Source organism: Sorex araneus, chromosome 2 (genome assembly GCF_027595985.1).
Source record: "Sorex araneus isolate mSorAra2 chromosome 2, mSorAra2.pri, whole genome shotgun sequence".
Taxonomy (NCBI): domain Eukaryota; kingdom Metazoa; phylum Chordata; class Mammalia; order Eulipotyphla; family Soricidae; genus Sorex; species Sorex araneus.
In genome coordinates, this window is record NC_073303.1 from 345,495,310 (window position 1) to 345,632,775 (window position 137,466).

The following is a 137,466-nucleotide window of genomic DNA, read 5'->3' on the forward strand; positions in this document are numbered from 1 at the left end:
CCACCCCTGAGCATCCATTATCCCAGAGGCACAGAAAACAATCTCAGAACGCAGCGGCTGCTGGCAGATATACTCCTGAACTCTGAATTAAGCTATGGCCCCATGCAGCCCTGGGACGGAAAGGGTTTCTGTCCCTTGGCCTTTGCCCCCCTGGATAGCATGGCGACCACCACCGTTCAGAAACAATTGGACAGAGAGGTAGGAGTTTGCAGTGACGGGATGCATGGGGAATCTTGCAATGGGGGAGGCAGAACCGGCCCTGCCTCCTGCCCAAATGAGACCCTTAGCAGTCGCCTATGGACAGCTCCTCCACTCCTGAACAGCCATGATCCCAGCGCCACAGAAACCAATCTCGGAATGTAACGACTGCTGGCAGAAATACCTCTGGACTTAATACCAGAATTCCAAATCTGGGTGGCCGCTTTCACGACCGTGCAACATCATATGCTCTTTGTTACCAACAATAAAAAACATACAATCTAATGATGCCATTCTGACAGGTCTGACTATTGGGGAAAAAACTCCAAATAATGATAGTGAGTTTCCTGTCGAAAATTGAGTGTAATCAAAGTAAGGGGAGAGTAAAGTGAAAATCATCTGCCACACAGGCAGAGGGGGAGCGGGAGAGGGGTTATGCTGAGGTTATTGGTGGTGGAACATGTGCACTGGTGAAGGGAGGGGTGTTTGAGCATAGTATGACTGAGACTCGATCCTAAAAGCCCTGTAACTGTTCTCACGGTGACTCAATTAAAAAATAATAAAAGGGGCTGGAGCGATAGCACAGCGGGTAGGGCGTTTGCCTTGCACGCGGCCGACCCCGGTTCTAATCCCAGCATCCCATATGGTCCCCTGAGCACCGCCAGGGGTAATTCCTGAGTGAAGAGCCAGGAGTAACCCCTGTGCATCGCCGGGTGTGACCCAAAAACCAAAAAAAAAATAAAATAAAATAAAATAAAATAAAAAATAATAAAAAAATAAATAAAAATAAAAATAAATATTTCAGTCAGGATACAATGTGAGATCAAAAAGGCAAGTTCATAATAAGGCAATTGTTCTGTCTATTAACAATACATTTTTCTTCCAATTTTTAGGCACCATGATAACATAGAGAATAACAGTTTCAAGCATGTAGTGTTCCACCACCATAGCAGCACCAGAATGCCAGAATCTCTGCCAGAACCCCTGGTCCTCTCCTGTTCCCCCATCCAGCACCTTGGCAGACTCTGTTCCACAGCTTACTCTCAGGGGATGCTACCATTGGCCATTGGTGGCTCCCTTACTATGTTTCTTTATATCCCACATATGAGAGCTCATTCTGTATCTATGCCTTTCCTCTGACTGACTTCACTCAGCATGGGGCAGCAAATTGCATGATTTTATCTTTTCCTATAGCTGAGCAGTATTCCACTGTGTTTATGTACCACAGGTTTGTTGGTCTAATAACACACGTTTTTAATGAAGGAATTTTGTGGTGTGAATGCTGAAGTCTCAGTGGTCAAGCTGGTTACATGCTCACACAAATGGGGAATTAAGACTTAGGACTTGAAAGATGCATATATTGTGATATTGTGATATTATATTGTGATATAATCAGAAACATCTCTTTGGCTCTTTACCCCCAGGTCCTGGCAGAGAACTCCTAGAACCCTTGACATGACCTGAGTCATAGGGATTTTTTGTTGTTGTTCATTATTAGCTCTTTTCAATTGTGTCTGAGTTTGACTGAGGGAAGAACCAACCAAATAATTAGAGGGTTGACATTTTAACCCCACTCCCCAACCTTCAGGGAGAAAAGAGGCTCCACACTATATGAATCAGCAGCAGCCAGTGATCTTATTAAGCTTGCCTGTGAAATCCCTGGAGCTTGTTCAGAGAGTTTCCTAGTTGGTGGACACATCCAAACAACAGGAGATGGCATGGCACAAACTCTATTAGACAGAGCACCTGTGCCCTGCACGCTTCCTAACTTCAGCCTCTAACCTCCTCACCTGACGGTTCACATGCCATTCATCACAAATCAGAAACTGTAAGGGAAGTGTTTCCCTGAGTTCCATGAGAAAATTATCAAACTCAAGACAAATTCAACAGAAGTATGCATTATGGAGGACTCCATGACTTATAATTGATGTCTGACTGAAGGCCACGCCCTTCTCCTATGGGGCCTTCTCCTATGGGGTCTGCACTCAGTCTACTTAGTGCTAGAACCAAATGCATTTGGAGGACTTCCACTAGGTGTCAACTGAAAGTTGGGAAATTACTGGGTATGTAAAACTCACACATTAGGGATCAAAGTTGGGAAACTACTGGGTATGCAAAACTCACACATTAGGGATCATTAGGGATCTCTGAGTAGAGAAATCATTAGGTTTTTCTAAAGTAGACAAATCAGAAATGGAAATATGGTTCTCATATATACAAATAGCATAGCGGTAGGGCATTTGCCTTGCACACGGCCGACCCGCGTTTGATTTCTTCGCCCCTCTCGGAGAGCCTGGCAAGCTACCAAGAGTATCTCGCCTGCACGGCAGAGCCTGGCAAGCTACCCGTGGCGTATTCAATTAGCCAAAAACAGTAACAAGTCTCAAAATGAAAATGTTACTCGTGCCCACTCGAGCAAATCGATGAGCAACGGGATGACAGTGACAGTGACAGTGACATGTATGAATCGAAGTGGGATATCAATCCCCAAGAAGTGGGATATCAATCTCCAAATTTATTTGGAGACCTCTTCAAGAAGCATGGCTAATGCCTGTATTTAAAAAATGGGACAATAAAGAGAAGCTAATGTGGGAAAGTGTGGATGAAATGGCACAGGGGAAAAAAAAACAGTGAAACGAATAAGCTTTTGAAAAATGGATAGGTTCTCAATGGTGTAAGCGCTAGAGCTCAGGAAGGATAAAAACAGAGAAGAGACCTCTGGATTTGATGGTTTAGGTCACCCATCAAAACTTCAACTTCAAAAAAAAGAAAAAACTTCGACTTCAATGGAATGATCAAAGGAAACTAGATCACATCAGGTTGGGTCATAAATAAGCAGTAGGCATCCTTATCTCCGGACTGCCACAATTCCCCCAAGATCATAAGTAAATTATCCTTTAAAAAAATTTTTAAGACATTCTCTTTCAAAGAGAATGGAGCACATTTAGAATGTGCAAGCTGATGATAACTTTAGCTTCTGAAGAGGTAAGCATTCAATGTTTGAAACGTGACTAAAAGGAACACTTCGTGTCCCCCACAACAATGTTCAAATACAGTTTTGTTTGCAAGGCTTTTCTTTACTCAACACTCAAGCATGAAAAGGAAAGAGAAGAGAAGCACTGGGGAAGAAAGTTTGCAAAAGCGGGCACCAAGAAGACTGATCCACTGAGGACTTAAACTCAGCCGTGGAAATGAAACGTCTCTTTTCCTTCCAGCTGTGAGGAACCCTGTGGAAGTTTCTCCAGGCCGCAGCTAGGCCCTGACAGAGCTGCGCTAGAGACTGCAGCCAAGGCGTTGCATAAACAGAAATCTTGTGATGGGATTTTTTTGCTGTCTAATTGTGTTTCCTTATACCTAGGGTGGTTTCTGCCTCCAAGATATTGATCTCCTGAGCTTAAAATACATGTTTCTGGTTCAGTCAGGATGTTAGAAACTGCCTTGTACCCTCATAGACAAATGTTTTGCTACTTTAAAATGTTGACGTAATGCAAATATTTCCCCCTTTGAGGCTAGCCTGCCTGTCAGGGCATAATAATTGGAATTTATATCGCAGAGGTTAGGGAGGCAGCTGAGAGAAATGAGGGAAGCAGCTTATTTTAACACTGTATTAGCTTTCTCTCCTCTGGGTTTGCCTTCAACCATAACTTTGAAAAATAAAGTGTTAGTTCTTTTAAAAAAAATTCAGAGGTGACTTAAGTAAGCATGCTGACTTAACTCAGAATATAACATTCAATACAATTTTTTTGTTCGTTTGCTTTTTGGGGGGACCACACAAGCATTGCAGGGATTACCTTGGCTCTTCTCAGGAATCACTCCTGGAGTGCTCAGGACACCTTATGGGATATCAGGAATCAAACTGTTGCTGAGTGCGTGCAATGCAAGTACTCTACCTGCTGTCTATAGCTCTGGCCCTCGGCACAATTTTTAATTCAGGATAGAATAAATCCAGGACTTTTACATCAAAGTCTTTATGCTAAAATAGTCAAGAGATTGAAAGAAAATATTATTTATCTTTACTTGTTTTAAAAAAAATGCAGAATAGCATTCTTTTTATCATCATTAATTTAAATTTTGGAGTTACACCAGCGGTGCTGAGAGGTTGTTCCTTGCTTAGAGTTTGGAGGTCACTCCCAGTGAACCTCTGGGGAAACTTATGGAGGCAGGGATCAAACCTGGGGCTCTCTCATGAAAAACATGTATTATTGGCACCAGATTGTACAAGGGTGAAGGCACTGCCCTGAGAAACATGTGCCCTTTCAGCTCTCTCCCAGCCTTTTCCGTGTGTGTGTTGGAATGGGCGGTGAGACGGTTGATATGCAGGAATTATGCACCTGACTGTCATCTGGAGACCATGCAGTACTGGGGATCAAATCTAGGCCTCCTGGGTGCAATTTTAGTTCTTTTTACTTTGAGGATACATCCATTATGCTCAGAGTCTACACCCATGTCAAACCCACGAGTCACCTCCAGCAGCACTCAAGGTACCACACTGTACTGGTACAGTACACACTCAAACCAGGTCTCCGACACAAAAGAAATATGATTCAGTCCTTTGAGCTATGACCCAGTCCTAAATAGCATTATACGCGCGTTCGTTCAGTCATTCACTAGCAGCGAGTGAAACAAACTAGACAGACCATTCCTGCTTTGACCATACAAGTAGACAGGGCAAAGATCACATTGAATTAAACTGCTTCAATCTACTGTCAAAGAAACTTTGTTATTCTCTGAACAAAAGAGGTAATTTTCACAAAGGTAAGAGGACATCAACAGAGTGAAAATATTCTTTTGTTTGATCATACCTCCCTCAGAAAATAGAAAACTGAAACTCAGCTGTCACCATTTCCTTTTTCTAAAGGATTTGTCACAACAGCCCGTTAAGTCTGGCAACTAGCCAATCACACAGCAAATACATAAACCCCAAACCAAACAAAACTAAATCTGCTTATATTTACTCATCTGTGGTCAGAGGCTTGATTTCTCATTTATATATAAAAATCACTTAAATATCTTCACCTAACCATTTTTTTCCTCTTTTAAATTATTTAATATGAACTGGTTGATGGGCAGGTAAGAATTTCCTTCCCAAAATAAACTCACTGGACTATTGTCTTATTTTATAATTTTTTTCCCTTGACCTGAATTGTGCTAGTATTTTCACAAAGGAAAAAAAGTTTTATTGTTAAAGTCATTTGGGCAGTCCAGATTGGTACCTTAGAACAGGAATTGAGGGGACTAGGGTTGGGGCGAGAGCTCAAAGGGACGGAGGACCACCTGTTAAGTGTGAGAGGCTGCCCCATGACCTTGCAGCATCCCCAATTAATTTTTTTTAAATAACCTCAGTAGACTCCCTATCCTTTAAAGGCAAAAGGAAAAGAGAATTTGGAACAATTTCAATTTCTGCTATATACCCTAAAACCTATACCTAGTACATGGGAATATCTGGGCATGTTGCTTAATGAATGAGTCAACATTCACATCTGTGGGGCTGGAGCGATAGCACAGCGGGTAGGGGCTTTTGCCTTACACGTGGCTGACCCGGGTTCGATTCCCAGCATCCCATATGGTCCCCTGAGCACCGCCAGGAGTAATTCCTTAGTGCAGAGCCAGGAGTAACCTCTGTGCACTGCCAGGTGTGACCAAAAAAAACAAACAAACAAAAAAATTTACATCCGTCTGAGTCTGCACTCTATTCTCAACCACATCACAGTTTCCCAAACTGACCTGGTGTCACTTGGGAGCCCCAGAGGTACCTCAGTGGTTGAGCTCCTGCTTTATATTCAGGAAGCCTCCAGATACGCCCTTAGCACAGACTTACAGGCCTCTGTCCCCACATGGCCATTTTGGATCCCTACCCACAACAGAGAGTGTGCTTTTCGTGCAGCACTTCAACATCTAACTAAAATGCGCAGCCTCTGATGAACTCTGCAGACAACTATGTGTGTGAGGCTGCCACACACAGAGTTAGCACCACAACTAAAAATGTGCGCAACTGTGGTGATCACCAGTCAGAACCACAACCAAGTCTGTGTGATCCACACCGCCCACCCCCAACAAAGGGTAAGGATGTAAAACAAATAAGCATCAAAGAAAATTTTTTTATAAAAACCAAACATTTGGAGAGTGGAAGAAAGTATAGGAGGTAAGGCACTTGCTCTGTGTGTAGCTGTGGCAGTTTGAATTCCTGACACCATCTGTGGTCCAATTAGCACAGAACCAGGTATAGTCCCTGAGCACCACCAAGTATAACCCAAGCCTCCCACAATTGGGGGTATTTTTTTTCTTTTTATTATAAGGGCCATGCCTGGCAGGACTTGGGGTCCATGCAGTGCTGGAGATCAAACCCAGGCCCTGGCATACAATTAGCATGGACTCTAACACTTGAGCTATTTCCACGAACCTCATCTGGCTATTTTTTTTTCAAAATATAAATTCTTTGACTCCTCCATAGGTATTCCAATTAAATAAGGATTTTTAACAAAAACCCTAGATAAATCTTACCATCAAGCAAATCCAGACTTGGAGAAATATTTGTTCCAGCCTCCACACACTCCTCACAGCTCAATCAACCCAAAGCCAACTGTATATATTCACTGAGCACTGCTCAAAAGGCTTGATGTTGGGGGCCAGAGCAATGGGACAGTAGTTAGGGTGCTTGCTGTGCATGCTGCTGACCTGGATTCGATTCCTGGCATCCCATAGGGTCCCCCAGTTCAAGCAGGAATGATTCTGAGTGCAGAGGCAGGAGTAAGTCTTAAGCATATCTGGGTGTGCCCCAAACCCCAAACCAAATAAAACAAAGGGCTTTATATTCACAATATGCAGTGTGGATAATACTATCTCTAACTATCCCCTTTTTTCAGTAAAAAAGGGAACTGAGAAACAGAGCAATTAAGAAGCTTGCACAGGGGCATAACCCCTATAATCTGTGAGAGAGCAAGGATCTGAACACAGTTTATTGAACGGAGCCTGAACATGGAGCTATAGCGTTTTTCCATCTTGCTCCAATGGGCCTGCCCCAGGTGTTCCTTGAGTATCCATTTCTACTCTGAGAAATAGAAGTCGCATGGCAGTCTCTGGATACATCTCTGGATACACAACAACAAATTCCAAGCTGGGAGATTATATAAAGGAAATCCCCCCCCCCATAATTCTATTGTTGCTTTTAATAGAAGCAAAATAAGTAGTCATTTATAAAGAAAATATTAGTACCTATACCAGTATGACTCCAGTTGTTAAATACATAATGTGATGGATTTTTGGAAAGTAAAGCAGATTCAGAAAAGGTAGGCAAATTAAATTTCACATCCTGTAAAATATTTGAAAAGAAAAGTGTGTTTGGCATTCAAGAGGGCTGAAGTTACTAACAAGATGGAAAGAAATGCATTTCTCATTAGAAACCACCAAAACAGAAACTCTATGAATATTCAAGAAGTCACTGTTCTGTGAAAAATTCCATTAAAGGGCTCAGAGATGGCTCAGAGTGCTAAGCACATGCCCAGCATTCTGGTGGTCACTGCCCAGCATCCCAAACATCATGGTCCCTCGAGCACCAATGAGTTTAGCTCGGAGCCTTCGAGCACATCAGCATGTGGCCCTGTGGCCCCGTCAGTCCTGCTGATCCCAAGCCACATTTTACAGGCCCTAAGCATTGAAGTATCTGGCCCCACAGATCCCAGGGTCGCTAAAAATTGGTTCCCAGACTCCTAAGCTCTGCTTGGAGGAGCCCCCCAAATTCAACTGAAACCAAAATCTTCAGAAAGACAAATATAAGTGATCACACACATACATGATGTACAAAGAAATGTATACATTCAGGCAACAGGCCACATCCAGTGAAAACAAACCCCTGGACTCTCCCCACACAACTGAGGCTACTAGGTGGGGTGGGTTAGGGAGAGGAAGTGAGCTGAAAGGGTGTGATGTACTTTGGTGGAGAAGGGGCAGTGGCACTTTGTGGGGTGGGCATGGTAACATCGTACCCCTAAAGTATGTCAATATTTATACTCTTGTAAATCATGTTATTTTAATTTAAAAAATCAAAATTAAATAATGGCAAGTGCAAATATCCTTCTAGTAATGGTTGTGATATCAAAATTCACTAGGCAAATAACATAATCTCATGGCAACCAAATCAGGCTTTTATTTTTAATATTTATACTGTAATGTCTCCAGCCAGACCCCCCCCCCCCCCCCATTTTCCAGTAGCTTGGAAGCCACACCCACAAACTGCCCCCGGCGCCATGTAACTGTCAAGGCTCTACTTGGGGCAGGGAGGGAAAGGCAATCCCACCAATAGCCAACATCCAGAGACTATAAGACCAAGCTCCCGGAAGCTTGTAATTGACATGTAGTAGCCTTGTTCTCTATCTTGGAGAACCTGACAAGCTACCAAGAGTTTATTGCCTTCGTGGGAGAGCCTTGCAAGCTTCCCATGGTGTATTCATATCCCAAAATACAGTAAAAGATAAACGCATACCTCTCAGAGAGCCCGGCAAGCTACCAAGAGTATCCCTCCCACACGGCAGAGCCTGGCAAGCTACCCGTGGTGTATTCGATATGCCAAAAACAGTAACAATAGGTCTCTGTCCCTGAAAGAGCCTCCAATCATTGGGAAAGATGAGTAAGGAGAGGCTGCTAAAATCTCAGGGCTGGGAGCTGGAGCGATAGTACAGTAAGTAGGGCATTTGCCTTGCACTTGGCCGACCTGGGTTTGATTCCCAGCATCCCATATGGTCCCCTGAGCACTGCCAGGAGTAATTCCTGAGTGCAGAGCCAGGAGTAACCCCTGTGCATCGCTGGGTGTGACCCAAAAAGCAAAATAAATAAATAAATAAATAATATCTCAGGGCTGAGGGTAATAAAGACGTTACTGGTGCCCGCTTGAATAAATCAAGGAACAACAGGATGACAGTGATACAGTGATACAATGATACTGTAATGACAAATAACAAGCTGTATGTAACGAGAATTATGAAGCTAATGAAAATTAAGAAAATGTGATCGGGACTGGGAAACTAGAATTGACCATCAAAGTTAAACAAAAGAAGGGAGGGAAAAGCATTCCTTTTATGACCCCAATTAACGGAATTAGGGCCCACCAGCCCACCAGATTGATGGGAGCACACTGGGCCCAACAGATTTATGGAATTGTGTGGGAGATGGTACTTGAAGGTTGCACCAAAAATGGGCAGGATATACTGACACTGACTGTTTTTCTTTTGAGCACCTGAAGGCTGTACCATGTGGAAGGATGCATTGATTGTTTTTCTCTTACTTATTACCTCTGTATCCCCTGTTTCACTGTTAAGGATGTATGTAGATTGTAGTCCACCTTTAGCGGATAAAAAGAAAGACCTTCTCAGCCAACAGGGTTCCAAGTCTCTTTCTCTTCTGATTTGGGGTCCTCAGCACTGAGCTTCTAATAAACTCACTATCCTATCCTGCGCTGTCTCTTTTTGTTCATTCACGGCTTGCGCCAGCACAAAAATGCACGACACTGGTGCTCCAGAGGCTCTGGAGCCCCTTCAGTGATTCTCAGCCAACCAGGCAGGGTTCAATATAAAAATACGAGGGTGCACTGATGGCCTCAGGGGATTTCAGAGTTCAAGGGGTTCCAGTGCTACATCTGGAAAATATGTTTTCAGAGCTTCACCCAGGAATTGGAGGATTTTGTGGTACTAAACATCAGAACCAGTACTATCTCCTGGCACCCTCCAACTTAGGTTTTTAAACATATTCAGTTTTCAATGAATAATAGACATAATGACATGAGGCAAGCAGCTTTCAGCCCATTAAGTTCTACAGGTTATTTTTAATAGCATTCACTCCAGACTCTTTGAACCTACAAAACCATAAGAATGCATTTCTCTGAGCTTCTCACTACTCAAGTGCTAAGAACTTAGTAAGGCATTGCCCTCCTTCCCCCCACAACCCTCTCAAATCTTAAAATGTATCTTTGTTGACTCACCCCTAAGGCAGAATCCAATCGGGGAGGAAATCTTACTTAAAGAGGCTAAGGGGAGTAAGCTTTTGAATGGAATGTTTTCCAGTGATCTGTTATTGTGGTTAACCTGAAAAAAGGACTGGGGGAAATATGTAAATAAATATATAAATAAAACAATAATAAAAGCTTCAGCTGTTCTAGGGATGATGCGAAGAATGCACCTCCAGAGCAACCTCGGGGCTCTTTGACATTAAAGCAAGGAGGGAAAAAACCTAGTAAATAAGGTCTTTGTTTACTGTCTTATAGTTCACAAATAAGCATTGTCTCATTCCCTTAATACATCTATTATGTCTCTACAAAACAGGAAACTAAGCCAGTGACATCACGGCAACATTCACAGGATAAAATAGTGTTGTATCTATTCTTGATGTTCTGTAATTGATGACTTGACATTTTAGAGTCAGGAGCCAAGATTTTCTACATCAACAGGCACTTAAAATCTCACTGCGGACCCTCCAATTGCAACCCTCAATTGAGTTTTGCTTTCTGCCAGTGAGCAATGTTGTTCCTCCCCCCACAAGTCTTGCTAAGTTCCACCACTATAATAATGAAAGTTCAGTCCCAGTCTTCTTTCTCTCCTTTTCTTCCTGTGATGACCCCATGAGACCCTCTGGCATGGTTCCTAGGGAACTCTCAGTGATCAACTCTTTTTCAACTGTAGTTATCTCTGTGCCTGTCATATTAATAAACTGCTTAAAATAAACACCAGGTTCATATAAAGATAGTCTGAGTACTTCTTGGGGTGGGGAGATAGGACAGGGTTAAGGAATACCAAACTGTCCTTTCAGGCCGACTGGCCCCTCAGTCCTTGGGCACGAATCTCAACTGGCCTTAGCGTATAGTGGAGGCCTCACATCCCTGACTGGTGATGGGCACAAAGAACTGAAGCAATTTTAGCTAACTAGATAGACGAGGAATCTGATGGAGAAGAGGCTTTCTTCAGCCTTCAGCGCTGAATGGAGACAGAAGATAATGGCCTTCTCCTTCCTGCTCACCCCCCTCAGGATATCATTTGTAATCTGTACTGAGGCAGACCTTTGAGGGAATCCCACAGAACAAACCTGTACACTTCAGGATAGCAGAGTTAAAACAAAACAAAACAAAACACCAGGTATCCTGATGACACAGCCACTGATTTAATATGATGATTTAATCATGATTTAATATGATGTCAAAGGGGAAAGGGGAAATAACCTAAACTAATTTAAATGAAATGCAAGCTAAAAATAAATAAATAAATGTCCTCATTTTTTTTACCATGCAACGGATAAAGAAAAATGAAAACAAGGGCAAGGAGGATTAGTCCGCAGCTAGAAGCCTACCCAGGTGCTAGGGGAGAAGACCACTGGGATAGAGAGGGGACCGTTATGACAAAGATAGTTGGAAATGATCACTGTGGATAGGAACTGTGTGCTGAAAGTAGGTAAAGGAACAAACAAGATAACCTCTCCATCTGTTGCAGATCATAGCCTTGGGGGTTAAGAGAGAGTGAGCGAGCTAGGGAGAGAGACAGACAGACAGAAACAAAGAGAAAGAGAGAGAGAGAGAGAGAGAGAGAGAGAGAGAGAGAGAGAGAGAAAGGAGGGAGAGGAGGAAGGGGGGAGAGAGAGGAGAGACAGAAGAGATGGAAGGTGCCTGCCATAGTCATTGAGGCAGGCTGGGGAGAGCGGTCAGGAGACCGTTTGGGGTTATTGGTGGTGGGAAATGTGCATTGGCAGAGGTGGATGTTGGATCATTATATGACTGAAAACTGATCATGAACAGCTTTGTAACTGTGTTTCTCCAGGTGACTCTACTAAAAAAAATTGAAAAAAAGAAAAATGGAAATACTGAGACTTGCTTCTCAGCTAGGCTATAATGAAAACTAGGAAAGCTCCATACTAGAAACAGAGTCTGAAACTCTGATCTCTCTGATCACATGCAGGGTAGGCAGCAGAAAAGCGGACAACTATTGCCACTTTAGGGAATGGGCAAGGCGCAAAGCTAGAGAGAACCACAACGTCAATAACGGTTTTTTATTCCGTCGGAGAGGCTGAAAAGAAGCACTTGGAATGACACGAAACTCGGAATGCATTTCCGGGATGAAAGGAAAGAAAGCCTGAAGGCACCCAGCGTGACGTGCGGCCCCAGAGCTGACCGATGGCGGTGGGAAGAGGACGGAGCGCGCAGAGAGGCAACACCAGCCAGGCGCCTCCGCAGCGGCTACCGCCGCCGCCGCCGCCGCCACCGGTTCATTCACGCTCCGCGGAGCCAATGGGCGGAGAGCGTGGGCGGGGGGAGCTCGGGAGCAGCGGCGCTGATTGGCTCTCGGCGAGCGCGGGGCGGGGCGGATGGGCTCGGGCGGGCGCACGAGCGGAAAGCCGTGGGCGCGCGCTTCCGGTCTTTGTGGCTGCGGCTGCTGCCTGACCGCTCCGGGGCTCGGCGGTGAGGGACGCGGGGCCCCGGGCGGACGGAGGGCGGGGAGCGAGTGCGGCCCGGGCGGCGGGGCTGGGTTGCTGGAGCCTCTTCCCGGGAGGTGTTCATCCGGTGCCGGCGGCGTGGACGGGGTGGCCAGCCCTGCAGCCTTGCCTCCCGGCGCATTGGGCAGTTGCTCCCCCAGACGCGTCGCTTTGCTAACGGCGCGGGTGAACCCCCGAAGGAGAAGTAGACCGGCCAGCGCGGCCAGGCTCCCAAATAAAGCACGCCTTGGTGGCCAGAATAAATTGCCCAGTCGCTGAAGTTAGCTGTAGTTTTTAGGGTTAGAACTTCTCTTACTGCCCTGCGCTTTCCAGCACTTAACCTCCCTGTCGCTGACTCCCCGTCCAGCCCCACATTGGATGATGTTTGATCTTTATCACAGATTTTAAGCACACAATTACTTGTTGCTGCGTTTTACTTTGATTTTTCTTTAGCACGTTCGGACCCTGTGAAAGCAGAGGGTGAGCCTTTGGTATTTCTAGGTAGGTTTAGGATCATACCTAATGTTTTTGAACACATGGGCAGCATTTAACATATTTCTTGGTTAATTCCTCGGTAGATGTTTATTCACAGAAACCTTTGTAAACACCACTCAGAAAGGTCTAGAGAATAAATGCCCCAGTATTTGTTGAAGAAATTCGTGGGATACCAAATTTGATGAAATGGCAAAGATCCGGTAATTTTTATTTACAGGAACTCATGTAAATAAGATTTTTTTCTGAGATGTTTCACTGCTTTAAGTGAAAATCAGTATTGCTATAGAATATAAGAAAAATTTCCTTTCCATCTGCATCATTAAATCTTAGCGAAAAATCTACCCTTATAAGCCTGAGATTTATGTATACTTACCGAGAAAGGAAGTTTTATAGACATGTATACTTACCAAGAAAGGAAGTTTTATAGACATGTTAAATGATAGATTTTTCTCCTTTTTTTTTCTTTTTTTTTTTTTTTTCAGATTTTTCTCCTTGAGAGTCAGGCTTAAATGTGAATTTGAAAAAGGAAGTTTGTCAGTATGTAACTCATTACTAGTGCATTCTTCTGAGAATTTCAGAAATTCCAAAGTAATTTTTTTTTCTAAAGTAATTTCTTAAGAATATCCCTAGGGCTGGAGCAATAGCATTATGGTATTATGGGTAGGGCGTTTGCCTTGCACGTGGGCAACCCAGGTTCGATTCCCAGCATCCCATATGGTCCCCTGAGCACTGCCAGGAGTAATGCCTGAGTGCAGAGCCAGGAGTAACGCCTGTGCATTGCCGAATGTGACCCAAAAAAAAAGAAAAAGAAGAAGAAGAAGAATATCCCTAGAGGTAATTTCTTAGGAATCCTAAGAAACGGTAGATCTTGATCGAGGTGAGTGATTTTTTAGTTTGTCACTGATTATTAGTTACAGTCTCAAACATGCTTCTTTTTAGTAATTACTTGATTACTATCTGATACTAGCTGATCATTATTAAACTTCGTACTAGTTCTACTTTGCTTTCATACTGTATATTAACTGTGCTTTTATTACCTTCAGGAAAGAGAAAAAGAAAACTCAAATTCTGAAGCACAAGACTCAGTTGTAGTGAGTGAGCTTTTTGCTAAGCTATTTCAGCACCATGGCCGTGGAATCCAGAGCCATTTCAACTTTGGTACCTCGGAATCACCAGGAACTAATATTAGTGAAAGTGGAAGAAAGTCTTTCGTGGGGTCAGAAATCTAGAAAGAATGGGAGTAATCAATCTTGCCAAGAATTGTTTCGCCAACAATTCAGAAAGTTTTGCTACCAGGAGACACCAGGGCCCCGGGAGGCCTTGGGCCGACTCCAGGAGCTCTGCTATCAGTGGCTCATGCCTGAGGTGCACAGCAAGGAGCAGATCCTGGAGCTGCTGGTGCTGGAGCAGTTCCTGAGTATTCTACCTGAGGAGCTGCAGATCTGGGTTCAGCAGCATAGTCCACAAAGTGGCGAGGAAGCTGTGACACTTCTGGAGGATTTGGAGAGGGAATTCGATGATCCAGGGCAACAGGTGGGAATGGGGAAAAGTGGTATGTTGAGAGAAAGGTATTTACAGATTAAAGCATGTGGCATAATTGTAGTGGGTAAAAATTTGTTTCTGCTAAACCTTAATTCATACCTATCTTGTTAAGTGGTTCCTTTTTCCCTCTTACCCCTAATGCTCTTTGTTAACATCTTTGAGGTGTATGTGCATGATCTGGGGATCACTCCAGCAACCCTTGGCCATGTGAGCCGGACATTGAATGCTAGCACCCAACCAGCATTCAAGACTTTGCCCTCGTGAGGCAGATGCTGCTCTCCCTACAACCAGTCATTCTGCTGTCTTACTAAGCAGTTTCCCTAGAGATTTTTCTCCCTGGGCTAATCCTGTTTTACTGATTTCAGGTCCCAGCTAGTCCACAGGGCCCTTCAGTGCCTTGGAAGGATTTGACATGTCTTGGAACTTCCCAAAAGTTAACAAATATCCAACTCCAGCCTTTAAAGACACAGCTGAAGCCCTGGAACTCTTGCCCTCCCCCTCAAAGTGGTAAGAAATAAGAGACTCATCTGGGAAGTATTAGCAGTTAAGCCTCTGGTCTTGTGAATACAGAATTAATTGCCTTTTACAAACCTGCCCCAACTAAGTCTCACCTTTTTAATTCTAGATTGGAGGTGCTCACTTTAGCAGCTTTTACTCAGCGTCCCTCACAAACTGCTGTCAGTTTTCCTGGGTCATTTTCACAGTCACTTATTTATTCCTTCATTAGGTAACATAATAGGGTATTCCTGCCATGTTCACTGGTTCTCTGTCTTTCAGGGACTTTTAGTTCTAGAGGGGGTAATGAATGACTTAAAGGGCAACTGCAGTATAGAGTAGTAAATGCTGAGGACTGTGGGGCACATCTTAAGGCATTTAAGCAAACTTAGCAAATCAAGATGCTTTTTGTTTGAAAAGACTCTTAAGTGAAGGTTTGAACTATGAGTAAAAGAGGTCAATAGATAGAAGGGAAAGTCTCCTAAAGCTTAAAGAGGAAACTGTTTCTGTACTCACAGCTCTCCTGACATGGGACATGGGGGTTTCCCCTCATATTTAAGCAATACTGACCAACCCAGAATTAGCACAGACCCCGAAGGTTGTAATGACCCACAGGCTGACTTCTCATGATGAACTGCCAGTCACACTTCAGTCCCTGGGTTCCTGACACTTAGTTTCCTTTGGCGGCTACCAATTGGAACTTCCATAACCCCTCTTCAGGCTGCATAATTTTCTGTTAGGACTCACAGAATTCAGAGACACTTAGACTATGGATGATCAGTTCATTGTAAGCGATGCAGCGGAACAGCTATCTAGAGGGTGAGTTCCAGAGTCCTGAGCTCAGCTTTGTCCCTGGGGCGCTGGGTGTACTCATAACTTGAAAAGCTTTAGGAGCCATTTCATTTAAGGTTTTTGTGAATGCTGGTTATTTAACTATGACTGATTAAATCATACAGCAGAACCTGGCAAGCTACTCGTGGTATACTCGATATGCCAAAAACAGTAACAATGACAGTCCTCATCCCCTAATTCTTCAAGAGCCCTGAATACGCCATCGGGCTACACTAGCATGTGACAGGGATGAATGGAGACGTCACTGGCACCCACATAAGCAAATCGATGAACAACAGGATGACAGTGATACAGTGACAGTGATTAAATCATTGCTTGTCAATAATTAGCTCAATCTCCCTGGAGGTTGGATGGTAAATTGAAAGTTTCAAACCTTTTGATACATTTAGTTTTCTTGGCAGCTAGTCCCCACCACTAGTCCACCCGAATCCTCCCAGAGTCACTCATTAGCATATAATCAGATATGATTAAAGGGACTTATGAATAACGGAAGACACTCTGTTACCCTCGCTACTTAGGAGAGTTCAAGGGTTTTTAAACCTTTGTGCTAGGAATTTAGGATGAAGATCAAATGTACATTTCTGATGCAGTGCCATCACACAAGCAAGGCCACAAAATTCTCAAGCTGAGAAAATACAACCTATTTTGGGAATTACAGGTACAAGTGGTCTACTTAAAATTGAAAGTTGGCTGATGGTATGAAAACAGTGAATATTCAAACTCACCCTTCAGATTTTGTTTGTGTGGGGTCCACACATAGGTGCTTGGGGGCTACTCCTAGGTTGGTGCAAGGGGAATGTGCAATACCAGGGATCAAACCAGAGTCTTCAGTATGCAAAATAATGTTTTCTAGTTCTTTTAGCTAGACCTGCCCCTCAGATTCTTAATTTTGATCTGTTCTAGTGGTATGTGTTTTGCTACATTTTGTGTTAGGCAGGCAGCTTCTGATCAGCCATGTTACCATTAAAGAGAATCAACTGACACTGTCCAGGGTACTACGTTGCCAGTTTTTTGGATATACCTGTATGTATATATTTTTTCACATTATGTCAGATTTTGGCCTCATTATAAAGTATACTTTGTGTTAGATAATTTTTCCCTACTATAGGCAGTTGTTCTGAGTATTTTAAAGGTATGCAAACCTATCGGTTGCATTTTCTTCTTCTTCTTCTTCTTTTTTTTTTTTTTTAAATGGGACCATACCTTGTGGTGCTCAGGGCTTCCTCCTGGCTTTGCACTTAGGAATTACTCCTGGTGGTGCTCATGGGACAGATAGGACTCTGGGGATCAAACCTGGATCAGCTGTGTGCAAGGCAAATGTCCTGCCTGCTGTACTATAATTCTGACCTCTCCACTTAAGATATTTTGAAGTTATGATAAATTTATCTGAACATAACCCCATTATAAGTGAAGGAAAGTCAGTAGTTCAATTTTACTTGAACAGAGAATTCATAGGAGAAGTGGTGAGAGATGAAATAGACAAATAGGGCCGACTCTGTAAAACTGTCATCCTGATTACTTGATTAGTTTGTATGCTATAGTGGGTATAGTCTAACGATTTTGGACATGGCAGTGACATAATTGGCTTAAGTTTTGGAACTTAGCATGTGAGTGGGAATGGAATTGAGGAAGGCAAGAATAGAGCTCTATTAGAGACCTGTACTTCAAGTGGTTCCAGTAAGTAAATCAAGATAGGTTATGGTAAGAGGTAGAAGATCAAAGTTGGCTCGTATTCTGAACTACTTAAATCACATTGCAATAGTTGCTGATTGCTAAAGGTAGAGCATAAGCAAGAGGTTTAAGGATGACAGTCTGATTTCCATCTTGGACAACTGGTTAATGGTGGTGCTATTCCTATTAATGGGAAACCAGGGAGGAAACACATGTGTTTAGTTTGGTACATTTTTGGTGTTTGTGAAATAGTCACAAGTAATATGCCACATTAGCAGCTATTGGATATGAGGGTTTTGAGCTCAATAGAGTGAAATAAGAGAGGACTGGGTATATGGGGCAACATTTGCTATTAACATAACTTCTAAATGAAGCCTAAGATGTAGAGAGTTTGTTGAGTGAGGATACATGAGAAGCCAGGACAGAACCCTGATGAATTCATAATTGAGTGATTGACCTAAGCTTTTGAGTGACAGAGTCAGACTAACAGAACTGAAAGAGAATGTTCGTAAAGTAAGGATAGGGTCTCCAGGGTCAATGGTGTGGAGAGGACAACTACTAACATCTGCTGGATTAAGCTGCTATGAGGTTGGTGACAAAAAGTGGTAAGAGGTGGTGGTTGGGTAGTGGGGAGGGAAACCAGGTTGCTGAGTAGGCATGAATATAGACAAGCCTTTCAATAAATGTTACTGTGAGTGAGAGGAGAGTGAGAGTAAGTACAAAAGAGCCGTGTAAGGCAGAGTTTGATTTTAAAACAATGAAGAAAAACAGTTGACTTAAAGTCTGATGAACAGGAGTTAGTGGAGAATGGAGGATTGGTGATCAAAAAGAAATAAGTGTTTGGTCAATTATAAGCTCAAAGGAGACATGAAAGGATGAGCTTCTAAATGTAGATGTTGACCTTGGTGTTAGAAAGGTGGGACTATAACGACCAACTGAAGAAATGGTATGTGTAGACAGTGACATCTTTTATAGGTGGTAGTTTCTTTTCTCATAAAGATGATCTAGAATGGCTAGAGAAATATAAAATCTGACATTTTTTCTATTATCATTTCAGATTCTGAAACCAGTGAATCAGCAGCAAAGGACTTAACAAGAGAAAAATCACAAAGAATTCCCCAAGAGCCTTCATTTGGAGGAATTAGTGAACATAAAAGCAGTTTAGACTGGCAGCAAGGAAGTGCTACAGGGGAAAAACTTACACAGCCTTCCCAAGGAGGCAGTTTTAGTCAAGTCATCTTCACACACAATTCTGTAGGGGACAGTGTCCAACACAGTGGCCCTCAGAGAAACTTGATTCTAAGTGCAAATGCTTTAATGTATCAGAAAGCTCCTACTGATGAAAGACCTTATAAGTGTGATGTGTGTGGACACAGATTCAAACAGCACTCCTCTCTCACGCAGCACCAGAGAATCCATACTGGAGAAAAGCCTTATAAGTGTAACCAATGTGGAAAAGCCTTTAGTTTGAGATCGTACCTTATTATTCATCAGAGAATTCACAGTGGTGAGAAAGCATATGAGTGTAGTGAATGTGGGAAGGCCTTCAGTCAGAGCTCAGCCCTCATTAGACATCGGAAAATTCATACTGGTGAGAAAGCTTGTAAGTGTAATGAATGTGGTAAAGCATTCAGTCAAAGTTCTTATCTCATTATACACCAAAGAATTCACACTGGTGAAAAACCCTATGAATGTAATGAGTGTGGAAAAACCTTCAGCCAGAGCTCAAAACTTATTAGACATCAGCGAATTCATACAGGAGAGAGACCTTACGAGTGTAACGAATGTGGAAAAGCTTTCAGGCAGAGCTCAGAGTTGATTAGCCATCAGAGAATACATAGTGGAGAAAAGCCCTATGAATGTAACGAGTGTGGAAAAGCCTTCAGCTTGAGCTCAAACCTCATCAGACACCAGAGAATTCATAGTGGAGAGGAACCTTATCAGTGTAATGAATGTGGCAAGACCTTCAAAAGGAGCTCAGCCCTTGTTCAACATCAGAGAATCCATTCTGGGGATGAAGCCTACATATGTAGTGAGTGTGGGAAGGCTTTCAGGCACAGATCAGTGCTGCTACGCCACCAGAGAGTCCATGCTGTAAAGTAACGTAAATACAAATATTCTAAATACTTAAGTCAGATTTTTATCTATTTAGTCAAAAGGTTGACTTTGGAGCAACTCTCCATAAGGGTTTAAACTAGGTTTTCAAGTCAGTAGAACTTTATGCGGCACTTTCCAATACTAATGCTGAGTATTCCTCCAAAAGCTTCAGAGACTTGTCAGAATGGCAGTTGGAAGAACCATTGCTGCCAGCTTTTCTCTTACCATGAGGAGTACTCAGGAATGCAGAGAAATGGGAATGTGATACTGAAGCTTCTTGTTTTCCAAGAGGGGCCAGTGATAACAGGCTCTGTGATTGCATCATTATGGCTGATTTGACAGAGATAAAGACTGAAGAAGATTTTGTTTCAGGAAAACAAAAATGTTGCTGACCAACTAACAGCAATAATGAGACGGGAGCAGGCTCAGAGAGCTGCAGTGCAGGGTAGCTCAGGTTTGATCCCTGCACCACAGCCACACAAATAGTGATGAGGCAGATGGGGAAATAGTTCCATTCATCAGTGATTTCCTGAGCTGTGGGCAGGTGAGAAGTGAGACAGTACAGATTAATTTATTGAGCCGTGATTTCCGTGCTTTGTGCCAGGCACTTGGAGTTCAATGGGAATAGGATATATTCTGCAGTTTAATGGAGAGGACAGATGAGCATGGTGCTATAGTACGAGCAGTGTGATAGGACATCAGGCAGCACCTCTCTCTTGGAGTGAAGAATATACTTCCCAGAAGTATATTAAGAATAAGCAGAATGAGTTCCCCCTGCCAGTGAAGTATGCTGACCAAGGAACAGTGTCTCCAGTAGAAGAAACAGTAGACAAAAATCCAGAGAAAAAAGCCTGTTCTATTTGAAAATTACTGTACAGAGAATTTCTGTAGAGTTTCTTTGAAGTAGAGGTATGTGTGCAGCCAGACTCTTTTAAGAAGTAGCAAAAAATAAGCGAGTGGAGATGTCTTTCTCAGTAGGTAAAACCTTGAGTCCTTGAACCACGACATGATGAGGAACTTTGGTATTCCTGATACCTGGAAGTGGTTAGTAGGTCATTTCTTTGCCCACCACACACAAGGCTAGCACTTTCTGGGGTTTTAAGAGTCAACAATGTTAAGTCTCCCTCAGAGACTGCCAAAACTGAAGCCTCTTTCTGGATCAAAAGCTCAGAAATGTTATAGCTGCCATAACATTTTGTCCCGGGTCTATAACCCCAGTTTCTAGAATACTCCCTGGAACTCCAGTTCTCAGAAGTAGCTTCCAGTTGAGTGGCTATAGGCACTTCACACATACTCACTTTTATCTTCCATTAGCAATATTTCATTGTTTTACAAGTTTTGTTAATGGAAAAAATGTCAACAGGAAATAACTATCATGGTCAATACAGAGCCCTCTCTTCTGAGGGACTAACAGGAAAAGTATGAGACTTGGCACTTACTAGTACAAGGCAGAAAGGCATCCTGAGTTATTTAGCAACCGAAAAATACTCAAGTGCCTAATAGGTTAGAGAACTAACACACCAAAAAATGTAAATCTTTGGTAATCTAGAATCCTGTGCACAGGGCAAGAATTCTCATGAGGATTAAAATAGATGAGCATGGGGCTGGAGCAATAGCACAGCGGGTAGGGTGTTTGCCTTGCACGCGGCCAACCCAGGATCGATTCCCAGCATCCCATACGGTCCCCTGAGCACCGCCACGAGTAATTCCTGACTGCAGAGCCAGGAGTAACCCCTGTGCATTGCCGGGTGTGACCCCAAAAAAGCAAAAAAAAAAAATAGATGAGCATGTAGGTGCCATCAGAATGGCAGAGGGCTAAATACCTGTGTTTGGAGAGAATGTGAACAAAGAAAAGCATAGGATCATTTGGAAGAGTAGTAAATTAAAAAGAAATTTATATAACAACAAGAAGATTTTTTAAATAGAGTCCTTATATATTTGTTGGTAACAAATTCAATAGGTATTTGCTCTGGGCTTTGTATATTTTTCCCCATGAATGCCCAATTTTGCAGAAGAGAAAATGAAGGCTTTGGATTACAGGAGTTTTAAAGATTTTGTAGATAGAAAGTAGTGAAGTCAGCCTAGATTCTTTCTCTAGAGCCACTTATTTCCCTGTGGAAAGGATCCAATGGCAGGGCATTGAAGGGGGGAATAGTTAAATGGTGAATCAGAAAAGGATACATGCAAATAGGCAAAAAATGTTCATCCTTGCTAGAATTAAAAATTTTATTTAAGCAAGAGTTGTGAGGTCACTTTTTCTTCTTCATCAAAGTAACAAAGATTTGGGGAATGGGGACTCTGATTCTGCTGAGTAATGAATAGGTAACAGTCTCTGGCCATTAATACCAGAAGCCTTAAGCAATGCCTTTTGAATTAAAGATTCTGCCAGGATGATGGGAATGTAGCCCAGTGGTTGAATGCATGCTTTGCATATATGAGGCCCTGGATTCAATCCTGTCACTTACACAAAATGGACAAAATTATGCCTGGAAATAATGTCTGAGTGACCATTAATATTTGCAAAGTCTTAAATGCTGTTAAAGTGATGTTGGCTAGTATAGAAGTGACAGCATTCATATCTTGTTCAGTAAAATGTGTGTATAAAGTGATTACATGTAATATATTTATGCATTACAAATATTGGAAATGTAAAATCCCAGAGTGCTATGCTAGTTCCTATCTCATTTTCCTAGGCTGTAGAAAACTTAAGTTCAAATGAGATCAGAAAGTTGAAGCAAATCTAAAATTGCTCTCCAGGGGCTGGAGAGCAAGTATAGCATGTAGGTTCCATCCCCAGCATCCTATATGGTTGTATACTGCCAGGAGTAATCCCTGAGTGCAGAGCTGTAAGTAACCCCTGAGGATCACTGGGTGTGACTCCAAAACCAAAAATAAAACTACTTTCCAAGTTTCTTGTGTGTGAACTGCTTTGATTCTATAGAGTGACTCCTCAGAACATGGGGACTGGAGTAATTTCTCATGCGAGAGAACCTAATTTAGAGACCATTTCTGTAAGAATGAGCCTCTCAGGTAAAGCCCAGTTAGACCAATCTGCTCCCCCTACCCCCCTGAAGTGCTCTGGAATCAAATACTGCTCCTTAGTTATCTTATTGTTCATAATCACCTCATGGGGTGGCAATAATAAGCATAGAGTTAGGAAGGGAAAACTGGCAGTCTTCCAGGTTCTTGCCCACAATGAGAATGAATGATCTTGATTCTGGTAGACACAGGATATGTAGATTTTTCTCTTATTCCCATGGTCTTTTTCAACCACAATGTAGCCACAGATATCTCTCCATTTGGTGACCTGGAATCCCAGGGACTAGCATTTGGCTCAGAAAATAAAGTGCTAAGAACATTATCTCCCAGACTTCCACAACTCTGCCCCACATTCTCCTGGCACATCTCCATGACTGTGTGTTCCCCCATTCCTAAAAGACTCAAAGCAAATTTAGGAATTCAAATTTATTACTTCTTGCATTATGTTTTAGTGGCAAAGTACATATCCAAAGCATGTATATTTGGGGAAAAAAAAACAGGCTACTAGGAGTAATTTACCAAATGATTTTTACTAAAAATAGTAAGGTTGGGGAGACACAGCAGAACAAATAGGAAATACTCCAAAATAATTAGCAATGTTTCTATGGATGGTGGAATTGTGGGTGACTTAGTTTTTTCCCTTTTTTGTAGTACAGAAATTTATAATTACTTCCTAAGTAGGAAAAAAGCTATTAAATGATATTAATAACATGGAATCATCTAATTGTCAATGATAGGAAAAGATTACCCGTAACCATTTGAAGTCTTCCTTGAACTTCTTGACTTCAGTAACAATCACATCAGATCTGGATACAAAACCTGCCCTCATATAACACCTTGCCTCTTATACACCAAATCTTTTGTCAAAAGTGACTTTCTCAGCAGGACCAATACCACAGCTGGTATGGAACTTGCTTGCACACGGCAAACCTGGGTTGATCTCTGACATCCCATAGGGTCCCCTAAGCACTGCCAGGAGTGAGTCCTGAGTGCAGAGCCAGGAGTAATCCCTGAGTATTGCTGGGTATGGCCCAAACCCTCAAATTAAAAAATAAAAATAAAGAAGTGATACTATCTTAAAGAAATCAGAACATCTTAAAGAGGAATCTTTTTTTCTTATTTTCTAAGGTTAGTAAGATTAACTATCAGCAGTTAACTGTGGGGATTAATTGAAGAGAGTAAATAAATTAAAAAGATTTCTCCAAGCTGAGGAATTTCAGGGAAATCAGCATTCACTGCTGAGCATCTATAACCTGGTAATGTGAGTGAGAAATAGTAGTTTAGAAAGGCAGACACCCCCTCCTCAATCCCTGAGATTCTGTATGCCCCTATTTCCTAGGTCTCAGGACCTTACGACACAAATGCTTCAGTTCCCACTGCCCTACCATCTCTATTTTATTGGTGTACTACGTCCATGCTTTTCTTCATAGAACACACCAAAGTCTTTAATCAACAATTATCTTTAAGATTTCTAAGGTCTAGAGTAAGTAACTCTTGAATTGAAAAGGCTACCCATCTCAGAGTTTTGCAGGGATGGGGGTCATACCCTGCAGTGCTCAGGGCTTACTCCTAGCTCTATTCCAGGATCACTCCTGGAGTGGCTCTGGAACCGACCGTACTTGGTGTTGGGATTGAGCCAACATTGGTCACATGCAAAGCTAGTGCCTTAAGCTCTGCACTATCTCTCTGCCCCAAACTCACTGATAAATAAGAGGAGTCAACTTGTCGTAGGTAGGAACCAGGGTCTATGAGAACCAAACCGATCCTCTCAGAGAAGAATCCTAAGACTCTAGAGCCTCCATTCATGCCATGGTATATGTTCTTACCTCTGCTTAGGATGTTTTTCTCTTCCTTCTTGCCTTTAACCTAGTTTTCATTTGCCAGGAAGTCTGAGATAAGATTTCATCACATCCAGAAAGCCTCAAATGACCATAACTCAAATTAGGTATTCTCCCTTGTATTCTGAAGAATCCTGAATTTATATTACCAAAGCACTTATCATACTTTATTGCAATTATATATAATCCCATGTCCTAAACTGTGAAAGAACAATGTCTATGTGTCACTCAGGTGGCTGATATATAGTAGAGGCTCAATAAGGATACTTCAAATGACCTGAGCAGGCATCCCAGGGCTGAGGAAATAACTGGCAAAGGCAGAGAATGAGTTCCCCCAATACTACTGTTGATCTAGGACATAATTCAACTTTTCATAACTTCTCATTCAGCACCTGATTCCAATGTACAAATGTACATTGTAGCACTGTAGCACTGTTGTCCTGTTGTTCATTGAGTTGTTTGAGTAGGCACCAGTAATGTTTCTATTGTAAGACTTGTTATTACTGTTTTGGGCATATCAAATACACCATGGGTAGCTTGTCAGGCTCTGCTTATGTACATTGTACAAATGCTAAATGCTTAATGTACAAATGCCCTTTCTGGATCTGGATCCTTGCCATTGGAAACATCATCTAAGTCTGCTTTATCAGGAGTTCTTTCAGGATCTCTACCCAATTCCTAATCTTAGTGTGATGGTGTCCATTCAGCAGTTCAACAAACATCTTGTGTGAATTTCTTTACACAATACTGAATTGGGTGGGTACGGACAGGACCTCTGCTCTCAGGAAACCTCTCCTATGTGGAGTTTTGCCATATAAATGAATTCTTTATACATCACAGTCTTTGTCGTATTTAAGAAATTGTACAAATCTTACAAAGAGAGCTGAACTCTGGTGTGAGTTCTCTGATGCTTCTTAAGGCCTGACGTATACCTAAATGTTTTCTGACATTCACTACACTCATAAGGCTTCTCTCCAGTGTGGATTCTCTTGTGCTTGATGAGGGCTGAGTTCTGACTGAAGGACTTTCCACACTCCCTGCACAAATAAGGTTTTTCTCCAGTGTGAATTCTTTGATGCTCTATAAGGATAGAGTTTCTGCTAAAGGCTTTACCACACTGAACACATTTATAGTGTTTGACTCCAGTATGAATTTTCATATGTTGACTAAGGGCTGAGTTCGCACTTAAAATTTTCCCACATTCACCACATTCATAAGGATTCTCTACAGAATGAGTTCTCTGATGTCTACTGACTTCTGAGCTACTCCTGAAAAGTTTTCCACATTCACAGTTGTAGATTTTTCCAGCACTATGAATTTTCTGATGTCTAATAAGGCTTGAGTTCATAGTAAAGGCTTTGCCACATTGTTTACATGCATATGGTCTCTCTCCAGTATGAATTCTCTGATGTCTAATAAGCCTGTAGTTCTGAGGAAAGGCTTTCCCACAGTCAGAGCATGTGTACAGTCTTTTCCTAGCATGAGTTCTTTGCTTCCTTACATTTGGGTTTAGACTAATATTTCTTTCACTTTCAAGGACACTCTCTTCTGTGGGTATTTTCTTATTGAAGGCTACCAGACTAAAATGTGTTTCTTGAGAAGGAAGCTGGCTCATTTTGATACTTGTGGAATTTTCTTTTAGTTGCTCCAAGTTGTTCAGGCCTCTCAACGCTTCTTTACCTCTCTGACATGAAGGAGTTTCCCCAGGAAGTTTTTTAGGGGATAGCACAACCACTGATACTACACATTCAGTATTTTCTTGCTTTGCTGTCAGTGCTTTGTCAGCTTCCAGCTTACCACCTGAATAAAAAAATGTGAGTGTCATTTATTTTCTGGGTTGGAAACAAAGGAAATAAAGAAAATTAATAAGCCAATTAAGTATTTGCCTAATTTAAGAGTTTAGGGGATAAATTCTTTTTTTTTTCTTTTTGGGTCACACCTGGCAATGCACAGGGTTTACTCCTGGCTTTGCACTCAGGAATTACTCCTGGCGGTGTTCAGGGGATCATATGGGATGCTGGGAATCGAACCCGGGTCGGCCGCGTGCAAGGCAAACGCCCTATCTACTGTGCTATCGCTCCAGCCTGTAGGGGATAAATTCTTAAAATTAGCTTCCCCATGTATAATTTAGAATGTGAAGATGGTAGCACCTTCCAAGGATAAGCAGACTTACAGTGACAGAACATACTGGAGATGAGGGATGGTCAAATGGAAATACATCATTTAGAGGAAATGGTAATAAGTGTACTGTTGAGAGGCCAGGAAGCAATCCTGAGTTAGAGTCACAAATAAGAATGGCACTTTTTTTTCCCATAAAGCATATCCTATAATGCTCTGGGATTATTTCTAGCTGTTTTCAGGGGTCACTTCTTGACAGTGGTTTGGTAACCAAATGTGGTTCCGGAATTGAACTGGGGATATTGACCATGTGCAAAGCAAGTACTTTAACCTCTACAATCCAGCCCTCAGATGAGTTTTTAGGTAACTGGGGGAAGAAAGAGAAGTAATAAGGAATGACCAGGATAATGACATCTAAGAGACTTGAATCAGAGATGCTTCTAGAAAATTAGTAGAGTAAAAGGTACCTTGATAACTTCTTTCTTGATAACCTTGAGGTTAAATTGGGGAAAGGTAGGAACTAGTATCCATTAAAGCAACTTGACATTCTTGCAGGTTCGTTCTAAGTTAATCAAATGCTTATTTAAAAAAAAATAAGAGCATGAGAAAAGAAATTTTGTCGTTTTCCTGATTCATTCTAGAATGAAATTGGAGGTCGGATCCTGACCAATCTCCATCCTGCAGGTAAACAGGCAATCCCTTGGAGAGCCTGCCTCAGCGCGGAGAAGCCCCCTCCCCACCCCCTGCCCGCCTCGGCTCGGGGCTTCTCCTGAAGCCCCTGCCTGGCACCTTTCCGCCGCCGCCGTCGGATCCTGACCAATCTCCATCCTGCAGGTAAACAGGCAATCCCTTGGAGAGCCTGCCTCAGCGCGGAGAAGCCCCCTCCCCGCCCCCTGCCCGCCTCGGCTCGGGGCTTCTCCTGAAGCCCCTGCCTGGCACCTTTCCGCCGCCGCCATCGGATCCTGACCAATCTCCATCCTGCAGGTAAACAGGCAATCCCTTGGAGAGCCTGCCTCAGCGCGGAGAAGCCCCCTCCCCACCCCCTGCCCACCTCGGCTCGGGGCTTCTCCTGAAGCCCCTGCCTGGCACCTTTCCGCCGCCGCCCTCGGATCCTGACCAATCCCCACTCTGCTGCTTAGGGGCGTGTCCTCATCTTAGAGGGCGTGGCCTAAAAGTGGGCGTGGCCTCTTTCCGGAGCGGCGGCCGCTAACGCAGCCGCAGATATTTTTACCATTCCATGCATTGTCCTTTGGCCACAATTGATTGAACCCATTCCTCCAAAGAACTCCCTCATCATCTTAGTTACTATATGTTAATATTCAACTAACATAGCCTATCTTAACTTCACAAAAACTGTCAATGAATACATCAACTTGCACAGAAAAGTACTTTGTCAAAAGAGCATAGCCAAAAATCTTCAGTCGAGGTTCCTCCCAAGCTAACGAGAGCTCCAGATAGTAAAGCCCATAACAACATGAAGAAACTGAGAAAATCCCCACCACTAGGAGAGAGCCAAGAAAAATCTCACTAACCTCAGCAGCGACCTCCCAGAAATACACCCTCCTCTCAGATAGAGAATTCAGAGAGGAAATTGTCAGGATGGTTCACGAACTCAACACAACTATGGAACGAACATCCAATAAATTAAGGGAGGATATGGATGCAGCGTTGGAACGCTCCACCAAGATAATCCAGGAAGAAATGAGAGCAGAAATTTCAAAGCTACGAACAGAAGTCACACAACTAAAAGAATCAGTAGATGAAATGAAAAACTCCGTAGGTGCCCTCAATAGTAGAATGACTACAGCCGAAGACAGAATCAGTGAGCTTGAAGATGAGCTGCACAAAGCATATAGACAACAGCAAATAATGGCAAAAGACCTCAAAATGGCTCTAGAGCGAGTTCGAGTCCTAGGGGACGACCTCAGGAGAAACAACATAAGAATCATGGGAGTGCCGGAACCACACGGAACCAATCCCAATGAAAAAAACACCATTAAAGACATCATTGCTAAAAAATTCCCAGAGCTAGAGAATGCGGCCATCCAGATACAAGGAGTCCGAAGGGTGCCAGCTAAAAGGGACCCAAATAGAAAATCCCCAAGGCATATCATAGTCAGAATGATGGAGGCCGTGGATAGAGACACAATACTGCAAGCAGCAAGATCAAAGAAGGAGATCATATACAAAGGCACATCCCTTAGATTCACAGCAGACCTATCAGAAGAAACTCTCCAAGCCCGAAGATAATGGTGGGATATAGTGAAAAAACTTAATGAAATGAATGCCTCACCAAGAATACTCTACCCGGCTAAACTCTCAGTTAAACTTGAAGGAACCATACACTATTTCACGGACAAGCAACAGCTCAGGAACTTCATAGACTCAAGACCAAATTTAAAAGAAGGACTCAAAGGGCTACTATAAGACAAGGAAAAAGACCTATAAGAACAACAAATCCTACAGAAAAATGGCACAAAATCCAATGACAATAATTTCTCTTAATGTTAACGGGCTAAATGCACCAATCAAGAGGCAGAGTGGCAAAATGGATTCGGAAACTAAACCCAACTTTCTGCTGCCTACAAGAAACACATCTGAATAGCCGGAACAAACACAGACTAAAAATCAAAGGATGAAAAACAATCCTGCAAGCAAACAGCCCCCTCAAAAAAAAAGCGGGGGTGGCCATACTAGTATCCGATAGCATTGATTTCAGGCTGAAAAAGATCAGAAGGGACAGCAAAGGTCATTTTATATTCATCAAGGGATATGTACAACAGGAAGAAATCACACTCCTAAATGTATAGAATGAAATGGGAGACATATTCAATTTTCATATGCAAATGATTGAGAAAGATGTATGAAAACAAGCAACAGGAGTGACTTTAGCTCTCATATCTAATATTTCCACTGAAGAGTTATGATGGCAGATATAATTTGAATTATTCTGTGGTGAAAAAAATCTTAAAAACTACTAAATTACTTCCAAATTACCTCCTAAAGTCTTTTTTTTTTTTTTTTTTGCTTTTTGGGTCACACCCAGCGATGCTCAGGGGTTACTCCTGGCTTTGCACTCAGGAATTGCTCCTGGTAGTGCTTGGGGGACCATATGGGATGCCGGGGATCGAACCCGGGTTGGCCGTGTGCAAGGCAAACGCCCTACCCGCTGTGCTATCGCTCCGGCCCCTCTTTTAGTCTTATACACAATTTATAGGTTATGAAACTGAAGCTCAGACATACCCAGGATTCCTCCAGAAAATTAAACCTTACAGCATAAGTGAAACATGTGAAATGATCCACAATGATTCTTCAGAGGTGAGCATGCTCTCTAAGACTAAACCAAGACTAACTTAAAAGAGCATTGACAGGAACTCAGGCAAGGTCATTCCAAGGCAAACACTTAGGGGTCCAGCCCCAAAGGAGAAAGGAAATTTTGCTAGTCGAGGAACTGAAGGACAGAAGCATTGGTGACATGAGGTAACTGAGCCAAAAGCATGTCACTGGGAAAGACTGAATAAAGAAGTGAAACAGAAGTTAGAACATTTTAAATCAGATTCTCATGAACTATTTTGTTTTGATCCCTGAACTCCAAATGATTATGGAGAAACTGAAGCAGGTCCAGAGAGACATGTTAATATGCCAGGAAAGAAGTGGCACAGATGGATCAGAGACACTAAAAGAAAACAAGGTCAAGGGGGCATTTTACTCAATAACCTCACTAGAGACTGGTTTTTCATTAGAGACTGCTCCACAAAGAGAAAGAAATGAGATTGAACCGAAGTTGGGAATACCTCCTGATGGCAGACCAGGATTTCATACTGTTTAGTTTTCTAAGGCCATTGTAATAAAATCCCACAGTGAGCTGGAACAGTAGTACAGAGGCAGGGCACTTGCTTTGCATGTGGCCAACATGGGTTTGATTCCTGGCATTCTATATGGTCCCCTGAGCACTTTCAGGAGTAATTCCTGAGTGCAGAGTCAAGAATAATCCCACAGCATCACCAAGTGTGGCCCATAAACAAAAAATGTTTAAAAATCCCACAGACTAATAAACAAAGAAATACATTTTTAGTGTTCTGGAGATTTGACATCTAGGATGAAGGTGATCTGATTTCTTTTGAGGCTTATTTTCTAAGCATTCGGATGCTCAACTCCTCATGATGTCCTCACAAGGCAGTATCTCAATCTGTGTGTTTTCTGTTAACTACTCTCTTCTTTTGTGTTCAGAATTGGATCAGGGCCTACCCTAATGACCCCATATTTGAACTGAATTGTTTCTTGAAAAGCTCTAACTTCACATCTAAGATACTGGGTGTTAGGGTTCCAATTTTAAGGGGCACTTAACTCAGTGTATAATAATACTAATAGGAAAAAGTCCAAGAAAAGCTTTAGAAATCTTATTTGTCTCTGTTTATCAACACCTTAAAAGACATAAGTGTAAGTAATCTGCCCTAAGTTATTTAGACATCTACCTGCTTTAAGAAAGACTTGATGGGCCTGAGCCATAGTACAGTGGTTAAGATATTTGCCTTGCACACAGCCGACCTGGGTTCAATGTCCAGCATCCCATATGGTCCCCCAAACGCTGCCAGGAGTAATTCCTGAGTGAAGAGCCAGTAGTAAAACCTGAGTATCACTGGGTGTGACGCAAAAATGTTAATAAAAAAAAAACTTGAGAAAGAAAGGTAATATGTGAATTAGGGCGCATGCTTTGCATGTCCTTGACCCTGGTTTAATCTCCATAACCATAGGCTGTCCTGAGCATTTCTGGGAGTAGCCTTAGGAGACCTCAAGCACTGCCAAATGTAACCGTGGTGGCCCTGTGAGCAGCACTTTATTCTTGGGCCCTAATATTGGTATAGCTCTGATATGATAGAGAAGATATTTAAGCAGGTTCACTTGGCTAAATGGGCAGTTTCCTAAGCTAATGATGCATGGGGGAAGGCTAGGAGTTTCCTAGGATGTCTCAGTATACAGATGTGCGAAGACCATGACCTGGGATCTGCTCCTGGGGCTTGAGGCCATAAAAACACAGCATTGTCAAGCAATGGATATCATTAGACAAATCTCGGGATAGATTAGTCAAGCTCATTAAACAGTGATTTAAAAAAACCCAATGAGACTTAATGACTAATGTAACTGTCACACAAACTACAATCAATTTTTTTTCTTTATGCTTTCTGTGCCACACCCAGCAATGCTCTGGGGTTATTCCTGGCTATGCACTCAGGAATTAATGCCTTGCAGTGCTCAGGGGACTATATGGGATGACGGGCAATGGACCCAAGTTGGCCATATGCAAGGCAAGTGCCTTACCCACTGTATTATCACCCTGACTCCACTAATGTACTTTCTGACTATAGCGAAGCTTAATGAGAAGTTAACAAGATTGCTTGGTGGAGGTGAAATCAAAGAGTAGTTGGATGGAACAAAAGTTTAATCAGAACATGTCAGTGAGCCTTCTGAATCTGCTGCCCACAGGAATGACTTTGCAAATAATAAAATCAAAAGTTCCTTTGGCTTGAGTCCTCACCAACTGTACTAGTTATCAATTCACTACCTCGGTTCAAATTCACCCTTCAATTTTATGCCTATGACACTGAAACCGTTTGCTCTGGGCTGCTTGCAGGTAGGAGCTCTCACAGTACTGGGGCCTGGGCATGGCTAACGGAGGAAAGGAGTCTTCTTCCTGATTCTTGTGCACTGTTCCTGTGGCACATGGGGCACCCCGAAGCATTGACCCCCATGTACTCTCAGGTACGCAGCCTTGCTCTTGGCTTCCTTCTGAGTTCTGTAACACAGCATACTGCTGCCTGGGGAGGTTTTTATCCTGCTTTGGGGCATGGATTCTTAGTGGGTTCTGCACCCCTCTGTACCTCACAAAAGGTACCCTTGGCATCCCAAAGAGCAGCTTCCTAGGAAGTTCTTCCCACACAGTACTGGAGTGAAGATCTCCATCTACCAGGTCTCAGCACTCTCTCCTGCAAACCTGCCTCGCCGGCAAGGCGGTAAATATTCCAGCCCCTGTGTGTTCTTTAAGAGTTGTGAGTAATCAATGCCTCAGTACAGTAATAATTCATATATAAAACTTTCTCTGTTTGAGCTACAATGCAGTTTTTGTTACTGACGCAGTGGTCATTTCCATCTTTATTGAGTGGGAGCATAATATTTACTAAAAATACTGTCTGAGTATTGTGGACAGTAGTAGAAAATTTCATTAGAGATCTTAACTCTTAATTATATTGGAATTGCAGATTCTAAGCAGAGGCGGTGGGAGAATATTTCTAAGCAAAAGGGGCATTTCCACAACCCAAGTAACTGCCAACATATAAATGAACCATGCCATAGGTGACAACCTCTCAGCTCCATCTGCAACCCCAAGGGGTTGAGATTCCTCACCTCTCTCAGCAAGAGCCTGGGGCACTGGTGTCTCACTCTGGTTCTCCAGAAGTGGCAACTGACTGCTCAAAGAAGCCAGTGTTTCTGTGGGTGTCTTTTCCTTGCAGGATATTCTTTGATCACAAGCTGTGTCCTAGAAGTAACCAAGCACCATCACTATAATTCTGAGCAGAAGTAAGAGGAAAGCCCCTGGAATAACAGGGTATGGCAGGAAAAAACAGAAATTCATTTAGATGGTTTTGACAGAAAACAATAGAACTCAAAAACTGATAGTAATGGATCCCAGTGGGAAAAAAACAACCAAAAGACCAGAGAGAGAGAGAGAGAGAGAAGAAGGAATGAAGGGAGGGAGGGAGGGAGGGAGGGAGGGAGGGAGGGAGGGAGGGAGGGAGGGAAATTACTGTTCTGACAGCTGGGTCAGTACCACTCACAGTGATTCCCCATTAATTAGAGGAGGCAAAACACAAATGAAACCCTCTACTTCTTACCTGTGGCCTCGGCTCATCCAGCTCCCGTTCCAGCTCCTCCAGCAGACGCACAGCTTCCTCAACATCCTCTGGCTGCTGCTCCAGCAGCCAGGCCTGCAGCTCGTCTGGCAGGATGGCCAGGAACTGCTCCAGCACCAGCAGCTCCAGGATCTGCTCCTTGCTGTGCGCCTCTGGCCTCAGCCACCCATGACACAGCTCCCGGAGCCGGCTCAGGGCCTCGCGGGGCCCAGCAGTGACAGAGAAGTCAAACTGCCTGAATCGCTGGCGGAAACTCTCCTGGCTCTGGGTGTTGCTCTGAAGACCAAGGCTCCGTCCCGCTCTTTTCTTCTTTTCAACTTTCGCACCCATTGATTCTTCTTGGTCTTTTGCTGAATTGTAGGTCAAGGCAGTGGCCCTTGCTGACATTCTGGACAGAGATGGTCTGCAAGATGTTCCAGCTGAGGCAGGGAAGGGAAAGGAAAGTCTGAGACTTTCCTTCCTGAGAATTCCACTTCTTCAGGGAGCTCCTGAAGTAGATAACACTGATATCATACTGAGGGTGGGGGGAAAGTGCTTAGAATATAAACATGGGTTTTTGAACGTCAGCTACCAGGTAATACAGCACTCACTGTAAAGAAAAACAGAGTTTCAGGATAAATGATACTTTTTTTTTTTTGCTTTTTGGGTCACACCCAGCACTGCACAGGGGTTACTCCTGGCTCTGCACTCAGGAATTACTCCTGGTGGTGCTTGGGGGACCATATGGGATGTTGAGAATCAAACCCCGGGTCAGCCACATGCAAGGCAAATGCCCTACCCGCTTGCTATCACTCCATCCCTGATAAATGATGGTCTTAAAGATGATTTGGAATATATTTTTAAGATTGGAAAAATTTAGAGCAGAAGCAGGAAACTAGGGGCAAGACCTCTGAGTGGCCCATTCTAGGAGTTGGGCAAAGATGAACAGGTCATAAATCACAAAGGCAGGCTCAGAACAGTGCAAAAGAGTCAGGCTGAGAGATCAGGCTGCTTGAGCAGGAATGGAACAGTACCACAGAATCAATTAGTGAATGTCTATAGGGAACCTAAAACAGAACGCATTAATCACTGATTGTACCAAGCTTTATATATATTAGTAACCAGTACAATTGTATATGTTAGATGAGAACATTCTTTCCATAGAATCAGTGTATCCTGTATCTAACCTACAGAAGCTCCGTGTGAACTGTATTAAGGGGTCAACCCATTTTGGGTCTACATGCATAAATAAAACTTGGTTTTCCCTCTAATCTCTCAAGTGCCAGTACCAGATCCTTGGTCATATTTTTGTAACAACAGAAATTTCAGTATCGCCAAAATCAACCCAACCTTTTTTAGTATTGTTAGGATCAATGTTAGTGACAAATAGTACTTATAGATCACAGAAAGCAGAAAAAATTTCAATTATTGTATAACAGTATTATCATGTATCATCATTATTTTATGAAGCATCTCTGAAATGTCAAGCACCCACTGGATAGTTAAGATAAATGTTATAATATTTTCTCAACAATTCCACAGGGACAATTATAACTTTATTCATTTTCAAAATGAAGCTACTGAGAATCATTAGCTCACCACATACTAAGCAGCAAAACTTGTCTCTGTGACCACAGATTTTAACTTTCTTATAAACCACAAGGTCTCTTCAAAGAAGGTAACTTGCACTTAATAAACCTTGGTATAGGCCACAGATTACAGAGGACTTGTCAAGAGGCAAACCTTATTTTCCCCTTTTCACTAGTGAGAAAACTGAGGTTGTTGACTGTAATTAGCCAAGATCCCAAACTGGTAAACAACAAAAATAGAGTTGTCCAACTCCTAAAAAGTATGTTCTCTTTTTTACAGGATGTAGTAATACCCGGGTTTGAGTTGATAGTGTAATTGTGAATAATGGTGGAAATGTTAGGAAAGGTCAGAGAGTGGTCAGGGTGTATGTACAACAAAGAGTTATTCATTGATCGGACACTCCTGTTGGAACTCCTGGAGGGCTGGGGGCATGTGGTGCCGGGGAGTGAACTCAGGACCTCAAACATGCAAGGCATGTGCTTTATCACTGAGCTATACTCTCAGAATTATTCTTGACATCAAATCACAAGGTAATAAATAATAAAAAGATGGAAATAGATTCCTTCATCTGTTATTTCAACAAATACTTGAGCATTTGGCTTGTGCTAGGTGAACAGGACTGAAAGCTGAAAGATGATCTGTCTTCAAAACTGCAGGAGTTAAGGGACTCATATGGATCATATGGCGGTTCTGGCATGCACCTGACCTGGTTTCAATTTCTAACACCACATAATCCTTGGAGCACCACTGGTGCAGTCCTAGAGGCCTCCAGCACTGCCTGCGTGGACCGGGTGGCTGTAGCACTGCTGGGCTTTGAACCATGTGCTGAGAGCCTCCATCCTCGTTTGCTGAGACTCATCATGAGGACCCTGAAACTGCTAAGCTATGCTTGGAAGATCAAAAAACGAGCAAATAGAAACTCCTGACTAAGTGTGGGAATGTGGCAAGTAAATGAATACGGTGTAATAGTCCAAAATGGGGGGAAGCAGACAGGGAGGCTCAGAGAAAGGAGTAAGATCAGGAAGAAGGTGTGGGGGAAGAGGTTGGGAGAGACATCGCAACAGGATAGGAGTGAGCCAGGTGAAGATTAGGTAGAGGAAGGTTAAGATCCTGCAGGCAAAGAGCAGGAAGAGAAGATGATGCAAACTGTTGAGTCACCTGCAGAGGCTTTAGGAGGCCAGGCAAAGGGCTGTCACCTCTAGATATGGCTCAGAATCAGGAAGTGGGAGGCAAGCAGAGCCAGAGACTGAACTGGAGTCCTGCACATACAAACTACATTTCCCTGGCCTCTACACTATCTCCTTGCCCTTCTCTCACCAGCAAAAACAAAACCATAATCTTTAGGCAAGGTGAAGCTCTCTTTGATAGCACTCATCTCATATTACAGATGCCTCAGTGGTGCGCCAATATGAGTTGGACTCTCCTGGGTAGGGTTTATTTGTAAAACAACACTTCAGTAGTTCAGGTGTTCAGACAAGGCCAAGAATCTTGAGTGTATCAGGGCTAGGAGAGAACTGGATTGTGAACTCAGAGGGCTGGCAATGAAGTTTGCAGGCAGGAGGCCAGCTTTGATCCCCCCACCCCAGGCACAGCTAGAAGACACAGGTAAAAGAGTATTCTAAATAAGAGTGAATATCACTGTAGTAAAGGAAGGAAAGTCTTAAAGAGGCAGCTGTCAAATTCACCAAATGCCTAATAACTGAAAAATGTCCCTGGAATATTTCTCATATCTCATATTGGAAGTGACTCTCAACTCACAGGACAAGCACAGCATTTATTGAAATCAGGGAATTCAAAATTCTGTAATCACGATTATTATTGTGCTAATAATCACAATCTTATTAGCAACGCAGCTAATAAGAGATTAGTTCAATTAGTTGCTCACTGAACCTCTCAGATATTTCCTCTCCCCAAAATGGAGCTAATAATGCTTTTTGCTGTAGTATTATTATAGGGATTGGAAAGAGCATGGACACCTTGGAGTTTGATGTATTAAGCTTTTAGTCTTTTTTCATTTGTGGGGTGGTGTGCACACTCAGTGGGCTCAAAACTTACTCCTGGTTCTGTTACCCCAACACTTAAGAGTCCACTGGAAATAAACTAGCCAATCCAAACCTCCTCACTCTGTTTTACCTGCTCCTTCCTACCTCCTTTTTCCACTTCCTGACTGACCCAGGTGCTTCCCATGTGGCCCTAGGGGATATGAACTTCTCTTGGGAAGTGGGGGTAACAGCCTTTGCAAAGTGAGCATCTCCTGATTTAGCCACACCATGCCCCCAAAATAATGCTACTTCAGTTTAAAAATATTTGACCCAGAGTAGCACTTGATATATTGTAGATAATGGGCAAATTCCATGTAACCAGACACAGATCAAAGTATAGGCTTTATTGGGAGGAATTTACCCTTCAGATCTGAGTCAATACAAGGGAGCACAGGACCCCAATTTTTCCATCATCCCACAGAAGTGAATTCTGGAGAGGGGTGCCACTTCAGGAGAAAGAGCCTTCTTATAGTGTAACCGCAGAAAGCAGTGAGGGGGTATAGGGCACTTCTCTGGACCTTAAGTATAGATTACTGCATTTGCAGCTGTACAGGGCAGTGGTCTTCAATCATCAGTCCTTCAACAGATGCTGGTCGCATGTGTAAAATGGTTAAAGGTAGTTGGTGTATGGACCCAAGGAACCCAACTTTTGGGAAGCCTGGGTAAGCTGGGGGCTTGGGGGTATAACCTTGTCCTCTGGGAGTTGAGAGCCTGAGCCCAACTAATTCTTAGTATAAACACCAGGTGGGTCCTCCTTGCCACCGAATGGCTGTACTAAAATGCATCTGGACTGTCTGCTTACTTGCAATGAAAAATATTGAGCTTTTACCACCGAATCAAGCACTATTTTAATATTCACTTCATTTTCACAACACTGTGGTAGGGCTCCTACTGGAGACAAACTTGTTTCAGGTCACATGCTTGAAAGTGATATAGTTGGGCCTGTTTTAAGACTCTTAAATCATATCCTTAGGGTTGTGCTTAAGTGCCTTTAAACATTTGCCTTACCCCCAACCTGCCCCACCCCCGCTCCCATGAAACTGGGGGCTCTCTCCAAGAAGACCCTTTGATTTCCCTTTTTCCTTTTGGGGCCACACCTGCAGAGTTGATCAGGGAGCCAAGAGGTACTAGGGTCAAACCCGGGGCTCTTGCAAGCAAAGCATGTGCCCGGCTCTTTGAGCTGTCTCCTGGGCAAGGCCTTCCCTTATGCACGCTCTAAGACTCTTTATCCAGTGCCCACTTTTATAGACACCGCGCCGGAGCTTCGCACCTAAGAGGCTAAATGCCGCGATGCTAGAATTTAAAAAGCACCAGCGTACTGTCAAACACAAAAGCACGTGTCGGGGCTACCCAGGGTTGGAGATGGTGCTCACGATTGACGCTCGTAGCGGCTGATGCAAGAGGTCCGAGAGAAAAAGCTCCGAGCGCCGCGTTTCTGGTTCCTGGAACTGGGGCCCGGCATCCCAAGAGCCAATGCACGCGGAGACGGCTGGGTGGGCTGGTGAGAGGACAAATGCACCCCTGGGAGGGCCCACGACGGGGACGACTGCGGGGGCCTGGGAGGTGGGCAGCGCGAGAGGCCGAGTGATCCAAGGCGGCGGCCTCACTCACCCTCGGCTCTTCCGGAAACGAGACAGACCCCGGGAGCCAGCACGAGTTCCCCAGGGCCGCGCGCGTGCGCGCGCACACACCCTTCTAGGAAGTCCGGAGGACTGCGGCTCGGTAGCAGTGCCGGATGGTCGGGAGAGGGCTGGAGGATGCTCAAGAGCGCTATGCGGGACTTGAACAGCCCCCAGTCCAAAGGGTTAACGTGGTGCCTACAAGGGGCTAAGGAGATTGACTGAGAGACAAAGAGGTAGGAAGGGAGAGCGCGTTTGAGCTTGGCATAACGTCGAGGAGATTAAAATAGATCCCATGCTTTCAAATCTGGGGGCAGAGCAGGGAACCAGATTATCGTCAAGCGCCCCAAACACGTTGACTGTCTGCAATGATAGTTTTAGAAGGAAATGGTATGGATGAAGGCCCTGCACTGCAAAAACCAGGCAGTCAAGTGCATAGGCAGGAGGGGCCAGGGCGGAGCAGGAGACGGTCAGGACACTTTTTCTGTGGGATGTGCGACCCCAGCCTGGCCCATCGTTAAAATCATTAAGCGTTGATTTACTGGAGTTGCCCACGCAGGGGTCAGCAAGAGCTAGAGACAGCGGCAGGCTTCTGAGCGCTTGGTTTGGAATCAGTTCTAAGTCTGGGATGCACTGAACTCAGGCTAGAGGCCTGGTTGGGTTTGGAATTTGAAGTAGCAGTCCAGGAGTTAGGAATGCATTAATAATTTATGTAGGCTATTTACATGAGGCTTGTGTCAAGACTGTACTGAGTCTGACAGTACTGTGTCACATGGAATAAAGAGCAAAAGAGATGTGAGACAGAAGACATGAGGTTAGAAACATGAATTTGGAAAGCCAGAGAGTTTGGGGATAAGGTGCTAACTGTGCACATGGGCCAGCCCTGTTTGATCCCTGGCACCGCAAATGGTTCCCTGAGCACCTCCAAGTGTGATCCTGAGCACAGAGCCAGGAGTAAGCTCTGAGCTCAAGCCTGTGGCCCAAACCACCTTCCCTTCCCCCGGCCAAAGAAAAGCTTTTTAGTAAGATTTGCTAATAAGTGAAAATAGAAGAAAGAGATGACATCAGCAGGGGAGACCTGGTGGAAAGGAAAAAGGGTTGTGAGAATCCAACGTTTTGGGTGTGGGAAGAGGAGAAACAGTTGGAAGGATTGCTCAAAGAACAGCCCAAATGATCCAAAAGATAAAAATAAAAAGGGGAAAGTTTCAATGGGCACAGGAGCTCAGAAGGCTGGAGTAGAGTGATAACTCAGTGTTGCTGAAATTAGGAGGGAGGGGAAGAAGAGGGGTCTAGAAGTATATCACCAAGCTAAACTTTCCTTATTTGATTTCAGCTCTCATCAGATAAATACCTAGTTCGTCCCTTCAAGTCCATTTTTCACCCAATAACAGGACATAACTCAACTTTCTGCTGGTTGAGAATCATTTTTCTCTAGTTTTCAGTGTTTTCTTCTCTTTCCCTCTCTCTCCTTTTCTCTCTCTCCCTCTCTCTCTCTCTCATCTCTCCTGCCTCCCTGCTTCCCTCCTTCCCCCCATTCTCTCTGGGTTTTTTTTTTGCTTTTTGGGTCACACCTGGCAATGCACAGGGGTTACTCCTGGCTCTGCACTCAGAAATTACTCCTGGCGGTGCTCAGGGGACCATATGGGATGCTGGGGATCGAACCCGGGTCGGCCGCGTGCAAGGCAAACGCCCTACCTGCTGTGCTATCGCTCCAGCCCCTCTCTCTCTGTTTTTGGTTCTACTCAGGGCTTACTCCTGATCGGTGCTCAGGATCACTCTTGGCAGGCTCTGAGGACCACATGGGATGCTGGGAATGCAACCCGGCTCACCCACATGCAAGGCAAACACCTTAACCACTGCACTAATGCTCTGGCCCTCATTGCTGAGTATCTTAAATGTTCTTCATTTTCTTGCAATGCTGTTCATGACATGTGTCCTCTAAGATGATAGAAAATTTTAATACTGTCCCTTTCATTGTCTTCTTCGCCACTGCCAAATGGCATGAATGTCCATAGTTCTACCAACAATCCTGGGGGGTTATTGGTAGACACTAAGTGGTACTTGGGAGACAACTCCAAAGAGCTAAATTCAGATACAGAGAATTGCAGAGGACACCATGAAACCACTGGAGAAATTGAAGTGATTTTCGTCCAAAGCAAAATAAATAAAATAAAATGCCAGGGATTGCCAGAAAGTTGAACAAGGCATGAAGCAAATTCTTCCCTAAAGCTTTTAGAAGAATCGGGGCCCTCCTAGAACTCGATTTTATAGACTTTTGACCTCCAGAAGTATGAGAGAATAAAACACTGTGTTACCAAAAGTGGGGTGCTGTGTTAACAAATACTTTAAAATGTCAATGTAGCTTTGGAATTGGGTAATTACTAAAGCTGGAAAAATTCCTCCTCCTCTCCCTTGATGACGCTCTTGCCAAGACTGGAGATGGCACACATTTAGCTGTGGTGCTCACTGTCCATCACACATTAGGTTGTGGTTCTCACTGGCCATTACATATTAGGTTACAGTGCTCACTGGCCATCATATATTAGGTTGTGGTGCTCACACACTAAGCTACAGTGCTCACCAAGGGCCACACTCTTTAATAGGGATACTCTTGCATATTCTGGTTATGATGGTCATATACAGATGTGCTTGCTGAGGTCATGCTCCTGAATGCAGTGCTTGCACATGTCTTTCAGTTGTGCTTGCCAGAGGTTGCATCCTTTAATGTTGATGCTCACACACTGGCTGCAGGGTGGGTGACAATCGCTTGGAGCTGCCAGCCTCAAAGCAGAAGTGCCAGTACTGCTCTTTATGCATGAGGCAGCACCGGCATTCTCTTCCTCACACCCCCGCCAGCAACTCCTCCAAATATTTCAATGACACATTAAAATTCTTCCCTACCCTCATGCCCCATCCCCAATTTTCTGCATTTCAGGTTCTTCTCAACCTGATCCTTAAGATGCTCAGTATGCATACTGGACAAACAAGCAACAATTTGTAAAAGAGACCTTTCTTGCTCTAAAAGTAGATGAAAATCTAGTGTCTTTGAGATTTAGGCAGAAATTTCGGAGCATTGCTTACTTCGTGGGTTTTTTTTTTTCGGGTTTGAGGCCACACCTGACAATGCTCAGGGGTCACTCCTGGTGGTGCTCAGGGAACTATTCAAGATACCTGGGATCAAATCTGGGTCAGTCCACTGCAAAGCAAACACCTTAACTGCTGTACTATCTCTCAAGCCCTTGCATTGCTGCTTCTTCTTCTTTATTTTTTTTTTTGAAATTAGAGTTTTTATTTGGAGGTTTTGAAGGGAAGGAGGAAGAGAAAGTGGGAGAGATTGGAGAATAACGTGCTCAAGAGAGAACCCAGGCTTCTCCAATGGCGGAGAGAGCCCCTACACACATCCCAGAATTAGGCATGAGAGCATGAAAGTACACATTTCAAGAGGAGAGATACGGCAACACATGTGCTCGGCCATGTGGGCACAAGCAGCATAAGGGCTCAGCAGCATATGCACCGCATTGCTTCTTTTAATGTCAGTGTTTAACGAAGTGTGGTCCTAGGAGCCAAAGCACAAGATCACCTGGAATCCTGGGTTCCCAGCTCAAACCTATGGGGTTGTTGGGGGCTGGAGCCATAGCACAGCGGGTAGGACATTTGCCTTGCATGCTGCCTAGCTCGGTTCGATTCCCAGCATCCCCTATGGATCCCTGAGCACTGCCAGTAGTAATTCCTGAATGCGTGAGCCAGAAGTAACCCCTGTGCAACGCCGGGTGTGGCCCAAAAAGCAAATAAATAAATAAGTAAAACCTACAGGGTTGGAAAGTCTGGGTTACCACCTTTCAAAAAGTATTCTTGGGGACTGGAGCGATAGCACAGCGGGGAGGGCGTTTGCCTTGCATGTGGCCGACCCGGGTTCTATTCCCAGCATCCCATATGGTCCCCTGAGCACTACCAGGAGTAATTCCTGAGTGCAGAGCCAGGAGTAACCCCTGTGTATCGCCGGGTGTGACCCAAAAAGCAAAAAAAAAAAGTATTCTCAATGATTCTCCACCTGGACGGCCGGGTAGTGGTTGAAACCACAAAGAAAGAGTGGAAGCTGGCCACAGAACCTGAGGAGGGTGTGGAAAAGAAAAGGAGAAACTTCTGAGGAATTATGGCAAGCTTGTGAAAAAGAAAAGCTCACCAATGATCTCGTGACAAACTTCTGAGGATGATGGGGAGGATATGAAAAAGAAAAGCTCACCAAACGACTCACGACAGAACTGGAGAAATTTCTGAGGGATTATTGGGACGGTGTGAAAAAGAAAAGCTAACCAGAGACTCACGACAGGGCTGGAGAAATTTCTGAGGGATTATTGGGACAGTGTAAAAAAGAAAAGCTCACCAAGGGACTCACGACAGAGCTGGAGAAATTTCTGAGGGATTATTGGGACGGTGTAAAAAAGAAAAGCTAACCAAAGACTCACGACAGAGCTGGAGAAATTTCTGAGGGATTATTGGGACGGTGTAAAAAAGAAAAGCTAACCAAAGACTCACGACAGAGCTGGAGAAATTTCTGAGGGATTATTGGGACGGTGTGAAAAAGAAAAGCTCACCAAGGGACTCACGACAGAGCTGGAGAAAGTTCTGAGGGATTATTGGGAGGGTGTGAAAAAGAAAAGCTCACCAAGGGACTCACGACAGGGCTGGAGAAATTTCTGAGGGATTATTGGGACGGTGTAAAAAAGAAAAGCTAACCAAAGACTCACGACAGAGCTGGAGAAATTTCTGAGGGATTATTGGGACGGTGTGAAAAAGAAAAGCTCACCAAGGGACTCACGACAGAGCTGGAGAAATTTCTGAGGGATTATTGGGACGGTGTGAAAAAGAAAAGCTCACCAAGGGACTCACGACAGAGCTGGAGAAAGTTCTGAGGGATTATTGGGACGGTGTAAAAAAGAAAAGCTCACCAAGGGACTCACGACAGAGCTGGAGAAAGTTCTGAGGGATTATTGGGAGGGTGTGAAAAAGAAAAGCTCACCAAGGGACTCACGACCGAGCTGGAGAAACTTCTGAGGGCTTATGGAGAAGGTGGAAAAAGAAAAGCTAACAAGGGGACTCACGACGTAGTTGGAGGATCCCACGCGAGGGCTAAGACGGGTTAAAAAAAAAAACTCACCCCGGTCGCGTCGCCTCGGCAGGCAGGCTCCCGCGGGCGGCCGGGCCAGGCGCACGCGCGTCCCTCCCAGGCCCCGGCACCATAGAGCTGAGGGGTCCTCCCGCTCCCTAGAGCTGCCGCGCGCCAGGTTTGAGCGCTCCCGGGGCGCGCGCGGGGTAGGAGCGCAGTGGGCGGAGCTCGGCGCTTCTCACCCCGCGAGCGGCGGCGCTCACAGGGCCGCCTGGGAACCGTCGGCTGCCAACGGATTTCGAGTCCGCGGAGCGTCCAGCCCGCTGGGGTCGAGCCTGAGCCCCGCGATTCGCCGGCTGGAGTGTCCCTGACCAGGCCCAGTGCGCCTAGTTAAGCCTCGGGTTCGACTCTGCATCGGGAACTTTGGAGCAGGTGGGGTGGGGAAGCGCGGTGCTCTCAGCCGGGAACGGGCAGCTGGAGCGTGGGAACGCCGGCGGGGGAGGAGGGAAAGGGAAGCGCCGGACGGCGGCTCCGCGCCGCGCTGTTCAGAGGGACCGCGAATAGCAGAGCCGCAGCCCGGGGATCCACGTTCTGAATTTCCCTCCTCCGCCGAGTCATTCCGCTTAGCCCTTATTTGTTTATGTATTTGTTTGGGTGCGTCCGCCCCCGGTTGTGCGCCGAAAGCTCTAGGCGTGCAGAATATTCGTTCTGCGGGCGGCTAGCCTGGTTCACGGAGTGACGAGGGGTCTGGGAAGCGTAGTTTCCCAGAACTACGCAGGGAAGCGTAGTTCTTACGGATGCCAGCACTTAGCAATTAACTGACTCTTTGGATTTCGCCTTCACTTTTTTTTTTTTTTTTTTTTTAAATACCCAGCGACTCTTCCCCACTTTGGCCTGGTCTCGGAAGTCGTCCCCGCAGTCTCCACAATGCCTTTCTTCCGAACCCGGGGGTGCCTGGTTGCCTGCAAGGCTCAGACTCTTGCGTGGATCAGAAAAGCCCACTGAGGAAGCGGCTTCCCTCTCGCCCTGCTCCCTGCAGAGCCCGATGTTTAGTTGCAGCCCATGGAGATCCAATTGGGTTCCGGATCTCATGAAGCCCCACCTCGGACAGGTGAGGAGCCGCGCGTTCAGTAACGGGTTCCCGTGGCGGGTGGGAGCTGTCCCAGCCCGGCGTGCGCCCAGTGTTTAGTCTCCGTTGCCCTCACGCGTCTCAAGCATGCACTGGGCGCGTGACTTGGTTGTGCATTCCGAGTTCTGGCAGTGGGACGCTCACGGAGCCCCCTCTTCTTTCCTGACACGTGCATTTCCCCCTTCTGTCGTGACCGTCACACCAGCCTCTCAATGTTCTTATTTCCCCTTGAAAGTCTTTTCAAGCCCTCTTTGTATCTGCTGTAGGACATAGTTTTTAAAACTAGGATCTTATTTGGATTCAGACACTAGCGTTGGGACGGGAGAGTCCCAAGGGAAAGCTGACCCCGCGGACCTCTATGACCTCTGAGCACAGAACCAGGTATAAGCCCTGAGCCACAGGATGCATTGGCCCAAATTCTTCCCTACCCCTGTCCCCTCCCCCCAAAGAAAGAAAAGGAGAAAAGAAAAAAAAGAACAAGATGCTAACTTTGTCCGCTTACTAGTTCTGTAAGTTGACTTACAGACCTTTTCTGACTTTGGTTTGAGGTCACACCTGGCAGTACTCAGGAGGTTATACTCCCAGTTTGGTACAAGGGCATTGCTCTGGGTGCTGGATACCCTGTAGAGCACTTAGAGCTATCTCCTGCCTGCACTGCTCCCTCCCCCCAGCCCCCCAAAGCAATTCATTTTTTCTCACTTTGTAAGTGCATTTATGAACCCGGAATTCAATTTCTAAGTATCCTATATCTTGGAAGTTTTTACTTTAATATTCAAGGACCTCCAAAACTTAGTGACTAAAACTTCAGAATTTTAAATCATGTTACTTTCTTTTCGGTTCTGTATGTCTTCAGCCTGGACTGGGTTCAGCTAGTCAGTGTTTTTCTTCTAGCCTTTTCTGGAATCATTCATGCAGTCATCTTGCCACTGCTCATCTGGGGCCAAGCTCTAAGTTGCTTTCAGTTACATGTGTCTGACTATCAATGCCACATGTGACTTCGGTCGCTCATCTCCTCTAATAGGTGAGTCCAGTTCAGGCATTTTCACAGTGGGTCTAGTTTTAAAAATCAGTGAGAGGGCTTGTAGATCTGGGGTGTAGAGACATCTTTTCCACGTGTATCTGTTACATTTCCCAACATCTCATTGACCAAAGCAAGACACATGACCAGTGTCCCCCTTTATCACTCCCCATTGTGGAGAGGGCTATGTAGGGACATAGATACTGGATAGGACTCATTAGCACTGTTGTCCTGTTGTTCATCGATTTACTTGAGCGGGAAACATCTTCATTGTGAAACTTGTTACTGTTTTTGGTATTTTGAATATGCCACGGGTAGCTTGCCAGGCTCTGTTGTGCCAGCAGGATACTGTCGGTAGCTTGCCGGGTTCTCTGAGAGGGACGGAGGAATGAAACCCGGGTCTGCTGTGGGCAAGGCAAACGCCCACCTGCTGTGCTATCACTCTAGGCCTCATTAGAGTTCCATTATTACAGCTACCACACAGTCCAAATGACATTCTGTATATAAAACTGAGTACGAACTGGTCTGGAAGTAAAAGTTCTATGAAAAACAGTAACCATCATGGTTAATGAGATCATTGTCATTCTGGCTGTTTAGATATGTTCTGCAGGGTTTCAATTCCACATTGTATTTTACTTAAAATTTTTGATCCTCCCATTGCTGTTGTTTTGCCTGTGAAATTCACTTTGTATTGTTTATTTTACTCTAGAATGATCATTTGCCTCTGCTTAGTCTTGAAGCATCTTTATTTTGGTTTTCTGTTTGGGATAGTTTCTCTTGAATTTGGAATTTGTGTTTTCTTAAGGCTCATAAGCACCAAGTTCTCCTCTTTCATGAGATTTACTACAGCATTGGACCTCCTCCCTGCATTTATGTAATTCATATAGATTGTCTCTTTTACAATATATACAAAATAAGTTTATATCAATAGTAAAACTATGTTCAAATATACTTAATAAAATATGGAAATGCATAAATCAGAAAATTTAAATAACTGCTAGCTGTGTTATTTAGAGATAATCACTGAGATTATTAATATATCTTTCAAATAATTTAATGAATCTTTGATAGTAAATGTTTATTATTTATAATCATAGTTAATTATAATATTAGTTACCAGGAACTGTTAAAAGTGCCGGTGAGGAGTCTGAATGATAGTGCCGCAGGTAGGGCACTTACCTTACATGGGGCTGACCTGGGTTTGATCCTCAGAATCCCATATTGACCCACTATAAGTGATCCCTGAGCACAGAGCCCTGAGCACCTGCTGGGTGTGGACATAAAAGCAAAAATATGAATATAGTCTTAGATTGTGATTATAGTTTTGGACAATATAGACCAGGATGTATCGCTCAGGATTTTAGCAGTAAATAGATAACTCAAAAAGTCAGCCTCTTTACCAATGCTTTCCCAGTGAGTTTATCTTCAAAGTGATCGTGGAAGCAGGGATGGATGGACTCAACAATATGACTTCAATGAGTTCTGCTCATTGAAACTGGCTTTATTAAAGTCACTGCTGTGTGCTAATGCAGCCATCTGCTTAAGGCCAACACTAAGCCCCTAATTAGGTACTATTCTCGTGAGACAAGCTAGCCAGCCACTACAGGGCATATTCATTATATTTAACCCTTCTTTCATGGAGAGGAGAGTGTCTTGTTTTCAAAGAATTATATATCTTATGGATATCTTTTTGTATTAAGTTTAACACCATGGTATTCTCTACAGTATTTCCCTGAAAGGAGCCATTTTACCTAGAAGGAGTTACAGTAATAAAGTCCCATACCTATATATTTGTGATGTATGGGTCTTACCACTTTCCCCATCATCTTGAAGTGGTGAATTACAGTAATTGAGGGTGATTCACCGAGTGTTGTCAAAGAGTTGTCAAAGTGCTGTCAAAGAGGATAGTTTGCATCAAGAGCCCTATTTAATACTTAGTACCACATTCTTTCCCTAAACACCTTTAGGAGTGAACCCTGAGCACTATACTAGGAGTAGCATCCAAGAATGATTGGGTGTGGCCTCTTAAAGAATATAAAAAAACTGATTTAAGAAATATATGCACCGTTTTATTCATTGCAGCATTTTTACAGTAACTAAAATTTGGAAATAACCTAAGAGCCCATCTACAAATGATTTGATTAAAGATGTTGTGATACGAATATATATACAATACCTACACAATATTCAGTTTAAGAAAAATAAGACAATCCTGCCATCTCCAATAATATGGATGTAGCTCGATGGTATTATGCTTAGTGAAATAAGTCAGAAAAAGACAAAACACTGTATGATCTCACTCATACTTGGTATATAGAGAAACTAAAATGATGAAAGACAAGACAAAAACAAACTTTCAGACTATAGATGGAATTAGTGATCACGAGAAGGTAAAGGAAATGGGATCAGGTAAAAGGGATTGATTGAATAGTGAAGGAGAGAATGGGACTTTTAGTGGTAATCCTAATGTAGAATTTATAAATGTTGAGTTGTAATGATACATATCTGAAACTTAATAATGCAGTGCTACTGAGAATTCACTTAAGAATTTACCAAGGTAGAGTTTTATTAGGGACTTTAATCAGTGTGTTTTTGATGGAGGTAGGGAGATGAAAATATTGATTAAAGTGGGCAAAATGGAAAAAAAAAAAGAGGGGCTGGAGCAATAGCACAGTGGGTAGGGTGTTTGCTTTGCATGCGGCCGACCCAGGTACAATTCCCAGCATCCCATATGGTCCCCCGAGCACCGCCAGGAGTAACTCCTGAGTGCATGAGCCAGAAGTAACCCCTGTGCATTGCCGGGTGTGACCCAACCCCCCCAAAAAATAAAAAAGAAACGTATTGTTGGTTAGACTATAGAGAATTACGAACAAGGTCTTACACACTCCTGATTGAACTACTTATTGGCTTAAATGCTTTGGAAATATCTAGTTGAAGTCCCAATCATTGTGATTCAAAGATTATATCACCCAAAGAAATACTGGGATATGTGTACAAAGTCACATTAGTATTGTTTATAAAGCAAACTTGTTGTATATTGAAAGAAAAAAGGTAATTTATAATTTATATCGCACTGTAATAGTGAACATGGATGGACATATATATTCATGTTCAGATATTACGTATATTAACATAAATAAATCTTCTAAACATGTTGCTGAACGAAAAGCAAGTCACAGGATACATGAGGTGTATAATTCCCTAAATGTATAATGCATACAGAAAAATACTATATTTGTTTCTAAGGCTTCCATAGCAAAATATCATGGACTAAATGGCTTAAACAACAAAAAACTTTTTTTCTTAGTTTGATGTGTTAATTTTGGCCATCTATACTTGTAGAAAATTTATAATTTTAGCTTTGATGTTTAGATATACCACTTTTATAGTTAATTTTGGTTACAGCATAAGAATAAGGGTTAGTTTTTGTTCTATCAATTCTGACACTTTTTGGTAGGGTCCATATCTGGTGCTGCTCAGTACTTAATTCCTGCTCTGAACTCAGGGATCACTCCTAGTGGGACTCTAAGGACCATACGAGATGCTGGGAATCAAACTTCCTATTTGCAGACAAGGCAAGCTCCCTACCCCTGTATTATTTCTCCAGCCATATTTCTAACACTAAAGCAATAATATTTTGGGGCCATACTTGGCAATTCTCAGGACTGCTCTTGGCTTAGTGCTTAGAGGCCACTCCTGATGGTGCTCGGGGACTGAATATCACCACTACCAAGCATTAAATCTGGGCCTCCAGCATGCAAAGAATGTGCTCCAACTCTTTGATTTGTCTCCCTAACCCCTCCCCTTTTTTGTTTGTATTTTGTTTTGTCTCAGTGGTGTTCAGGGCTTACTCCTTGCTCAAGGATAACTCCTGGAGGGCTCTAGGAACTATCTCTAGGATTGAACCAAGGTCAGCTGTGTGCAAGGCCAGAGCCTTACCAGCTGTACTATCTTTCCCGCCCTACTTTCTGTTGAAATTTGATTGTTCTTTCAATATTGAATTATTTTGGCGATTTTGTTGAAGATTACTTGGTCATGTATGTTTGGATCTACTTATGGACTCTGTTCTTTTCCATTAATGGTTGTGTCTTCTGTAGAACGGTACCACACATTGAACTGTTTTGCTTACCAGAGCTTTATAATAAAGCTTGAATCAGGTAGTATAATATCTCTGTTTGCTTTTCCTTTTCAGAATTATCTGGACTCTTCTGTGTCTTTCTACATAAAGTTTGTCAATGTTTAAAAAAATCCTGCCAAGATTTTAATTACATTTGCATAGAATCTTTAGATCATTTGGGAGAGAATTCTCTATCCTAACAATTTAAATCTTCCTGTTTGTAAAAGAATATATTAGGTGTTAATTTAACTTTTAGCAGTTTTTATTATCCAGATGTAGAAAATATGTTGTTTGCATGGATTTTGTTACTTTAGAGCAGTTGAAAAAGTTTTAAATTCAGGCTCTAGTTTTTCATTGTCAGTATTTGAAAATACAGTTATACAGTTAGCTTTTATATATTGCTCTAATAAACGCATTTACAAGTTCCAATTTTTTTCCAGATTACTTAAGATTTCTTTTAGACACAGTTACGTAGTCTATAAGCAAAGAGCTTAAATTTTTCTTTCTTATTAATAGTTATGTGCTCCAGTTGTACTTTATCTCAGATTCCATTGGCTAGTAATATTGAATAAGAGTTGTGTAGTCTTGAACATAAGTGTTAAGAGAAAGCATACTTGGCTCTGTTCTCTTATTTCCAGGAGAAAGGTGTTCACTACGTATGATACTGCTGTTTTTACTTTGCTTTTTTGTGGTGCTTACTTTATATATAAAATATATTTAATGTTTAGATTTAAATATACAGTCTTCTCATTTGTTTTTTTTTCATTTGTTTTTGTTTGTCTTATATTCTGCATTTTTTTCTGTTTCATCCTTTTTTAGGTACAAAAAACATGTACCTAATTTTTTTACTTCTGAGATTTTTGTTTTTATCAGCTTGTTCATTATGGATCCTTTTGTTATTTAATGTTGCCCTGAAGCAACCCTTCTCAAGTGGTCCCTTGGGATTTTCAGGTTTTGCCCTTGAAACTAATCTGTGCTGTTTGTTAGCTCTCTAGCCCACACTATTAATGATTGCTATGATCCATTAATGATTCTTCGTAGTTTACCTTTCAAGTTTAATTTAGTGTATTTTTAAACTATTTTATTGAGTCACTGTGATAGACCCTTTCAAAATTGTTCATGACTGGATTTCAGTCATGGAGTATTCCAACACCCATCCCTCCACTAGTGTACATTTCCCAGCACCAGTGTCCCCAGGTTCCCTCCTATCATCCCCCAGTCCTCACCCCTGTTGGAGAACTTCCATAATGTGATGTTATTTTGCTAGTAAATATCGAGTTATTTCCTCTAGAATTTGTAGCATAAAGAACACGTTCCATTTGGATTCTGTTTATTGTTCCAGATGGTGAGACTAGGACCAGAATTGGAGAGCCAACTTCAGGGGAGAAAATTACAGTAAAATTTGAACCATTGACTCAAGAATCTGGCTACTCTAGAGATGATATTCCCCAGGATTCAGAATGCAAAGAGTTCTGTGGATTGACGGATAAATTAAATGAAAATAACCAAAACCACTTTAAAAGAACACAGTATAGCTGTAATGAGTGTGGGCAAAGCTTTGCTTGGAATACAGAATTTATAAGACATCAAAGAGCCCATCAGGAGAAACCCTATAAATGTGATAAATGTAGAAAGGCATTTAGTGTAAGCTCAGCTCTGATTCTTCATCAAAGAATTCATACTGATGAAAAACCCTATCCTTGTAGATGGTGTATTAAATGTTTCAGTAGGAATTCAGACCTTATTAAACATCAGAGAGTCCACACCGGTGAAAAACCTTATAAATGTGATGAATGTGGGAAAGCTTTCAGTCAGAGCTCAGATCGTACTATACATCAGAGAATCCATACAGGAGAAAAACCCTATCAGTGCAATCATTGTAGTAAAAGTTTTAACCAGCGCTCAGATCTGATTAAACATAAGAGAATTCATACCGGAGAGAAGCCTTATAGATGTAACCAGTGTAACAAACATTTTAGTCAGAGTTCGGATGTTACAAAACATCAAAGAATACACACTGGTGAAAAACCGTATAAATGTGATGTATGTGGAAAAGCCTTCTGTCAGAGCTCAGATCTTATTCTGCATCAGAGAATCCACACTGGAGAGAAACCTTACCCATGTGATCAGTGTAACAAAAGTTTCAGCCAGAACTCAGATCTTATTAAACACCGAAGGATTCACACTGGAGAGAAACCCTATAAGTGTAATGAGTGTAAGAAAGCTTTTAATCAGAGCTCAGTCCTTATTCTGCATCAGAGAATTCACACTGGAGAGAAACCTTATCCATGTAACCAATGTGACAAAACCTTCAGTAGACTTTCAGATCTAATTAATCACAAACGAATTCACACTGGAGAGAAGCCTTATTCATGTAAGCACTGCAGTAAAATGTTTAGTCGACGATCAGATCTTGTTAAACATCATAGAATTCATACAGGTGAGAAACCCTACAAATGTGATGAGTGTGGAAAATCCTTCAGTCAGAGTTCAAGCCTCATTCTTCATCAGAGAATTCACACTGGAGAGAAACCTTATCCGTGTAGCGTTTGTATTAAGAGTTTTAGTCGTCGTTCAGATCTTGTCAAACATAACAGAATCCACACTGGGGAGAAGCCATACACATGTAATCAGTGCAATAAAAGCTTTAGTCAGAGCTCAGACCTTACCAAACACCAGAGAATTCACTCTGGGGAAAAACCCTATCGTTGTGATATTTGTGAGAAAGCCTTCAGTCAGAGTTCTGACTTTGCTCTTCATCAGAGAACGCACATGGGAAAAAACTAGATTCCTGCACAGATTAGTAAAAGTCTCAGAACTCCAACTTTACCAGACACTAACAAGTCCTCACTGGTGGAAATACAACTGTAATGCGTGTGAGAAGGCTTTCAGTGCTCAGCTCTTACAGTGAATCAAAGAAGCTACACTGGAGAGAAACCTTATCCATGCAGTGTTTATACTAAGAGTTTTAGTCATTGTTCAGACCTTGTCAAACATCACAAAATCTACCCTAGGGAGAAGCTATATGCATGGTATCAGTGCAATAAAAGTTTCAGTCAGAGCTCAGATCTTACCACACACCAAAGATTGCACTTTGGGGGAAACCCTATCATTGTGATAGTTGTGAGAACGCTTTCATAGTTCTGACCTTACTCTTCATCAGATAATTCACACAGGAGAAAAAACTAGATTCCTGCACACGGTGTAGCAAAAATTTCTGTCAGAACTCAGACCTTATCAAACACTAGCAAGACCAATATAGCACTGTTGGCACTGTCATCCCATTGTTCATAGATTTGCTCGAGTGGTCACCAGTAATGTCTCCATTGTAAGACTTCTTTTACTGTTTTTGGCATATTGAATATGCCATGGATAGCTTGCCAGGCTCTGCCATGCGGGCAGGATACTCTCAGTAGCTTTCCGGCCTCTCCGAGAGGACAGGAATTGAGCCCAGGTCGGCTTCGTGCAAGGCAACCGCCCCTACGGGCTGTGCTCTTGCTCTAGTAAAATCTGGGAGGAAAATCTTTAGAAATACAATGAGTGTGGGAACGCTTTTAGTCCATGCTCAGTTCTTATCCTGCATCAGAGGAGCCACACAGGGGAGAAATCAGATCTATGTGGCTACTGTGGGAAAAAGCTTTAGTCGACATTCAGATGTCATTAGCCCTCAAAGAATCCACACTGGTGAATGGCCATATGATTGTAACTCACATGGGAGAGTTTCAGCACATGCACTGATCTTACAGAATGCGAGAGAATCCATCTGGAGCCAGAACCCTACACGTGTGTTCAGTGCAGCAAACTGAAGTTTAGCCAACTCTGGCCTTACTAGTTGAGCATGAATGAGAAAATTCTTTCTGAGGAACACAGTACGGATATGCTGAATGTAGAAAAACCCTTCAGTTTTGCACCAGGTTTATTTAGTACTAAAAACACTATCAGAAAAATAAGGCTGCTATTGGTGATTCAGAAAAAGGTTTTAATCAATGCTCAACTCCTGTGAAAATTTAAAAACCACTGCTTCGAAAATATTTCAGTTTTACATGAAGATTAAGAACTTAAGATATTGATATTATTAAGCTTAAGAAAAAAATCTGATATTCAGCTCACTTCGTCAGCTTCAGTTCCAATATACTAAAATGGATTGATACAGAGAAGCTTAGCATGGCCCCTGCACAAGGATAACATGCAAATTTGTGAAGCATTCCATATTTTTTTTTAAATTCAGACAATATTATGATCTAATAAACTTTATTTTTTAAAATGTCTCAGGAGAAATTTTATAATTTGTAGTAACACCTTCAATGGGAGTAAAATTTTTTACTGAATATCAGCAATAGCAAAATTCCTATCTGCGATGGTGTAAGAAAAACTACTTTTTAAACATTATTCACAAGGGGAGAGTTGTAAGAAATGTATAACTATTAATGCAGAACTTTATCTGATATTATAAAAATAGATTATGTAATCAGAACTCAGGAGGAAATGTATGAGTGCCATAATATCAAACTTCGAGTCCATATTACCTTTTGCATATGAAATGTTATTTTTCTATTTTTAAATTTTATTCTCATCAGGTTGTTCACGTTGATTATATTCAATATTTCAACACCAATCCCACCACCATTACACCTTCCCACCACCATTATTTCAGATTTTCCCAGCACCATTCAAGCCTGCCTGCCAGGGACAGAATCTAGATACTTTATTTTCTGTTGCTTATTAAGAATATCATGAAAGGTTGCATGGCTGCAATAGTGGCCGCGTGCTTCTGGAATTGTAAAATTGTAAATGGTTGGGGTCAAGAGACACCTCTGTAGGGAGCAAATCTATTTTGAGATTCATTTGGGGGTCTCTGGATCAGGGCTGTTGATGCACTGAGATGGTGCCTGGAGGCAGGTCGTGGGCGTGACAGCTGGGACCCCAAGCTGGTGGGGAGAGGGGAAAGGACAGCCCGTCTCTGCCACCACCAAGTGGCTTGGAGTCATAGTCCTTGAACCTGTGTACCTGGGTTTTGCTTCTGGAAGCTCGTGGCCAATGGGGTTTCATCTGGAGTGGGCACAGAACACATACCCACTCCATCTGAGGTGCCCCGGTGGAAATGACTTGGTACAGGGTTCAGAGAGATCTCTGGTGAACTGCTGTCTTCCGGGATTCACTGCTGTGTCTCTGGATCAAGGCTGTAGCTGCACTGAGATGGCCATAGAATGTTATTTTAGAGAGTGTATGGAAAATTTAAAACTCATCCCCTATCTTAATTGGCATTTACTCTACACTTATTTCCAGATGACCATAGAATTGTACATTATGTTCATGCTATTATTCATTAAGTTTCCTGTGTATAAGCAAGTTAAACTTCTGATATTAAACTTACGAATACATAACTACAGTACTCCATTTTCCCAGAAATATTTTTGGTCTAGTTTTTGTTTTTCTTATCATGAGATTTCAGGACACTGGATTTTTGTCCTCCGTAATTTAGCCCTGAGGGCTAAGGAGCTAGCTCTAAGGTCTAGAATCCATGCCTGCCACATGAGACTCCAGGTGGACTCCTCAGTCCACATGGTCCCCATAGTGGTCCCCAGTACCCCTGAGCCCCAGTAGCACTGTATCAGTGAGCCCAGGAATGTCTGGCTAGCGCAGCTGAGCCAAGTGTCACCAAGACAAGTGTGCCCACGTGGGCACAGCTCGAGAGTCCTCCTCCTCCCACCAAAAAAAAAAAAAGCCACCAACTAGAATGATTTTAAATATCACTTCTTCAGTGTTATTATTTAATCACAGCTTGTAAAATATGGGAAATAATTTTATTTCATATGTCATAGTGTGAAGATATCTGTATCTTGATATCTATCTAATATTCAGATGAATTTTGAATTTTTTTAACACCTAAAAAATGAAAATACCAATTGTCTATTTTTGTTCAAGTGGCAACATCTATCAGACTTCTGACATGGATATTAATGATACGCTACACATATATAAGGTTTTCAACAAACATTAGAAAAATTTTGAAAGAAAAACTTTTATAAACTGTTGTTCTTTAACCATTTGTTAAAGCTTTTCTATTATCATTCCCTTTGAACATTCCCCCTAATTAAACAATTAACAATTCATTTTCTAACAGACATTTTAAATTACTACCTCTAAGGAACTTTTTTAGATTCTATAGTAATAATCATCACTGTGACTGTCATCCCGTTGCTCATTGATTTGCTCGATCAGGCACCAGTAACATCTCCATTGTGAGACTTGTTACTGTCTTTGGCATATTGAAAATGCCGTGGGCAGCTTGCCAGGCTCTGCCGTGTGGTCGAGATACTTTCTTGTCTTGTTTATCCAGGTGTGATATCCTGCACCCCGTATGGTCCCTCAGACCCTGCCAGGAGTGGTTACTGAGTGTAAGTCCTGGGTAAGCCCTATGCAATGATGAGTACCCCCACCCACCAAAAATTGGCTATACTCTAGGAGTAGCATTAGAAGAAAATGAGCGTAGGCTAAGACTACATCTGAAACACCTTTGAGTCAAGTCTGCTCCTAATCTAGCTGCCACTTAGAGAAGAAAGGGTGAATACTCTCTGGATAATAACAGCTAGATCCAGAGACTAAATTTTTTTAAGCACAATATCCAGTATTTAATTAAAAAACACCAGCATCCAAGCCAGAGATATGATTCAATGGTACAGTGTGTGCCTGCACACACATCTGGGCTCGGCCCCAGCACGACATACGGACACACCACTAATAGTATTGGGCCAGGGCACATGGCTTGAATTCCCTGCATATGATTCCCAGGAACCACTGAATACTGTTTCAGTGACCCCTGGTTGTTGGTCCCGAACACCACCAGATTGACTCTGTCCCCTGTGGGGATATGGGACCCACAACAGCAATAAAATTACCAGTTAGCTGTATGTTCAAAAAATAAATGAGTGAGGCAGTGGTGTGGTCTCTCCTACCACGTGCATTTGGTGGCCATGGGCTGCTTTCCCACCCCGGCCTGCAGCTGCCGCCAACAGACACATGCAGGAGGAAACAGGGCCGCCAGGCTGGTTGGTGATCAGTCACAGTTCATTCCAATCTCTGCCTCCTTTCCTTACCCATTCTCTTATTCCTCCTGTCCCCCATGCTACTCTCATCTCGTGCTCAGTCTTGCCACCTTAGTCTAGACCCCAATCTCCAAACATGGAAGTAGCAACTATACCTAGGTCAGATAGCACAATCAATACATGTAAAGCCCTTCTCCCTTTCAGAGGAAGTTCTTCTAGGACAAAGATCCCTGCTAAGAGATCCGCTCAAAGGCGGAATTTCATCTAAGGGTGGGAAATGTTTCTCCTTTCCTTAGTCCAACAGCCATTTAAACATCTTAATTCTACTTCTTAATAACATTAGTCATTTTGTATGGACACAGTGAGATGTATTACTTGTAAGGTGGCTTTCCTGGGGACATCTTCCTATAGATCCCAGACTATAGTGCTCAGACCAGATTAGTCTTTCCTAACCCTAGCAGGGTCCTATAATGACACAATTTGTCTATGACCATGGCTCTTATAGTTAAGTAGTATGGCGCTTGGCCTTTCCCATTTCAATGTCAGGGTAGCTTACAACTTGCTCTGGGTCCATCCAGTCCCTTGGTCAGGATCCTGCTTTCTGGATGCTAGGAACTAAAGGCAACTGAGGCATAAGTTGAGTAAATATGACAGATGCCAAGAATTTATTTGGAGTCAACTAACACCCAAGTTACAAAATCATTGCATAACTGTCTTCCTGTGTCTACACAAAAAGGGCATTGCTCTGAACTATGCAAAGGACATAGGAAAAGATAAAAGCGATATTTCACTTACAAATACAAATCCAGAGGTCTCTGGAGTTTGACTTTACAAGTCACTGCTTAGGGGAAATCAGTGATTAACAGAGAACGCAGAGCACAGAGAAGTTAAAGATAAACACAAAGGAATTGGAGTGCCTTGGGATCACTGTGAATGGTGTAACTCAATAAATCTAAGCTCCCTCAGCAAGGCATAAAGGACATACCAATGTTATCTTACAGTTAGCATCAGAGACATTAATTGGATCTCTCTCACACACAAGACAACATGTTTCAACATGAGTTAGGAAACAGAATAAGTACCTAGCTCTGTTCTCTAAGAGGACCTAGGAGCAAAGCCATGTCATCAGTATATACACATCATCTCTGTATCAATTTTATTTTTTGTATTATGGGTTGTATCTTATTTATATAGCATAATTTTTTATTGTTGTTAGATGTCAGACACTGTTGGGTGCCAGGTAGTTTGAATGTATACTTGAATTTTGTTTGGGCCTGTGTTTGAATAACTTTGGACATTTTTAGCCTTCCAAATCTGTCTTTTTGGTAATTTTAGTCTTGCGTTTATTTTCCCTACAAAGGGGAAAGAAAAATCCACTCTTTTAACCCAGTTTCTCTACCATACTATTATTGCTCTTTGAACCTGGATAATAGTTACTAGTTCTAAGACTTTTAGTAACATTGAGGCTTATCCATTTGAGGCCGATTGAGCCCACCAGGATTGTGACAACCAGGAATGTATCTCTTCAAGGGGACAGATTTGCCCATTTGGCCATCACTCTTTCTGCACAGATGATTGATGGTCCTCTCTCTGGCTCTGAAAATTCCAGTAATTTTTCCACTCCAATTCTTTAGGATGATTCTTTCTCTTCCCCTGATGTAGGATAATATTGGTTTGTCCTTTCCGCCTTGCCACAGGGAGCTTAGGTTTATTGGGTTACTCCCATCACAGTGCTCCCATTTGTTTACTTGTAACTTCTTTGTTGATTGCTCCCCCAACCTGCCAATTACCTTTGCCTCTTGATCAGACTCTGTTGACTTGTAAATATTGTTTTTCTCCTTTCCTTAGTCTGATAACTTAATTAACATCTTAACATCTTAATTCTACTTTTTAATATTAGTTATTTTGTATGGACACAGTAAGAGATACATTGAGCTTGTAGAGTGGCTCTCCTGGGGACATCTCACCAGACTCAGACTACAGTGCTCAGGCTTCATTAATCATTCCCCATCCTTGCAGGGTCCGGATCTAGTTATTACTTTTTGGATCATGACAGAATTTGTCCACGACCATGCTCTTAACTTACAGTTAAGCATTATGGGACTTTGGCCAGGCCAACTTTGATGCCAGGGTAGCACATAGCTCACAGCTTGCCCTGGGTCCAACCAGGGCCTTGTCAGGACCCTGCTTTTGGGGATCTAGGAAGGGCAAGTGAGGCTCAAGTAAAGAGAACAGATGTCCAGGAGGTAATATTATCTGGAGTCAACTCACTCCAAAGTTACAAAAACATAGCATTAACTGTCTTCCTGTGTCTATACAAAAAGGATGTTGCTCTGAATTAACTCTGTAAAGCACTTAAGGAGAAGAGAAAAACAATATTTACAAGTCAACAGAGTATGAAGGAGGCAAAGGTAATTGACAGGTTGGGGGAGCAATCAACAAAGAAGTTACAAGTAAACACAGAGGAATGGGAGTAACCCAATAAACCTAAGCTCCCTGCAGCAAGGCGGAAAAGACAAAGCAATGTTTTCCTTCACCCCTCAAACACACAACCCTGGGAATTTATCACATGCTCAGCAGTACTCTGCGGATTTCCAGTGTTAATGTTTAGCTCTCTCCTCTGTTGTGCTTCTCAGCAAAGCTAGCCACCTTGGCCACCTAGCACTCTTTGCACCATCTTCACAACTGAAGGAGACTCTCTGCCAGGCTCTGAGAGTTCTTTCCCTGTGAAGAAACTCCAGCTAATGAAATGAGGTGACCCACGTTTACATTTACTTCATTTGTTTCCCTTCTCTGTGGGATACCATCTTCCCTCATCTTAGTTTCTTTCTGATATAGTTTGTTCCGGCTCCTTAGTTAGCTAAACAGCAAAACTGTTCCAAAGGATTTTGTGTGAGTTAGAAAACACAAAGAAAAAACAGCATATTTACATGTTAATTAAAATCAGGAAGAGGAAGATTTAATGAGGTGAGAATTATTGTAGTACACTTTTCAATAGTTTAGAATCAGTTCAAGAGGATAGCCTTAGGCAAAAGCACAATTGAAGACAGGATTAAGAAACCACAACATGGACACTTAAACATATATTTTCCTGTTGTAAATAATATAAAAACATTTGATTGTAACAAGAACATCAAAATGTTAGTGGGATGTTATTAGTATAACGGACTCGTGTGTGATTCACTGGGTTACTTTATTATTATTTTCATTTTGGGGCCACAGGCTCAGAGCTTATTCCTGGCTATGCACTTAGGAATTATTCCCAGCAGTCCTCAGGGGACAATATGGGATGCTGGGGATCAAACCCAGGTCGACTGTGTGCAAGGCAAGTGCCCTACATGCTGTACTATTGTTCTGGCCCCATGGGTTACTTTTTAATGCTCTCTGAACTTTTTTTTTTTTTTGGTTTTGTGGTCTCACTTGGCTGTAATCAAGGTTCACGGCCTGGTGGTACTCAGAATATCATAGGCAGTGCTGGCCTATGATACCTTACACAGGGCAACCCTTTTAACTATTTCTGTGGCCCCAGAAGATAAACATTTTAAAAACTAATCAGGGCCAGAAAGTACAGGGGTAAGGTGCTTGCCTTGCATGTGGCAGATCTGGTATGATCACCAGCATCACATTTGCTATCTGGACTATAAAGATAGCTGAATGTGTGTGTAGAAATAAAAGATAGCTGGGTACTTTTTAAAATATTATTTCTGGGACTGGAGGGATAGTCGAATGGGGAGGGCACTTCTCTTGCATGCAGCTGACTTGGGTTCGATCCGCAGTACCTCATATGGTCCTGAAGATGTCTACCAGAAGTGATCCCTGAGCACAGAGCCAGCAGTAAGCCCTAAGCACTGCCAGGTGTGGCACAAAAACAAATTATTTTCTAACATCACCCATACATGTATTCCCTTGCCACAATCCTCTAATAGTTTCCCATCTCATTCAAATGTCATGGTCCTACCATGATTAATGATTAATCAGGTCTTCTGTGATTTGGCTGTCAAGCTCATCCATTTCTTACTCTGGCCTCATCCAGTTTTCCATCATGTTCACTCACTTCCAGCCTGCTTGCTGTTCCTTGAACAAATCAAGCATTATCACCCCTTCCCAAGGCCTCCATTCCCGCCCCCCACCCCCCACCCCCATCAGATTCTTTGAGCTTGCCGGTTCCTTATCCTCCAATCTTAACTTGGATTCTTCCTTACAAGAACTCATCTTTTCTCAAATTTTCATTTTCTTAATGAAGCCTTCCCTGGGTAACCTAAGCTGCACTATCTTTCCTCCATTGTTTTACCATCTTCCCCAATTTATTTTTCCCTTACTATTCATGACATGTTTTTCTCTTTCCCACTATGCATTGTTTCCACAGACGCAACAGGCTCCAACCCAAAACAATGTTGGACCAGAACAAGTTTAACTACAACAGGTTTAAGATTAAAATTAGGATCTCAGAACCATGCTGGGGAGAACTGGGGAATGGAAGTAATGAAGATGGGCCCCACATCAGAGTGCCTGAGGGGATTGCCCAAGAACAATGAACAGTGGTGAGAAAGGGGCACAGCAGAGTGGCTAATTAATCTAGGAAGGATGGAGATGTATCATGGGTATCACTTTTATGAAAAGCTTTATATTTACAAGCATTCCCCAACACCAATGTCTATTGTTGGAATATAAGGTGTACGCGGTGCAGAGTATAGCAACAAATGGCAAATGTTGACAGAGGCCAAAACCATGAATGGCCATGCTAATTTTATTAAACCTATATAGCGCATAAAGTATATGTCTAGAATTTATAATTACAAAGGTTTTCTACAAATCAATAAGAAAATACAAATAACATTAATCAGGACAGAAACCCAATTCAATTATTTTAAACAAGAAAGGGACTTTATTGGCTCACAAAACTTTAAAGTCCAGAGGTAGGGCAGGCTTTAGGCACAGCTGGATCTAGGGCCTCCAGAAAAATGACATCTGAACTTAGTTCTCTTTTCTTTATGCTAGCCTGAGATGTTCCTCAGTCTCTTTGCACCAAGTGCAGGTTCAGGGTTACATAGTTCTTAGTTCATGGACACTCCGTAGAGCCTTTTTCCAATAGTTGCAGTAGTTCTGTTGAAGGCTCTTTAGTCTGGCTTCAGTTACATGCCCATTCTTCAATCACTGTGGCAAGGGTGCTGTGGAACTCAGGAAGGCCAGGCCTGGTCATGAATTCACCTAATCCACAGGGAATCAGTTCCCCACAATAAATAAGGGTTCTGTTATCAGAAGATGGGGAAAGACAGAAACAATACATACCCACACCTAACGCAGGTACAGGATATGAACAATCCATAGTAAAACTATAAATGGCCAATAAATATAATCTCAACCTCACCATTAATCAGAGAAATGCGAAATAAAAACATTTTTGTACTTCAGATAAAAACTATCGAGTGTAGGTAAGGCTATATGGGAAAATGAGCACTTTGCATATAGTTGGTGAAAATAAGTTAGGAATGAATGCCCTTGGAAGCAAATTAAGTATCAAAGAGCCCATGCTTTGATTCAACAATCCACTTAACTTACATGACTCCATCCTAAAGAAATACACATGCACAATGATGGGGAAAAAAAACTCAAGCTTACTTGGCAATGTAAGAGAATGGATCAAAAGTCTATTCATAGTATTGAATCCTATTCTACCATTAAGGAAATTTAAAGATCACAAAATGTTTTTGAGACCAATTTAAAAAAAAAAAAAAAACCAAAACCCTAAAGAAAGCAGATGATCCCATTTGTTTGAAAACAGCATTGATATGTGCATGTAGGTTCACAAAGAAATGTATAGAAGGTGGCTATTAAACTGTGGACAGAGGAATGTGACTGGAAACACCGCAGGGCCTCTTGGGCCGTTTTGCTCTTCTATATTTGAGTTTTGTACAAGGTCTTATAGCTTCATACTCTTTAAATCTGGGCAGATTCTTACCACAGGAAAATCAAGTGGCAAAACATGAAAAAATGTTTTATTAGTGAAAGAAAAAGGGCCAAAACTATGAGTGGTAGCACTCAATGTTGGTGGGAGTGTAAGCAAACAGGCACTCTGTTGATGGAATTGTAACAATCCTTTTGATGCTATTTCCCACAAAGTTAAATGTGCTCATTCTCTGACCCAATAGACATACATCTATCAATTTAGCCTATAGAAATTCCCACACTGGAAGCTAAATATATGTACAAGAATTCTACCTATAAACTTTTTATATATATGTTTAAAAAGACCCCCCCAAACAAATTTTCCACTCTAAGTGCTGAATAAATGACAGTATATTCATGCAATGGATGTAGTCATGTAAGTAGCCATGAAAAACAATGTGTATCAAAGTGGGAGGAAGGGGAGAAAACTTTCAATGTAGTATATCTAAAGTGGGAATGTGTACCTACCTCACGTGGTCACTACAAGGATTTGGAGTTAATCCATGGTAAAGAGCCTCAGTGTCTGTATACTGTGACCACAAGTGTTAACTATTAACACATTTTCACTTAAATACATACATACCTAGGTCTGGAAGAAGAAGAAACCAAATAATTATTGAGTAAGACTATGAGAAACGGAATGTTCTTTTTTCATTTTCTGTTTCTGTACTGTAGAAAACTCAAATGTAATTATAAAAGACAAAAGCATAAAACTGACTAATCAAGGTTTAACGGTCATCATTCATATAGTGAAAAAAAAGGTCCCAGGAGTTCACAGAACTAGATTTGAGGTTTAGTTAATTGGCCTCATGCAAATCACACAATCTCTGAATCGTACTGTTAGTCTACAAACCTAAGGAAGGACAGGTTTAGTGTCTAATACAGTATCTGGCATGCAGATTATTCCAAACACGCAAAACCCTCCCTTCAACGTATGTAAAAGTGGTAAGACATATTGCTACTAAACAATCAAGAGCCAAATACCTGGGTGTGAATGTGGAGCGTTGAACCTCCAAAAGAGCCAGAAAATTTAGCAATAAGCAAAATCAAAGTCTACTGGACAAATACTGCTTGTGTACTATGAACAGTGACTGCTCTTTTGCTAATCAGAAGCCAGGCACTCCCCAAAATCACAATGATTATCTCTGTAGGTACAACTGAAAGTCTTTCAAAACAACCATTTAAAATTACTTTAAATTTATTTAATTTGCCTAGTGGGGGCTTAGTCTACCAGAGATTAGCACACAGACTTCCTGTGTACCATCAATCTTTTTGGGTCCAGTCCATTTTCCCCACAAATCCTTGCCTGAGCTTCAGAATCCATTCTAAACAATGAACAAGTAGGTATAATTGGAGCTGACAAGATAAACACTTTTATCTGCCAACACCAATGCTACTTTTTTTAAGCTCTTATACCAAAAATCTTTGGCATTTATAACAAATCTACACCTTGGGAAAGCTTTGTATACAGGAAGATACAAGATCTAAAAAGCATGAAATTCTAGCCACCAAGAGGCGACCCCCTCTTACCTACTCTGACATAAAGAACTGTCATCCTAGCAGTTATTTCAAATATGCCACCTCAAAGCCTACATGGAAGGAAGTCAGTTATAAATAAATCAATCAACTCAAGGTCATTTTATCTTAGAGTAAAGGTGTTTATAGCTTTTATTGGACAGTAACTTGTTTCCTCTTAGCCATAAAGAGAAAATACCTAAACAAAAGTCCCTACATTTTCTTGTATAACTTAAAATACATTATAACATTACTACATATTATACTTCAATAAATCTTAATCTATAAAGCACATTTCTTATAATGTTATCAGAAAACCTATGAACAAGCTCCGTACTGCCTCACTTCTCCACCAGCTGGCCTTGCATTTATTACTATGCTTTTTAAGAGGCTCATGCAAATCTCACCTTCCATTTTTTAATTTGATCCAAGCACCTGATGTAACCAAAATCTCTGGAACTCAGAAATATTTCCAATGATACTGCTATGGGAGTCTTTTCTCATAGTCTACATTGTAACTTCCAGAGTTTTCCACCAAATAGGCAAACCACAGTACTTGGGATTCTTGGCCAAGGAGTATATAATTCTACTACTATAATGTATTACCTTTTATACATTTTTAATTGTTAAAACTGAAAATAAAAAATAGCTGAATCAATTCTGATAATAAACTAGTTTTTAAAAAATAGAACAATCCATTCAACGTAACATGTAAGTATAATGTCAATGCTACTAGATATTGATTAGTTTTTTTTTTTTTTAAGACCCACATACCTCCAAAGTGTGAGAGTATCTCAGACTCACCTCTGAATACTGGCGAGCTATCTGGCTAGCTCTCTAAACTGAGTCTTCCTTTCCCCAACTACAACACCCTGGTAAGAGAACTATGGCTCTGGGAACCTCAGAGGTGACCTCCCCCAGGATGCTCTGACAGGGGGGAAAAGGCTGATACATAAATGGTTATGTGTCAACCCAATGATTTACAGTGGAAGAAATACCTACCTACTTAATGGTAGGGTTACAGTACCAAGCACAGTGCCTTTATCGGTATAAAAAAGTTTTAACAATAAGTGCATGACTGCTTTGTTAGCCCGGTGTTCAACCCTTTTGTACCAAAGAATAAAACTGCAAACCTGATTATTTGTTGCCCACCTTTCATGGATTTTTCTGTCTTTAACAAAAATGAAAGCAAATAATAATTTTTTTGTTTCCTAAAAGCCAGGACCATTATTCTTATGCTTACACTTGCCCTGTATCAGTGATCTTTCACTACAAATTATTCTCTAATGACATAGTCAATTTCTACTACAGATTTAGACTTGTTAGACTGTCCACTTTCTAATGAAAAGAGCATTATTTTCAGTAAGAGATGTCTCCAAATAACATAAGATGAGCTATTTCAGAGTTTCCTGTAGGCAGATAATTAGGTAAATTCTTGATATACTTCAATTCTTTGAGCCAAAATATTGGTATATCTTCCCCAATCTAGGTATCCCATTCAGTGGTAGATATTTAATCTATATCACTTTGTATTTGAGTTTTAAGGCTCATTTTACTTTGAGGCTTTTAGTTATCCTGCATCTTCAATTTTCTGAAATACATTCTCAAATTAGATAAGAGGAAACAGAAGGGGACATTTTGAAAAGATGGTTTCAGATTTTCATTCAATATAATTTCTAATTTGCCTTTTAATGTAAAAGGGAATATATCCTTACAAAGAACATTTCAATGCTCAACACAGAAATATCTGTCTAAAAAGGAAACTTTTAAGAAAGGGACAAAGAATTAGGTAGTTCATTATTTGGAAAAAGTAATACAAATATCACAAAGAAGATTTAGGTATTAATACCTGAATTAAGTTGAAAATTTCAATTCTAAGGTATGACACCATTTCTTTCATGACAAAATAATGATCAGTGACATTTTTTTACATTTCCCAGTGAATTTTCTAGCAGTCTATAGGGAAACAAAATTATGAATCATCTTTGTTTTTAATTTTGTCTTCATTTCTGAAGAAAAAGACCTGAGCGCTGATTACTTTTGTAATTTTTTAAACTTTCACAACATTCAGAAGTTTTTCTGCATTGTGTCTTCGCTGATGTCTAAAAAGATTTGAGCTCTGACTATAAGATTTCCCACATTGAACACATTCGTAAGGTTTCTCCCCAGTATGGATTCTCTGGTGATTAATAAGCCCAGAATTCTGGCTAAAGGCTTTTCCACATTCAAGGCATTTGTAAGGTTTTTCTCCAGTGTGGACTCTCTGGTGCTGTACAAGAATGGAACTTCTGCTGAACGCTTTTCCACATTCAACACATCCATAGGGTTTCTCCCCACTGTGGATCCTTTGATGAAGAATAAGGGCAGAACCCTGGCTGAAGTGTTTTCCACATTCATCACATATGTGCTGTTTCTTTCGAGAAGGATTTCTCTTTCTTTCAAACCTGCCCTTGGGGAAACATGCTTCTCCATATTTGAAAATTTGAGGAACATCTATATTGAGTGTGCCAGGAACTTCCTGAGATTCTACGGCTGAAGAAATCTCTTGTTTTGGAGCTAGTGCTCCATTTTCAGTCCTAGCATCATCCTCTGAAATAAAAAGAAAGCTCAATGTCATTCATTTCAGAATCTGAAAGAACCCCAAGGAAAAAAAAATTCTTAAATAAAATTTATGAAAAAGCTTGCAAACATCTCTAACAGTTCTGAGTACTGGTCTTGAGACTGCCTTACCCCAAGGAGGTAAAAGATGATATAACCAAGTATATGAATCTTAAGAGAAACTGTCATAATCATACAATTGGGGATTAAAAGTTCTATCTTAAAATTTTAAAGTGGTGTTACATAACCTACTAAGTGAGGGGGTTATGTAACAGTAGTCAGAAAACAAAGGGTAGAAAGATAGCAGAACTAATACAGCTAGACCTGGATAAAATTTTGTAAAAGAAAAATGAAACAAGCTTGGTCATTAGGAGAAAAGTAAACTATGAGTAGAGCCAAGAGTAAGCCCTAAGCAATACCAGGTGTGACCTGAATTCCCCTCCCCCAGCAAGGGGGCTAGACAGACAGTACAGGGATTAAGGCACTTGCTTTGCATGCAGCCAGAACCAGTTTAATTCCGGGCATTGCATATGGTCCCTTGAGCATTTCTAGGAATGATCCTTGAGTACTGAGTCAGGAAGAAGTCTTGGGCACTACCGGGTATGGCCCCTAAACCAAATCACCAATCTGTCAGGAAATGGCTACTGATGAAATGAGCAAGACAAGGGAGGTTCACTAGCAAGCTCAGACCCAAAGCAGAACACAGAGACCACATGAAGAGAGGGCTAAGGAGGGAGTCATCCTAATAACTACTCAGGGTATGACACCTACAAATTCTTTATGTCCTTAATAAATAAATAGTTTTCCTGTAAAAATACTGTCATTATTTGGTATTTATCCTGGCATTATAAGTTGTTATCTCTAAGTCTCAGATGTGTCTCATGAAAGAACACCCTGAATGATCAGCAGGTAGAAGTATGTGCAAGTCTTAAGACTTTTCTGAAAACTTCCAGCCTTGACATGTAAGGACAATTATGCAAGGATGAGGACAGTGAGGGCCAGAGCAACAGTAGAGTGGTAGTGTACTTGCCTTGACTGTGATCAACCTAAGTTCATTTCTGGCACCCAATATGGCCCCCCAGGCACTGCCAGGAGTGACTGCTGAGCACTGTTTGTAGCCCCAAACTAAAAATATAATATAAACTTCTTAAGTTGTAAATAAGCTAGTTTATAGTCAGTGATAAAGAAAACAGGAGAAAAAACTATAAAGAATCTGAAGGGCTAGAGGATACTAGTGAGGCCTAAATATTTGGAAAAGAAGATGAGTATGAAAGTTGGGATAAATAGTAAAGAAAAGAATGTCCCATATAGTGTAATGACTGAATATAAGTGAAAATTATTCTAAAATTCATGCAGGAAAGACATTTTCTACTCAAAAAATGCTATCTCCAAATACCAAAACAGTGGTTCTTAAATTTAATGAGGTAGAAATATGTCCAAAAAAGGTTTGAACAGACTTCAACGCCAGGCCAGGAGTTCCAGCTCAGGGCAGGAGCAATTGTACACTGAGGAAGGCTTTGCACACAGCTGACCTGGGCTTGATCCTGAGCATCCCATATGGTCCCCCAAGCCCACCAGCAGTAATTCATGATGCAGAACCAGGAGTAACCCCTGAGCATCACTAGGTGGAGCCCAAAACCAAAAAAGAATTTAAAAAGTTCCTGCAAACTCCAACTGGGGCACACAAGCAGTATCTTCAATTGCCAGTCTCAAATTTTATTTTAATACATATACATATAAAAGAATCAAGCAGTTTTAGGGATATACCACATTATATGAAAACACCAAAAATAAATGGCATCAATTGCCAATATACTGGGAAAAGCAAATATCTATGTATTCAAAGCTTTAATAGCTAGGGAACCTATTTCTATACAAATAGCTTTTTAAAAAGGTTAATGCTGCCCAAAAACAAAGTTTCTGAGAGAAAGTAAGTTCCACATGAAGTTCAGGTTCTCACCACAGTGCCGCAGGGAGTGGAGCTCCCAGGATGCCCACTTGAGCTGGTTTTCCACAGCATCAAGCTCAGAATTTGGTAATCCCTGAGCTTCTTCCTGAGAAACGATTTCCTCTACTAGAACTTCCCGTTTTCGTCGACGGAGAGAAACCTGTAAATAATAAAATTGGCTCAGCGAGAGAAGGACTTTGATGCGAATGAGAACTTAGTGCATACACAATAAACACCAGACAAGAATACTGTAAAGAAATCCAGATAATGGTGAGCAGTGGCGAAAAGGCACAAGTGTAATTCTACTTTAAACCAAGCAGCAGGAATTCAACTTTGCCCACTCCTATGCCTACTGCTTGACTCAGAAAGTGACACAAGCAGGCTCACCGGCTGTCCGGGGTCGTCGAGTTCACTTTCTAAGTCCTCCAGCACTGTCACTGCTTCCTCTCCATTCTCTGGATGATGCTCTCGAACCCAAGTCTGCAACTCCTTGGGTAGGATGGCAACAAACTGCTCCAGTACTACCAACTCCAAAATTTGTTCTTTTGTGTGTCTCTCTGGCCGGAGCCATAGACGGCAGAGTTCTCGTAGCTGGCTCACAGCTTCCCGTGGCCCAGGTGAATCCTGGTATCCAAACTGCCGGAACCGCTGCCGAAACACTTCTGGCTCAGGGAGATGGTTCCAGGGAACACTTGATCCCTCTTCTACATCAGGATCTTCCTCCAACTTTACTCGCAGGATTTTCTCCTCTTCATCTGGAGTGGGGATGATAAGTATTGAATCTTCTTCCCCTGACTGTGCAGACATCCTGATATATAGTAGTTCAAAAAAAGAAAGCCAAGGACAGATACTGGCTCAGTGAACTATCCTGTTATCTTCTTAGGGACTCCTAAGGCATTATAGGAAGAAACAAAAGATCAAATATTGGATGAATTTGGCTATATTCTGACAAAAGTAAAAAAAAAAAAATTTTTTTACTGGGTTAAGAATTCCAACCAAGGGACCAGAGAGACAGTGTATCAGGTAGGGCACTTGCCTTGCACAGGCACTATGGGCCACCCCTACCTATGGTGCCCCAAGCCTCCAGAAGTGATCCCTGAGCACAGAGCCAGGTATAAGCCTGGTGAAGCCCCAAAACAAAAAAATTCTAATTAACCTACACCAAAAAATGGCAAACTACTATTCAGGGTGAAACCTGGCATGTTGCCTGTTTGTACACAATACTCCTACTAGTTTTCACATTTGTTTTTACACAACTGGGGGGTGGGGGTGAGAAACATCATCAGTATTCCAGACATGTGAAAATGATACGGAATTCACGATCTGTCTTTATAACTATAACTTTATTTACTTGTCCGTAATTCAGGCTGAGTTGAATGGCTGCAACGGAGTCTGTAAGACTTGAAAAATATTTGCTTTCTGGCCCCATACGGAAAAGGGCCTTGCCACCTAAGACCTGCAAACTCCACAAACCCCATTCCAATAATCACAAGACTGGTAAAAGCCTGCCCAAACCAGGCTTGGCGAAAACGCATCTGACCCTGGAATGCATGCTACACAGTTTAGAACTGGTGTTTCCTCAAGTTTAGGTCAGTTCAAGATTAGGAGCTTCCTACTTACTTATCGGCGCAAAGGAAAAATTCAAGAAGACCTTTTAAAGCGCACGGTATTTTTAATACGATGAAGAACTACCTAAAATTAAAATACACCTCTAAAAAAAAATCCACTGGCTCCGTCACAGGGGCCATAGTATGGGAAGGGGAGGGGGCGGGGGGACAACCCTTGGATGCGAGATACAAAGCAAATACTGTTCAGTCAGCCGCCCCACCTTAGCCACCTAACAACAGGCATGAATCACAGGCAATTCTCCCGAGAGAGGCGACTCACAGCCGCAGCCCCCTCACCCTGGCTCGGGATGAGTCACTCCTCGCCCAGCTTCTATCTTCAGGGAACCCCTGGGCTGCTCCTGAGCCTCAGGATTTGCACAGTCATGCCCAGGCCACTGATGACAAACATTTCTTCGAAATAAGTCACGCACCGACTCCTACCAACTAGGGGTCCGGCACCCGAACACGCAGCCCTCCCCCTAGCCCCCCTAACGCGCACTAGTTAGCTGCCCAGCGAGGCCAGCATGGAGAAGGCAGGGCTGGCCAAAGGCCGGTTAGGAGGCGGCTCCCGGGGCCCCCCAGGCTTCTCCCCTCAGGCACCCCTGCAGAAGAGGGGGCGCCCCTCCTCCCCACGTCGACCCCGCACCAGCACCCTGCGCGGGGTGGGGAGGGGGCGAGGTGGGAAAAGCGGTGCTGGGCGCGCACCCCGCAACTGCGAGCAGCTCGGGTCGCTAACCCGTCGCAGGCGACGTCCACCCCCGACGGCTGACCGCCCCCCGCCCCGGCGCAGCGGCCCCCCGAGCGGGCACTTCCGGCCGCGCGGCGCGAGGCCCGCCCTCGCCCGCCGCAGCGCGTCCCACAACCCTCCGCGAGACGCCGGCGCCTCGAAATAGAACAAAACCGGCCGGTGGGGGAGGGGGCGGCCGCGGGCGGCGGAGGGCGCGGGGCGCCGGGGGCGTCAGCTGGCGTCCGCCCGGCCGCGTCTCGGCTCCCCGAGGCCCGGCGCGGCCCCCACAGCCCTTTCCTCGCCTCCCCCGCCCCCCGCGCGCGCCCCCGAGCGGCAGCCCACCCAGGGGCCCTGCTCGGTTCCGGCCCTCGCCGCGGCCCCCCGAGCTCAGCGGCCTCCTCATGCCTCTGCCTCTCCCCGCCCCTCACCCCTGCACACACCCGGCGCAAACCTCCGGGCCGGGCACCGCCGCCGCTGCGCTGTCCGCGGCCGACGCAGGAACGCCGCTCGCCAGCCCCGTTTCCCAGAAAGCCCCGGCGCCGACTGCTTCCGGTCCGCGGCCCGGGGAGGCGGGGAGAGGCGAAGCCCCGCGTTGCCATGGAGACGCGCTCCGGGGCGGGGGAGGGGCGGCCGGGCCACAATGACCGCCTTTGAGAGGGCGCTTTGGCCGGGCGCCGCTTTCCGAGAGCACAGTGTCCTGTGTTCCGCTTAAACGACGAGGGAAAGAAAGAACGAGAGAATTCTGCCCCGGAGATAAGTTCTTGTGGTTTCACAAGCCCCCCCGCCCCCTCCTCCCACGACGTGCTTTAGCTCATAGGATTCCCCACCACCACCGCTATGAAGGGAAGAAGTGCTAAGAACTTCGTTCACTGCATTGGGCCAGGAACTGGCGTGCTTAATTTTCACAGCGACCCTGTGAGGTTTTATCCCCATTTTCCAGCTCAGATCGTTGAGGCTCAGGCAACTTGCCCAGAAGCCCATAACTGGATTAGTGGGTGAATTTGAAACCGAGGTATTGGCTATAATGCAAAGCTTTACTGTGACCCATCATCTGTTGGGAGGAATGCCTGGTTTGCTTTAGGTCACACCAGGTGGTGCTCAGAGGCTCACTGACGCTGCGGTGTCCTGGATGGAACCTGGCCTCCTGCATGCCTGTGTGTAGGGCCTGCACTCCAGCGGCCTGAACTCTCTCCGGGCCAGAACCAAGATTTTTCTTTTAACTTTTAATTGAATCCCTGTGAGACAGACCATTACAAAGCTGTTGATGATTGGATTTCAGTCATCACAGCGTCCCAACACCCATCCCTCCACCAGTGTACATTTCCCAGCACCCGTGTCCCCAGGTTCCCTCCCATCACCCCCCACCCCCCACCCGCCTCTATGGCAGGCGCTTCTCTCTCTCGCTCTCCTTTTAGGCATTGTGGTTTGCAATATCGATACTGAAAGGTTATCAAGAATATCCCTTAACCTACTTTAACCCTCAGAGTTTGTCCAGCATGATCAATCCCAGCTGTTATCATATTGGTCTCTTCTCTATCTTACCTACCCGGCACACACACTTGTGGTTAGTTCCAACCACTGACCAATCCTAACCCCTGTTTTCACTGGCCATGGATGTTATTCTTCTACTATTTTTTTAACAAGAGTTTGGCAGTGACCTCTGAGTGAATATGCAGACTGTGTGGCCATCTTCTGCACTTGACTTTGCATTTTATCAAGGAAAACTGCTGCAAAGGTGATAATGGGGGGGGGGGGTCAATATAAGCATTCCATTTAAAGACTTTAATGGATCTCACTACCTGAAGACCTAAAGGCTCTTTAAATGGGCCCCTGTGGTCAGCTCTTTAGAGTACTGTGGCCTGGGATCCTCAGCCTCACTGACTTGCCTTTTCTCCCGGAAGTCTCAACACCCTTGAAAGCATTCAGAGACATTCTTCTCACTTTTTTGGCTCCCTAACTTGGTTGGGTTTTGTTCCGTAATTCTACAAGGGCAGGGACTTTGTCTTGTTCACCACAGAATCCCCCACCTAGTCCTTGAATGCCAAATGCCTGGTACATAGAGAACTCAGTCAATGTTTGTTGAATAAATGAATTGTGTGCCAGTCACATTGCTAGGTCACATGTTAGGCATCAGAAACCACACAAAGGAGTCCTGTTGTTTAACATCGATGTCAAAGGCACAGGCCCAGCCTTGCAGAAGTGTTCTAAGATCCTCAGGCTTTGGCTTTCTGCCTCTTTCAGGAAAGTGCCCTTTGGGGCCCGTGTTGGGGAGTTAGAAAAAGGGGGTCTTCAACCTCTATTGTATTCTGAATGAGACGGCCAGTGAGGCAGAGAGCTAGTGGTATGACACTCCCTTACACTCTTGAAGTAACTGGGTCTCCCCAATTCCCGTAGTAATATTCTGATGCTGCTTCCATTTTTATTTTTTGTTTTGGGGCCACATCCTGCTGTGCTCAGGGCTTACTCCTGGCTCTGTGGCTCACAAATAATTCCTGGTGGTGCTCAGGAGACCATTTGTGGTGTCAGGGATCAAACCCCAGGTTGGTGGTGTACAAAGCAAGAGCCCTATCACTGTACTATCTCCCTCCCCAGCCTCTACTTCCCTTTTTATTTAAGAGGCTCTAGAAATCCAGCCCTCCAACCTTTCACTCACCTTTTTGTTTACTGTCACAGGCTAACTTGGCTGCTCTTCCTTGCCTTTCTCTTCTGATCCTTAAGGCTAGTTTAAGGCAATATTTTATTTTGTTCCATTTCAAGATTTTAAGGCTAATTTATCTGGGAAGAGGGAAAAGGTAAGCAACACAAAGAAGTTAAACATTGAAAATTTCAGAAATCCCTTTACCTAGAATTCGGTTTTATTATACTTTCTAAGAGCGGAGATGGAAGACACACTGGCGTTTTCTTCCTAGCTTACTCTTTGGAGGTCAGGGACCAAGCACAACCACTTTGGAATTCAATCCTTCTAGTAGCCTTGTTACCCTCTTAGAGATAATAGTCCAGAGACAGCATTGGGTTCCTCCTGGCACCCTTGTGTAGCTATAGAGTACCCAGTACAAGTCTCCTGTGGCCAGGCCTACGGCACTACTGGTCTCAGTCTTTACAGAACACACATGTTGTGCTTCTCTGTGGATGTGAGAACATGAGACATTTGTGATGCGATATTCTTAGGCCATTTTGCTGCCGCTGTTTCCTGTCTTCCCAAGAGGCTGAAAGTTTTTATTGTTTCCTGGGCTGTGGTGAAGCTTTTTGCCTTCCCTGCTTATGGCATAGCAGCAGACTACAAAAAGGCAATAGAAATAGAGAAGGTGAAAGCTGGTCTTAGTAGGAAGCCAAAGCCTGAGGATCTTAGGACACTTCTGCAAGGCTGGGCCTGAGCCTTTGACATCGATGTTAAACAACTGGACCCTTTCGTGTGGTTTCTAATGCCTAACATGTGACCTAGCAATATGACCAGCACAACAAACACTGACCGAATTCAACATCAGCAATATAAATGTCGTTTCAACAATATCATCCATAAAAGGATAGAAAAAATAACAAGTACTACAAGGCATGGGAAAAGAACTCACTGGAGCACCTAAGTGACAGGGTTTGCCAAAGGGGAGAGTGGATACCCTAAGAAAGAGGAAGCAGAGTTTTCACATTATAAACAAGTCACACTGGATTTGGTGTTACCAGATTACATCCAAGGATCATCTTTTCTAGGATTTTCTTTAATATTTATTATTATTATGGACTGGAGCGATATCATAGCCGGTAGGGCATTTGCCTTGCACACGGCCAACTCGGGTTTGATTCCTCTGTCCCTCTCGGAGAGCCAGGCAAGCTACCAAAAGTATCCCGCCCACACAGTAGAGCCTGGCAAGCTACCCGTGGCATATTTGATATGTCAAAACCAGTAACAAGTCTCATAATGGAGACATTACTGGTGCCCACTCAAGCAAATCTATGAACAATAGGACAACAGTGCTTCGGTGCTACATTATTATGGTTTTAGAGCCACACCTGACAGTGCTTCGTGCTTACTCCTGGCTCTGTGTTCAGGATCACTCCTGGCAAGGCATGGGGGATCATATGCAGTGCTGGGTTCAAAAACCATAGTTGGCTGCATACAGGGCAACTGCTTTACCTCCTGTACTATCTCTCTAGCCCTCTAGCAACTGCTCTTGGACTCTGTTATTTTCAGCTAAAACATATCTCCCTCTGGATCTGGAGAGTATCATGAGCGAAACCAGAGGGAGAGGAACAGCCTCAGAATGATCTCTCATAGGTGGGATATAAAGAAATGTCAAAAGGGAACTTCGCAATAGAAAGAGGACCAAGAGAATTGGTCTTCCGTAGAAAGTATGACACTGGGGCAGGGGACAGGGGATGAGACAAGAAGGGAACACTAGGACAATGGGGGAGGAGAAAAGTGCCTCAAGCTGGGCAGCAAGAGGGAAACTGAGGACACTGGTGGACAGTAGTGGGCACTGGTGAAGGAATTGGTATTGGAACAATATATGCATGAAACTCAATCATAAATATCTTTGTAACTTTATAATTCACGGTGATTCAATTAAAAAAAAAAACTCCCTCTGGGCACTTAGGTGCAATGCTTATTTTAGGAGCTCGACAGTGTTTAAACAATAGGCTCTGAGTTTGATCCTAGATGGTGCAAACATCGCATCCCAGACACTGCAGGGTGTGACCTTCAAACACCACTGGGGGCAACCTTGATTTTTAAAACACTTCATTTTGGCTAGTAAATGCACTGCATCAAGAGTCTTTTGATTTCAAGTGAGTAAAAACCTAACTGTGGCAGGCATCCACACCTTCCTACATAATGCACTCCACTCCCTTGACATCTAAAAAAGCCCTTTGTTTTTTCATCTCAGAGGGCAGTAATGTATCTCTCCATAGGCAATGCATTGTGATGGAGATAAGCTCTCCACACTTTCTATCTCCCTTTGTCGGATCCTCACTTTACCTTCCTGGCTGCTGGAAATGATCACAGGATTTCCTTTTGCTAATGTAAGGGGAAGAAACATGTGTTCTTTCAAGAAGTGTATCTAATTCAAGCAAATGGTCACATTTAATAGATGAAATTATTCATATTATTTTCTAAGTACCCTTTTAAATGCCATTAGGAACTGTTAAACTGTCCCTGCTTTCATTCCTGAAATTAGTAATTTCTACTTCCATTGTCCTTGTCATTTTTGCTTAACATTTACAATTTTATTATTTTTTCAAAGAATAAATTGTCTTTGTCCATTTGCTTTATGATTTGCTCTCTATTTTATAGTCTTGCTTTTTTAAAAAAGTAATATAGGGGCTATAGCTATAGTACAGCGGGTAGGGTGTTTGCCTTGTACTTGGCTGACCTGGGTGTGATCCCCAGCATCCCATATGGTCCCCTGAGTACTGCCAGGAGTAATTCCTGAGTGCAGAGCCAGGAGTAACCCCTGTGCATGGCCGGGTGCGACCAAAAAGAAAAAAAAGTAATATATGGCAAAATGTTTTAACATATATCTGAGTTTTAACACACAGAACTGTAGAATTATCACCAAAATCACAACACAGAATAATTTCATATTTCATAAATTCTTTTTGAATGTATATACAAATTTCCTAGAACTCTGACCTGTCAAACTATTGATTTATTACCCATTAAAATGGCTTTGACTTTTCCAGAATGTAATATAAACGGAACCCTAAAGTATGTAACCTTTTACATACCTTTCATTCTGCATAATGCCTTTGAGATTTGTCCCTGTTGCTGCATGCTACACTTAATTTCATTGTATGGCTGAGCACTATTTTACAGTAGGTATCACATTTGTTTATCCATTCAACCATTGAAGAACTTTCGAGTTGTTTCTGGTTGCTGGTGATTATGAAAAGGCTACTATAAATGCCCATGAACAGGCTTTTGTGTGAACTTACCCGTCTTGAATAAACATATAGACGTGGGGCTGCTGGTTCCTAAGTGCTGATACTGGTGCAGATGTGGCTGGAGCTGTGACGGCCGGTCTCTGCTCATTCGAGATTCCCAGGTTCTTCAATATTTTCAAGTGAAGATGATCAGGCTCAGAGTTAGAAAGTAGACAAGTTTTTTGGAAAGTAGAAAAGAAAAGGAGCTCCCCAAGTAGGGAGAAACTTAGTATAGGACTAAGTTAAATACAAAAGGGGTCTTGTAAGCCTTTTAGAGGCTCTGTGAGCAACTGAATTTCTGATCAATTGGCAAATGTTTCAGAGGATGTAAGGAAGTTACTCGTTTTTCTTTCTAGCAATTTGGCTCAGGCATTGTGGGCTCCCTGTGAGCCTAAACTCCAGGGCAGAATTTTAAGGTCCTGGGGAATTCCCGGAATGTCAAGACGATCTTGGGGATGAAGTATGTGGTTAGGTCCATGGGGGATAGAAAACGGTGACTTTCTCTCCCAGAATCAGACTAACTGTGTTTACAACTCCAGTTGATACATTGAAGCCTTAAGCCTAAACTAGTGGTATTTGAAGATAGATTACTTTTCCGGACTGTGGCCGGGAGGGCTCCCAAGTGATTTTCAGGACACCTAGGGCTTCTTCCCAGAGCTTCTTGGTCAATTGGGCCAGCAGTTCAGTGGAAGAACTGGAAGATGCAATGCAGCCCGGGACCTGGTCACCCCAGTGGTGCTCAGCTCAGAGAATCATGTAGTGCCAGGGATTGAAGCAGGGTCAGCTACATACAGGAATCCACAGTAACCCTTGAACTACTGTCTCTCGGAGATCCACAAAAGATGGACTCTTTAGAAGGTAGTTAGGTTTACCTGAGGTTATGAAGCTAGGGCCACAATGATAGAATTAATGTCTGATAAGAGACACAGTTTGTACCTACTCTCTAGCCAACGTGACACAATGATCATGTGCAAACCAGGCAGAGTCCTGACCTGGGAATTCAACCAGTGGCACCTTGATTTTTGACTTCCTAATCTCCAGAAGCTAGAAACAGATTCCTGTTATTTCAGCTACCAAGTCTGTAATGTCCTGTCCTGACTAATGTATCACTGTCACTGTCACTGTCATCCCTCATCGATTTGTTCGAGCGGGCACCAGTAGCATCTCTCATCGTGAGACTTATTGTTACTATCTTTGGCATATCCAATACGCCACGGGTAGCTTGCCAGGCTCTGCCGTGCGGGCTAGATACTCTCAGTAGCTTGCCAGGCTTTCCAAAGGGGCGGAGGAATCAAACACAGGTCGGCCACGTGAAAGGCGAATGCCCTACCACTGTGCTATTGCTCCAGCCCGACTAATGTATAATGTAAATAAATGTTTAACTTGATAGAAAACTGCCAAACTGTTTTTATAGAGTTCCCACACCATACTACATTCCCACCAGCAATGTATGAATATTCCATGTGCTCCACAAATTCTTAACACTTGGTATCATCTTTCATAGTAAGTGATTGTTGTTTAGTCTAACATGTTTATAGTCATATCTCAGCATGGTTTTAATTTGCCTTTCTCTAAAGGTTAATGATGTCGAGCAGCTTTTCATTTGCATTTTTCCCATCCATAATACTCTTCTTTGAAGTAGCTATTCAAATCCCCACTCTTCCCTCCCTCCCCTCATGTTTTTAATATTTTCTTTTTCATTTCTAACATTGAATTTTTTGTTTGTTTTTGAGCCACACACAGCGGTGCTCAGAGATCACTCCTGGTGGGGCTTAGGGAACCATATGTGGCGCCAGAGATTGAATACAGGTGAGTGCAAGGCAAGAACCCTACCCACTGTACTATCTCTACAGCCCCTAACAATTAAATTTAGTTCTTATTATATTCTAGAAATTAGTTCTCTATATATTCTCATTGTGTGTGATTGGTGATTTGCAATTGTTTCTGGCCTGTAAATTTTTTTAGACTCTTAATGGTGTGTTTCACAGAGAAAATGTTAACCTTGATTAACTCAAATTTATCCATTCTTTTACATATAGTGCTATTTATGTTATTGATAAGAATATCTACACCAGTGCCAGAGAGCCTAGCATAGGGGGTAAGGTGCTTGCCTTGAATGCACTTCAGTCCTTGAACACAGAGCTGGGAGTGGCATTTACCTAAAACTCATCTGATAGAGTTAATATCCAAGATATACAAGGTACTGATAGAATTTTACAAGAAAAAAATATAACCCTATCAAAAACTGGAGAGAAGAGATAACAGGAACTTCCTCAAAAAAGAAATACAAATGACCAAAAGGCACATGAAGAAGTGTTCTGCATCACTAATTATCAGGGAGATGAAAATCAAAACAACAATGAGGAATCATCTTCTATCACAGAGACAAGAACAAAAAGAATAACTAAAACAGGCCACAGTGATAGTACAGCAGGTAGGGCATTTGCCTTGCACGTGGCTGACCTGGGTTCAATCCCCAGCATCTCATATGGTCTCCCGAGCACCACCAGGAGTAATTCCCACGTGCAGAGCCAGAAGTAACCCCTGAGCATTGCCAGGTGTGACCGAAAAAGAAAAAAACATACATACGAACAACCAGTGCTGGTGTGGATGCAGAAGAAAGGGCATTCACTGCTGGTGGGAATGTTGACTTTTTGGAAAATAATAAGGATATACCTAAAAAAAAAAACCCTAGGAATTGAGATTCCATTTAGCTTAGTAACTCCACTTCTTGGAATATACCCCAAGGGCCCCAAAACAAAATGGAAAAAAGACATTTGCACCCCTATGTTCCTTGCAGCATTATCCATAATAGACAAAATCTGGAAACAACCTGTGTCCAAGAATACATAACTGGACAAAATAACTATGGTATATATACACAATGAAATACGACTTGGCTATAAGAAAATATTAAAGTCATGCAATTTGCTGCTACATGGAGGGACCTGGAAAGTATCATGCTGAATGAAGTTAGTCAGAGGGAGAGAGACCAACACAGAATAATCTCTCTCATCTGCTGTATAGAAGGAACTAATGAGGGAATAATGAATGCCCAAAGATAATGGAAACAGAACATAGAAGTGGTAATCAGTAGGAAACATTCTAGAAGTTTCATAGTTTTACATGCAATATTAGATTAATTTGCATGCATTAGTGTAATTAATGTAATAAATTTGCATATATTAATGTGCATTATAGTTCAAGAGTTTTGTGTGTGGGGTTTGCATACCACTGTATCACTGTCATCCCGTTGTTCATCAATTTGCTCGAGCAGGCACCAGTAACGTTTCCATCCATCCCTGTTGAGTACCAGTGTAGGCTGATGGCATATTGGGGGCTCTTTCATGGTCAGGGAAATGAGGGCCATCATTGTTACTATTTTTGGCATATCAAGTACACCACGGTAGCTTGCCAGGCTCTCACTTTATAACTTACAAAATAATTTCACAGCCATGACTCTACTTGATCCGAATCACATCCCTGCAAAATTTGTGGGGTTTGCACATAGATATACAATTGTTATATCTGATGAAAATTTATCTCCATCAAACTCCCTTTGCATCTTTATAAAGTCAATTTACCCTATTTATGGGTCTCTTTTGGAAGCTTTTAATCTATTATATTGATCTACGCCTCCATCTCTCTGTGCAGATCACACACTTGATTAATAAAGTTAATAATTAAAATCTCATATGAGAGAAAGCCCCCTCTATTCTTAGCTTAAGTAAACATTGAATATAGATTTTTTTTGTATCAATTGATATGACGGTGCCATTTTTCTTTTTGGAACTATTAGCCTGATAAAATACTTGGAGTTTTCATTTCTGAAACAGTATTATCGTCCTGGGATTAAACTCTGCCTGGTTCAGATATTTTATTCTTTTTATACACTGCTGATTCAACTTGATAGTATTTTGTTGAGAATTTCTGTGCCCATGTTTGAAGGGTTTTGAATTGTATTATTTTTTTCTTTTTGGGTCACACCTGGCGATGCTCAGGGGTTACTCCTGGCTCTGCAGTCAGGAATTACCCCTGGCGGTGCTCGGGGAACCACATGGGATGCTGGGAATCAAACCAGGTCGGCCACATGCAAGGCAAACGCCCTACCCACTGTGCTATTGCTCCAGCCCCTATCAGTTCTTTTTTTCCTCTCTCTCTTTTATTCTCTATGCTTTTAAGACTGGATGTTTACTATTGATCTACAACTATTTCCTCTGTCTGCTGTATTTTTTCACTGAGTTCATTTAGTGGAAATTTTAATCTCAGTACTTTTATTTTTCAACTCCAAAATTTCCATTTAATAGTATGGTTATAATGCACATTTACAGTCTTTTTTTAAATGTTATAACACATTACCCAGAGATTAGCAGGATTTGGTTTTCTTTTATTTGGAAATTTAGAGTCATGTTTCTTTCCTATACCCACTGATATTTGAAATATATTCTATGTTTTTGAATCATAGATTTTTCATAAGATTTTTGTTATCATTAAAGATCTTCAGAAGGATGTGAAATTTTTGTTGTCTTCCAAGCTAGGTCAGGCCACAACTTCTGTCTTGTGTGGGCTGTGGTTCCAACAGAAGTTCTGTTTTCAAAACTTCCTTGATGCACTCACACCCCAACAGCTGCCACCAAGGCTCTGGCCAGACTCCACTGACTCATGAGTGAGCTCTATAGAGGTGCCAACCTGCCGAAAATTCCAGGTAGACACGGTTTTTTGGGCTGAGAACTCTGGACCTTTTCAGAGTCAGAATGGGTGACATTCCGCCACCTCCCCAAACTCCTGGAAGCCTCCACCCTCCCTCCCTCTCTCACCACACCCACATCCCACTGCCGCACCTATGTAAGCTCACCTACAGGACCCGATCCAGAGACTCATAATTAAAAATCTAAAGAGATCAGCTAGCTGCAAAAATTTCTTGGATACCCAATCCCTGCTGAGATGCCCGATGGACCTTGAGAAGTTGGTGGTCCACGTTCCTGCCCTCCCAAAGCCCCTGCAGCTGCACTTACAACCTAACAGCTGCCTCCATGCCTCCAGCCAGACTGCCCAGTTAAATATTCTGGATTTTCTAGAGCACAAAGCTGCAACATATCCACACTCTACAATAATAACATCCCAGTGGAAGCATGCAGATTGTTTGGGAATGTGATGTAGAAGCCAACTAATCAGGACTAACAAAAACATTAACACAGAGGACTTCACTAGTTCAGTACATCCTCAAACAAGAACTTCATGTCCTCTTGATGAGATATAACAATTTTCACAAATTTTCTTTTATTGAATTACTTTTTGATCATTAGCCAGTTAGTTGTAACAAGCAATATAAAGTCAACTATTGTGGGCTTGCTCTGGGGGTAGGCCTAAGGAGGGGTTGGGAAAATGTAGGCAATGGCGGAGGGACAGTGACAGTGGTGATGGGACTGGTGTGGAATACTGAATGCTTGTAATAAATTATCATGAACAACTTTGTAAACCATGGTGTTGAAATAAAGTGGGGTTGTGGGGAGTGAGGGAAAACCCCACCTTCCCCTGTCATTTGCAGCTAACATTTGTGCGCGCCACCTAGTGGCCAGTCTGAATGCTGGCGCTGTTAACTTACCCAGTAGCTCAGTTCTCAACAGCAATTAGGGTCATGCATAATTTAGAGGTGAACAAATGAACGATATATAGAGCTCATATGTTTTTAGGAGTCCTGCTGGATCTCCCTCTTCCTTAAAATAAGCCTAGCCCTCTCCAGAAACCTGAGTCTTTCCTAAGTACTCCAGTTCTTTAGTCTCCCCACTCAACCATATCTGCATCCTTGACCACGCAGTGAGAGGGCACAAAAGAGTAAGGACAATGGGGATTTGCACCAGATTCTTGGGACCAGGCTCTTCCGATGAGAGTTAAGGGGTCCGCACTCTCAATTTAAAGCCCCTCCCTGTGATCTCTGCTGTCACTGAATTGCTGCCCCTGCCCCTGTGGTGTATCATGACTGGAGGCGGAAGTGGGAGAGAAGGAAAACAACAACTACACGCTAAATGTGTTGGCTGACCCCACACTATTGTCCAATCCCCTCTACCCTGCTCCTCCCCTCTGGAATCTGAAATTGCTTGCTACCAAACAAGGCAACAGGAAAACCAGCAGAATACTGCTGGAGTTTCTTGGAAAGTTTTCACTTTTCCTATTAAAGCACCTAAGCCTGGGGTTCCTCTTCCTTCTTTCACTGGGACCTCAGATAGTGTCCCCGAAGGGGAGACGGTTCTCAAATATATGAGAAAACAAACATGTGGGAAGGGCCAAAAACAGGGTCGAGATACCAGCCAGACCAGTTACTTTCCAGCTGGTGGAATAAGTGGAATAACTGTCAGTCAATAATTATATCTATGCACCCAGCAATGTTAAGGGTCTGGCAGTAGTGGGGGCCTTCAGGGCCACCTGGTGGTTCTCAGGGTCCTAAAGGCGAAACCAACTACTCAGGAATCCATGGCAGATGTTGAACTCAATGCTTTGCTCATGCCAGGCATGAACTCTACCCCCACAGCTCCCGACCTGATCTTTGAGAAGAATGGGAGAGAGGTAGAGACAAACTAAGATTACAGATAATATTAAAGGCTCTTGTGAAATAAAATTTAAAAGATACTGATTTCACGTTGGAGTATGTGCTATATGTGGGAGTGGATCCAGCTGGGGCGTTCTTATCATGCAAATGTGCACCAAGTGGACTCAAGTCTTAGAATTCTTTTAGATAAGCATCACTATCTGAGATCCATCAGGTGTGTGGAAGGTAATATTTATGCAACTTTCTGGTGGAGAAATTCAGATTATTTACTGAATGAAGAAAATGCAATCTTGCCCACCTTCGCTTTGTTGTTTCAATAACCTGAGGTCACACACTCACACACACACACTCTCACACACACCCTGGCTGTGATTCTTGTATATTTAGCTGTGTTCACCAAGTTTGCACATCAGTTTGTGATGATTGAACACGTGTGAAAGCCACATTCTGTAGTTGGTCATTCACTCATCTTTTAGTGTGACCACCAGAGGCTGCACCCTTGGTTACAATGCTCACACAGACTTGGCTCTGGTGTGATCAGAAATAACTTAATTAGCTGAAATCAGAGAGCAGAGCTATCAGGGTTGCTTGGCACAGGTGGCTGCAACGGAACGGACCTCCTGAATTGACAAATGCAGGGCAGGCATTCCAAGCCACTGGGTCCAGGAAATGCAATCTTGCAAAGTTTATAGCAGCACCAAGAGAGTTTGCGTTCCTAAGAATACTTCATTTAGTGCTTGCCACTTTATTCACATTACCTAAGAAAATCTCCTTCCATAATTAAGCAGTAATTCATAATACACGTATCTCTGAGGCATTTGCTTTTTTAAATAGATGGTTTGTTCCTCTCTTTAATTACAAAGAGAATGAGTTCAAATAAAGACCCTTTCATTTTTAACAACTGAAGATATACAAACCCAATATATATTCATATGCATTAGAACCACAAGCCGTAATTACTATCAGAAAACTGTAATTAAAATTGGCATTCAGTCCTCCCCTACTAATCTTTTATTTATCAACATGCTAAGCACAGTAATCCCACATATGTTTTTGAAATTATTCTAAGCACTAGATATGGTTGGATTTTTTTTGTTAATGAAATGTTTAAACTTCATGAAGAACTCATTCAAAGAGTTTACTATGAGTATCCTCTCCCCTCCTCCTTCCAGTTCTTTCACTTCTGGTATTTGTCTCCATATTGGTTAACTGTAGTCACATGGAAAACACAGTAACAGAAAGGTTTGTACTATTTTTATTAAGAATCCCTAGAAAAGGAAACCTTATGTTGTACATCATCAGAATAATTTTAATATGCAAGCCAGCCATTTTACATGTAACCAAGGGGGCTGACTGAATTAAGTATGGGTAAAATTTTGATGGATCATTCAATCATGTCCTCATTGCACAATACCACTGAAATCCAGTCTCAGTGACTGACTAGAAACCTGTGTTATCATGAAGGCTTAATATCTGACAGATTGTCCTGTGATGCCTGAGACATATTCAGACGATATGCAATGGAAAAGGGACCATGACAACACTGAAGGATAGTTATTAGCTATTATGAGTTTCCTTTTCCAGATAAGCTCCATTACAAGCTACCCTTATCAATAATTGTATTATAATCTTAAAAGTCATATAAGCTCACAGATATTATTATGAGAACATTCCTGTGTTTAGGGAACTTCCTGAAGACATGTAGATGTCAAATGTTCTTACTGAGTTATTTCCAAATTACATTGTGAAAGAAATTCCTTTTTTCCCTACAAAGGAAATTACTTAATTTCATCAATAATGTATATGCTCTTGGACTGGAGCAATAACACAACGGGTAGGGCGTTTGCCTTGCACGCAGCTGACATGGATTCAATTCCTCTGTCCCACTTGGAGAGCCTGGCAAGCTACTGAGAGTATCCCACCTGCACGGCAGAGCCTGGCTAGCTACCCGTGTAGTGTTCGATACACCAAAAACAGTAGTCTCACAATGGAGACGTTAGTGGTGCCCACTCGAGCAAATCTATGAACAAGGGATGACAGTGCAACAGTGCAGTGAGTCCCCTTATTCATCTGCTTCCTAATAAGAACATTTCACCCTAAATCATGAGGCCCATATTCTTTTGGAATTCCAACTTCCGAATCTCAAATTTTTAATGTGACAACAGAAAAAAAAGGGAAACTTTAAAAAGTGGTTTAGTCTGGGAACTTCAGTGCTCAGGTTATGAAATGGAGGCAATAACCCTTTTCATACTAAGTAACTCTCACTTTCCTTCTCAACAAGGAAAATGTATTTGTCAAAAAGGGAATCTATTACTTCATTTTTATATTAATAATAGAAATAGTAGAACATGTCAGAATTCTTTTCAAGAGCTGCCCTCAGGATGGAAACCTGAACTAAGCTTTAGAATCTCAAGCACTTGTATTGACACTGCATCAATGGGATGAAAAGCAAAACAATGCAGACACAAGATATTCCACATTCTTTCCTGCGGCTCTTATAACCTTTGAAAGGAAACCGGTTCCCACTGAAACCACTGATTTGTACTAGCGTTTGTTTCTCTGTTTCTTGTCAAAAAAGCTCCTAGTAAATGCTATGATTATCTCACTGCACTGATGGGACTTTTTTCTCTATTATGTCTTTTTCTATGTCTGAAAAGATTTGAGCTTTGGCTAAATGCTTTCCCGCAGTCATGACATTTGTAAGGTTTTTCCCCAGTATGAATTCTTCGATGCTGAATCAGGCTTGCACTTCGGCTAAAAGCCTTTGCACACGCATCACATGCATAAGGCTTTTCTCCACTGTGGATTCTCCGGTGTAGGATAAGGGCTGAACTCTGACTAAAGATTTTACCACATTCATCACACTTGTGTTGTTTTTTTCGAGTAGTGGTTCCCTGTCTTCTTTCAAACCTGCCATTTTGTTCACAGGTTCTTCTATCTGTGAAATTCTGAGAAGTATTCATATGAAGGGTGGTAGAGACATAATGTAGTTCTGTGCCTGAAGAATCCTTTTGTCTTAAAGCAGATTTCTCATTGATGGTTCTGTCTTTATCTGAAATAATATATAGTAAATCAAGTGTCACCAGTTGTCTGTTTAGAATGACTCAAATGATATCATTGGGTGGTCTGTTTCAAATAGTACCAAAATGAAGAGGATGGAGAGGATAAAGTAGAAAACATTTAGATGATCATGAGGCAAAAGAATATACCAAGAAGTTAACTACAAAGATGAAAAGGATCAAAGAATAGACAGAATGGTGAGCGGGGTACAACGCATATCAAAGAATTTTAAAAGTCTGGTAAAAAGGGATTAAAAATAACTGGAGCAGCAGAGGAACAACAGAAAGGAGAGGAACAAAACCTAGCAGTAATAAACAAAACTCAGTACAAAAGTATCACTGAAGGAAAAAAAGGGGGGGAGGGGCTAGAGTGCCAGCACAGTGAGTAGGGCGTTGGCATTGCACGTAGCCAACCCAGGTTTGATCCTCAGCATTCCATATGGTTCCTGGAGCAATGCCAGGAGTAATCCCTGAGTATCACTGCTGGGTGTGACACAAAAAGCCAAAAAGATGGAAAAAAAAAGAGAGAGAGAGAGAATTATAGATTAGGCCAGCTAACATGTCAACCAATGGCAGCAGAATACCCCATGTTTGGGGCCTGGAGCGAGAGCATAGTGGGTAGGGTGTTTGTCTTGCACACGGCTGACCCAGGTTCGATTCCCAGCATCCCATATGGTCCCGTGAGCACCACCAGGAGTGGTTCCCGAGTGCAGAGCCAGGAGTAACCCCTGTGCATCACCAGGTATGACCCAAAAAAGCAAAATAAATAAATAAATAAATAAATAAATAAATAAATAAGAATACCCCATGTTTTTTAAAGAAAAAGTCTGTTCTTTTTGTTTTGTTCTGTTGTATTTTGGGCCACACACAGCAATGCTCAGGACTTACTCCTGGTTCTTTGTATGTAGTGCCAGGTATTGAAAAACTTCTCTTCTATATATTTTACTAGTTGAATGACTATTCGTGTTTTAAGTAGAAAAAATTACATGTATATGGTAGGGATTCTGTCTCAAATTATTTTTTTTCTTTTCCTTTTTTTTTTTTTTGGTGGTATCAGGGATCAAACCCATGGCATCCTACACAAATTCACTTTTTATTTTATAAATTCTATTATATTTAAAATTTTATTATTAAGACACACAAATTCTCCACAAATTCACTTTTTGTGAATTCAAACTCTAAAGTCATCCCAATGTCTAATCATTAATATCAAAAAGAGACCAAGGTCACGAGCTGCAGAAGCTTTGACAGGACAAGGTCACAGTAGCACAAAAACCATGTAATAGTCATAAGAAATGGCCATGTTTCCTTACATGTAATTCTCATTCTCTCTGTTTTCTACTATAAGTTCCTGGCTGTTTTCTGTTTTCATACTTCTATGCATCTTTTTAACATGTACAGAAGGAGAGGAAATCAAGGAAGAAATAAAAAGATTCTTTGAAACTAATGAAAATGAAGACACAAACTACCAGAATCTATGAGATATAACAAAAGCTGTCTGTACTAAGATGGAAATTCACAGAATGTAGGCCTACATTAAGAGAGGAGGAAAAGCCCAAATCAACAAGCTAAACAGACATCTCGAAAATCTGGAGAAGGTACAACAAACAAATCCAAAGGTGAAAAATAATAAAAATAAGACCAGAAATCAACAACATAGAAAGCAAGAAACCAATTCAAAGAATCATTGAAACCAGAAGCTCCTTCTTCAAAGGAAATAAACAAGAGAGATAAAACTTTAGCTAGATTCACAAGGGAAAAAAAAGTTCATATAAATTGAATCAGATGAAAGGGGAGAAATTATAACGAATCCTTCAGAAATTTAAAATATGAGAGGTTACTGTGAACAACTATTTGCTCTTAAGCTGGAGAACCAAGAAGAAATGCTTTTTGGGTCACACCTGGCGATGCACAGGGGTTACTCCTGGCTCTGCACTCAGGAATTACCCCTGGCCGTGCTCAGGGGACCATGTGGGATGCTGGGATTTGAACCCAGGTCGGCCGCGTGCAAGGCAAACGCCCTACCCGCTGTGCTATCTCTCCAGCCCCCGAACCAAGAAGAAATGGGTAGATTCTTAGAGTCATGGAATCTTCCAAAGCTGAATGAGGAGGAAACAGAAAGCCTAAACCAGCCAATCACAAGTAAGGAAATTGGCATAGTAATTAAGAATCTCCCCAAGAATAAAAGCCTTGGTCCAGATGGCTTCACCAATGAGCTCTATAAAACCTTCAAATAAGATTTACTCCCTTTACTCCTTAAACTCTTCCAAAATATTGAAGACACAGGAATCTTTCTCTAAAGCTAACATTACACTAATACCCAAAGCAGATGGAGACACTTCCAGAAAAGAAAATTTCAGACCAATCTCCCTGATCAATATCAATGTAAAAATCCTTAACAAAATCTTAGCTAACCAAATCAAACAAGATATCAAAAAAATCATACACCCTAATCAAATGGGATTCATCTCAGGGATGCAAGGATACTTCAACATATGCAAATCAATTAACAATACACTATCTTAGTAAAACGAATGATAAAAATCATATGATCATATCAATTTACTCAGAGTAAGTCTTTGACAAGGTCCAAGATCCATTCATGATAAAAACTATCAACAACAGAGGAGTAGAAGGAAGTTTCCTCAAGATAATGACCATCCGCAATAAGCCTATAAATGTACCATCCTTTATGGTGAAAAACTGAAAGAATTCCTTAAGATGAGGTATAAGGCAAGGACGTTCACTCTCTACACTTTTATTCAACATAATATTAGAAGCTCTGGCTACAGCAATCAGACAAGAAAAATGAATCTGAGTAATCCAAATTGAAAAAGAAGAACTCAAATTATGACTATTTGCAGATAACGTGATGATATACATAGGAGACCCTGAAGAGTCCACCAAAAAGCTCCTAGAAACAAACCAGTACAGCAATGTGGGTAGCTATAAAGTCAATAGGGCACAAAAATAGGGCACATTTTTACGTACAAAAAAATGAATCAGAGGAGAAAGCAATCAAGGAGTATCTCCTATTTTAAATAGTATCCCAAAACATCTTAGAATCACTTAACAAAAGATCTAGAATTTAGGAATCGACTTAACAAAAGATGTAAGTGATCTGTACCATGATAACTCTAAATCACTCGAGAAAGAGAAAGAAGACCATATTAGGAAATGTAAAAATATTCCACACTCGGATCGGAAAAATCAATATTACTAAAATGATTCTCAGTAGCTTGCTGGGCTCTCCAAGAGGGATAGAGGAATCAAACCCAGGTCAGCCACGTGCAAGGCAAACGCCCTACCCGCTGTGCAATCGCTCCAGTCCGGCAAGCTACCGAGAGTATCTTGCCCGCATGGCAAAGCCTGGCAAGCTACCTGTGGCGTATTCAATATGCCAAAAACTAACAAGTCTCACAATGGAGATGTTACTGGTGCCCGCTCGAGCATATCGATGAACAATGAGACGAGAGTGCTACAGTGCTACTAAAATGACTATCCCACCTAAACTATCATATATATTCAATGCATTCCCTAACCAAATTCAGACAACATTCTTCCAGGATCTAGAAAAGTCAATAATAAAGTTTGTATGGGATCAGAGAAACCCCACAAATAGCCAAAGAAAAACTGAAAGAAGTTGGGAGGTATTTCATTACCTAATTTGGAACTTTATTATAAAGCTATAGCGAAAAAAATTTCATAGTACTAGAATAAGAATAGGGCCTCTGATCAATGGGTCTGAATTGAATACCCAATGTCAAAACCCCATATTTATGGACAGTTAATTTTCAATAAGGGAGCTGAGAACATAAAATGGAGTAAAGATGGCCTCTTCTAACAAGTGGTGCTGGAAAAACTGGATAACTAAGTGTAAGAAACAAAAGCTGGATCTGTATCTTAAACCTCACACAAAAGTCAATTCAAAGTGGATCAAAGACCTTGAGATCCAACTAGAAATTATATATAAAGTACACTGAAGAAAATATAGGCAGAATACTTCAAGATCAAGACCTCTAAGGTGTCTTCAATGATTTGATACCATTGGCAAAGACAACAAAATAAAAAATAAACAAATGGGACTACATAAAATTAGAGTTTCTGCATGGCAACCCCCCCACCAAAAAAAAACCCAAAACACATGGGCTAAAACTAAAAGGCAGCTATCTGAATGGGAAAAAATGCTTGTATTAAACATATAAGATAAAAGTTTAATATCCAGGGTATATAAAATACTCACAAAGATCCACAAAAAAGAGGGGCTGGAGTGATAGTACAGCGGGTAGGGCATTTGCCTTGCACGCGGCCGACCCAGGTTCAATTCCCATCATCCCATATGGTCTCCTGAGTACCGTCAGGGGTAATTCCTGAGTGCAGAGCCAGGAGTAACCCCTGTGCATCACAGGGTATGACCCAAAGACAAAAAAAAAGAAATCCACAAAAAAGAAATTAAAAAAACTACGAGAAAATGAATAGTCACTTCTCAGAAGAAACAGGCAGATGGATGGTGGGCACATGAAAAAGTGCTCAGCATCACTTATCATCAGAGAAATACAAATTAAGAGGACAATGAGATAGCACCTCACACATATGGGAAATATCAAAATTAGTAGGATCAATCCGTGTTGGCAGGGATCTGGTAAAAACTCTCATCCACTGATGGTTGGAATGTCACCTTGTGGAAAACAGTATGTAGAGTTCTCAGTAAATTTTAAATTGAACTGCCATATGACCCAGAAATTCTACTTTTGGGTTTCTACCCCCAGGACATAAAAGCACTCTCTCAAAAGGACACACATGGCATTACTCATTGCTGTACTCAGTACAATAGCTAAGATATGGAATCAACCTGTGTCCAATGATAGATGAATGGAGTAGGAAGATGCGGTATATACACACAGTGGAATACTATGCAGCTGCAAAGAATGATGAAATCATTCAAACTTGCTAAAACCTGGATGGAACTGGAAGGTGTCATATTGAGTAAAGTAAGCCAGAAGAAGAAAGACAAACATAGGATGATTTCACTTACATGCAGTATGTAGAATACTGGATGAGGAAATTATAGTAAAGGGGGGATGCCTAGATCACCCTTGACCTGGTGTTTAGAGAAGGGCAGAGAAGGAAAAAATATCAAGGGGTTGAGGGCGAGAAGAGAATGAGAAGTAATGGGCGAACAGGCATCAGGGCTTCAGTTATACTGATAATATGGGAGAGTGGTATAGTATCTATCCAAAATGCAGGCTCAACAACACTGCAAACATGAGATCTAATCTGAACTTCGTAATGTGTCTGTTAAATTGGCATGTAGGGATGGGGAAGAGTTTGGGGGTGGGGAGAATAAGAATACTGGTGGAGGGTAGTTGACACTGGTGGTGATATCGGTGTTGAGCCAATTTTCTAAAATCTAAAAACCTTTCTAAATTTTTGTATTCTTTTCTCTTTCTGTTTGCCGTCATCCTGGAATGATGAAGTAGTCAAGAAAAATACTCTCAACTGGAGTTAGTTTTCCTCTTCATCACTGGTTCACATTTTATCCAGAATGAACCTAAACATTTTCAGTTCAAATGTCATGTTACAGAGGCCTTTACTACCACTCTTAATTGATAAGGATCGTCCCTCCCTCTCTCTCTCTCACCCTTACTCTGCTTTGCTTTTCCCCCATAGTATCTATCATTTTTATTTTAAATTTTTTTAAGTATGGGAGCAATTGTTATGCCAGCCATCTGGAATCCTATAAAAGTGATGCTAAGAGCAACAGAAGTCTATTTTGAATGGGACATAGTAATAAAACTTATACAAACATACTTAATGTACCATGAGAGCTTATGGATACAATATAGGTGATTCTGACAACATCCTCCTGAGTAACTGAATAAGACTTAACAGAAAATAATAATGGAGATCAGCAGCATTTCTTAGAAGGAACTGAAATGCTGTATAAAAGTAACAGAGGTGGGACTAAGGCTGACAGGAAGTCATCTTGGGCTGAACTGTTCCTGCTTTAGTCGTATGAATTTTCTTTCCGTGGTTTGTAGTAATGTTAAATCCTCTTGAAGGTGATGAGAAAATGTTAAAATCTAAAGGGTTTTTTTGGTTGTTGTTTTGGTAACACCTGGCAATGTTCAGGGCTTAATCCTGGCTCTGCACTCAGGGATCACTCCTGGCAGGGCTCAGGGGACCATTTGGAATGGTGGGGATCGCACTTGGGTCAGCTGTGTGCAAGTTAAGCATCCTATTTGCTATATTATTGCTCTGGTCCCTGAAAGTTCTTTTGAAATATGAGAAACAAAAAAACACTGAGAATATTCCTCAGTGAAGTTTCCACTGTTGTGGGAACAAGATAGGAGAGGAAATGTGAGACTTCTAAGAAGCCAAAAGAAGTGTGGCGGGCTGTGAGGCACGGTTCACCACCCAGCACCAAACTGAATCCAGCTCCTCACCATTTTCTCTTAAGGACTGAAGTTCTCTTGATGCTCCCAGCTGCTTCTTTTCAGGCCTGAGCTGGCTGCGTGGTAGCCCCAGAGTTACGTTGCAAGGCGATAGCTTCTCTGCAGGCATATCCTCCTTTTGTTCCAATAAGACCTGGAAACAGGTATAACTGAGGCTGAAGAAGGGTGGGATTGGGACTTCGGGAGAAAAATAACAAAGAAGAAACTGTGGAAAATACCCTGCAACACAGAAAAAGAGTGTGGGGAAACAGGGCCCCGTTTTCTTTTCTGGCGTGGCAGAGAGCACATTCACTAGGCCTCACATCTGGGGGCGCTAGTTAGAACAGTGTGAGAGCTCTACCCGAAAGGCAGGTAGAGTTCTCCCGGCTAATCTCCGGGCCCCAAACTGCGCCTTACCTGTGGCCTCGGCTCATCCAGCTCCCGCTCCAGCTCCTCCAGCAGACTCACGGCTTCCTCGCCATCCTCTGGCCGCTGCTCCAGCAGCCAGGCCTGCAGCTCGTCCGGCAGGATGGCCAGGAACTGCTCCAACACTAGCAGCTCCAGGATCTGCTCCTTGCTGTGCGCCTCTGGCCTCAGCCACCCGTGACACAGCTCCCGGAGCCGGCTCAGGGCCTCGCGGGGCCCAGGGGCATCCTGATAGCCAAACCTCCTGAACCTCTGGTGAAACGTTTCTGGGCTATAGCAGTGGCTCCAGCGGAGGTTCGAGTTCAGGTCAAGGGTCTGTTTTTCCTCCTCCATCTTCACAACCAGAACACCGGCAGGATCCTCTGAAGTTTGTGGGTGGAGAGTTGGTGAGTCTCTCACTTTTGTGGACATCTTGATTGGGAATAGCTCAGAAGGACGGAGTTTTAATCTTTAAGGAGGCGAAACACTATGAACACTCCTTAAATACAATTAAAGAAACAAGTAGGAAGACAAATACTTAGAGTGATACAACTAAAGTTGGAAGCATAAAAATAAATAGTAAGGACAGCCTTTATCTTAACAAAAACCATGCTTTCAAGGGAAACTCTGAGTCTCTTCCTTAGGAGATTCAAAGAGCTACGACTCATTAATTCATATGCAGTAGTAATTCCTATTTTTTTCCCCTCAAAATCATCCTCACGAGAGATCACAGGAGTTCCGGGAGAATAAGAGAACCTGAGAAAAACTTGGTCTCTGATGTAGGTTCAAAGAGTTAATTAATTTGATCTAGCCTGCTGCAAAGAGATCTAAGTAATAGTCTCATGACAGAAGTACTTTTGTGTGGCTTTTTAAACAAGCATTTACTAATTGTTATGACAATTATTTTGATATTAAAGGAGCCAGTTATTAAGAAAAAGCAATTGCATATCACGTCATCTAAATTTACTTCTATTTTCATACTTATACTTCCTATCTGTAACATCTATGCTTACTTAACTATACTTTTACTGGATAATATTGTTTCAGATTGGAGAGATAGTACTGCAGGTAGGGCGCTTGCCTTGCATGTAGCTGACCCAAGTTTGATCCCCAGCACCCCTGTTGGTGCCGCAAACATTACCTACAGTGATCCCTGATTACCAATTCACAATTCATCAGATACAGCAACCAGCTATGAAAGGCAATTTCTCCTTGAAGCAGTGACTTGTTGGCAGGAAGAAGGTGGAAAGTCACTTTTCTTTGTGCCACTTTAGTTGATTACTAGTAACTGAGGACCTTTACAAAAGTTACACAGGGCCTCTATCTTATTTTGCTTTATCTGTTCTATCATTCCCACCTACAAACCCCTCCCCTCCATTTCACTTCAGCAAGGGGTGGGAACCAACATCATCACCTTAATACCACATTGCAGATGCTAACAGCTGACAAGAGAATTTACACATTTCACAGCATCATCATTATTTCACTGCTGCATAACTGCAGCACCCTGTTTTTAAATATAAGGCACAAGGTGGTTTTTATTTTTAAGCTTCACATAATGATTGCACCTGCTTTTTTCATCTTTTCGACTGAAAAATTTAGCAGATAATCCAGCAGGAATATGCAGTGGTAAAGCGGTGTCTAGCTCTCTTCTAATAAATGGAAACTCACTAAAACCTTAAAAAACAGACAAAGCACCCTTCTCACCCACCAGCCAGCTCTGGGAATGAGACCCATGGCATAGGGGCCACACCCGATCCAGCACCCAAAGGCTGGTCAGCGGGTGTGCCCGGGGACACACCTGGGCGCGAAGGCACAAGGCTGGAGGGGCAGAAACAAGAGAAGCCGCGGGTCTGGCGAGGTCTGGGGGTCTACATTGAGGGACCCTACACTGCCGTCCGGGGGATGAGCACGCGCTCAGCCTTTTCTGCATCAGTTCCCCTCGCAACAACTCTCGAGGACCCGGTTTGCACCTAGGCGGGGCAGCTGCACCCAGAGCCCCGATCCAGGGTCTTGGCAGGGAGCGGAGATGCTCGGACGCCCCCCCCACACACACCCCACGCCCCTGACGGCTCCCCCCACGCCCCCACTCAGCGGGACCCCGAGAGCTGCACGGACCCCCTCCGCCCGGGGAGGTGTCGGGGGAGAGGGACCTGCAGGAGGCAGCGCTGTGACGGGAAGGGGCGCTTCGGCCGCGCCCTCCACACCTCGCGCTCGCGGACGCCGCTTCTCACCTCGCGGCGGGGAAGACGACCCCGCGGCGTCTGGGGCGCGCCCGCCTCGTGCCCCGCCGGCAGCTGCTTCCGGTCAGGGCGGGGCTGGGGGCGGGGCCCGGGCCCGGGTGCGGTTGCCTTGGAGACGAGCCGGCGCGCCTCCGGGTGCCTGAAGAGGAGGAGGCGGGGGTCGCGGGGTGGGGGACCCCGGCCGCTCGGTGCCGCCGTAGTGTGCCCAGGCATTCTTTCTCACAGGACCTCAGGCGTTCTCTCACGAACCCAGGAAGCGTCTCCTCGTTTTGCAGAAGATGAACTCGGTGGCCCAGGGACTTGCCCAGGGTCACTAAGATTCCAGGCCTTTCTTAAGCGTTTCTTAGCGTTTCTTGTCTTAAGGCCTTTCTTAACCCTCCCATGGGTCCTGGTCCCCCTGGACGCCTCACCGCTGGCCCCTCACGCCCCTTCTCTCTCGGGAGGTCGAAGTCAGCCTCTCCGTGTGGGACCTGGTTCCTGACGTCTCTCCACAGAGAGACCCGTGGGCGCGGCGTGTGCAAGAACGCCTCCCTGGACAGCCCAGTGCCCGACACCGACGCCCGACAAGGCTGCTCCGAGTACTACAGAAGTGGAATTTCTCCACATTTTAATAGAGCTTCTTTGAGTCTTAATACTGAAGTTGTAGACAGTAGAATGTCCTTGAACTGCACAGCTGTGAGTGGAGATGTTCTTAATTGACCGCTGGGCCGACGTTTCTGACACAAAGACCGCCTGAGATTCTCAGAATAAACCGTTTTATCAAACAACTTGAAGCGGACCCACATCCCCGCAGTGTGGATTCTTTGGTGATCACGAAGACCCTAGCTGGGACAGATTCCGTCAGTCCTGACAGTCCCTGGCTGATGCTGATTAAGGGTCAGGCTCTGACTACAGGGTCCCCCGCCCCACTCCCTTCTTTCCTTCCATATAGTTTCTTTCTGCCTTGGGAGATCCGCTGACGACTTTCTGCCTTCTTGGGTTTTCCCTGGTGTAAAATAAAGACTGGGTTTTGTCTAAACCTTGTGCCATCCTTGTTGCATGAGTATTGTTTCCTCTAAGCTGGTTTTCTCTGGTTAATGTCTCACCTGTCTCCAAGCATGAAAAATGTTTTCCCAGTTGCTCTCAGAAATGTACTCATGTGGTCCTTTTTCACGGGAACTGCTTAGAATATTTTTTTCTTCGTAATGAAAGTAACTACCAGAAATAAGGACAGAAAAAAAATTTCTTGTTCTCTTACCCACATCTGTTTTATCCAACTGGGAAAAAATCGATGGGGACTCCGCCTCTCTTTCCCACCCCCAACACACTCGCACACAATGTTTCAGAGTTTGCAGTTGCTTATGGGAAGAGAATTATTAGAGAGCAAAGCATGTGAGGACACTACTGAAAAGTAATCATAAAAAGTGTTAAAAAGGGGTTGGGAGCTGAACGATAGTACAGAGGGAAGGATGCTTGCATTGCACTCCATTGACCTGGGTGCCATCCCAGGCACCACATATGATCCCCAAAGCCTGCCAGGAGAGATTCCTAAAGCCCAGAGCCAGGAGTAGCCCCCCGAGCGCAGCAGGTTGTGGTGCAGAAACTAAAAAACAAAACAAGCAAAACAAACAAAAACTCCTCAAAAACAAAAAAGTTAAAAAATAAAAGTAGCATATTCACTGGGTAATTTGCTATAAATCAGCCACTGTTAAATAATCAGCAACAACAACAAAAATAATCAGCCATTACTTTTACTGTCTTTTTGCTTGATTCTAACACTAGCTCTTACTTGATTCTTACACTAGCTCTGCATATTATTACCAGACCAGACCAGGGGGAATGACATGCCTTCCTAAGAGATGAAGGTTATTAAATATGACTAAGCACATGGCTCTCTGGAAGTTCTACTAATCAACCCCACTGACCCCACCCCAGCCAGCTTCCACTCAGCTCTTAGTGAAAGGGATCAGTGGTCTCAGTTTGAGAAATGTCACCAATATGAAAGAGACAAAAACAAAGAAATAAAGTGAGAGTACAGCGGGTAGGGTGATAGTACAGCGGGTAGGGTGTTTGCCTCGCATGCGGCCAACTGGGGTTCAATTCCCAGTACCCCATTTGGTCCCCAGAACGCCATCAGGAGTAATTCCTTAGTGCAGAGTCAGGAGCAACCCTGTACATCGCCGGGTGTGACCCAAAAAGCAATAGTAATAATTATAATAATAATATAAAAAAATTAGGGAGGGGGGGCTGGAGAGACTGTACAGTGGTTAGGGTGTTTGCCTTGCATGCAGGAAACCTGGGTTCGATCCTTGGGACCCCATATAGTCCCCCAAGTCCATCAGGAATGATCCCTGAGTGCAGAGCCATGAGTAAACCCTGAACATGGTTGGGTGTAGCCCCAAAAATAAATCAATAAAGGAATCTAGGGAAACATAAAAGAAGCTGAAGACAACTAAAAAAAAATTTTTTTAAGTTCCTGGAAAGAAAATAAAGGAAATAACATTCTCTGGAGGACCTGATGAAGACATCTAGAAAATAAAAATCACTTGTATCACTTGTCATCCCATTGCTCATCGGTTTGCACCAGTAACATTTCCATTCATCCCTGTTGCGTGCTAGTGTATCCCAGTGGAGTCTGCTTGCTCCAGGAACACGAAGAACCTCAAACCGTTCATTCAGGGTCTTGACGAAGAAGTCTGACCACCTCATAGGTAGCTTGATGTCCCGTGGAATCCAGTCTTAATTTTTAAGAAATCATTTTTTATTATTAGAAAATAAAAATTATTTCTTTACTGTATCATCTCGTTGCTCATCGATTTGTTTGAGCAGGCACCAGTAACATCTCCATTGTGAGACTTTTTACTGGTTTGGGCATATCGAATACGCCACGGGTAGCTTGCCAGGCTCTGCCGTGTGGGCGCAATACTCTCGGTAGCTTGCCGGGCCCTCCGAGAGGGACAGAGGAATCAGACGCCCTACCCGCTATGCTATTGCTCCAACCCCAAAAATGATTTCTTAAAAATTAAAATGGCAAAAGATAAGGAAAATTCAGCCAAAGATTTGGAAAGCAGGTTAACTCTCCAGAGAGCACAAAACAAAGACTCAGAAATTTAAGAATTGCCTCGAGATATATATCCTAGTAATAAGGGTAATAGAAAAAAAGATGCAAGAAAATGAAGTTATCATTTTTTTTAATTTTGAGAAAATATCCCAAGATTGAAAGATAACTCATGGATATGACAGCCTGCCCTTGGCTTGCAAGCTGAACAAAAGGAATGAAGATGCAATATCATCTGGACTTTCTCCAAATATTGAGTCAAATAGAAGACCCTAAAACTTTCCAAAATGTAACAAGCCATGAACTAAAAATAAAAAAACTCAGATGTTAGACTTCTCAGTTAGAAGATGATATACAATGTCATCAAAATATTAAAAGTAATCTCCAGCTAAATTCTCATTGGGTCATTCAAAGTGAGAATACACTTTTAGATGTGTAAGTATAAAAAGAAAGTTCCCTCCCATGCATATTTTCTCAGGAGACTCCCAGTCTGTCCAAAAGAGAGCAAAACAAGTAAGGAATCACAGAAAGGGGATTCAACATTGAGGGTAATGAAAATTTCTGACAATATCCCTGGTGATGGTGTCAGCATTAAACAGAGACTGGGTTTGATGGAGGGATGGAGAGAGCTCAAAAAATGCCTTGAGGGGTGTGTGTGTGTGTGTGTGTGTGTGTGTGTGTGTGTGTGTGTGTGTGTTTGGGGTGAGAGGGAGGAGGGTGTGATTTGGATGGAATAACTTGTGGATGGACTTTTGAGATGGTGTCTATTTTGAAAGGATGTTTATATTCTTGGAAAAATGAGTAACACTGAGTCCAGGGATGGCTCTGCCCGCCTTGTCTGTGTGAGGCTGCAGGTTTGGTCCCTGGCACAGCCCACATGTGCTGAGTGGACTACTGTTCTGGCCCCTCAGCATTAAAACAGTGTGTGTCTGCTGCATGTTGCAGTCAGGTTTATGGCAACACTGCACTGGAGGGTGTTATCCCCACCAAACACCACTGATAAAAATTTGCAGGCACTGTGGCCAGTTGTGTGACAGTGGTGTGTGCAAACTCCACAACCAGATCCAGGACCCTCAGTGCTCACTGCAACTAAGTATGCAAGCACCACGACCAAGCATGTCTTCTACCCTCAGCCATTTTAATCACAACAAAAGGGGGAAGAGGGAAAGTAGTGACAGTCACATAGGAAGACTGAGCAGAGAGGAAAAAACAATACTCATATGTCCAAGAAAACAAATCACTGTCGCTGTCACTCTCATCCCATTATTCATCGATTTGCTCGAGCGGGTACCAGTAATGTCTCTATGTGAGACATGTTACTGTTTTTGGCATATCGAGTATGCCACGGGTAGCTTGCCAGGATCTGCCATGCGGGTGGGATACTCTTAATAGCTTCCCGGGCTCTCCGAGAGGGGCGGAGGAATTGAACCCAGGTTGGCTATGTGCAAGGCAAATGCCCTACCCACTGTGCTATCGCTCCAGCCCAAGTAAACAAAAGAATGTGCTTAAAGTGTATTAGAATTTGTAGTTATGTGTAATATTTTCTTAATCATAATAAAAGTTTCTTAGTCATAATGTAAACATTGAATGCTAATCTAAACCCAAATTGTTAGAAGAATACTAGGAGGATGGCATGAGGATTGAGATTTCTGAGTGATGAGGTAGTTGTACAAAAAAACTAAGTCATTATCTTCCATAATATGAAGCTATAATAGCAAAAAGAAAGAACTTTACTAAAAGAGTTTTTAAAAATTTTAAGTATGGTGATTCCCCGTAGGATCAGCTATAAAAGTTGAAAGTAGATACAGAATTTGATAGAAAAGTTGCTACTTTTACTTATTTTAGATCTTACCAACCAATTTGGTTTCTCAGTTAGATGTATAATAAGATCACTTATAGATATCATAGTGGGTAGGGCGCTTGCCTTGCACATAGCCGTGGTGTATTTGATATGCCAAAACCAGTAACAAGTCTCACAATGGAGACATTACTGGTGCCCACTCGAGCAAATCGATGAGCAATAGGATAGCTATTAAACAATAACTATACTTCTCCATTTTTGTTCACACTTGTTTGAGACTTCACTCTTACCCCTTTATGTGTCTTCCCTGTTTCAAATCTAATTCACTTGTTTTAGTCCTTACCTTCTCAGCATTTCACATTATTAACAATGGTACTTCTCCCACTTCGAACTATTTGTCCCTCATTTTTATTACTGCACTAACTTCAGGCTCTCCCTTTTAAACACTGTCTTTCATTTTCATTATTACAATTTCTTCAGGTCTTCGTCCTGTTTCAAATCCCACAAATTAAACGTGTTCTCCATTCTCTGAATTTGGTTCCTTCTGCAGAAATTGAAGATGGGGTAGTCCATCTATTGCCATCTAAAAGACTTTTTCTTTTTTTTTTGCCACACATGGCAGGACTCAGGGCTTAGTCCTGATTCTGAGCTCAGAGAACACCCCTGATAGATCTTGGAGGACCATTTGAGATTTTAGGGATTGAACACACCTGGGTTGGTCACATGCAAGGAAGCACCATATCTCCTGTACTATTTCTCTGGCCCTTGGCTTTACCATCTCTAAACTAATCAGTTCAAACTGATATCTTGAGACTAATCTTTTTATTGAGTCTCCTTTTAGACATGGCTGCTAACAAAGCACCAGTACTTGTTTGTTGCCACAGGCACATGATAGTAATTGATAAAATAAGTTACTGCTGATTCCCCTACACTCACCTCTTATTTCCCTATTTATCTCTTAGACCAGCACCACCATCCACCTATTTCCCCCAGGAGAAATCTGAGATCTTCCAAGATACAACTATCTGACTCATGTACTTGACCACCCAGGGTCTGCATCCCATTCATCTTTATGCTCTCTCTGTCCCTGGCTTCCTTTATGCAGGCTGGCACACTGATATTTATTTAAATTCATACTCCATTAATACATAAGCAAGGAAAGAAGAGGAATACATTTCTAAAAGGGCCAATTTCCCACTAGCAGCGGTGTTTTGGGAGTGAGCTAAGAGACAGAAGGCTAAGAATTTGATGAGTATGATGGGAGGCTGCGGAGATGGGTGAAAGGGTGGGAGCACATGCTCCGCGTGCTGCAGCCCCACCTTCAATCCTGGCACCATGTGCCTCTTCCCCACCCAGCACCACTAGGAGTGACACCTGAGCCCCACCAGTGCCGCCCACAAACCACGCACGAGAGCCCAGGGTAAGATCTGAAGTTCATGAAGCATGAAGCCAAATAAAATACTATTGAAAATACTTCCTGGTTCATCTGTGAACTTTATTCACCAAATCATAAATCATAAACATTTTATATTACTATATTTTATTTATTTTGAATTTAATATATACTAATTAAAACAATGATAATACTACACACAATTATTTAAAATTTATTAATATAATGTAATATTTACAGAAACGGGTGGTGAGCAAAGAATTAAATCCTCGTCTAACTTTATCTCTTTTCCACAAGAGGGCGCAAGATGAATAAGATTTTCAACTCAACAGTTTCAGAGCTTGCCTTTGGCTACCACTATCTGGCTCATTTGAGTTGACAAACTGCTGTGAATGTCCTTCAAAACATCTCAAAACAGCCACTTTTTTGAGACCCGGGACACTTTCCAAGGGATACCCAGAATAAAAATATGTGATTCAAATACTGACACTCTAGGGGACCCGGGTTCGATTCCTCTGTCCCTCTCTGAGAGCCCAGCAAGCTACCAAGAGTATCCCGCCTGCGCGGCAGAGCCTGGCAAGCTTCCCGTGGTGTATTCGATATGCCAAAAACAGTAACAACAAGTCTCACAATGGAGACATTACTGGTGCCCGCTCAAGCAAATCGATGAGCAACGGGACGACAGTGCTACAGTTCTAGGGGATCACAGAAAAAGCAAGAACCAAAGCCTGGAAGGGCATGCTCGGGGCCTGAGGGATCCTGCAGCTAATAAGGTGGGGGGTGGTCCCGCAGAGATGCTGGGAGGGCAAGGAGGTGGATTCGGCATAGGGGTTGGGCTCAATGGCAGTGTCAGGGGCATTCAGGGAGGAGTGGACAGATCGTAACTGGTGGGAGCTGGGGTGGGGGCACTGAGGCCCAGGGTGGCCTGGGGAACACCGGAAAGTGGTCCCTGCAGGCGATGAAAGAGGGAAGGTTTCTTATGAGCACCTGCCTGCGAGCTAGCTGCCTGCTCAGCTTTCTCCTAAATTCTTGAACCTCCCCGTGGAATTCACTGATGCTTTGCTTCTTCCTTCTTCACTCCTGTAGCCCGTTCTGTTCCCTTATTTGCACCCCACCCGTGACCCTCTCCAGGCTTTCACTGTCTCTTCACAGAGTCCCTGTTCCTGGGTGGGGCCCCTTCCTCTCAGACTAGTATTTTCTTTCATGGCTCCCCTCACTGTCTCAAGCATAGGCTGCCTTCTTGGCTAGGACTCTGGACCTCCTCTCAACCATTTTTCTCCATGGTCTAAGCCTGTTTCTTCTCTTGAACCTCCCAAGGGGAGCTCCCTTCCCCACTACGCCCCTCTTCTTTTGTGGGATCCAACCTGTCCACACAGGGTCAACTGTCTTTCCCACAGGCCCACATGCGTGGCCTGACCAGTTGTCCTCTCCCAGAAATGGCCCAGGACTCCTCTCATGAATTCTGACTCTGTTTCGAAGCCTCTGTGGTTTTCTGTGTTGTTTTATTGTGTTTGGGGGGTGGTGGTTGGCTGTCTACTCCGAGGCCTCTCACACAGACAGGCGTTCTGACACTGAGCCTCGCCTTCCCAGCAGCCTCCACATTTTTCTTGTATTTGGTACCTCACGCTCTGTGCTCGGCGTTTCTTTCCCACCTCACAGTGCCTGTAAAGCAGCGGTTCTGCTCACAGTGAACCCGGACAGTGGGAAGGCGTGCACTCCCCTCGCAGGTCCTGAACCTGGCTCTCTGACAGCGTCTGCTGGGCTGCAATGGTGCCACGGCAGCTACACACTGGACTAGAGGGCATGACGCATGGGCTCTTCTCTTGGTGTGGCCCTGTCTGACCAGGGCATCTGGGGATGAGTGAACTTACGCTCAGTTTCTCACTTGTAAAATGAAGACGCTGACAGTAATTGCCTCATAGGATTGTCTCAGGAAATAAATAAGGTAATAAATGAGGTAGGGTTTCTAAGTGTCCAGGAAATTTTTACTTTGGGCCATACCCAGCAATGCTCAGGCATTACTCCTGGCTCTGCACTCTGGAGTTACTTCTGATGGGGTTCAGGGAGCCATATGGGACGCCAGGGATCATACCGAGATTGGCTGCATGCAAGGCAAGCGCCTTCTCATTATACTATGTCTCTGGCCCCATTCTTTACATTCAGTTTACTGAAAGGGCAAACTGAAAAATGAAGCTATTATATTGTTGTTATTTCTTTCCCCCATTTTAATGATTATTTCTGTATCTATAAAACTCAATAGAATTGCCAAGGAAGGACTGAGTGATCTCCAAAGAGGCTCCTTTGAGTTATTTATTTTTTTAAATTTGGGGGCCACACCTGGCAGTACTCAGGGCTTACTTCTGGCTCTGTACTCAGCGATTACCCTTTGTGAGGCTCAGGGGTCCATGTGGGGTGCTGGAGGTCCAACCTAGATTGGTTCCATGCAAGGTAAGCAAGCACCTTACTTCCTGTACTATCTTTTTAGCTCCTCTTTTGAGTTTTCTTCCTCTACATGCTAGTCATGTTTATAACTCAATCCTTATAGTTTTCCTCATCTGTTTTTCTTTTCCTCTGGCAACCCCAACCCAGCCCAACCCAGCCCAGACATTGCAACACCTTGGTAAATAGCTCTGCACACAACATTTATTCTGCTTGGACGAGTGAGTCGTTTCCATTCCGGGTACAGAGACCTCTCTATCTAAGGCGGACCTGTCACAGACAGGTGGGGGCACTTGGGTCAAACCAGAGGAGTCACTGGCATCTCTGCTTCTACTCAGGTTTCTAAGTACTAACATGGGCCAATGATGCTGCCCATTCGATTTTGGTAAACACACTCACTTCTGTTCTGGAACCAAATATCGTCAAGCCTGTAAGGGGTAAGCAGGTTTTCTCGACCACAAGGGCAGGCCACTCCTTCACCAATGTGAAGTAGATTGGGTGAACCAGACCCCTTTAGGACACGACCCTTGTCTGATTTTGCTGCCTTCCTACTTTAGGACAGCAGCAGCCCTGGGTCAACTCTGCATTACCATGCAGGATTTGCAAAAGGAGCTCCAGTTGGCCCAGTTCCAGCTGGGTGACAGGTGTGCCTAAGTGATGGTCAACTGGACTCTCCAAAGGAGGCTTCTGAAAACCGGTTCTATGCCCCTCGCTGAGTTGCCTCTGGCCCAGGGAAGAAGTTTCAAAGACTCAAACTGAAAGGGGATTTTGGAGAGAGAAAGCTATGACAGCTCTTAGCTTGGGTTGTGGAGAAAGAAATGAGGTGTATGTGTGTGTGTGTGTGTGTGTGTGTGTGTGTGTGTGTATTTGTGTGTATGCATGCGTGTGTGTTGGAGGGTAGGGGGTTGCAAATGTCTGTGCTCTCAGGTTTACAGGAGCAAAGACAAGGCCCAGGTTTGGGCAACTCCAGAGAGAAAGCTGACATGGGGTCAGTTCACATTCTGACTCATAAGGTCGCCAGCCAAGTTAGATGCCACAGCCAAGTAAGCTCTGAGGCCCCATCACACACACACACGTCAAGGCAGAGAAAGGCAGATTGCATGATGACGGTCAAGAGAGCCCCAGAGATTCCCAGATCTTGGCAAACCCCACCCAAGGGCTGCCAGAACAGACACGCTGGCTTCAGAGAGCCGACTGCCCCATCCTCCAGCTTCCCAGGGGGTGAGATGGCTCCACCTCACCTCAACACCTCCACCCTGGGTGCGGTCAGAACCACGCAAAGGGAGGAGCAGGAGTTATGAAAGAGGGTGGAGGAGGGGAGCAGAGAAGGGAATCACAGCAGAAGCCGCGGGCAGGAGGGCGCTCACGGTCTGGTTTACCATCTAGCCAGGCACCACACGTGGGTGATGGGACTTCGAGTACCCAGGGGATCTTTGGCTACTCAACAAGTTACCAGAGCAATCTGGGGGCTTGCCTGATTTCCTCTTCTGGGGAGGGAGAACAGGGCCCCCTGGAGGGGAGGATGATTCTCTGACACCCTCTGTCCATGTGGAGCCTGGGCTAGGGGAGGTCTACGGCAGGGTGAGGCGCTCAAGGGTGGCCTGGAGGTGCTGCGGCAGCTTTGGGCTTTCTTCTGGTGCAGGATTCTGAACCCAAGGGGTTCCTGCGGCCCCCAGGAGCAGAGGAATTCCCAGAAGAGTTTGTTCTTTGAAGGTGTGAGAGGGGGAAGAGAAGAAAGAGGAAGAAAAAGGAGAGGGCGTGGAATGAAGTTAAAGTGACAAGATCCCATCCAAGGAGTGCGGTGAGCCTGGCCCCAGGGCTGGCACTCACTGGGGACTCGTGAGGAGTTTGTCTGTCCCTTTGGTTCTTGCCCCTCAGGCCTGGGGGCCAGAGGACTCTGACTCACTGACACTGGGCTTTTCTCCCTGCAGAAGGAAAGTGCCATGAGGCGGGAAGAAGATCGGAGGTCACGTGCTCATGTGTCATCCACGGAGTCTCAGGCTGAGGAGGCAGACAGGAGATACTGGCTCTGCAGACATCTCTGAGTCCCTGGATCCGAGATGGGGTTCTGCAGAAAGAGGAGCACGCAGGACACGGGGTGCAGGGACAGCAGGCTCCTGAGCAAGCTTGAAGGCAGCATCTACTTCTGGGACAAGGCTTGGGCAGCAGCCTCTGGAGAAGGAGAGGATGGTCCTGAGAGGATGAAGGACTGACCTTCACCCACTCGAGAAGCCCCAGGAGCAGGGTGGAGAGGAGACAGGCCAGCTGGGCGCGCAGGTCGCTCAGGAGCAGGCAGGGGAATGGGAGTCGGTCCCGGGCAGGACGGTTGAGGTCTGGGGTAGAACTTCCGTACTGCAGAGTGAGATGGGAATGCGCCCTCCCTCTGCCGCCTCGCCATTCAGGGTAGAGGACTACTGCCCTGGCCGAGAGGCTGCCACGCTGCCATCCGAGTCCTCTAGTGGCTCTCGGGGCTGGTGGCGTGAGCACCACATGCCCTGCCCTGGGGGGGGGGGGGGATTTGCAGGCAGTCTTCCACCGAGTCACACACACCAAGTGCAGACTGGCTGATGAAAATGGGTTCGTGCGGAGCTTCCAGGGCAGAAGGAAGCATGAACAGCTACAAGTTCATGTGCAAGGGCCAAGTGCGGGTGGGGTAGGGGGAGGCTTTCTGGCCTCCCCAGGGAGGTGACTTAGGAGGGAGGGAGGCTGGCACGTGGACATAACCATGGCTCACTCTTTGCACCCGTCATGGAAGGGTTTCTCCGTGCCACACACATGTCAAGCAAAAGGCAACAAACCTGTGGGAATGGTTCTTGATCCCAGCGGCGGGAGTGTCAGCTAGAGATAATGAAACTGGACCAGCCTGGCATGAGCTAGGAGCAGGGGCAAAGAGTTGTCTGTGGGACTTCTCCCCACCCAAGCTCCGTTTCTCCTCATCTAAGAGGATTCACAGGTGACACTGACTCATGAGTTTGACCCGCCACACCTGGAAAGAGCCACATGCCCGTAGCATTCCCACCTGCACAGCAGCTGCCTCAGTTCTCTGGGAACACGCAGGCTCTAGTCGGGCTGGGAACAAAGTCTTTTAGAAAGTCTTATCTATCTTGATCTGTCGCCAACCCTCCGTGGGTTGGGGAGCCAGGGAGCACATGGATTCTTTTGGTAAAAGAGAGAAGAAGGCAGGGAAAGCCCCCAGGACTGTCAGTTCTGGGAGGGCACAAAGTGAGGGCAGAGAGAGAGTTGAGGGGGTGGCAGGGAAGAAGGGGGAGAGCAGGGTGGGGCTGCCTGCGCAAGAAGGATGAGCGCTGAAGGGCAGGGCGGGCATCCCGGGAGCTGGCCACAGTGCTCAGGCGGAGCCAGGCTGCAGTGGGGCCAGGCATGAGGGAACAAGTGCAGACACTTGTCTCCAGCAGTCTGGCTGCGAATGGGCAGGGAGGGTGAGGCAGGAACTGTGGGAAGGATGCTTTGATGCGGGGTAAGGAGTCAGCATGGCAAAAAGCCTGCTTTGTGTTTAAATGTCCTTTGGTTGTAGCAACTTGAGTCTCTACTATATTTAGGACCGGGGAGTAGCTCAAAGGGATGGAGCACTTGCCTTGCGTGCACTTTGCCTTAGGTTTGATCCTCAGCACTGTGTGGTCCCCTATCGCCACTGGATATAGCTTTGGGGGACACTAGTACCACGGGGCCAGATAGGAATAGCAACATTGAGCTCAAACACTTAATTTCTTTCTTTTAATTTAATTTAATTGATTTATTTTTTAATTTTATTGAATCACTGTGAGATAGTTACAAGCTTTCATATTTGGGTTACAATCTCACAATAATCAAACACCCATCCCTCTACCAGTGCACGTTCCCCACCACCAATATCCCCGGTATACCCCCCCTTTCCTACCCTCCCCCTGCCTCCATCGCAGACAATATTCCCAATAACCTCTCTCTATTTTTGGGCATTGTGGCTTACAACACAGACACTGAGAGGTCATCATGTTTTGTCTATGACCTACTTTCAGCATGCATCTTCCATCCCGACTGATTCCTCCAGCCATCATTTTCTTAGTGATCCCTTCTCTATTCCATCTGCCTTCTCCCCTCCGTTCATGAAGCAGTCTTCCAGCTATGGGGCAATCCTCCTGGCCCTTGTATGTACTTCCTTGGGTGTCAGCCTCATGTGGTGTTATTCTATACTCCACAATTGAGTGCAGTCCTGTGTGCCTCTCTTTCTGACTCATTTCACTTAGCATGATACTCTCCATGTCTATCATTTATAGGCAAATTTCATTACTTCATCTCTCCTAACAGCTGCATAGTATTCCATCGTGTAGATGTACCAAAGTTTCTTTAACCCGTCATCTGTTGTAGGGCACTTGGGTTGTTTCCAGATTTTGGCTATTGTGAACAGAAGCACTGAATTTAGAGCCTGGAGTGACCCTCGGGCATTGGGAGCACTGTCTGGAGTCCACCCCCATTTCTAGGTTATTCAATAGGTGCATTATCTTGTCTATAGGGAATCTCCAATCTGCCTCAGATAAGACTGAAGATATCTGATGACGTCTGAAATGCAGCACCACTGCTCTTGTTGTACCCCAACAAAGCCTGGATTGGGGAGCTGACTGCATTCACATTAGATAGCTCGACAGGGTGATAGAAGAAAAATATATAATCTGAGAAAGAGGAAGAGGAGAATTAGAAACATTACTAAGTAAAATCTTCTTGTGACTATGCCTTATGGCTAACCAAAAAAATCTACCAACCTAAAAGTTAACTATTTTGGAAATATAAGCAAATATGAAAACCTCAGAGCTCAAAGAGACTTGTCTGGAGTCCAGGGGTTGTGTGCGCAGGCTGGGGCGTTGGGCACACACCCAGCAATCAGAGCGAAACTGGCTCTCATCAGAGTATCGAAGAACCTCGGACACTTTCAGCAGTTCCTAAATGGGCAGCTTGCACCGGTTCTCAGAGCAAAGAGAGTTGGGCTCTTGCTGATTACAGGAAAAGGAGATTTACTTGAAAGAAATGGGTATCTCACAGCCCAGAGTGATCCCTGAGCACAGAATGAGGAGTAAGCCCTGAGTACAGCTGGGTGCGGCTCCCAAGACCCCCAAATAACCAATATTTTTAAAAAAGACATGGGCATCTTTTATACAATACAAACTGTCAGGGAAAAATTTCAGGATGGTGAGTGTCTTGGTTAGAAGGTAATAAAATGTAATAAAAAAAAAACATGCCTCACAAATACTAAAATAAAAATGAAATAAAACAAATTATCCCTGCTAAATGAAAGCATAACAATTATACGTTTAAAAGTTGTTATGTTAAATTGTTGCTATATTTTTTACTTTGTCCTTTTAAAAAGGGGGTCAGGGGCTGGAGTGATAGCACAGCCAGTAGGGTGTTTGCCTTGTACGTGGCCGACCCAGGTTCGATTCCCAGCATCCCATATGGTCCCCTGAGCACTGCCAGGGGTAATTCCTGAGTGCAGAGCCAGAAGTGACCTCTGTGCATTGCCGGGTGTGACCCAAAAAGAGAAAAAAAAAAAGAGGTCACACCTGGCTGTGCTCAAAGCTTACTCCTGGCTCTGCACACAGGAATCACTTCTGGCAAGGCTCTGGGAACCATATTTGGTACTGGGGATTGAACCCTGGCCAGATATATGCAAGGCAAGAGCCCTACCTGCTGTACTATAATGACTCTGAGATTTACTTTTTAATTTTATGTTTTAAAAGAATTCTCCTAATTAAGATGGGGTAATAGTATCACACTTATATGGCCATCTATAACAATCAAAAAAAAAAGAAGAAAATAAAATGAATACAATCCATAGAACAATAGTTTTCAAGAAACCCAGACATCAAAAAGAAATGCATTGGCTCTGTTTTGAAATGTGTCAGATAATATGAAGTAAAAGGACAGAGACTCAAGCACTGCAAGATCCAACTGGGATTACAGTGGGTCTTGCTAAATAGGTTACAGGCTGCCTGCAAGAAATCCATTCCAATCTGAACACAAAACTACAGACAGAAAGAAAAATAGTTTTTCTCTCTGGGAGAAGGAACTAGGAGAGGGGAATTAGGAAGCAGATACTTATTGGGAACACATTGTTTTAGTTTTATTTTGTTTTGAGTAAAGAAAACTTTTTGGCTTTGGATCCGGCTGCGAAGCGAACATGATGGAAGAGCCCAAGGGAGCGCCCTTGGACTCCAGGCAGCCCACTGAACTAATTCCGGCATGGGACCAGAGACCCCACGGTGCACTGAAACAGTGGGACCCGGGCATCCCCCAATTCTTTTAACCTGTTTCTCTCTCTCTCAACTCCTCCCTCCTGAGCACAGCGCAGGATCCGCGGCTTTCCTGAGCGCAAAATGGAGCCGGCGATCCAGCTGAAACAGGACGCTTTCGCGCGCTTGCGGGAGACCCCAGGGGGCGGGGGCGGCGACCCCCGCCCACAGCAGATAGATATTTAAACCCACCTCCCCCACGTGTGCTTCCCTTTGGATCTGGCTGCGGAGCGAACATGATGGAAGAGCCCAAGGGAGCGCCCTTGGACTCCAGGCAGCCCACTGAACTAATTCCGGCATGGGACCAGAGACCCCACGGTGCGCTGAAACAGTGGGACCCGGGCATCCCCCAATTCTTTTAACCTGTCTCTCTCTCTCAACTCCTCCCTCCTGAGCACAACGCAGGACTTCTCCATCTTATGAGCACCATAAAAGGGTAAAAGTTTGTAGTGATGTTATTTCTGGTTGTACTTTCCCTGGACTTTATACAGAAACCCAAAACCGCGCGGCCGCTGCCGTGGCCGCGCAACCTAATGTCATCTTAGCATCAGCAATATGTAATGGTTCGCTTTTAATGGGTCGGACTTTTGTGGGAGATCCTAACAAGAATAGTAAGTCTGTTGCTGAAATATTGAAGGCAATCAAAACGGTAGCCATCTCTCTAGACTAAACTAAGCTATATCCCCACGCCAGCTGAGAAGAAATTTTCTTCTTTCTCGGGAAGAAACGCAGCGTGTCGTCAACTACAGTGTGATGTCCATTAAGCAAACAGACCTGGTGGCGTGGGAATGGGATATAAGGGGAAAAATTATGTACATGGAACAGTGGGACGCTGGTGGAATCTCGAGCCGGAGCCGATACCAGCGCAAGACCTTCGGTTCCAGAAACTGCTTCCAGACACTCTACTAGTCTATCAACTAAGCCAGAGCCCCACGTCTGCTGATGACGGGAAATAACCATCCTTTTCGTTTCTTTCGTTTTTTTTTTTTTTCCCTTGTCAGGCAGCGTGGCGATCACTAAACAGGCGTGAACTCGGTGGCACGGGGCAAGGGGGAAAAAGAAAAGTTATGTAACAAACAGCGGGACTTAATATCTCTATATTCTTAGCAGTGGAGAACTATCAAATGCCTCCTTGGCAATAGGACTGCTTTTCTTTTTTGGGGGAAACCCCAACAACGGTAGTGAGTTGTGTGTTGAAACATGGAATGTAATCGAGATAAGGCATAAATGAAGTGAAACTTATCAAGTACAAGGGTGGGGACTGGGGAGGTGGGAGGGGGCGGCAGGTATACTGGGGGGGTTGGTGATGGAGGATGGGCACTGGTGAAGGGAAGGGTGTTTGAGAATTGTATAACCGACATAATCCTGAGAACTATGTAACCCTCCACATGGTGATTCAATAAAATTAAAAAAAATAAAATAAATAAATAAATAAAAAAAAAGAAAACTTTTTGAAACTAGATGGGGGAATGCTAGAAAAGTGTGAATATAGTAAACTTCACTGAAACACACATTTTAAAGTGGTTATTTTGATGTTATGTGAATCTCATCTGGAAAAACAAAACACTAGACAGGTACACAAGGGAACAGCACAATATAAAAATAGCCAATATAAAGCAGAAACACACTCTTTTTCTAAAGAGTGAAATGATAAAACTCAAACTTTGAAATAAGTATGCTTGCTATTTCACTGAAAGATGGAATTTAAATCTGAGTATGATGACAGAAAAAATACAAAAAATAGACCATGGGAAATTCTACAACTATAAATGTAATACTCAAAATTAGTAACTCAGTGGATGAACAGCAGAAGCGATAGCTGAGGAGAGAATGACTTAAACATTTTTGATTTGGGGGTTACACCAGCAGTGCTCAGGGATTACTCCTGGCTTTACCCTCAGGTGTCATTCCTGGTGGGACTTGGGGGACCATATGGAATGCTGGGGATTGAACCTGGGCCAGTTGTGTAAGGATAGCGCTCTATCTGCTGTGCTATCGCTCTGGCCTCAAAAGGATAACTTTTTTTTTATGGATTAGAAAACAACAGCCACAATTTAGTATTGATTAAAAATATAAAAAATAAAAACAGAGAAGAGACAAAAGGCATGAAAGGAAGAAGTCCCTTGAGAGGAAAGAATACGTGATAGAGCGGCAGTGTTTGAAAAAGTATTAGTTGAGAATTTTCAAAAGTTGTTTAAAGATATTAAATCATAACTTTATAGCAGACTTCTCAAACAATGGAACTTAGAAGACAATGGAATTATATATTCCAAAATTTTAAATGAAAATGACAATGGTACAGCCTATGAATGGTTAGACAACAAGGATTCTGACCATACATGAAACACTTACTTAGGACAAGAAATAAATATACAAATCACAGGAGATGGCTAAGGATTGTGGAGGTCACTGAAGAAGCATTGCAAGGGATGTTTTGCAGGAGGGGTGGGCCAGGAATCAAGGTGTATTGGGGGAACAATGAGTCAGGATGTTTGGGTGAAGCTGAGCTCTCTTACCTAGGGTGAGATGGAAATTGAGTCTAGAAAAGGTCAGCGCGAGCATGTTGGTGAGTGATCTCATTCTCCGGTTCACGGGAAGTACTGAAGGTGTTTTTGTGCCATTCCTGCCTAAGCTCTTGGTAGGATACTGTGCTGCTCCCCATCTTACATCTTGATACAGGCATAAATCATGCTCCTTCTTGCTATTTTACTGTGAGTGAAATGAAATTGAGATAAGTGCCTGCTTCAATCTGCACTGTGCTTTTATACTCCCTTGAGAGGAAATATTGAATTAATGTTTTTCCAAGAATCCAATTGCAACAAATCTCATTTCCTCTTAGTCTTGTTCCACTGGAGTCAGAGAGAGACAGTAAATGAGGAAGAAAGGGGGCAAATAAAGTAGTTTCCATATGGCTGAACTTTTGAATTATTTTCTCTTCTCCTAAACACCACACTTCTTTAAGTCATATTCTTGTACTTTCTGTTTCCATATAGTTTTCACTTCCTTCTCTGTTTTTATGAAGATACTCCTTATAAACCATACTGTCTCCGTCTATCTGAGCCCTATTTGGCTTTGTGTTTTCCTCACCTCAGAGTTTCCCTTCTATTTCCCCTCTCCCAGTCTAACCTTTATGTCTTTGGTGCTTAATTCATATTTATCTTAAATTAATAAGTATTTTTAATTCACAATGTTGCTTTACATTGAAATATTCATTACAGTTGCATTTAGGAAATCACATCAATGGCATTTGAGTTTAGGATTCTATCACTTGACTTACTGAACCGAAACACTCAATTTCCCAGTATATTCTCTCAGTGAATCTCTTGATATTCTTTAGTTTGTAATCTACTACCTTTAAGAAGCCTCAGCTTTGGAGCAATGACTCAGAGGAGTGGGGCACATACTTAACAGGCAGCAGGTCCAAACTCAATCTTCAGAACCATGCGATCCACGTGAGACTGCCTTGAGCCACTCCTGAGCTCAGCTGGGAACGTTTCCCCAAACTGGAATAAAACCAAAGAGAATCTTCAGCTATCCAACAAATATTCGAAAAAACTCTCAATATCACAACAATCTCAATATCACAACAATTGGGGAAATTAAAATGAAAACCACCTCTGCTCTCACATCTTAATCACCTCATAATGGCGTTTTGATTCTTTCTCATACTTTAAATCTTTTTCCTTTCCTTTCATCCTTTCTCTTGTGCTTTTAAAGATTCCTGTAATCAAGTTGAGGGCCATATGTATAATCTAGGGCAATTTAACACTTTTATGTACCATTAATTAATAACCTTAATTCTACCTATAAAACTTCCTTTAGTTGAGGCTGGACAGATAGTACAGCAAGTAGGGTGCTTGCCTTTGCACGTGGCCGACCTGAATTCATTTCTCAGAAGCCCATATCGTCCCTGACCCTGCCAGGAGTAATCTCTGAGTGCAGGTCTGGGAGTAAGTCCTGGGCACTACTGGGTGTGCCCTCTCACCCCCTCGCCCCCCGAAAAAAGTTCCTTTAGCTATGCAACATATTCACGGGCCCAGGGATCAGGTCATAGAATCTTGTAGACAAAGAGATAGTAAAAGAGTAAGTCACATGCTTTGCATGTGGCCAAAGCAGTTAGTCTCTGGTACCAGAAGCTAAAACCACCAGGAGTAACCCCTGAGCATCACTGGGTGTGGTCCAAATTCACCCTCCACCCTACACACAAAAAGAATCTTCTTCAGGAACATAATTCTGTTTCTTACCATAGGTCATTTTGAATATATTTGTATACACTGTGAATGTGTAGAAGTGCACTTTTTCATGTGGTTTAGGCTTAAAAGTATTTATAATGTATCAAGTAATATTATGCTACTTAATATTAAAAAACCTTACTATAGTTTACTTCCATCTCTCCTCTCTCTCCCTCTGTATATACATTGACATAAATTTTATTTATAAGTCTCTTTTTATTTTCACTTAAGTAATCAACTACGCTATTAAAAATTTTTTTAAACCATGTGTATTTACCCAAACAATTACTATTTCTGACACTTTCCATTCCTTAATTCAGGTTGTTTTTTTTTTTTTTTTTGCTTTTTTTTTTGGGGGGGGTCACACCTGGCGATGCACAGGGGTTACTCCTGGCTCTGCATTCAGGAATTACCCCTGGCCGTGCTCAGGGGACCATATGGGATGCTGGGATTTGAACCCAGGTTGGCCACGTGCAAGGCAAACGCCCTACCCGCTGTGCTATCTCTCCAGCCCCTCAGGTTGGTTTTTTTTTTTTTTTATGTGTGTAACCATTCTCCTTCTCCCTGTAGGACTCATTTCAACGTGTAGTATGAATCACTGGTAATAGATTCCTTTAGCTTTTTGTCTGGAAAAATGGTGTTATTTTGTTCTCTTTTTTGAAAGATTTTTGTTGAGTTAAGGATTTATGTTAGGATCTGAGTTGTGGCTCAGTGGTAGAGAAGCTGCTTTGTGGGCCTGAGCCAGAAATTCTGTCTCTGTCACTGCCCATATGCAGAGCACAGTCCTCGGGGCACTGTCATTGGGATCTCCACACTGTCAACAAAGTGAGTGGTCTCTGGTACACTTGCAAATGTGTGTGAGCATCACAGCTAACATGTGAGACTATTGACATGCAACACAACCAAGGGTGTGGACCTTCCCCTCCAATTATCACAGCAATAACAGCAAAGGAAGGGGAAATGGGAAAATGAATTTTGGTTTGTCAGATTTTCAAGCAGTATTTTAATGGCATTGTTATACTGTCTCTTCATTTACATTATTTCCTAATGAGAAATTTGCTATTGTTCTTTGGATGCAATGATTCTTCCCTGCCCCCCATTTTTTGCTCACTGTTGGTTTTGAGAAATTTGGTTATGCTATATCATTGTGCAATTTTACATGTGTGCTTGGGTTCAACTGAGTTTCTGAGATGGGTGGGTCTATAATTTTCATCAAGTATAGAAAATTTTGGCCATTGTTTCTATCATTTTTTTCTCTCCACCCTTTCAAATATCTTGGTTCCTTGACAGGCATTTGCCTCTCACTTTGGCACTTGTCATTTCTATACTGGAAATGCAGATCTCCAGGAGTCTCTGTCTGTCCTGTGCCCGTTAGCTAGCTACCTTTCTGAGACTCTCAGCTCTGATTCTGACCCAGGAGACTGCTGGGCTCTGCCTGGCTCCCTCCTGCACTGCAGCCTGGAGTCGCGCTCAGAGCAGAAAGCTGGGTGACCACATGGTACACCTCATTGGTTTCTGTCTTTCCTGATTAACATTTACCATTGTCGGATGTCCAGTGTTCATAAACTGTCAATTCCATTATTTTCTTAACTTGAGATTTTGAGACTGGCATTGGATGGGGGTAGGATGAAGTGGTGGGCCCATACCCAGTGGTGTTCATGGTTTATTCCTCGTTCTGTGGCCAGGGATAACTCCTGGCAGTGCTGGGGGAACCATAAGCCACCCGTGATTGGACCCAGGTGGGCCATGTGCAAGGCTAGCATCCTATCCCTGTATTATCTCTCTGGCCTCTTTGAGATATTTAAGTAGTCTATGTGGATATCTCGAATTTTGTTTCCAATGTTCCCTCCTCTCTGTTTTTGTTGTTGTTGTTCCCTTTCTGAAACATTGGTTATTTGGATATTGAATCTCTTGAACTAATCCCCTGACTTCCCCCCCACACACCCCTTTCTCTCTGTCTGTCTGTTTCTAGCTATCTTTTACTCAATTTCCTTGGATACCTTTTCAACTCTATCTTTTAAATTATTTGTTGGATTTTACATTTATGTATTGTATTTTATGAATTCTTTATTATATTTTACATATATGTTACATCTTTTTTTTAAAAAAGAAATCACTGTGAAATACAGTTGCATAGTTGTTCATGATCAGGTTTCAATCATATAATGTTCCAACACCAATCTCTCCACCAGTGTTACATTTCCTACTACAAATGTTTCCAGTATCCCTCCTGCCACCCCTTTGCTTCCCAGCCTGTCTCTATAGAAGACAATTTTCTTCTCTCTCTCTCTCTCTCTCTCTCTCTCTCTCTCTCTCTCTCTCTGTGTCTGTCTGTCTGTCTGTCTGTCTTATCTCTCTGTCTCTGTCTCCCCACCTTTGGGGTATTATGGTTTGCAATACAAGTACTGAGAAGCCATCATGTTTGGACCTTTACCTACTTTCCGCATGCAGTTCCCATCCAGAGCGATCACTTCCAACCATCATTGTTATAATGGTCCCCTCTATCCCAACTGCCCTGTCTCCCAGCGCTTGAGGAAGGCTTCCAATCATGGACCAATCCTCCTGGCCCTTGTTTCTACCATTCTTGGGCTTTAGTCTCATACTATGTGATTTACATCTTTATTATCTTACATTGGGCTGAAGCGGTAGCATAGCGGGTAGGGCATTTGCCTTTCACGTGGCCGACCCGTGTTTGATTCCTCTGCCCCTCTCAGAGAGCCTGGCAAGCTACAGAGAGTATCGAGTCCACACGGCAGATCCTGGCAAGCTCCCCTTGGCGTATTGGACATGCCAAAAACAGTAACAGTAAGTCTCACAATGAGAGACGTTACTGGTGCCCACTCAAACAAATTAATGAGCAACGGGGTGACAGTGATTATCTTACATTAATTCTATATTATTTTGTACATTGCCAAGAGAGAAATATCTCCTTATTTGTATGACCTGAGTAGATTGGCAGCAGGGTGACAGGCTCTGAGAGCAGCTGGCCGCTGGGCCCCCAACTGACTGCCCTCAGTGCCCATCTGCGGGAGACAGAAAAGAAAACAAAAAACAGACCAGCACAGCCTGCACGAGGCTCTTCACTTTTGTCTAGGAAAAGTGTCAGCATCAAGAATCCGGAGCCCCAGAAAGCCAGTCCAGCACTGGCAATGTAAATAATGAAGGAGTCTCATGAGCTAAACTGTAAACAAAACAGTTGAAAAATACCTTAGAGCCTATTTAGGATAAAATGTCTCCTTTGAAGAGGATGTGGAAAAGTTTGAGAAGCCAAGAGAGAAGAAGAAGAAGCATTTCAGTCTTCTTATTATGAGGAAAAGAGACAGAAGCTGCTGGGAGAGATCCAAGGAAAACTGAGAAATCCCGTTGCCTGATTTACCAGCTGATGTTGTATCTAGTCTTGTTCGCAGAAGCCCTTTTCTCTAAACAGGAATTTTGTTATTCCGAAGGGGGCTTTAATATTGGAGAGACCACGGAGGCCTGTTTTACAGTTACAGGAACATAAAGCAGTGATGATGCCAATAAGCCATCCAATGGCCCATCAGTGAGGTGCTGGCAGTCTCTGCTGATCTGCTTTGCCAAAAAGGTTCAGGGCCATCAGGATGAAAGCAAACTCCGGGACGTGGATGTAATAAAAGCAGCGGGTGTAGCATGAACACAGGTTCCAAGAAAAGAACACTACCGAACAACATATTTTATCACTCAACCTTCTCTTTTGAAACATTCGAAAATGCCAGACCTGGTTTGCACAGATTTATTAGAGGTTATATGGAAGAGGGGGAAACGAAAACAACAACAAAAAGCAAGAAAATGAAATCTGCCTGTTGGCTCTCATCTGTCCCATGGATGTAGTTTCTAGGCATTGCCTGAATATTTGTCAGACAGTTTTGACCTCCAAGCCTTCCTTGCTTTAAGATCACTGATTGTGGGACTGGAGAGATGGGACAGTGGGTAAGGCTATGATCAGGAGTGATCCCTGAACTCAGTCACATCCAGGAGTATGCACCCGAGCACTGCTGGATGTGGCCCTCAAGCCAAAAACAGACAAACAAACAAAACTTTCAGAAATTATTACTATAATCAATATTATTATTAGTTTTGGTTTGGGAGTCACATCTGGAGATACTCAGGGGTTACTCCTGGCTCTGCACGCAGGAATTACTCCTGGAAGTGCTTAGGGAACCATATAGGATGCCAGGGATTGAACCTTGGTTGGCTGTGTGCAAGTCAAATGCCCTACCCATTGTAGCCATAGCCCTCTCAGAAATTATTGATATATGCACATTCACACAATAGAGCTTCTGCTCATTGGCTAAAATTTCTTGATTGTGAGGTTAATTTGGAAACCATTTCCAAATATTTACACTTTAATATTTCTCACTCAAATACTTTCTGAAATTATATTATTAGTGTGGTCATAACAATAATAAATCCTCATCTGTTTTATTAACTAGCACTGTTTTGCTATTTGTGTTTCATGGGATGTGTGTATAATGACAATAAATCATCATTTGTTTTATTAAGTTGCACCGTTCTGCTATTTGTGTTTCATGGGATGCGTGTATGTCTGTGACAACTTATTTTCATATGAGCATAAAAGAACCAACCAGTTAACCAAGAAACCCACCAAACACTGTGCTGCTTCTATGCTAAAGTGATTTTTTGAGGCTTGTAAATTATGTTATCATGAATTTGAATGAGTTATTTGAGTATAGGGTAAATTTGAAAAAGCAGAACATTGGAGCACAGTCATTTCAATGGAATTTTACTTCAAAGCTAAACTGTGGCTACAGCATCAATTGGGCTCCTTTTCTTTGCTCTCAGTTTTAGGAGAAAGATGAGTAAAACCTTAGTCCTATGCAGGCAGTGTTAATTAGAGGCCGACCACTCGTGTCCCCAATGTCAGATGGTTGGCAGAGGGACCCTGACATCCTGCCTTCTCCTCTCTCAGGGGCTTGGGGACAGGGATACCCTTGGACAGTACATGGCACCTCACCCCGCCTTTAGCACTTACCTTACCCTTGGATTTGATCTTGCCAGGGATCCTTTCTTACTCTGCCAAGAATGTCTTAGAAACCAAGACTGAAGAGAAGAAAATGAATGGGAAATGGCTCGGACAGCTGACCATTGCCGGGATTTCACAAATCTTGGTTGTGTTGTTTGACTCTGTGAGAAACCTGTAAGGAATTTTAAGAACTTCTCAGGACTTGGACGTTTTTCTGAGTTGGAGACTTTTGAAACGTTGGAGAACCCCAGTGGGTATCGGGGGAAATGATAGTTCCCAGTTCTGTTTGCATGAGCCCTACTGACATTCGCCATGAAGAGCCGCCGCCTTTTTTCCATCTATTATTTTGTGGGGAAGATATTGGAAGAATCTGAAAGATGCCTCATCAAGGAGAGAGGTGGGAAGGGAGATGGGAAGAGGGATCAGTTCATCTTTGGGGAAAACTTTAGGGTTGTAACAATAAACCTCCGTTGCGGTGGAGGCCTCAGCCCTGCTGAAGGGAATCCAGGCCACAGGAAAATCCAGGGAATTTGAAATGGCGGTGTTTGTGGTGACTTGCGAATTTCCACTGGCAATTTCTTTAAAGCCGAGGAATTGCAATTAAAATAGAAATGGATCCAATTATATCTACCTCCTGTTTGAAAAGATGTAGCCGGTAACAAGAATCACATGTCTAAACTTTAGCTCCTTCTATTTCCAAGCAAATTGTCCCACGAGAGAAATTCCTTCTTTTCAGCAGAGCTCAGTAAACCACATTTCTCCTGCCTTGACTACTGTGGTTTGCACTTTTATTACTATTATTTTTTTGTCCCAGAAATGGTGCTCAGTCATATTCAATGCCCTCATTTCTCTTTTCTTTCTTTTCGTTATAAGAGATGTCAGATCTTTTTTGTTTCAAAGCGGTAGGGATCTGGAGAATAAGAGTTCTCAGTTTTAACCAGCAAAATGCAGCCCGTTAGGAATGACAGATCAGATAGCTCAGGCCTTTACCCTCTGGGTTATAGTTGTGTTGTGAAGAGGTAACTGGATAACCCAGTAGAACTGATTAGTAGCTGCTGGTCAGTCTTTTTTTTTTTAATTTTTACTCAATTTTTTTTATTGACTCATTGTGAGCTATAGCTTCAAAGCTTTCTTGTTTGAGTTTCAGTCACACAATGATTGACCACCCATCTCTCCACCAGTGACCATTTTCTATCACCAAGGTCCCCAGTAACCGCCCCCACTCTGCTCCTTCCCCAGTCCTACTCCCCTCCAAAGCTCCCCTTCCGCCTCTATGGCAAACAATTTCTTTCTTTCTCTCTTCTTAGGGCATTACGTTTTGCAATACAGATACCAAGAGGCCGTCATGTTTGGTCCTTTATCTACTTTATTGCTTGGGATGGGAGCACACATCTCCCATCCCAAGCGATCCCTCCAACCATCATTGACTTAGTAATCCCTTCTCTATCCCAGGCAGGCAGTCTTGGGGGAGAATTTTACCCACAGAGGGAAGCACAGATAACATAGTGGCTGTACATTGATCATCAATGTACCCATATTTGGACAGAGCACCATGGCTGCCAGCAAGGCATACATCACATAATAGGGTTATTCTCATCATTGTTGCTCTATTATTTATGATTGATTTGGTGTGTGTGTTGTAGATCAACTCAAGCGAAGAAAGTAATTCAAATATCCTTGCTGTCTCAGAAAGTTCTCGAAGCAAGAATACGGTCATAGTCAGCCCCAGGTCCCCACAATTTATAAACACTGATGTCTTTGCAAGACATATGTTTTCATGAATCTTTAGTTCACTTTAAAATTGAGTTGTTTGGTCTTGTTATTGCTGTTTCATATATATTCTCCATATAAATCCTTTATCAGACAGATTTGCAAGTATTTTCTTATGGATTTTGGTCTTTTTTTTCTTTAAAAAAGAATTTTTATTTACTCACTATGACTTATAAGGCTATTATTAATGGAGTTTCAGATATACAATGTTCCAACACTGAACTCACCACCAGAGTTAGCTCCCTCAAAGTTTCTTCCCCACCACCCTTTTTTATTTTCTTAATGTACCTTTTGAGGAGCAGAAGGTATTAACTTTGATGGATCCCAATTTATTAATTACTTCCTTTGGTATCATACTGCTTTTAGTTCTATATCTAAGAACTGTTTACCAAGGTCACAAAGATTTACTGCAATGATTTTTCTAGAAATTTTATTGGTTTTGGTCTTACTCTCACATTATAGTTCATTTGACATTAATTTTTATATAGTTATATAGGTGTCTTTTTTCTTTTGCATACAGAGAGCCAATTGTCTCAGCATTTGTTGAAAAGTAATGACCTTTCTAAGAATGGAGCTCTTGTTTGCCTTGTTCTTGCGGTAACCATAGTGTCTAGAACACAGGCTACAGAAGTTGCCGTGATAATATTCTATGGGCGATACGTAGAGGGAGCAAGAAGCTCAGGCAGGCAGAGCTGCTGTGTGGGGCACTCCTTTCTCCCTTGGGCTCACAGGATAGCTCCCAGGCACACATTCATATCTCAGACAGAAAGAAGGTGAAGGTTGGAGATAAAAATGCCTATTGTTATCAGCTATGTGACAACAGAAAAAGAGTAGAGTTGGTCAAGTGTCATCAGGAATAATCTTACCCCCAGCGCTGCTTGGGAAAAGTAAAAAAAGTAACTTAATGGGTAGAACAGGGTGCCTTTGTTTTCCTTTTCTAATTTTTAGTTTAAGATTCTTTTCATTGAATCACCATGAGATACACAGTTACAAAATTGTGAACGATTTGTTTTCAGTCATACAATGTTCCAAAACCCGTCCCTATGCCAGTGTACATTTGTTACCACCAGTTTCCCTCCCATTCCTACCCAGCTTGCCTTTATGGCAGACACTTCTCTCTCTCTCTCTCTCTCTCTCTCTCTCTCTCTCTCTCTCTCTCTCTCTCTCTCTCTCCCTCTCTCTCTCTCTTAGGCATAGTGGTTTGCAATACAGGTACTGAAAGGTTATTGTGTATAACCCTTCACCGCCTTTCAACACTCTGTTCCTGTCCAGAGTGATCATTTCCAATTATCATTGTCATAGTGGTCCCTTCTCTATCTCTCACTGCCCTCCCCCTCCCTGCACACATGTGTGGCAAACTTCCAACTGTGAGCCAGTTCTCCTGGCCCTCATTTTTACTGTCTTTGCATGTTAGTCTCATGGTATGTATTTTCATGTCCTGCAAATTAATGCAATAATTCTATGTATGTCCCTCACCCTCTGACTCATTTCACCCAGCATGATACTCTCCATGTCCATCCACATATAAGCAAATTCCACAACTTCATTTTTCCTAGTGGCTGTGCTGTATTCCATTATGTAGTTGTACCATAGATTTGTTTTGTCAACTCATCTGTTTTGGGCACTTGGGTTGTTTCCAGAGTCTGAATATTCTTAATGGGTCTTTCATGGTACAACAATATTTCAGGTCACCAATATTACAACAGTATTGCAAAGGGTGTTGGAAAATGGCCACAGCGATCCATTAGGTTCTGATGGAAGGAAGAGACAGGGCAGAGGGAAATAGAGTGACGGCCAACAGCACCTGTATCACTGTTGTCCTTGAGAAGTCTGTGTGCTTCTCTAAGAAATGTAGTGTGTGGTCCTGAGCAAGGATCACCTGGTTTTGAAAGGTGTCCGGAGGAAAACACCTTGTTTGGCAAATATGAATCTCCAAGGCTCACTATACATTCAGGCCTAATAAATATCTGGCTCATCTGGAAGAACCCTTCTAAATTTCTTGGCTTATTTAGGCAGGAGCAGAGGTATTTTTTCCTTCTCCAGTTTTAAGTGCCTGTACAAATGTGGGCTAATTCTCTTCTTCATTTCTCTTCTTTCTATTTTGCATCAGGAACTCTTGCCTTCTTGCATTGGTTGAAAATTATGTGATATTTAATTTCTACTCTTTTGTTTGATGTATAATGTAGGCTCAAAGTCTATTGCCTTCTCAAAATACTGGTTGAAGAGAACTTAGTGGTTCTGTTTTCCTGGAGTGGGAAGTGAGCCACATAGCAGGTTTATTCTATTCAGCCCTGAAGCCAGGACTTCACAAACAATTTCGTTGATAGGGAATCTGGTGGAAAATGTCAGAAATTGAAGCTGGGCCCTTTTTTGTTCTGCAGATAAACAAGTACTTCTTTAGTCCCTGAGTAATCTTCTGGGTCCTTTCTTGTTTTTCTGTGCTATTAAAAGCATTCAGCATTAAGCTGGACAGATAGTATAAGGGTTCAGGTGCTAACTTAGAAGCTGCTGACCCAGTTTGATCCCTGGAACTGCCAGGAGTGATTCCTAAGCACAGAGCCAGGAGGAAGCCCTGAACACAGCTGGGCATGGTCCTGAAACAAAATAAAATCAAAATCATTCAGTATCATGCTGGTTAGGAATGATGAAAGTATATATGCATTTGTTTTAAATTGCTTTTATCTTTTAATTTTTTTAGTCTTTTGAGTTATACCTGCTGTTGACCTAAAAATGATTATTTTATTTATTTATTTATTTGTTTGTTTGCTTTTTGGGTCACACCTGGCAATGTACAGGAGTTACTCCCGGCTCTGCACTCAGGAATTACTCCTGGCGGTGCTCAGGGGACCATATGGGATGCTGGGAATTGAACTCAGGTCGGCCGCATACACGGCAAATGCCCTACCCGCTGTGCTATTGCTCCAGCCCCTATTATTTTAAATGTAATTTTGCTAGTTAAAGAATTCTTGGCTGACATTGTTTCTTTTAGCATCATTTCACTGGTTTCTCTGAGAACTTGTTGTTATTCATATTGTTGTGTCCCTATATATTTTTTTTCTTGCAGCTTTCACTATTTTCTCTTTTACAGCAGTTCAAGTTTCTTACAATTTTCAACATTAAATCTCTCTTTTTGCTTTCAATCACTGGACTTGATTAAGTGAGGATTTTTAAAATATTTTTCCCTACAGGTATTTATTGGCGCTATTGGATCTGTATACTAATGCTATCAGTAAATTTGAGAGGTGTACAGCCATGCTTTCTTAAAATATTTTCTTGCCCCTTGCAAAAAGGCACAGTAGAAATGACATCTGCACCTGTGTGTTCATTGCAGCACTGTTCACAATAGCCAGAATCTGGAAACAACCCGAGTGCCTGAAAACAGACGGCTGGTTAAAGAACCTTTGGTACATCTACACAATGAAATACTATGCAGCTGTTGGGAAAAATGAAGTTATGAAAATTTGCTTTTAAGTGAATGGTCATGGAGAGTATCATGCTAAGTGAAATGAGTCAGAAAGAGAGGGACAGACATAGTATGACTGCACTCATTTGTGGAATATAAAATAACATAACATGAGGCTGACACCCAAGAACAGTAGACACAAGGGCCAGGAATATTGCTCCATAGTTGGAATCCTGCCTCATGAGTTGGGAGAGAAGGCAGCTGGAATAGAGAAGGGATCATTAAGTCAATGATGGTTGGAGGGATTGATCAGGATGGGAGATGTGTGCTGAAAGTAGATAAAGGACCAAATGTGATAGCCTCTCAGCATCTGTATTGCAAACCATAATGCTCAAAAGTAGAGAGAGAGTATAGGGGAAATTGTCTGCCATAAAGACGGGGAGGGTTGGGATGGGGGGGGGATACTGGGGACATTGGTGGTGGAAGATGTGCACTGGTGGAGGGATGGGTATCTGATCATTGTATGAATGAAACTCAAACATGAAAGCTTTGTAACTATATCTCAAGTGATTAAATTAAAATTTTTTTCCTGACCTTTTTATCTCTCATCTCATCCTGAGACTTGACTCACTTAATCAATTTGCTTGATATTGCTGCACAAGGTCTTGAAGACATGTTTGCTTTCAATTGTTTTTCTTCTTGTTATTCAAATTGGATACATTTTATTGGTCAGATTCAAACACTAGCTTTTTCTCCTGATATCTCAAATCTTCCATTAATCCCATGAAATAAAATTTTCATTCATCATTATATTTTCAACTCTAAAATGTCAACTTTGTTTTTATAAGATTCTGCTTCTTTATTGATTTTCCTACTTGTTGAGTCATTTTCCTAATATTTATCTTAAATTCTTTAAACATTGTTCCCTTCTTTTTTAAATTTCTTTTTGTTTTTGAGCCATATCCCACTGTGTTCTGGACTTACTCTTGGCTCAGGGATCACTCCTGGCAGGGCCCAGGGAACCATATGGGGTGCTGAACCTCAGTGGCTGCATGCAAGACAAATGCCCTACCAGCTTAGTTGCTGTACAATGTCTCTACCCCCAATTCTCTTATACTAAAACACACACACACACACACACACACACTCATTTATTTTTGTTTTGGGACCACACTTGGCAGTGCTCAGGGATTACTCCTATCTCTGCACTTAGAAATCACTCCTATTGGGCTCAAGGGACCATTTGGGATGCTGGGGATCAAACTCGGGTAAAAATCACGCAAGGCAAGTACCCTACCTGCTTTACTATCATTTAGGCCCCATTCCATGAACACTTTTTAAGCTGAGTATAGGATTTCACTTTCCTGATTACTGCTTTTTGGGGGCATAACATAAATTTTTGTTAAAAAATGAAATATTTTAGATAATATATGACAAAAATGTTTGGATTCGTTTTTCTTACCCTTTGAGAGTTTTTATTGTCACTAATTATGGTTCGTTTACAACTCGTCTGCACATGAGCTTAGCTTAGTTATATAATCTATAGAATCAGCTATAGAATCTGCTATCCTGGGTGTACATCTGCTGGTGTCTCTGCTCAGTTAAAACATTTTTTCAAACATTTACTTTGAGAGGGTCTTCTGGGTCTCCTCTGTGTTTGCATTAATGATTGGTCAGAGGTCTGCTTCAACACCACCCTCTACTGGAAGAGCTATATTTGAACTGAAGGGTGCATTTGTATCTGGAAAATTCCAAGTCTCCCCCCAGTGCTCTGTTACATTGGTGTCAGTCCTCTCGGCTCCCCACTGTGCAAGTACAAAGATTCCAGGCACCCAGGACTGTATGGAATGGTTTGTCAGGACACACCGGTGGTGGGTGTGTTAGGGTGATTGCCTTGCATGCAGCAGATCTGGGTTTGATCCCTGGCATCCCATATGGTTCTTTAAGCACTGCCAGGAATGTTTCATGAGTGTACAGCCAGGGGTAACCCCTGAGCATTGCTGGATGTGGAATCCCAGGGTTATCTTGTTTCCAAGATTTCCCTATTGAAATTCTAATTAGTCTGATATTGCTCATCCTAACCAGGATTACAACTTCCAGAGACCTGCAAGCTTATCCCATCTGCTGCCCATGGTGGGTTTCCGCCCTTCTCTTTACTCCAGTTCAACTAAAGTTAACTAGGCTGCAGTGGAGGGTGGAGGGAGTTCCGGGCAAAAGGCTGCATGTACCTACTGTTTTTTACCTGAATATTCAGTTTTGTGTGTGATTATCTATTTCTCAATTTGTTGTTAGCCTGTGGGATAAGTTCCAATATTAAAATGGTTGTTTTCTCCATTTGTGTCCAGTTTTCTAGTTGATTTCAGAAGAGAGGAGTTGTCTACCTCTTCCCTCCTTCGAAGCCGAAAGTCCCACCTATATATTATTATTTAAGCATGAAATCTTACATTTTTGGTATAAGTGAGTAATATAAGTAAAGTTAAATTTGGCAAAATTGAGTTGCTTCTTTATTTTTTTTAGCTAAGTTCAAATGTAGAGAAACTTACAACAACGTGACTTTGATATTTTATCATCAGAAATAGAAAAGCTTTCAAAAAGTATTAAAATAATTTCTAACATTTCAAATCTTTGAATTGAAACAGCTATTTATCCAGTAGTGAGAGTTTCATATTTTTACAGCAGGAAATGATTTCAAGCTTCAAATTCAGCAACAAGCATATGAATGAATTGGAGCCTAAGAGAATTTCAAATTCATTCCTGACCGTTTGGTCTTTATTGAGGCATAATGTAAATATTTCCCTGATGTCCTATAAAGGAGTTGAAGGAATTTTGGGCTCGTGACTTATATATTTGCCATCTTCTTTTAAGTGAATTCAAGTGTAACATCTATGGCACCAGGAGAATGTAGGCGCCATTTGTGGCTGAGGGCTGTGGCCGTTTCAGGCTCAATCTGACAGCCTTCTCCGGCTCACCTCCAGCTCATTCTTCCTTTTCAGCCCTTTCCTCTTGTCTCTGGCTCTGAGGAGGGGCTACTGGGACTGGAGGACATCCAGCCCTGCCCTCAGAGGCCACACAGATTACCTAGGGAGACTCAGGCATGCCAGGGTCTTGGAATAGGCAGAGCGCTATCCCTAGGGAAAGGGTTGTTTGGTGCAGAAGACACCCCCACCCCCTCCCCCAAGCTACCATAAGGTTGGCTCTGCTGAAGTCTGAAACCACTGACCTTCCCTTCTCCTTCCTTATTTTCCCCTGAAAGCTTCTGGTCTCACCACTGGTCAGTCCCTCTCTCTTTAATTTCAGCTCTTGGTAGAAGAGCTCTGAGGTTTGTCTTTGTCTCCCCCAAGTTGAGAGTATCAGATAACCAGTTTGCACCCACAGCTTGTGAACTCCTAACTGCTGATCCTTTTCCAGCCTCTTCAGTTCCAGATGCCTCCTGATTTGTTCTTTTCACTCTCCCCTGCCAAGTCCCCGGAGACTGTGTCTCATGTCCTTCCATTGCTCAGGGCTCAATGCCTCACACAGTTCACCCAAGCCGGACCAGGTTCTGTTGGCTTCGGGAGTCCTTCATGATCTGGCCTGTCCTCATGTCTGCCACTTACTCCCAGATGGGGTGAGGACAGAGATCACAGTCACTCAGGCCTGCAGACCATCAGTGACCTCCCCATTAACTAAAGTACCCTAATTTAAATGCATAAAATACCTTTCCACAAAACAGAAGCGGGGTAGTTGAGTAGAACCTGCTTTCAGTTCTTGTATTTTTGCAGTTGCTCAGAAGGGCTGGGCGGTGGTGCAGATGTTTGCTTGAGCCCCAGACTGGAGTGAAGCGTGTCTACAAAGTGGCAATGATTCAGATTCAGCAGATCCGGGTGTGGATGGGAACTCAGAAAGTCTTCTCTCATGCAAGATCTGCAACTCTACTCCCCAGCCACCCAGTCCTTCCAAACCACAGTTTCTTCCCTGGTCTGCCACTCCTGGTGGGCTGTGTCGCTCGGAACCCTATGGGACAGCTGTGCGCTCAGAATCTGCGCACGTGACCTTGACTGGAGAGAGGTATCAGTACTTTATCTGATACCACTGATGAATCAGAAGAGGTTCCACGGTGGGTGCGGGGGAAGCAGGGGCACACTCTAGAGATGGCCAGCAGCGTGCACCCACTGATCCCTGACTCTGGAGCTCTGGTCTCCAGAACTCTGGATGAATACATTTATTTGGCTTTGGTTTTGTTGTAGAAGATGGGGTTGGGCCAACCCAGCTGTGTTCAGGGAATCCAGGCAGTGCCAGGAATCGAACTTGGGCCTCTCACAGGCAAGGCATGCACTCAACCCTTTGACCCATCGTGTCAGCCCCCATTTGGTGTCTGAAAGCTGCACTTTTTGTGGTACTTTTGTTGCTGACCCCAGGAAATGGACACACATGACAGGTACGTACGGTCAGAACCAGGTGCTCCATTCTTCTGTTCCTTGGTCTGGTCTGTGCCCAGGTTGGGCTGCTGCCGAGTCGGCTTTTGGGTCCTGCGAGTGTGGCTCAGGTGGGTCAACAGCAGTGGGGAGCAGTTTATCACATTTGAGGGCCTGCTCTCAGAGACAGCCTTACTCATCGCTTCCCATGCTTGGGATCTGGCGTGAAACCAGACAACCTCCAGCAAAGCTAAGGAACGGGGCAGTCCCACCTGTGACTGAGACAGAGACAGTATTTGGCGAGGCAGTTGCCCCAGTGCTCCTCTTGTGAGAGGCCCAGCAGCAGCTGACTCAAGGGGGCGACGGAGACACAGAACCTGGTCTCTGGGCTCCATCCTGCCTCTGGTTCAGGGCCTCCACACAGGCTGCCGAGCTGTTCCCTTTGAGGAGAGATGCTCGCCCGACTCCTTCCCTCTCTCATCATCTCCACCTCAGTGTCACCTCCATCCCTGTGGGAACACTGTCACCTTCCTCTCCAGCCACCTTTTACTTACTTCATGGCCTTCCCTTGGATTTCTGGGTTTTTATTTATGTTGTCCTGCTCCCTTGATTTTTAGCCACACTGAGCTCTCAGAGTGTGAGACCTAGGGCAACTTTATCCTGCCACCCCCCCCCCCCCATACTGACTATGGGTCCCCAACACCGATCATGTGCTCAAATGACAAGGTAGGACAACACTTTGGATACCATGAGGGACATTTGGCTTATTCTTGGCTCTATACTCAGGGATGACTCTGGGATCAAAGCGACTGCATCAGGCCAGAGACTTACCTGCTGTACTATTACTCTGGCCCCTTTAAGGTACTAAACCACCAGGCTTTCAGGCCAACATCCCGTGGGCCCCAAGGCTCAGTGATAAGTGCTGCTCCACTCTGGACAGCAACTCATCTTCATTCTCATTATTGTAACCTTCAACTCTGCTCTCCATGATCATCCATGTGGGTGTCTGACTTCAGGGACTCTGGGTCTGAGAAGTTCCTATGTGCGTGACCAGAGATCTAAGTGCATCCAGAAGAGTCTGGGGGTCCTCCCTAACACTTGAAGTTGCCTCCTCCCCATTTTCCGACTTCCACCCCGGCCCTAGTCTATTCTGCACTCAGCTACTGATAGAAGGAAACTAGGTCCTTCTTGAATGCAGCCACTGAGAAGTCTGTTCAAAGGAAAGAGGACCCATCGCATTCAGCTACTCAGAAGCATCTCTCTGGCCCCCTGTCACGATGCAGGACTGTGTAGGGATTTCCAGGGCCCTGGGGTCTGCCCCCAATTTCCCTCTGTCTCACCAGGCCATCATTCTTGCTCACTGTCCTCTGAGCATATTCGTGCTCTCTGCAACAGGGACACTGGAGCGGCCCAATAAACACGCGTCTGTCTTTTCTACCTCTTTCAAGTCTTAGCCCAAATGTCGCATCTCAGCTGACACACCTACACCAAGTCTTTTAAATTAAGAGGTTTATTGTGAGACCATTGAGGATCCACAGGCAGTCCTGAGGAGCAATACAGAAAGATCAAAGGCCCACACCCTTCCCCAGTTCCCCACAAGGTTAGTTCTTGCAGAACTATAAGGGTTGTCACCAACAGTGACATAGCTGAAAATCAGAGTGTGGCCACATCTTCATCGCATAAGGATTCTTCATGTTTGCCTTTTAGGAACAACCACACACCTTTCCTCCAGCCCTATTCCCTTGGCAGCCCCTGACCGGCTTCTTCGTTTTCCATGTCTACCATGTCATCATTTCAAGAATGGCATGGACATGGGTTCATAACTTCTACATCCTTTTGGAATTTATTTTCCATCCACTCAGAATAATGACCAGAATATTCCTCCAGAGCACTGTGAGTATTCATGGTTTGTTTCCTGGGGCCTGAGGTATGGCTCTGTGGTAGAACTTCTGCCTTACCCACATATAGGCATGAAGACAGTCCCCTGCATGTCCCCACGGGCTGTGATCCCAGTGGCACCACAACAAAGTGCAATCTCTGAGTCAGCATAACCAGCGAGCCCCACAGCTGTCTGTGGTCATCAGTTCTTGGTCATCACAACAAAGGCAGTTGGGGATCCTTAAAAAATACAGTTTTTCGGGGCTGGAGTGATACCACAGCGGGTAGGATGTTTGCCTTGCACGCGGCTGACCCGGGTTCGATTCCCAGCATCCCATATGGTCCCCTGAGCACCACCAGGGGTAATTCCTGAGTGCAGAGCCAGGAGTGACCCCTGTGCATTGCTGGGTGTGACCCAAAAAGCAAAAAAAAATACAATTTTTCTTTTCATACTGAGAACTACTCAATGCAAGGGAAGGGCCAGCTTGATAATTCACCCAATGGAGGAGTGCTGGGCTGTTTTTAGTCCGGGGTTATTAGATCCAAATTTTCATCCCTCTGGAGTCCTCCATCCCTCTCAGAGAACCCAGCAAGCTACCGAGAGTATCCCGCCCACAGGGAAGAGCCTGGCAAGCTACCCGTGGCATATTCAATATGCCAAAAACAGTAACAACAAGTCTCACAATGGAGACGTTACTGCTGCCTACTCAAGCAAGTCGATGAACAACAGGACGACAGTACTACAGTGCTGGGGTCAGAGAAAAAGCATAATGGGTAGGCGTATGCCTGTCTTGTATGCGGCCAACATGAGTTTGATCCCGGCATCCCGTGTGGTCCCCTGATCGTTGCCAGGAGTGAACTCTGAGTGCAGAGTCAGAAGCCTGAGCACCACCAAGTGTGACCCCAAGCAGAAAAAAACAAAAATACCCCAACTTTTATCCATCTATGTAGCACAGTTCAATTCCTATACTGTAGATTAATTGTATATTTCAAATTTTTTTTTTTTTTGCTTTTTGGGTCACACCCGGCGATGCACAGGGGTTACTCCTGGCTCTGCACTCAGAAATTACTCCTGGCAGTGCTCAGGGGACCATATGGGATACTGGGAATCGAACCCGGGTCGGCTGTGTGCAAGGCAAACACCCTACCAGCTGTGCTATTGCTCCAGCCCCCTTGTATATTTCATTTTTAAGGGAACCCTGACCATTTAATTTTGAACTGTAACACCTTTCTATATACACTGTATGCAAACATCTAATTCTTTTCACCCTGCCCTACTTTGATCTCATCCCATAGCATTTTGCTTTCTAATACATTATGAGATGGACTTGTTTGTCTTAGATACCTTGTGTCTGATCTATTTTCCCCACCCTGCTGTTGTCTTGGGCTGTGGTGGGCATCAAGAACACCGACAGAGGAGCTGGAGCAATAGCAGAGTGGGTAAGGCGTTTGCCTTGCATGTGGCCGACCCAGATTCAATTCCCAGCATCCCATATGGTCCCCTGAGCACCACCAGGGGGTAATTCCTGAGTGCAGAGCCAGGAGTAACCCCTGTGCATCGCTGTTGTGACCCAGAAAGCAAAAAAAAAAAAAAAAACATAAAAACAAAAAACCCAAAACACCGACACAGACACCAGCACTTAAGTCAGACCTCTGAGTGGCCTTCTTCAGCAGGAGAGAGCTTGCTGCGCTCACATGGCACAGAGGTCAACGTGCTTGAGGGTACGTGACAAGATAGAGCCCGTGCACAGCCCCACCCCCATCCCACCCCCAGCAGCAACTGGCTAGGCTTATAAGCCTGGAGCTCAAAAACCAAATGAGTGCAGTCCTTAAGCAAAACTTACTGCTGCAGAAGAGTTGGAACTCAGAAACTGTGGATTTATGACCTGCCCAGGCAGCGCTGCGCTCCACGTAGAAGCCTCAGCGGAGACTCCGGTACTAGTCAGTCGCTGGGGAACGGCGTCATTTTACAAACAGACAGACAGAAAGGATCCTAGTCAGAAACATTCAGAGAGTCCCAGAATCAAGGAGAATCAAGACAGGGACTGTATTTCATGCTGGAAAGTGAAAACCAAATAAACAAAGCTGCCTGTCATGGCAAGTGGCCAGCTCAGCTGTGTAAGTGAACAGCAAAAACATTCCTCTACTCTGTGGAAGGCTCTGGAAGAAATCCAGAACCTTGTGTACTTAGCCTGACTGGGGGCGGGGGGAGAAGGTGCTGTTGTTATTATTAGCCTGACCATACATTCATTTATATCTTAATATATGGGCTTTTTTCATGTTGAGCATTCGCTTGACATTTATACTGGTTAAGCAAATGCTGGAAGAGACGATTAAATCATATCGTAAAATCATGTTTTGGCCGGACTCTAAGTGGAAATGTTTATACTGTTCCCATTAACACCAGATGATGTCAGCCTGAGTATTGTGCTGCCTTTTCAAAAACACACAGAGCTGGGGGGAGGCGGGGGGAGGAAACTTTCACAAACAATCTAAGAGGAGCCAAGGCTTTTTCTCCATAAATACCCTCCTCTGTGATTCGGTCCTGGCGAGGCCTGTTGGGCTGTCCAGAGCCTGCGTCTCCAAGTGCCGGGAACTGATGTGCCCTGTCATCAGAAGCGTCACTGCATCCAGGCACCTCCGTGCTCCATCCTGGCCTGGCTCAGTGGGAGCTCATGTCTGTGCTTTGATACCTGTGACGGCCTGTGCCCCGTCTTTTACCCCGACCTCTTCTTTCCTCTCTTTCTTTCTCTCTTCCTTCCTTCCTTTCTTTCTTTCTTTCTTTCTTTCTTTCTTTCTTTCTTTCTTTCTTTCTTTCTTTCTTTCTTTCTTTCTTTCTTTCTTTCTTTCTTTCTTTCTTCTTTCTCTCTCTCTTTCTTCCTTCCTTTCTTCCTTCCTTCCTTCCTTCCTTTCTTTCTTTCTTTCTTTCTTTCTTTCTTTCTTTCTTTCTTTCTTTCTTTCTTTCTTTCTTTCTTTCTTTCTTTCTTTCTTTCTTTCTCTCTTCCTCCTTCCTTCTTCCTTTCTTTCTTTCTTTCTTTCTTTCTTTCTTCTTTCTTTCTTTCTTTCTTTCTTTCTTTCTCCCTTCCTTCCTTCCTTCCTTCCTTCCTTCCTTCCTTCCTTCCTTCCTTTCTTTCTTTCTTTCTTTCTTTCTTTCTTTCTTTCTTTCTTTCTTTCTTTCTTTCTTTCTTTCTTTCTTTCTCCCTTCCTTCCTTCCTTCCTTCCTTCCTTCCTTCCTTCCTTCCTTTCTTTCTTTCTTTCTTTCTTTCTTTCTTTCTTTCTTTCTTTCTTTCTTTCTTTCTTTCTTTCTTTCTTTCTTTCTTTCTTTCTTTCTTCCTTTCTCTCTTCCTTCCTTCCTTCCTTCCTTCCTTGCTTGCTTTCTTTCTTGCTTGCTTGCTTTCTTGCTTTCTTTCTTTCTTGCTTTTTGGGTCACACCCGGTGATGCACAGGGGTTACTCCTGGCTCACACACTCAGAAATTACTCCTGGTGGTGCTCGGGGGACCATATGGGATGCTGGGAATCGAACCCGAGTCGGCTGCATGCAAGCAAACCCCCTACCTGCTGTGCTATCGCTCCAGCAACCCCGGACCTCTTCTTGTTCCCTTACTTTATCCTTCTTCCTCCCACCCTCAAAATATCCTCCATTTTAGGCAAAACCAACCAAACCAATTAACCCAACTAGGCCTCCGCCCCAACGCGTCTATCTGCAGTGGAGACAGAACTAGAGCTTGGGTGCCATAAAGCATCCCCAAGGCCGTCGACTCCCCAGCCTGAAGAACCTCAGCTGTGGGGCCCTAGAAGGAGAGCGTGAGTGGGTCCAGGGTGTGGCCCATGCTGTGGTCATCCTTGCAGCTCAGTCCAAGCAGAGACCAGCCAACCTTTGCCCAGACCTTCTTCATACAAGCTCCACCAGGGCCTGGTGACCTTCCTCCATGCCCACAACACTTCTGAAACCCTGGGATACGGTCACAGTAGCCATCCCAGTGTCCTGGGCTCCAGGGTGGAGGCCTGAGGAAGGTTCAGTGCAATCTCTGGCATCAATTTATCCGAGAGAGGAAAACCTATTTTCAGAGGGTTTTGGAAGGCTGCGGGTAAATGCTAGTAAGCCCTGCAGGCCATGGATGGCAGGAAAGGCAGGTGCTGGCTCCGCCTGCCTGGGTCTAGGAACCACATGGGTCCGTTGTCCTCAGAACCAGAGGCCTCAGTTGCCCTGTCTTCCTGGTTCATTAGGGTTAGTCCACTCAGGCTGCTGTAACAGAATCTACATGGTGTGCCTGAAATAGCACAAGTTTGTTCTCATATTCTGGAAGCTGGAAGTTCATGCTCTAGTATACGAGTTTCTTCTATGCTGAGCTGATCATGCAAACTCTGGAGCCCTGTGACCTCAGTCCTGAGTGCTGGACCAGAGGAAGGAGGCCATGGGACTTGGGAACAGTCACCTTCTTGAACATTCTCCTCCTCACCCCCTCCTGCTTGCCTCTCTGAGCAGCGTGGCCCTTACACACAGTCATGAGGTGCAGCCCTGAGAAGTGGAGGGAGAAGCTCTCTGGAGGCCGAGGCAGGAGGGGGTCTCCCTTTCTCGGGGTGTGTAGGGAGCCCACCCCGGATTATGTCTCATACTTGCTGGGAGAGAGCTGCCCAGTGTCTTGTGACCAAATCCGTCTTGCTGCACAGCTGCAGGCCAGCTCAGTGGACAGACGGGCTGCAGTGAGCCAGGGGAAAGGCAACTCACCAGAAGAGTGTGTGCACGTGTGTGTGTGTGTGTGTGTGTGTGTGTGTGTGTGTGCGTGCGTGCGCGCGCGCACGAGCACGTGCATATAAGCACGTGCAAGCATGGCAGGGAGGTGTGCAGGGAGCACAGGTATCATGGCTGTGCGTTCTCATTGTTAGTTGTGACTCTGGCAGGCTGCTGAGACAGTGGGGGCTCTGTGAGAGGGTGAGATGCTGCACTGGGCAGCATCTGTGTGGCATGACCCAGGGCCTGCGCCCTCTGCGGAAGCATGCAGGTGAATGTGAGTTGTGAGTGGGGGAGGGACAGTAACTGCTCTCTCTGGCTGCCCCTGGAAGCCTCGGCAGCACCTGGCGCTGTTCTCCCGCACAGGGTAAGGATGACGGCTGCTTCTCAGAGCCGGCTCTCTCCTGTGGACATGGACTTCTGCTTGGACTCTAGTGAAAGAATTGTGGGAGGATACAGGCCTTTGGAAACGGACATGCTGTTTTTTCTTTTTAAGGTTAAACTTGGGGTCAGGCTGACAGCTGGGCTAGAGAATGCATTGCATTCAGGAAGGTTCAACCCCTGGCACCACATAAGCACCGTAGCACACTGCCTCCTCCCCCTGCAAAAACAAACAAAAAAAAAGGAAAAAACTGTGATAAAAACTTATTTAACTGGAGGCCACAAATAGGTGTCAGCACTCTCCCATAAAGTGTTGACAGTCCTAATCTAAATTATATGAAGTATGCTAGCCCCTTCATTACCTGGACTGGTCATGTACAATACCTGGAAATGTAATTTCACCCTTGTTGCAAACAGGTGTCTAAGGATCTCTCCCTAT

General features: G+C 43.4%; 2 protein-coding genes and 1 non-coding gene across 5 annotated transcripts; 2 read left to right on the plus strand and 1 right to left on the minus strand.

Moving 5' to 3' along the window:
- Positions 1-12,568: 12,568 nt before the first annotated feature.
- On the plus strand, positions 12,569-53,383 carry ZNF397 (zinc finger protein 397). Of its 2 annotated transcripts, XM_004606072.2 has the most exons (5): positions 12,569-12,628; positions 14,181-14,670; positions 15,045-15,186; positions 18,755-19,796; positions 51,822-53,383. In XM_004606072.2, exons 2-5 carry the CDS (start codon positions 14,263-14,265, stop codon positions 53,083-53,085), a joined length of 2,856 nt encoding a protein of 951 aa, XP_004606129.2. In that variant the 5' UTR covers positions 12,569-12,628; positions 14,181-14,262; the 3' UTR covers positions 53,086-53,383. The 2 variants fall into 2 exon arrangements, with proteins under 2 accessions (XP_004606129.2, XP_054981516.1); XM_055125541.1 differs by lacking the exons at positions 12,569-12,628; positions 14,181-14,670; positions 15,045-15,186; positions 18,755-19,796 and adding exons at positions 44,270-44,466; positions 44,909-45,145 and having other exon boundaries at positions 51,641-53,383.
- Positions 24,744-96,333, minus strand: LOC101555885 (zinc finger protein 24). 2 transcript variants are annotated; one of them, XM_055125539.1, is made up of 6 exons: positions 96,278-96,333; positions 94,056-94,542; positions 93,651-93,792; positions 86,796-87,197; positions 66,881-67,160; positions 24,744-26,140 (listed from the first exon to the last, which is right to left on the minus strand). In XM_055125539.1, the coding sequence occupies exons 2-6, from the start codon at positions 94,473-94,475 to the stop codon at positions 25,543-25,545; spliced, it is 1,842 nt and encodes a 613-aa protein (XP_054981514.1). In that variant the 5' UTR covers positions 94,476-94,542; positions 96,278-96,333; the 3' UTR covers positions 24,744-25,542. The 2 variants fall into 2 exon arrangements, with proteins under 2 accessions (XP_054981514.1, XP_054981515.1); XM_055125540.1 differs by lacking the exons at positions 24,744-26,140; positions 86,796-87,197; positions 93,651-93,792; positions 94,056-94,542; positions 96,278-96,333 and adding exons at positions 69,364-69,511; positions 69,739-70,240; positions 72,126-72,249 and having other exon boundaries at positions 62,055-67,394.
- Positions 54,412-54,514, plus strand: LOC129402852 (U6 spliceosomal RNA). Its single transcript, XR_008628889.1, has one exon. It is a non-coding gene; the product is annotated as a U6 spliceosomal RNA (small nuclear RNA).
- Positions 96,334-137,466: the final 41,133 nt, after the last annotated feature.

Coding starts and splice junctions, on each gene's coding strand:
- ZNF397 (XM_004606072.2), top strand. CDS start 14,263: ATGGCCGTGGAATCCAGAGCCATTTCAACTTTGGTACCTCGGAATCAC. Junction 15,187..18,754: donor TTGCCCTCCCCCTCAAAGTG/GTAAGAAATAAG, acceptor TTATCATTTCAG/ATTCTGAAACCAGTGAATCA. Junction 19,797..51,821: donor CAGAGAGTCCATGCTGTAAA/GTAACGTAAATA, acceptor CCACTTTAAAAG/AACACAGTATAGCTGTAATG.
- LOC101555885 (XM_055125539.1), bottom strand. CDS start 94,475: ATGTCCACAAAAGTGAGAGACTCACCAACTCTCCACCCACAAACTTCA. Junction 93,793..94,055: donor TGGATGAGCCGAGGCCACAG/GTAAGGCGCAGT, acceptor ACCTGTTTCCAG/GTCTTATTGGAACAAAAGGA. Junction 87,198..93,650: donor TCAGTCCTTAAGAGAAAATG/GTGAGGAGCTGG, acceptor ATATTATTTCAG/ATAAAGACAGAACCATCAAT.